At 41.0% G+C, this 141,856-nt stretch overlaps 1 protein-coding gene and 2 long non-coding RNA genes across 7 annotated transcripts; all 3 read left to right on the top strand.

The window, feature by feature from the left end:
• The first annotated feature begins 35,309 nt into the window (after positions 1–35,309).
• On the top strand, positions 35,310–47,690 carry LOC114085687 (uncharacterized). 4 transcript variants are annotated; one of them, XR_011707168.1, is made up of 3 exons: positions 35,310–35,536; positions 44,364–44,542; positions 44,666–47,690. It is a non-coding gene; the product is annotated as an uncharacterized lncRNA (long non-coding RNA). The 4 variants fall into 4 exon arrangements; XR_011707167.1 differs by lacking the exon at positions 35,310–35,536 and adding an exon at positions 39,881–39,951; XR_011707169.1 differs by lacking the exon at positions 44,364–44,542.
• A 15,013-nt stretch (positions 47,691–62,703) lies between these two features.
• Positions 62,704–78,473, top strand: LOC114085688 (uncharacterized). The gene is made up of 3 exons (XR_003581534.2): positions 62,704–63,025; positions 76,546–76,833; positions 77,939–78,473. It is a non-coding gene; the product is annotated as an uncharacterized lncRNA (long non-coding RNA).
• An 18,913-nt stretch (positions 78,474–97,386) lies between these two features.
• Cdkn2aip (CDKN2A interacting protein) lies at positions 97,387–102,206 on the top strand. 2 transcript variants are annotated; one of them, XM_027926883.2, is made up of 3 exons: positions 97,387–97,804; positions 98,297–98,427; positions 98,835–102,206. In XM_027926883.2, exons 1-3 carry the CDS (start codon positions 97,533–97,535, stop codon positions 100,178–100,180), a joined length of 1,749 nt encoding a protein of 582 aa, XP_027782684.1. In that variant the 5' UTR covers positions 97,387–97,532; the 3' UTR covers positions 100,181–102,206. The 2 variants fall into 2 exon arrangements, with proteins under 2 accessions (XP_027782684.1, XP_027782685.1); XM_027926884.2 differs by having other exon boundaries at positions 98,297–98,396; positions 98,835–98,928.
• Positions 102,207–141,856: the final 39,650 nt, after the last annotated feature.

Here is a 141,856-nt window from a genome sequence, read left to right as displayed (position 1 = left end):
GAATCATTCAGGTCACAATGAAACAGAAAAGAAAATAGAAAAAAATAATCTCAATAGAAAGTTAAAGAATTGTTTCTGTTGAAGTTCAAAAAATTCTCAGCTTCTCTTCTCAGAAGTGTTAGGGTGGGATAGGATGGTGTGTGATATCTGCTCTATCCTCGTGGTGGCTGCTAGAGTATGAGAGGAAATCCTGGAGGCAGGGTTTAGGCTTAGGTAGTCTCAAGGTTCTTTGCTAAATGGTAATTGGTCTGAAGATTTTAAATGAGCATACCTTCAGGGTCCAGCAGTTGCTGGTCTACACTGGCAGACTCCACCCTAGGGATCTCCCTTGAGCTCCACTCATGCAGTGGAGGAGCCAATCTTTAGTTCCCTCCATCACCCACAGACCTTGTGTTTCCTGGTCTCTCAGATTCAGTCTTCAAACTCAATCACTCCCACCTGAGCCTTTCAAATTCCTGGCTGGGTGCGTCTTTCCCAGCCGATCCTGCAGGCCATTGGACTCAAGGAGTGTGGGAGCTGGATGGGTTTCCATAACCTTTATTCCCTTTTGATTTCCTCCTGGTCATATGTCTTGTAGTGTAGGTTTCCCAGGCTTGTATTGCAGGCCCAGCTCAGATTTTCCGGGAATTGTGTCCCCCAGCTGCCGGCCTCCACACTGTGGCTGCAAAACGGTTCCTTCCTCTGTCTTCTTGGGCAGCTGGGAGAGATGCAGCATCTTCCCCACGAGAATACTGTGCAGTGTAGTCTAGCAGTTTTTCTATGTTCTCTGATCTCTCTGTACCCAGACATGTCATAGGCCTCCTAAAAATGTGGGTTCCTTTAATTCTCTTATCCCTCCACTGTGCCCTTGGGAGTGGGGGAGACACAGTGGCACTGGGGATTTCTTCCTTATTATATACAACCTCCTCAGCTGCCCAATCTGCTTTGAATGTCCAGTATTAATTCCCAGTAAAGGCCTTTTTGTCTTTTGGGGTTTTTCACCACTTTTCTGAGAAGCTTCCCATCTGCTTTCATGCCATAGAGCAGCCCAGAAAGTGACCCCTCTATTCTGCCATCATGAAAAACTTCATCTTATGTTTTAAAAAGCTTCCCAGGCTGGAAGTGCAACTCAGTTATAGTGTGTTTGTCTAGCATGCTCAAGGCCCAGGGTTCAATCTCTACCACCACAAAATAAGTTTGCCATAATTTTTACAATTTTCAGAATCCCTTAAGATATATTGATATCCTCGGTGTGCAGGAATAAGACCATCAGTGCACATAAAGATATACAAGTCCAGGGGCTGGGGTTGGGGCTCAGTGGTAAAGTGCTTGCCTAGCACGTGAGAGGCACTGGGTTCGATCCTCAGCACCACATAAAAATAAATAAAATAAAAGTATTGTGTCCTAGGAGAGAATGTAGTATGGCTCAGTGGAGGAACACTTGCCTAGTAGGCATGATGCCCCAGGTGTGATCCCTAGCATCACAAAAAATAAATATATTAAATCAACTTTTTAAAAAAAGATATATGGGTCCGAGAGTTCAGCATATTGATAGACTGAAGTTTACAAAATCAGAGAAAACAATCATTTCCATGTATTTTCACAAATATGCAGTTTGGGTAAGACTCAGTAGAGGCAATTTGTACTGCTCCAAGCAGTATCAGCTTAACTAATAGAGAACTAGAGGATCTACTCCCAAGAAGGTGGACTCACGGCTGGCTGTCGGTCAGGACTTGGCAGGGCAAGGATCGGTGGCCTGTTTCTTTCCAGGTGCTTCTTCACAACATGGTAAAGGACCAGCCTCCCAAGAAGGAAGCAATGGCTCTGTCCCCTTTCATGGCCTGCCCTCAAACACAACTCCTCTACCATACTCATCAAACAGGTGGTCACACAGGCTCTCTGGTCCGGGTGGAGGGAACATAAATGCCATCTTTTGATGGAGGAGCAGCAAGGTCCTGGAAGAGCTGGTGGGACTGGAAATATTTTGCACCATTACTGGAAAATAAATCTGTCATGAAAAGTAAATCAGACCAACCTGTTACTGAAGCCATTGACCAAATCTACATTCAAGAAGTTGCCTGGTAAGTCTCGCATGGAAAGGTGGCCTTATCGTCATAGTTTTAACTTTTTATGCTCAAGACTAAGTTTGTGGACACCACCAAACTGTTCAGCTGTGCAGACCTCAACAGGTTTGGCACAAATTCCTGCCACTACCCACCCTCAGCTTCCTATCCTGCCATTCCTGATAGTCCAGGGTTGATACAGAGAATGGAATCCCTGGCTGTTCCATTCCTCCAGCCTGACTTCTTCTGGTTTCTTTGCCACAAGTGACCATGCTAGAGCAAAGACTGCAAAGATGTATTCTCAAGTGAGACAGAACCAGATAAGAAGACTGTGTTCAATATTCCAATGAAGATGGTATTAAGGGAGGAGTGGCTATTTGGGGGGAGAGAGGCAGTGAAAGATATCTTGAAAGAAGAGTTTGCTCCAGAGAGATAGTAGGTGGGTGTGTTAGTTTTCTGTTATTGTAACAAAACACCTGAGATAATCAGCATAAGAAGAGGAAAGATTTGGGCTGGGACTATAACCCAGTGGTGGAGCGCTTGCTTGGCACATGTGAGACATTGGATTAGATAGATCCTCAGCACCACATAAAAATAAATAAATAAAATGAAGGTATCATGTCCATCTGCACTAAAAAATAAATAAAATTAAAGGTTTATTTTAGCTCACAGTTTTGTTCAGTTGGCCCATTACTTTTGTGCCAAAGCAGCACATCATGGTGGGAACACATGGCAAAGAAAGCCCCACCTCATGACTAGAAGAAAAAGTGACAGACTGGTCACCTGGCCAGTTGCTGGAGGAGACACCAGCAGTGCTCAGATCATGGAAAGAGATATGTATTGGTTTCTGATGCTTCATGGATTTTGAAAGGGTCATGTGGACAATAGAGAATATGTGTCTTTCCACTGACCTTAGAATCTAAAGCTCCCCAAAGACCTCTGCTGCTCCAGCCCCAGTGCCATTCAGTCTCTCTTCCTGTATACCTGTTCCTGCAGCAGGACCCAAGGCCAGGGTCCCACAGTGTCCTTCAAGGTCACACCCCGATGACCTGAGACCTCCCACTAGGCTCCAACTCTAAAGATCCCACCACTTCCCAATAGCTTTGAACCACAGGCCTTTGGGAACTTTCCAGATCCCAACTTTAGCAGTGGGAAACCGTTCCACTGCTGGAACATGGGGGGAGAGCAAGGGGACCCACAGAAAATGAGCCTGGAGGTGAGATATAATATTAATGCCCAAATGGTTTGGAATTAAAAATACAGATAAGAACCTTTGAAGGATTATAAGTAAGCGTGTGACATCATTTTTGCATTTTAGAAACCTGACTGGTGGGTCCAGTGATGACCTTCTTTTTGTCAACCAAGATCCAAACACCACACAGGCCACGTGCAGCCAAACCAGGGCTTGACTGCTGCTGAAAGTGGCAGGAGCCCTGCACAGACCCACACCTCCACAGCTGGCAAACGTGGCCCAGGGCCTTGGGTCATGCTGCAGGAGCAGGTGTACAGGAAGAGAGGGACTGAACAGCACTGGGGCTGGACCAGCAGATGTCTTCGGGAACTTTAGATTCTAAGGTCAGTGGAAAAGCACACATTCTCTATTGTCCACATGACCCTTTCAAAATCCCTGAAGCATCAGAAACCAATACACATGTCTTTCCATGAGCTGAGCACTGCCGGTGTCTCCTCCAGCAACGGGCCAGGTGGCCAGTCTGTGTTCTCAGCACAAAATGAAGTCTTTGGCTTGATTTGGGATCTTGCAGGATGGATAGCCACTGAATTATAAGGCAGTAGAATCAGCTGTGAGAGGACACTGGGAACAACTTCCCCAGGAAAGAGCCACCTCTCCCGCCAACCCCTTAGGAGCACTCTGGGCATGTGCCACCAGCAGGATCCACCCTTTCTCCCAACAGGGCCCAGGTGTCCCTGTCACTTTGGCATATCAGTAAAGGCAAAGGGATTCTGCTGCCAAACGCAATTTTATTTGATTAAAAGAAAACTTATAGTTGAAGAGGCCAAGGCAAGAGGATTGCTTGAACCCAGGTGTTCAAGGTCTGCCTGGGCAACACGGTGAGATACTTACTGTCAGAAAGAATGAAAGGAAGGAAGGAAGGAAGGAAGGAGGGAGGGAGGGAGGGAGGGAAGGAAGGAAGGAAAGAAAGAAAGAAAGAGACTTACCATTTATTTGGTTTTTAAAATATTTCTTATCCTGCTAAAAAGTAATTCTCACTACTAATAATACTAAGTTTATTAATAAGGGCACAATACCTCATTACCTTTATAACCCCCAGGGCACAATGCCTTGCACCTTACATATGTTCAACAGATATTTGTATAGTAATTGGATCAGATGGATCCTTCTAAGTGATAATGAAAGTGAACTTAGAATGTAGCACTATAGATGCCATGCCCCTGGCCAGTTGCCTTTCATAACGGTGATGACACTGACCATCCTTGTGTGTCTTCACACAGCTGGTGAACTCCTAGCAGAAGCCAAGTCAACCACTTACCTGTAGGTGGGTAGGAAATATCATGGAAGCTCTTGGGTCAGCAAACAAGAGCATTCTATTCCTCAAGGGGGTCAATGTCGACATCTTTGGGGTTTCAGGATAACACTGGAAATCAAGGAGCACAGCAAAGTGTTCACAGCGGGGTAGGGATGGGTGATGTTTCTTTTCTTCATTCTGATTGTAATTTCTAATTTTTTACTACAAAGAGTGTAGGATTCACTTAAGAAGCAAAAATAGAAAAGAGCAAATGTGCTGGACTAAATCTTCTTTTGTCAGATCACGGTAGGTAACAGTGACCCAGTGCCTCCTTCGGACCGGGCAGTTCTGAGGCCTTTCTCGTGGATCAGCCTTCTGGCGCTAGGCGCCGTGGCATCCCCATTTTATAGGTAGGACTGCAGCACAGAGGGCAAAGTACTTGCACCAGGTTGCAGAAGCATTTGCTGACCTTCAGAGTCTCAGCCTACCCTCCTGGAGCACAGAGCTACCTGCCCCAGCCCCTGACTCTGCTCTTAGCTGAATTGTCCTAAGAACAGCCTCTGGGTTGGGTCCACCAAAGGAGCTTATTCTAGCTTGTCTTTGGGGCTCTGCCTCCTGTGGTGAGCCAGCAAATGTTTAGCAGAAGTTCTGAGGTTGTGAGAGCCCTAAATCATTGTCACCCATCATTATGATCTGACAAAACGGCCTTTGCCAGTTTCCACGGTGTAGACGCCCCACCACAGCCAACTTCAGACCACCAGTGGGAAGCGCCTGAAGGTGGAGTTAGGATAAGGTGTGCAGTAGTCCACCATGACACAGTACTTTTGTCATATAGATATGATGTGAATAATTTCCCAAGCCTCAATCATGAAGTAAAATGAAGCAAAATAATTAGGAAGTGATAGGTTTTGAGTATTAATAAGTACATTGGTTCTTAATATTATTTAATGATAAGTTTATATAATTTAATATTTAATGATAGCTGTCTTAAGTAACTGACCCTCAAGATTTCCCAGGCCATCTGAGACAGCTCCAGCAGAGGACTGTGACAACCCCAGGCGCTCTGACTCATCATCTCTCCAGGGAGCTGGGGGCAGATTGATAAGCTTCTCCAGTAATTCTCAAACACACCAAAGTTGGACCTTGGCAAACCAGACCTTTGGCTTCCCTGCCTGCAGCCCAGATCTAAACCCGTCAGCTCCTTTAGCCAACCTAGCAGCCAGCACTGAAGCCCATACTGTGGAGGTGGAGGACTGCTGGTCTGGATTTTGCCAACTCCTGCCAACCTCTTGATGTTTGCTGTTTTGCTTTAAACTCTCCAAAGCACAGATGCAGATGTGGTCCCTTATGGGTTTCTGTTCCAGTCCTACTGATACTACCAGCTTGCCTTAAAAGCTTAGGACATTGATGGTAAAGGGGAAAACACACACACACACACACACACACACACGAGTTTTACAATTCATAGCATTTACCAATTACTTGAATTGATTAGTTTGATTTTTGTATTTGCCAGTCTATTAGTTAAGTATCCCTGGAGCTTTCATCAAAGTGTTTTGGAGAAAGAAAAATTAGAGAGAAAAGGAAAAGACCCAGTTTTTGCCTATTGAAGAAGAAAAAAATAAGCTGGGTCTGGTGGCACATGCCTGTAATCCCAGTGGCTTGGGAAGCTGAGGAAGGAGGATTACAAATTTGAGGCCAGCCTCAGCAACTGAAATAAGTTTCTGTCTCAAAATAAGAAAATAAAAAAAATAGGACTGGAGATGAAAGCATCTCTGAGTTCCATCTCCAGTACCAAAATAGTAGTAGTAATAATAATAAAATAAAATATAAAAATACAACATGCACGATCGAGAAACTGTAAGAAAAATATATGACCTAATATTGCTCTTCAGACTTTCACCCACAGGTCTGAGCCTTCAATTTTGCAGCCAGTGGCTTCCTACAGCAGAAGCTTCGGAGAGCCCCACCAGGGGGTTGCTCCAGCTAGTCTGACATGTTTTGCTCAGGACATCCCAGGGACAAACAGAGAGCAGGAATGACAGGAGGGGTGCAGCCCAGCAGAGCTTCTGGGAGGAGTGTGTGGGCCTTTCTGGAAGGCTTCACTGTTTCTGTCTTCCAGCTCCCTGCACAGAGGGTGGGTATCTGGGAACCCCAGGATGTGTTGCCCACACAGTTACTCCGCTATGAGTGACTCCAGGGGTGCCAGTCCAATTCAGGAGGAAGGTGAGCCCTAGTCAATGTGACTGTGTCCTCCTTGTGTGAGACCATGGATGTCCAGCAGCAGGTAGGAAAGCCCTTTCTCTTGGCTGGGTATGTGGGCGTGGGTGTTCCCAGCAATGGAGGTATCTGTCTCCTGAGGCCTCAGCTAAGATCTACTCCAAACTTTGAAAGGACAAATGCTTAAGGAATAATGTGAGACTGCAGCTTCAGATAGTGAAGGGAACATCGTGTTGCATCTACCTGTAGGATGGAGAGTCGGAACAAAGCAGAATAATTAAGAGCCAATATTAATTGAGCACTTAGTGCTGGCTGAGCCTTGGGTTAAGAGCTTTAGGTGTGTTATCTTATCTATCCTCACAAGATCCCTATCATGTAGGCACTATCATTACCTCCATTGAACAGATAAGGAATCTGAGGCTAAATAAGCCAATTAGCTTCCCAAAGGATAGAGCAGAGAATCAAGCCCAGGCCTATTACATACTAAAGCCTGGACCTTCATCTTTTATGTTCTAAAAAGCGATTGCCTCTCTTGTTTTTTCTTAAAGATTTACTTGCTGCCCCTCGGCATTCACTCATTGCAGTGACTCCCCTTTGGACAGAGTCAGAACCCTCAATGCGTCCTTCACTGGTGGCTAGAGGGAAGCCTGTGCTGGATCTGCGGTTAAGTTAGAAGCTGCAGCAGCTAAAGCGCTTTGTGGGGAGTGTTATGGGAACTGGCTAAGCTAGGGACACAGTCTCCACCCACTACATAAATAGAAATGCAAAGCCCTCTCTCTCAGGATTAGCTAGGTTCTTTTCTTTGTAAATCCTTTCTAAATATTAATCTAATCTCCCAACACTCTGGCTAAGTTAATTTACAGTTAGCAGATGGGAAAATCATCACAAACAAGGCTGTAGTGACAGCGTTTGGCACGCACTCTTGCAGAGGTGGGTGTCTAAAGACCGCTGGGATCCCAGGAGCAATGGACACTGCAGACATCCCAGTGGCTTCGTTCTCTAGGAGGCTGAGGCCTTGACCGGTGTTGAGGCTGAGCCCCAGCTGAAGGATTCAGAGTCCAGGGCTCTTTGCACTCTTTCACGATGCTGGGTTTTGGCAGGCATCCATAGCCCCAGCCACCAGCAGACTTGTCTTTTGCCCCAAGAGGGAGATTAAACCCTAAGCAAACGTTAGCCAAGCACCTGCCACATTCCAGAAACTATGCTGGCACCTGGGGAAAAGGGACAAGGTGAGGTAGGAGCACGTGACCACAGGTGGCAAGGATAGGAGCAAAGGCAGGGCCATCCAATCTAGGACCACTGCCGGAAAACCCTAGATTCCTTCCCAAGGAGAGGTCTGCTCTTACTTTCCAGAATGTATGAAAGAAAACATTGGCCTAAGGTCTTGGATCGTGCCAGTGTCTACCAGTTGAGAACTGAAGATTTTCTGGAAACTAAAAGTAAATTTGGAATTTGCACCATTGCCCATGTTAGGTTGGCACTAGGCTGTTGGATCCATCACTAGATTCTCTAGGGAGCACCACTTCCATAGATTGCAATGGAAATGCTACCACCTAGAACTGAGCAGCCCCAAGACCAATGCAGCCCCAAGTCAATGCTATTCTTCCTCTTTAAACAGAAAGACCAACTGCAGAAAATCTAACTGAAATCATTCACTCATTCAACAAGTGTTTCTTGAGCACCTACTGCCAGCCACAGGGTAAGGTGCTATGCATACAGCAGTGAACAAAGCAGTCATGGTCCCTGCCTTGGTGGAGCAAGGAGTCTGATAGATTTTGGATGGAAATACATCTTCAATGCCCAAAGGAAACCATCTATGGGAAAGAAAGAAAATGAGTATCCATAAGCATCCATGTCCATCCTGGGGTTCTGGGTGCCTGTACTCCCAGCCTGGGTGGTCACTACATTCAGACATTGTCGGGAGTCCCCTGGAGGCAGAGGAGGGAACTCCTGAGCCAGAGTAGTGGGAGCTCTGCTTCCTTCACACCTGACCCCACAAAGGGCATGGAACAATTCCTGAGACTTTCTGGGCACCCATATAAGCACACATTATGTCCCAGAGGTTTGAGAGCCAGCCCGGGGCTCAGGAGGATGTGGAGTTCCCCACAAGGCAGCGCCCAGCTGGAGGTCAGGTGGCTAAAGGGTCAGTTTGGGGAGGGAGCAGGGCCCTGGGTCTCCCCACTATAGAGCACCAGCTGCTGCCAGGTGCCCCTGTGTCTGTGAACACAAGGGCTCTTTGTTCTCTCAACAGGTTGTTCCATTCCTGAAAACTGTGTGCTAAGGAGGTCTGAGGGAGGCTTTCCTCCTACAGTCCCCTGCAAAGGAGATTGTGGGACCAGTGGTGCTTTTTGTCATGGCCTTCTCTTTCACAAACCTCTTGTCATCTGTAACACAGCTGCTTCCGGCTCAGAGGCTGTTACCCAGAGCCACAGACCTCCTGACTACAGGACAAAGTGGGAGCAGCAAGCCCACCCAGCCGAGTCCTGCCCACAGGACAAAGTTGTCCAAAGGGGACACTAATCCACCCACTTAATGTAGAACCTTTGAAAAACCCCATTAATATCATAAAATGGTCTTATTTCAGATGAATACATGGCTCTTCCACACCCAAGAGGATAAGACTTTTCCTGAATCAAAAATTGATTAAAGGGACAGGAATAAGATTGGGCTCTAGGATCAAAAAGACCTGGGTTCAAATCCTTGCTCTGCTACTTAACACCTATGTGACCTTCAGCAACTTAACTTCCTACCTTCTGGTCTATAAAAGAGAGGTGATAAAAATGCATCAGCATTCACAAGCTGACTGAGAAGACTGGGGATAATACACAGAAGTCTCACAGCACACAGCACACTCTCAATAAATAGGTGCCTATTTTTATTTTGCATTTTGTCATTGAAATCCAGCTTCAGAGGATGATGCAAAACTGCCTTGCTCCTAGATTTTTGTTCTTGTGCCTGGCTGAATTAGACATCCCTTTCCAAAGTCTTGTAACCCTGGATTCTTCTAAAATTAAAATTGGGGTTTGTGCCATTGGAAGGGATTGGCAGACAGGCTTGGCTCTGCTGTCTGCAGGTGAAACCCGTCCTCTCTCCTCAGACACGAGTGAATGACTCACCCCCACCCCAACCCCAGGCCACCCCTCCCTCGCTCTGTGCCATCCATGGCAGTTTTGTGTTGCCGTGTCACTGGCCTTCAGACGAAAAGGATCAGATACCCTGGTCATCCACCGTGGTTCCTGTGGCCACCAGCACACCTGTTCAACCTGGGATTGTGCTTAGAGGCTGGAACCAGAATCAGCGCTTCTTGCCAAGTTTCCTTCAGATCCTGCTGTGAGAGAAGGGCTGTCGATATTATCAGGACAGAGCTTCACGTCAGCCTTCACCAGAAGGAAAATTACATTTCTAAGAGGAGAAAAGTCCATTAAAGAGATTGCAAACGTGAAATGCTTTGCACCTGCTGCTGAATCTTCACCCATCCATGCTCCCCTCCACCCATCTGTCCATCCAGCCCTTTCTGCATTAAGGCGTCCCTGTGTGGAGCGCCTGTACAAGCATCCCTAATCCAAAAATCTGAAATGCGAAATGCTCCAAAACCTGACCTCGTATGACAAGTCACAGTCAAAATGAAGGTGCAATAAAAATGTTGTATACAATTACCTTCAAGCTGGGTATAAATAAAACATAAGAGAATTTCATGTTTAGACCTGGGTCCCATGCCCATGCTCTGCACAGCAAATATTCCAAAATCCAAAGAAATTCAAAATGCACAACACTTCTGGTCCCAAGCATTTGGATAAGGATACTCCTGTAATACGTATGTCAGACACACATGGCACAGTGATTAGAGAAAGAGAAGAGAGGTCCTCACTGTCAAGTAACTCACAGACCACTCAGGGAGCCGAGCACAGAGGCAATCACAATGCAGTGTGATGGTGCGTGTGTTGGTGGGGGAGACGCGACACCAGCCAAGAGCAGGTGTCCCAGGCAGCACAGCCAGTGAGGCTTCACGGGTGGTGGTGGTTCGTGTCTCTGTAAAGCACAGAGAGGAGGAGATAAGCAGGCCAGGCAAAAGGAACAGCACATGTGCCTCAACACCAGACGTCCCAGCAGATTCCCAGGCTGAGGCTGGCAGCAGCCACAAGGGGAGGTCTGGGCTTAGGGCCTCTTCACATTTTGTGATCCATTGACCTCTTGTGCAACTGTGTGAGGTTTATGGATCCTTTTTTCAGAATAATGTTTTTTAAATGCATAAGACAAAATACACAGGAGGAAAACGGTTATACTGAAATATTGTTATCAAAATATTTTTAAAACAGTAATGAATCCTTCCCCCGCCCTCCACCCCAGTACTGGGGATTGCACCCAGGGGCATGCTACTCCTGAGCTACATCCCTAACCCTTCTTATTTTTTATTTTGAGACAGGGTCTTGCTAAATTGCCCAGGCTGGCCTCAAACTTGAGATCCTCTTGCTTCAGCCTCCCAAGTAGCTGGTATTACAGGTGCGTGATACCGTACCAGGATAATGTCTTCTTCACTAACACTTAAATGACAAGATGGAGCTGAGTCTCCAAGACTGTAGTTTCTTAGTGGTAATAAGTGTAAATATTTTAAGATATATGCAACAACCCCCATTTAATATGAAAATATTTGTAGTGTCCATTGTTGCCAAAATACCCGTACTACTACACCACATGGCTCACTGCTCACATACGTAATTAAAGGAATTCTAAATTTCAATTCAAAATTAGTAGAAAGTGTAAGTGTTTCCCCATTTCCCATTTCCCAAACCCCTTTCTTGGAGTTCCTAAATAAATGTCTAGCCCTTGCCGGCTTGGGTCCCCCTGCCCTGCCTCCTCCAGTCTCTCTCTCCCTCTCCCCACAACCCAAAACCAGATCAGTGAGGGTCATTGACCTTCTCTAATAAAATGTGAGCTCCCTGTGGTTGGGATTGTGTCTCTCCTTTCACCTCATCTCCAGAGCCTCCAAAATAAATCTCAGCACCTTTGGTGCTCTTTAAATGTTTGTTGACTGAATGAGTCTTACTACACTAAGGATTTTAGGCTTTGGAAAGGGGTTTGGAGGTGGGAAGTTGGAGATATTTCAGAGTTTGTGTGATAACGTTATGGTTCCTTTTATCCGTTCATTCAGTCGATCATTACCAAGAACTTACTAGATGAAAGGCATTGCAGACCATCTCACAAAGATGGACAGATATGGGGCTGGGGTTGTGGCTCAGTGGTAGAGCACTTGCCTAGCACATTTGAGGCACTGGGTTCAATCCTTAGCACCACATATAAATAAATAAAGTTATTATGTCTATCTACTGCTAAAATCATATATACATAAAGATGGGCAGGTATGGACAGATATGATCTCCTTGAGTTTGGTGTACAGCCCACAAGTTACACTTCTAATTAATTTAATATATGTGTAATAAGAGCTGTGAATATTCTAGACAGTGGGATGTGACCTTCTTTTTAAAGACAGTAAAACAATCTTATATGGAAAGACAAGACATCCACTTAATACCTAATACACAAAATGGCATTATTACTGAAGATGGTGGATGGCTTAGGCCAGGGCAGATTAGAGGAGACGCATCAAAGGGAAGAGAGAGCCAGCTATGGAAAAGGAAGAAATAGATTGACTTGGAGAGAGAGAGAAGAAATCTCATAAAGCAAGTAGCATTTGGGTTCAGCCCAGGAAGTTGGCAGGATTTGAATAAAATTATTTTTGAATGGTTTATGCCTTGCCAATAGAGAATGATCCCAGTTGAGAATTCTTTGCCTTACCCTTTGATTTTTCCTTGTTAAAGGTCCAGCTCAAACTGTCCGGCACTGAGTGTAAGTCTTCCTTACCTGAATTTAATCTCACACGTCTTCAGTGTTTGATTAGACTGGGAAAGCAATTGTGGCCCATTGCATAATTCTAAATTTAGTTTTGCAAGGGTGGCAATGTGAACCTTTCAAACACTTCCATCATCCTTGTAATAAAGAAAAGGTAAATATATTTTATTTCATTTGTGGAACTCATGCAACAACTAATTGAATCCTTGATAACAATGGAGAAAACTAGAGTTTTCTATAGGAGGAGGAAGAAGAGGAGAAGAAAACTTTCTTGGCACATTTTAATGCTTGCTGTAGAAAAAATAAAAGTGCTTTCAAAGAAATAAGTAAAAGATATTTAGGAACCAGGAACTTAATTTAAGGTCAAGGTGATATTACCAAAATGAGATAAAGGGTTAATGTGTCAGTAATTTGAAGGTCAAAAGAACCAGAGAAGAATGGACTTTGAATTACAAGGGTATGTATTAGAGAAGTGTTTCTTAAACAGGAACTTACAGGGAAATAATTTTTTTAATCCTTTCAGAATATGCTGGGAATCCCAGTGTGAGAAAACACTGACTCAAGAAATTTAAAGTTTTGGGCCAGGGTTGTGGCGCAGTGGTAGAGCTACTTGCCTAGCATGCATGAGGCACTGGATTCAATCCCTTGCACCACATAAAAATAAAAACAAATAAAATAAAGGTATTATGTCCACCAACAACTAAAAAAATTTAAAAAAAAAGAAATTTAAAATTTTTAATGAAAATATCAAGTGTAAATTACCACTGTAACTTCTTTTTACAATTGCTACTTTAAAAAGTATTATTGCTAAGATAAAAATATAAAATTAAAACCTTGCAGATGTCTAGACATCTCTGATTCTCAGTATGAGGAGCTTCATGTTTTAGAAAAATGAAAATTAAAAAGGATTTCTAGTTGCCTGAGAAATAGTAGTTGCTGTCATCTGTAATTATGTGACATATTGAAAAAAATATTTTAATTATATGCGGCTAAACCTTATGGTAGAGAAAAATAATAAAGTATTCTATTTTTACTTTTAATTTATTGTTTATATCTCACTTAACCTACTCCTCGAAGGAATCTGAAGTTGGCCAAGACAATTATAAACTCTGCAAAACATTGTTGCAAGAATTTTTTGGTTTGATGGATTTATCTGTTCTCTCTGATTTAAATTTCCTTTCTTAGAACAAAGTTCTGACAGATCGTTTTTACTTCTAGGTTCAGTTGCATAAAGGGATCCTGAGGTCACTGGAACAAAAGACTATAAAGCCTGGAAAAATAGATTTGAAAGAAATGATTCTAGTTTTACTAAAGCTGAATGATAACTGTAGAGCTGGTTGCCTGCCAGATTCCAGAACAATTTTTTTTTCCTTTTCCCCCACTTGAGAAAGTCAGCCTCATGTATCTTTCTGGAATAAAAATAACCCGAGGGCTGGTCTGTCCTAGGTATCTCACAAACACCTGGTTCATCCCTGGATTCCTACAAACCACATGCCTTGGTGGCCACCGTAAGGACCAAGGTTAATTGATTCACCTTCTCTTCCTCAGGTATATCCATCTGTTCTTTAAGCAAATTGAGCTACGCACCATGCCCTGTACTGGGAGATACCAAGAAACCTGACCCAGAAAGAGAGGTTAGGAATGAGCTTCCTGGAAAAGATAAATATTGAAATCACAGATTTTAGCCAGAAGAATGAGATGGGGGAGACATTCCGGCAGAAGATGCAGCAGGCCTGGAGGCTGAGAGGCAAGAACGCCCCTGGGAATCTGCAACTCTGGTGAGGATCGCCTTAGGCTGATGCCTGGGAGTCTCCCACTGTCAAGACCACTCTAGAAACCTGAAGCGGTCTCCTGTCGGGGGCCACCCAACTGGGAATACTCAGGGTTAAATAAACCTCCATTTGCACAGAACTCCTGGACTCTGGCATCCCCAGGGTGTGTGCAGGTGAGGTGGGGGGTAATTGTTCGCGGTAGGGGAGCTACTGTTGGAGGCACTAGGGGCTTAGCCTCAGCACACATGGCAGGTGGACATGTCTCTTTGCAAGTGGAGAGAAGCCGGAGCAGAGCCACTTCCCAGCTCTTGTGTGGTTTCCCAGAGGATCCCCAACAATGACAGAAATGTCACTTAAAAAAATTTCCCACCTATTAAGCTAGCACACCTTTAAAAAATAAATAAAAAGTGTAATATTTGCAGGACTTTAAGGAAATAAGCATATTCATATGCTGCTGGTGACTCTTTAAAGTTTTTAAATTTGTTTTAATTAGTTATGCACGACAGTAGAATTCATTTATGCACTTTGATATATTATATATAGATGGGACATCATTTCTAATTTTTCTGATTGTACGTGTTCTGAATGTATGTGTTTGGTCATGCAGTCATATATATATATATATATATATATATATATATATATATATATATATATATATATATATATAATGTTTATATATATATAATGTTTATATATATATATATATATATATAATGTCTATTTCATTCTAATATCCTTCCTCTCCCCATATCCTCTCCTCTCCCCTCCCTTCACTCCCTTCTACCTAATCTATTTTTCCCTAGTTCCTACCCCCTTATTATTAGCATCCTTATATTAGAGAAAACATTTGGCCTTTGATTTTGGGGGATTGGCTTATTTTGCTTAGCATGATATTCTCCAACTCCATCCATTTACCATAAATACCATAAATCCATTCTTCTTTAAAGCTGAGTAATATTCCATTGATGCTGGTGGCTCTTTATTGTAGTTTTTCTTTCTTTCTTGAGAAAAATCAGATGATATTCTGAAGAATTCCAGAACCATTTGGATTAGTGGTTCTACTTTGGGGAATTCTATGAGAAAATAATTTTGAAGAAAAAAAAATCTAATAGGTACCAATATATACGCAGTGGCTGCAATTTAACACAGTATAAAACTGAAAAGAAACCAGACACACACAGAGGAAATGGCTGAGTAAATTATGGAGTGACGTGAAATACTTTATGGTAATTGCAAATGACTAGTACGTGGATGATCTCATTACAAGGAGCTCTGAATGTTTTAAGGAATAATCTAATGCTAAAGCAGCATGCACCTGCTGAGTGTAACTATTTTTTGAAAGTACGTAAGTGCTCCAAACATGGCAAGTTCACCTTCGTTAGATCCTCTCTTGGTGTATTCCAGGTTCGTCATTTGCACACACACTTTTTTTAAAAAATATACTTTTTAATTTGTTTAGTTTTAGGTGGACACATTATCTTTATAAAAGTAGACGTGTGTCTATTTCAGGACAGTGACCCAAAGCAGAGGAGCCCTGTGGACATGGCTAGGGATGGCTGCTGTCTTAAAATCTGCTTATGATGTCACCTGTCTGTCACGTCACGTGTGCACACCTCCTTCTGACAGAATGTGTGCTCTTTGCTTGAGCAGCCTAATGCAGAGCCAGAGGTTTGGCTGGATTCTGCTTCACATGTTACCCAGCAGAATTGACAAGAGGGAGGAAGAAGATATCTGTTTGATTTAGAATGCAAATATGTCCTCCTCTCCTCTGGCTGCCTGGCATTTGCTGTGTCAGAGTATAAAGGAGTTATACACAAGGAAGTGAATGAGCAGCAATCCATTTTTTTTTTTTGGGGGGGGGGTGGGAGTACTGGAGATTGAACCCAGGGGCACTTAACCACTGAGCCACATTTTTAATTTTTTTTATTTTGAGACAGGGTATCTCTGAGTTGCTTAGGGCCTCACTAAGTTGCTGAGGCTGGCTTTGAACTTGTGATCCTCCTGCCTCAGCCTCCCATGCCCCTGGGATTACAGGTGTTACCACCATTCTCGGTAGCAATCTAATCTTTAGAAGATTTAGAGTGTAACAAGCAAGAAGTTCATGAGCAACAATGCTGGAGCAAACTGGGGATTTCGGAAAACAGCAATACTACTTCTTCTTCCCCCATGACATTAGATTTAAATCCAAAGACGATTTTGTGTGTGTGTGTGACTGGGGATTGCTGCTGATGTTTGTGGTAAACGTACAAGTGGTGATTATTCTGAAGATCCTAAGAAACTGGAGAAAGCCATCCTTAGTGTTTTTGTTCATTCTTTTGATCCTTGTTTCTCCTCTAGGATGGATTCAGAGGTGGAGAGCCAGTGCCCTGTGGTGGTCCACCATCTTACCAGGAGCCTTCACCAGTTTTCTTTTTGCCCAAAACCTTGTTTGTACCAGAGACAACTTTTTGATGCTAATGTGATTAAGCTTTATAAGCCCAATTAAAAGCCCAGGAGGGACCCTGACAATTTGTTTACATGGCCATGCTATTTTATAAAATATGCACGAATAGGATACCTACACTACAATTGGCTCAGACAACTGCTGCTTTCCTCCCTGCCGGGGCCTTCATCACCTACCCTCTTAGGGTGGTGAGCATCAGAGTATCTCCTTTTGGGGGCTCTGATTGAAGAGAAATCAAGTTGGGCATCGTTTGCTTAAGATTAGTGGAAATGCATGTGCATATCTGTTGTTGTCACGTGCAGGGATGTCGGTAGTTACTACAGCATACAAGGTTCCTTGGGATCCTCCATAACCCAAAGAGCTGAGTCCCCCATGACTCCATATGACCTGAAGATGCAGGGCCAGAGGTCCAATGGCAAGATGAATGACTTATGGGGCTGGCACCAGGAATACGTAGACAGTGTGTGGATAAACAAGGTGGGAAATGTCTATGACCAGAAACTGCTCTGTGGAAAATCCTTCCAGTCTTCAGATACACAAAATCACAAGCAGAGGATTCCGTTCTCATTAACACCTTACCAAAGGGAAGGTCTCCCCTGTTTGAAATATGGTTCACAATCGTAGTCCACTGTTATAAATGCACCATATTTTTTTATGGAAATCAAGTGAAATAGAGTTTATCAAAATTCCTGTGTTTGAGGGCACAAATCTCTAGCAGCACTTCTAACAGAAAATACGTGTAAGTTGTGCAATCTATGCATCCGAAGTATCATATCAAGTCTTGGCGTATTTGACGCATCTTTTGTCCTGATGAAGTCTGGCAGTTCCAGATAAAACCAACTGCAAAATTGTTGTAACACAGTGAAATAACCTGAAGAAACAAATATTTCCAGTGACAAAACTGGACATATTCATCCAAACGTCAGTGGACTGTACTTCGCAGAAGAGTTATTTGATTTCACATCTGTGCGGTGCAAGACAACAAAGCTATTTCAAATTCACTCATTGTTCACGAGTGTAGCTTAATACTGCATTTCTTTGCTTAAAGTAGACTCCTAAAAGTGTGCTTGCTTCAGGCCCCCCAAAAGCCTGGATCTGACTCTGCTAGGTTCTCATGTCTTGAAAGAAAACATAAACCCCCCAAATAAATGGGAGGAGCACATTTTTTTATTAAAAAAAAAAAGCAAAACAGAAAAAAAGATATGCTTATTTGTAAGCGCTGGGAGTATTCCTACACAATTAAAGTGGAAGTCAGGTGTGTCTGAAGTGCATTTTCTTTCCCTAATTCATTCACTCATCCCTGTTACTTGCCTGGCCCTGTGATTATCTAAGTTTGTGATCTCAACATCAAAAATTGTATAGGTCTGACTCCAAGACACACAGCAGGCAAGGATAGTTAGATGGGACGTGTGTGAGCTTATGGCAACTGCTGATTTATGCAGAAGCAAGGGATGAATAACTTGCTGAGTGGAACAGAAGCCCTCTTATCAGACAAGATCAGCAGTGGTAGCTATTTATTTAATGGAAACAGTCTCTTACTTTGGGGGTCATGAAAAATGACCTTAACTCATACTATTTTACTTTCAAAGACATAAACATACATTTGCCCACTGATCTTGTGCTGCGAGGCCAGGCCTGTCCTTGGAGGATGGGTTCTCAGGCTGGAGCATTGCTCTTTCTTTCATGCAGCAACCACACCTGAATGCAGCACCTGCCGTTCCCATTCCAGGCTTCTCTAAAGTGGAGGGAAAACGGAGGGCCCTGGAGCAGAATTTGTCAACATTCTAATGATTTTTCCTTCTCCCTTTACCATGGTCTCACCAATGCCTAATGTGAGAGTGATTTTGAGATACTCACATTTATCTAGTTTTTCTAAAGCGTTTTCAGATGCATCTCCATGTAAACAACTCCCTATTTCCACTCATATTTAATTGGTTCATGTGATGTTTATCTAAATTACAAATCAATACCAAAGAACAGTATCATAAGCAGGTGTGGAAACAAACATCACTGACTCCAGACAAGTGCACAACTCCTCTGGGGGCAGCAAAGCGCCAGGGAGCAGCCCCCAGCTGTCCAGGACAGGTTTGGGGAAGGACTGGAGTGTGGGATAACAGGGCTGGTGGGCTGTGGCAGAGCAGGCCGATTAGCTTTTTCATTAGGGGCAAAGTGGGAATCAAAAAATCTAAACTCTAATTAAGCTCTTTCCTAATGATGAGACTTTAAGGAAGGCTTCTCACTTCTCTGGTCCTCTCACCTGCTGCACCCATCCTTAGTGCTGCAAAAAGACCCACAGGACTGTGCTTCCTACTTCAACTGAGTAATAGGAGCAATGAGAAGAGTATTGTACAAATGCCAGTACCACACCCACTCGCTTCTGTGCAGGCCTGCCTGGCTTCTGTGAATGCACAGTATGTGCTCTTCCCTTTTGTGGGCATGTTGGGACTGTCGCTGCCCCTTCTTAGCCAACCCCTGGCCCCAGCACTGGATCCCATCCCCTCTAGCAATTCTCTGTGTGCTTGCCTGTCTCTCTCTCTCTCTCTCTCTCTCTCTCTCTCTCTCTCTCTCTCTCTCTCTCCCTCCCTCCCTCCCTCTCTGGCATCAAGGTGCCAAGAGGAATGTGAAAGTGTGTCTAATTCTCAGGGGAATGCAAATTAAAATCACAGTGACATATCACCTTGTACCTGTTAGGATGGCTATTAACACAGGGAGGAGAGGCAAGTGTTAGGGAGGGTGTGGCCAACAGTGTGTACACTGTGGGAACGGAAATTGGTTCCGCCATTATGGAAAAACAGTATGGTGGTTTCTCAAAAAAACTTAAAAAGAGAACCTCCATATGATATTGAGTACCTTTTCATAGCCTGTGGGTCATTTGCATATTTTATCTGGAAAAATGTCTATTCAGGCACTTTGCCTATTTTAAAATCAGGTTGTTTTCTTGCTCTTGAGTTGTGAGTTCTTTAAATATTTTGGATATTGACTCATAAGCAGATATATGGTTTGCAAATATCTTTGCCTGTCCCATTCATAGGTTGCCTCTTCCTTTTGTCAATTGTTTGCTCTCTGTGCAGAAGCATTTAGTTTGATGTAGTCCCACTTATTTATTTTTGCTTTGTCACCCATGCTTTGGGAGTCACATCCAAAAAATCATTGCCAACACCAACTTCATTGAGGTTTTTTTTCCCCCCTGTTTCCTTCTAGGGATCCATTTCAGATTAATATGAAATCTTTCTTGAATCCATTTCATATTAATATACAATTTATATGAAATCACAAAAGACCCCAAATAGCCAAAGCAATCTTTTTAAATTTTATTTTTAGTTGTAGATGGACACAATACCTTTATTTTGTTTATTTATTTTTTTATGTGATGCTGAGGATCAAACCCAGTGCCTCACACATGCTAGGTAAGCGTTCTACCACTGAGCCACCACCCCAGCCCACAGCTAAAGCAATCTTGAGAAAGAAGAATAAAGCTGGAAGCCTGATTTCAAACTATATTACAAGGCTACAGCATTGTACTGCCACAAAATAGACACATAGACCTAGAACCTGTGAAACCTGAGTGTGAAATGAAACTCGATTCTCTGCTTCTGTTGGTGGATGGAGTCTGTGTAAGCTACAGGCTTCTGCAGCCAAGAAAACCCCTGTTAGTGTTAGCAGCTAATCACAGCAGGAGTCGCCTACTGGTATCAACTCCAAGGGTCATGGCCAGCAAAGGCATGATCTTCTCTATGAGTGGAGTGTTACAGCTCTAACTGGGGGCTATGCTCTCTAGTGTGCAACAGACCCCAGCAGCCCACCTCCAACTTCTTTTTGTGCTCTTGTCTCACAAATTCTGGTCTCACAAGTCTGAGCAGAAGGCAGGAGTGAAAGGAGTAGGATTTATTCAAGTGTGAAGAATACAAACAGAACCCACAGGGGTTGCTGCCTGAATGTGCTCACCTAGGGGTTTATATAGCACTTGGGTCAACTCTGTTGTTCCAAATTATGCAATCAGAGTTTGGAAAAGCACTAACACTATTGGTTAACCCTTGAGTCTGAACTTCCGTTCAGGTCTGCCCCACTTCTATTTTCTCTTGCTGTTGGTCAGGAAGCCAGAGGTTGATGTCTCTAGCATGTATGCTGGAGGTTTGGGCTGGGGCACTGTGTGGTGTGGGGTCTGCACAGGCCAAGCAGCCTCAATGGGGTGACAGGTCCGTAGGCCCTGGTTTGCCTTGGCCCTGGATCCCTGCCTCAGCCCACGCAGGCATAGCAGGCTCTGCTCAAGCCCTCCCGGGCTGCCACTCAGCTGCTCTGGGAGAAGGGCTTGGCTTCACCTGAATAGAAAGACTAAAAATAAACCCATTAAGATCACCTAATCTTTGGTCACCAAGAACACACAATGGGGAAATGGTGTTGCGAAAACTGGATATTGACTTACCAAAGAATGAAATTGAACCTTTGTTTTACACCATATGCAAAAATAACTCAAAATGGATTAAAGATTTAAATGTCTGGGTACTGAATTTTCTAGTTTGTAATTTACTGAGCTTTTCAATCACATCTCTTATATGACTTGCTTCTAGTATATAAGACGATCTGAAATATGCTGTATTCTTAGTGCCAATACCACGGGACCGGAAGTCCTAAGATTCAGGGGCTAGTCCTGTATTTATTGCTTTGTAATTAGGAGGAAGAGTTTAATTGGAAGAAATGTGAGCATCAGAACAGTCAGGAAAGTAGCACAGTACTCACTTGGATTCCAAGAGAAAGGGTCAAATATGGAAGAGGAGGCCATTCACGGGGTCGCAGGTGAAAGCAGAGCCTCTGGGTAGCTGGACAGATCAGAAGTTCAGTGCCTGGCCCCAGATCCTCTTTGCTGGTTGGGAAGTTCTCCAAAGGTCAAAAGTCAGGGGGCACCAGAACTTGGAAAGTGCTCAGAATGAGAATGAGGAAAAAACTGAGATTCTAAAACAGAAGGGAAAAAATATATATTAAAAAGGCAAAGTTGGGAACTAAATGTGTGTGAGAACATGCATTCCAAAATAGCCACAATATTTTAATGGGAAAGTGTTCTCCAGAATGACCGTCAAATATCAAATAACTGCTCCCAGGGTTACCAGGTGACCACAGTGATAACGAAGATGGATAATATGTAAATGTTACTGAAACTCAGGTGCTTGAATCCAGAGTTGTAGGAATGAAAACAGGATCCAGAAAGAATGTAAGCCCAGGCAAAGCATCATTAGGGACTTCTGCTTGAACCAGAAGGGAGATAGCACATGGGTGACAGCAGGCATCCCAGACCGAGTCCAGCAAACAGCAAAGGGGAATGGCTTTTATGGTATCTATAGGAGAGATGGGAACCCGATGTCTCTCTATTTTATTTAAAATTATACTGTTCTTTTTATATATACATGACAGTGGAGTGTATTTTGACATATTATACACACATGGAGTATAAGTTATTCTAATTAGGATCCCATTCTTGTGGTTGTACGTGATGTGGAGTTTGGAACCCACTCTCTTGATGTCATCACAGGTGGAGATGGGATCTTGGTTGTGCCTGGGCTCTTCTTCATCATGCTTCTTCATGTATCACAGGTCTCATGGTTACCTTGAATCTCCCCCCAGAGATGCGCATCTTCCTGTGCTAAAAAGGTAAATGTAACGAGGTATTACCCTGTGTTGGCCCCTCACCACTCAGCACTTGCCCTTATCATCTGGGAAAGTCTCCAATATCCTCATTTTCAGAATTAGGCAGACCCTGCTCTGGCTGGCTTTAGCTGGCAGTTCTACTGACCACATATTCTCAGAAGCTGAGCTGACATCAGCCTCCTGTCTGTTGGTGTGTTATCTAGCTCACTCCCACAGCCTCGAACACTGGTCCACTTTCCAAGTCCTAATTTTCGGACATGGCTCCTAACATCATAAGATTGAAACCTGGCTTGGCTGCTGTAATTCCTCTTAGAATTTGTATCCCTTAGTCCTATGGGGTCTCTGACTATTCCATAAAGACAGGGTGTATTCATTTCCTAAGGCTGCTGTAAAATTATCACAGTGGCTCAAAATAACAAGGAGTTAGTCTCTTACAATTCTTGGAGTCAGAATTCAAAAGCAAAGGGTCATGAGGGCTGGGCTCCCTCTGGAGGTTCTGGGAGGGTGGGGGTTCAGCCCTTATCTTTTCCAGCCTCCAGTGGATGGCCCTTGGGCTCTGTACTGCAAGGTCCCTGGGGCTGGCTTTTTCGTTTGGCAGTTGGCTATTTCTCCCCTTCAGCCTTTGCATAATTCTCTTTGGCTACATGTTCCAGTCATCTCCCAGACTCCACGTCTCTTTGGGCCAAGGGTTGTAACAGCTTGGCTGTTGCTTGCTCAAGTTCTTGTCTTGTCTCTTACGGTTCTGGCCTTAACTACGACTATGCCTTAAATAAATATCCTCCACCATCACGCTTAAGGCCACACTCTAGTTCACTGTGTGGTATGCCATCAAAAATTTATTTGTAATGCATCAGGTAATGTAACTGGACTGAACCCAGGACCTCGTACCTGCTTGGCAAAGAGGCAAAGGCTCTACCACTGAGCTCGACTCTCAATTAACCCATTTTTTTTAAAAAATATTTTTTAGTTGTCAATGGACCTTTATTTTTTTTATTTATAAGTGGTGCTGAGAATTGAGCCCAGTGCCTCACACATGTTAGGCAAGTGCTCTACCACTGAGCCACAACCCCAGCCCAATTAAACATTTTTTTATTTGGCATCCAGGTGGTTCCAGTTTTTACTTCTATAACAATGTCTCCATGAGCATACCTATCGTCAAGGGTGACAGAGCCATGATTATTTAAGATACATTTATTTCTACAAATAATTTAATTTTTGAATAAAGTGTTTAATATTAATGGTTAACATCAGTTGAAAATCATTCAACCATGATTAATAATCTATTAATGATTTAATTCTAGAGTTTTGATGCATAGTATAAAATTGCTACATTGTATCAACTTACAGTCAGGAGCAGAGAATACCCATTCCTAGCACCAGGTCTAAGCAATCTTGTCCAGTAAATAAGGAAACTCCAAAGATCCAGTGGTCCTAGGTTTTGTTACTGAATGCAAAGCTGTTCGTTATGAATGTGAGGAGAAAAGAAATCTCCTTTCTGAGCAATGATGAGAGATTTTTGGAGTGGAAAAGCATCTTAAACAAGAGAAAACAGGTGCCACCTCTACTCCAGGGTTATCGAGAACTTGTCTGAAATTCCCTGTAATGAATGGTGTAGGTCAATGGCATGGTGATTCCAATTAAGGAATTTTAGTAGCAAGAAGAAGGGGGCTGCTGGCTTGGGTAAGTGAATGGCCATTATTGTGTGAGATGAAAGCAGCTAACCCTTCAGATAGAGTATGCATTGTTTGGAAGAACTGATTAAGAACATGGCTGAAAACGGACATCAGGGTATACGGGAGGACTGTTCTAACTGTAGGGTTTGTGATTTACTCCATGACATTGACCTTATCTTGAGTGAGTTATGATATTTTCTGGGTCTCAGCCATGAGCTCTCTCAATGAGTTGACCTCATCATGATAAAATAAGCCGAGTTCAGGTTCATCATCACCATTTATCTGGACAGACAGGAAACATAATAAATGGGCAACTGTGTAATGCTTAGATTTAATCTCATTAGGAGGCCTCTGTGATAAAATTGTGGGAACTGAATTACAGTGAAACAATTCCACAACCTGTTCCGCAGTCTCAGAACATTCTCCACTATTTAAAGAGCAGTTATGCCTAAAATTAAAATGTGTGCATCATGAGCAGTTCTGAGCCACAACACTGGGTAGTAGAGAGAAAAGTTGGGGCTAAGGTAAAGAGGGTCCTCCTCTGCACCACCACAGGACCTGGGAAGACTCTTTAAAATCCCAGCGAGTTAATTTTTGGATTCACAAAATCGAAGTCTCACAGGAAAATTAGCATGCATCTAAGACCCCAAAGAATCAAGCTATGAGAAAGAGAAGATGTTGAAATAAAAAAATGGAGAGGAAAACCTACCACCATGAAGACTAGCTCCACCCTCAGATATGAGTCCACCCTGAGCTAACCACGAGCCATGGCTCCTTTTTTCTTGTGGCCAACCTTTGCCCCTTCAGTTCTCAAGTCTGTGCATTCTCTTAGTCTTGCCTTCCTCCCTCCCTCCCTCTCTTCCTCCCTTTTTTTCCTGTCTTCCTGCCTCACTTTCCTCTTACCTTCCACAGACAGATGTTCACCAAGAACCTACCAAGTCCCAACCACTGTTCTGAGGCACTAGTTGAGCTAAAGGCCTGCAGGCTGACCCTGCTGCCCTTTTGCAGAGATGATGTTCAACAGCTGTTATCTTTGGGGGAAAACCAAATGAAAGCCCTGGAATCTGGTTCCCTGCTAGAACTTGTTTGCCAGGTCAGTCGCCTCTTGGATTGGTTCCTCCATTCTGTCATTCATCTTTGTCACCTCTCACTTCATCCTCACTTGGATCTGAGTGATGGGTCCTCAGATCCTGGAAGTTGACAGTTCTAGAGCCACTGATTTGGATGATTTGTGGCTGAGAGACCAGTGCCTGTGGGAGACATCGGTGGCATGTTTCACTGTAGAATGTCTAGACTGGAGGAAGGGAATGTTTTTTCTAAGATGTTTGAGTAGCAGTTAGGAGGACAAGGGGGACTTATTATTTATAATTTAAGACAGTGAATAATCTAATATCTAGCCTTAACATCTACAACTGTTTATCCTCAAAGGGAAAATAATGGACAAGAACTCAATGTAACAAGAGATCAAAGGAGAGGAGCCGTCAATCTCTGCATCCCACCCACGCCTGAACCCAGCCTGCCCTACAGGTACCATGGACAAGCACTGGGCTCACTTGAGCAAGGAACCAGACTCTCTAATGTGTGTGAGAGACAACAGAACTCAAACTCCTCTCTACTCTCAAGAAATAACATCAGGAAACCAGGCACAGTGGTGCACACCTGTAATCCCAGTGGCTTGGGAGGCGGAGGCAAGAGGATCGTGAGTTCAAAGCCAGCCTCAGCAACTTAGCAAAACCCTAAGCAACTTAGCGAGACCCTGTCTCTAAATAAAATGTAAAAATGGCTGGGGATGTGGCTCGGGAGTTAAGCACTCTTGGATTCAATCCCCAGTGCCCCGCCCCCGCCAAAAAATAAAGAAAGAACATCAAGAAAGAAGTTTCCCCATGGTGTATCTATTCATCCATTTATTCACTCAGCCAAGCCTGCTGTTTACAAATACAGACTCAGGAGTCCAACTTCCCAGGTGAGACCAACCCCAATACTTACTAGTTGTATGCCTTACCTTGGAAATGTTGCTCAGAACTTTCATGCCTTCATTTTCTCATCTGTCAAATGAGGGTATTATTAATCCCCACCTCAAAAGGCTTTGGGGAATACCAAGGAAGTAAGATGTGTGAAGGGTTTAAGAATCGTGCTACATGGTAGAAACTAAATAAATGTTCTCTTATTGGTCAAAAAATGTTCATTAATTTCCTCGTATGATCCAGTACCAGAAATATGGTCCCTCTCTAAGCTGGAAGATTCACAAGAAAACCACACAAGATAACCATTGCAGACCTGGGAGTCCAGGGGAGCGAGGTGCCTGGACATCCAACTAGTCTTGGTGGTCAATTGGACTCTGAGTACAGAGAAGCTTTCATTAGGCAAAGAAAGGCAGGAATGGGAAAGGAAAGAAAAATCTGAAGAATTGGAGACATTTGCTGGTGGTTCTTTATGGTTAGAATAGATCACTGAAAAGTCACTGGGGCAGAGAAAGTACAGTCAAACCAGGATGAGCCTGCCATTCTAAGGAGTTTGAACTTCATTCTAAAAGCCAAGGGAAGACCCTAAAGGATTTTCAACAACCTGGGCCCTTGAAGGGTTGAAAAACAAGCATGCCACTGTCCACCCTCATCCTTACCACATATCTGAAATGTGGTTTGTTTTCTTTTGTCATTTCAAAAATAGCTGCAGGAACACTTGTCTGGGACTTAAATTGTGGCTGATTTTTCCTGAAGCAGTAGTTATGATTCCCTATGTGCAACTAAGCTAGATAGTAAACGCTTGCTCCTGTGAGACTTTTCTCCCTGTTTCTTTTCTCATTTTGTGCAATCATTTCAAGAAAGGGCTCACCAATTTTATGTCTTCATCCGAGGCCCCTGATGGGGATGGACATACGGCCAGGCCTTTTGCAACATTTAGGACAAACCACTTGGCTTGGACGTCAAGCCAGAGCCAGGGTAATCAGCAGATTTATTTGAGGAAACGTATTTATGGTACTAAATGGCTGTTCTAAATGAGGCCATTATCTGGCCTTTTCAATGTTGCTGTAAATGTCCCTCCAGAATGTGGATACCCACAGGAAGTCCATCTTGCTTCCTGGACATGACTTGGAGACAATTTTTATGCTGGTTCCCGTCAATGGACGTGCAATGTGCTTGGGTAGTTTCAGTAGTGATTCTTGAATGCTTAGGCACAGACTCATTGCCAGAAGATTTATTATATGTTTCCAGGGTCATCAAGGCCGAAGCTGTGGGGGAAGCAGAGATGTGTTGAATAGTCAGTGGTGGTTAGGGGTTGAAATGCAGCCCTAAATCACTCAAAGCTTGATACAAGCTGTGGAGAAATCATACCTGAACATCCTGGGGCTATGTCTCAGGTTATCAGCTTTCTTCTAAATGAGGTGGAGTAGGGGAATGGGGGTGCACCAGAATTCAGTGAGAAAAGCCCAGCTGAGTGGAGCACCTCCAAGGGACCATTTTCAAGGACTAGCAGGGGTGAAGCCTCTCGGACTGTGCTCCTCAGAAGACCCTGTGCAGCCACCCCTCCATCAACACAGGAACTCTTGATTTCCATGGTTCTAGACTATACTCCACAAACATTCTTTGAGACAGAGATGCTTTGAAATTTCTTGCAAAATGTCTGTGTCACACCCCAAAATATCTTCTCCATATGTTCATGTTTTGGTTTCCTTCCTCTAAAGCTTGTACAACAGAAACAGGAACAGATTCTTCAAGAACAAACCAGTTTTTATTTATTTAAAAAACTAATTGGGTATATATAGGCATAATCACCTGTGTACAGAAATACACAAGTATAGCCAATAACAACATATTCAGGTGCCTCCAAAATCTGGTATTTGTATACACTTAATGAGAACGGGAGGCTACTACTTTAAAAATAGGCACTACAGAATTTTTACATGCTAGGGGGAAAAAAATAAAACAGTCAGCACATAGGTTTGAAGAGACATTCATGGGCCATTTGGTCAAGAAGGTCCTGTCCAGTCTAGCAGGATAGAATTAGGAAAATGTGGGTGGAAAGGGAGAGAGAATTGAATTGCTTGGTTTAATAAAATAATGGGAATGTAGGTACTGTCCTCTACCAGTTCCAGAGGAAAAATTGTTTTGGGCCTGGGAAATGAAAAGAAGAGGAAACATGGAAAAGAAGAGTCTAGAAAATACGAGGAGGCACAGCCACAGGACAACCAGCGTAAGACCAGGGCAGGGTCCAGAGCCTGTGGAATCTGATATTGGATTGTTAAGTGGTTGTCTGCTCTGAGTGGCACCATAGCTCTCCCCTCCAGCCCCACACTTTCATGAAATCCCTGTGCTCTTTGGTGATTTGGGAAATGGCAAGAGAGGGTCAGGTTTGGGTAAAGAAAGCAGTGGGGGCCTGGGAGCAATTAAGATGGACTTTGAGCTTAGACTTCCAGCCATCACACCTGTGAGGAAATTGGTTTCTGTTGCTTACACCTGCCGTCTGTGGTAGTCTATTAAAGTAACCCGAACAGGCTTGTGATGAAGTTTTCAATCTCTATTTTCTTTCTTTTTTTTTTTGTTCTTTTTTCCTCCATATTTTTATCGGCACATTATAATTATACATAATAAAGAATAAAATGTCTTTGATGAACCTGTACACTTATTTTATTTTCTATTCTTTGCATTACTTATGTTTGATTCTTAGCAGAAAATAGAAACAGTCCTAGGAATGGCTAACAAATATAACAGAATTTGAAGGAAGAGGCAGGACAACCCTCCTTCTGTAACAAGGACATTGTTTTTCTTGCAGAGCCACACTGGTCACTTGTCACTCCTGCTTCCATTGAGCACTTGTGGGCTGGCCTCGGTGGACCTAGGGACAGAGTAGGAGGAGCTGGTGGGAGAACAGAAATGGAGAGAAGGGAGGGACCATGCCTTGCACTGTGGTTAGGCCAGGGCTCTCCTGAGGGCCTTGGAGCCCCTCGAAGCCACACACATTACTTCTGAGAGTTCAAAACAGGCTTGTGGTGCCCCCGGACTCCTTTCCCCTAATGTGTACCTGTTCTTGACTCTCTGCACAAAGTGTGTCCATGTGGAAAGCCTTGGGTGGATGGTAAGAGGAAATGAAAAGGGCAAAGCCTGAAGTCATGATCCAGTCTGGAAGAACCTGAAGAACTGAGTAAATCCCACAATGGTCCTATTTAACCATTGCCTGGGCACACGAATTATGCTGCTTATAAATTAATCTGAGAAAAAAAGTGCCATTCATTCATTTGGCTAATATTTATTGAACTCCTAATCTGTGAGACTTAGTATTTGATGACACAACGTATTTATAATTATATGATGATCGTAAACTATTATCTATTTCAGTTATTGTTGCGTTGGCAAAACTGCAAACTTGGAAAACCATATTCCCCAGTAGATGAGATTGGTAAGTTCCAACAAAAGATAAACCATTCATTATGTAAATAATCAGGATATGAGGTGAATCCCTCAGGTGGAGCTCCTCCTGGAAGAGATCTGGGGAAGTGGGGCTTTCCTCAGGTTCTAGGAGAAGACCATTGGATGACTGATCTGAACTAAGATGGAACCCATCCCATGTGGACAGCCACTATGCATTTGTGCTGTAGGGTGAGAATAACATCGGGGTAGTTCATTAGTCTTTCTTTGGGAAACTTACTTTTGTATACCACCTACATTTTTCTGAAACTGTTTCTCTTTTGCTTTTCTTGAAAATGCCAACTTGTCTCCTTTGTGCTGAGACACCAGGGGAATGGAACTTCTGTGCATGCTCTGCCTAGACAGGCTCTGGGGCTATATAATTAGCAGAGGAATCAAAGCCCTGGGAAGATGGTGAATTTCGTCTTGCTCACAGAATCAATCCTTCTTCCTTTTCTTTCTCTTCCTCTTCTTGCTCTCTCTTCTGCTCTTTTGATCTCTCCTCCCCCACCCCTTTCTAGCCCATAGCTCAGTGACAAACTGAGAAGTGGCCAGATCTCCAGAGGCTCCACCAGGAAACTATGCAGAACAGGAAGTTTGACCCTGACCCCAAGGCCTGCCACCAAAGGGAATCATCCTCTGATAGTGTGGAGGGGTTTTTACGATACCCCTTCTTGAATTTTTACACTTCAGTGGGAGAATAATATCGTACTTTGATTTAATTATAGTAGAGCTTTGTTCTTCCACTGAAAGAAATCCTTAGCGATAAGGCCCAGTGAGAAAATACAGAGACCGCGTCCTAAGCAGGCCCGATTACTGGAACCCTCAGTCATATTTGAAGGGCAGTGTCTCGTGTTTTTAATTAGTTTCAATGTAGTTCCTGTATTATTGTATTTTCCATGTGTTTTTGGAAACGAATGTTTCATGGATGATTGGGTCATTAGTGCTTCAACAGGAAATCTTTGGGTCTTTGTTTGCATAGGATCCACACAGCACGCCTGCCCAAGCTTGGAGGAAATCAATGCAAAGATAAAACCAAATCCTGGCAAGCCGTTAATAAGGGCTCTGCTGACTGACGGGCAATGTGCACACTGCCAGTCAGGCCAACTCTGAGGGTGAATGAAGAGAAGGGACAAATCAAACCACGGCTCCAAGATTTGTTGTCTGTGTTGGAAACAAATTGTTTGAATTCAGAAAAGATGCAGTCATGGACAAGGCACCCTATTATTTGTTTATTGACTTTTATTTTTAGACTTTAAAAATGTTAAACCCTCCAGGCACATTATAGTAGCAATAAAATCACACAATCAGCATAGCCAGCCAGCTCCTAAAATTGTTTAAACTAGTCCTGTCACTTTCCCTCAAATCCCACCCAAAGTCAATATCCATATTCTTTGCTCTCTGTCACAAGAGGTCAGAATACACATCAGATGTGGGAGGCCAATAGTACAAGTGCAGTTTGGAGCTGAAATTTGCCCTGTAGTATAGAAAAATGAGAGCAAAGTCCTCCTTAAAAGTTTGCTCATTGATTTTTGAGGGTGCATTTGGAACCCTCCTCTGAAGCACCCAACAGTAATGCAATGGCATAAAGCAGGAACTCCGAGGGTAGGCTAGTAAGCCTGGAGCTTACTAACTGTGCATCTTTGAATAAGCTGGCCTTACCAAGTCCCCATCTGGCAGGGGAAGGGGGATAGTTAATGCATATTTGCATGTTTACAGGATAGAGGGGTGATATTCTTTACCCAACAAATTTTGTGGGAGCCCAGATGTATGTTAGCAGTTGTTTGAAGCGCTGTGGAGAGCATCGTGAACAAAAGGGACATAAAGCTTGTCTTGATATTTAAGTTCATGTGGATGATGCGGAGAAATAAACAATAAGAACTGTAGCAGGAAGCAGGAAATCAAAATGCCACCACTCTCCACGCAGATTAGGGGTTGGGGACAGCCTTCCAGGAGCAAGGCTGAAGGCTAAGATCGCCCAGCGTGGCCAGGCATTGGCAGGGAAAGTGCTGAGCGACTGGCCAAGAGTGTGGCCAAGAGGGCTGTGTGGCCCAGGCCCCATCCCGCGGTCCCAGGAGGCCTGGGTGGCCCCCAGCCCCAAGATCGGTGCAGCGAAGCAGACAAGGGGAGCGGCCGCAGGGCTTCGCCCGGCCGACAGGTGGCGCTCACACTCCGGGAGGCTGGTCCGCGGGCGCCTTGTCAGGAAAGCGGGTTCCCAGGGCAGAAAGTGAGGGCGCCCAACAAAGGAGACCCTACGTGTTTGGTGACTCTGTTGGTTGGTTTGGGGGACCTGTTATTAAACATATTTGACTGTTAAGTGAATTGGTTTCTGTTAGGTCCCGAAGATAGTTTTGGACAATTTAGAGGGGCTTGTGTGATCTGGCAGACCCACTGTGCTCCCTGGGAAATCACGTTGATGGCCCCGACCTTGGCTCCCAGGATTCATGACCCCCACCCCACTGACTAGCTGAGACTCTGGCATGGCTCTCCTTGGATATTCCCAGCACCCTTGCTCTCCTCCTCCTTTCTTTGAACTTACCCGACCTTCGCCTACCCCGGGCTTTCCAAGGGTCCAGCATCCAAGCGGTGGAGTGGAGGAAAACAGCGCAGGGCTCCTGCAAATCCCAGACCGGGACCTCCTGGCCGCCTAGATGTTGTCCAGGGATCCTGCCTTCTGTCCCCTCGGTTCACTCCCATCTTATTTGCATGCTGTTTGGCGAATAGTCCTCCCCCTAGACCCCCCAGGACCTCTTCTGAGGTTCTTATGGGCACAATGAGAAGTTTTGTAAGTGCCCTTCACATCCACCCACCTTTTCATAAGTCTGCCCCTTCCTCCAGGGAGCTGGAGCACATCCTATCAAAGGCCAACCCTCATGTCTACCGCAAACCCACGCTTCTCACTGTACAAGGACATCAGGCCAAGAATTAGCCCTTTTCTCTCTTGCATTTCCAGCTTCTCTATTTTTATTGGATTTATCCCCACCAGCGTACATTCTTGCAGTTAAAAAAACAAATTAAAAAACCACATTTCTCTCCCAGCCTCTCTCTCAATTCTCCAGTTCCTCTCAAGACTTACCACAATATATCTCAAAAGAGTTTTCTCTCTCTAGAACCTGTCTCCAAACTCAATCTGTAATCAATTCCCATTGGCTTTTCCTGCAAAATATAACCTTTTATATGGCATATCACTACCCACTACTTCTGCTGACAGCACCCAGTTCTGAGCCACCTCCACCCCTTGCCTGGATCATGGCAATAGCTCTCTGACTTGGTTTCCCTGCTTGCACCCTTGCTCATTTTCAGCAGAAAGATTTACTCCTCTGCTCAAAGTCTTTCAACAGCTTTCCCTTTACATGCAAAGTAAAAGTCTCATGTAAGTAAAAGGCTCTACGTAGACTCACACCCCCCCAACCTCCCTCCAGCACTTCAACTCTATCTCTGCACCTGTCACAGCCCCTTGACTGAGTCCCAGCCACGTGGTCTCTTTACTATGATGCTCTTTCTTCAAAGACCACATCTCACACCTTCACTTCTTTCTGGTCTCTACTCACATGTTGCTAAGGCACATAAGTGTTACTGGCCTATTTAAAATTGCTTCCACACATGCTTTTCCTAATCCTCTTCCCTGCATAATTTTTCTTCATTACCACTTATCACCATACGGTATTCTGTGCAGTTTCTTTTTACTATATCACCCTCCTACCCCTCTGGAATACAAGTTCCATGAGACCAGGAATGTTTGTTTCTACACAACTCTGTTCCAGGAGGAGACTGTACGATTGTTCCACAAATGACAAATGCTCTTATTATTACTATTACATGTTCCCAGGAAGACAACTGGAAGAAGTAGCTTTAACTCTAATTAACCCACTTTACAATGTAAGTAAACACATGCTAATAGGCAGTAGCCAGGATATGGCAAGTAAGCTCCAGAGATGGAGCTCCAAAGAACTACAACTCCTGATATCCGTACCTTTGTATGCTTTCATCCTTTGAATCTGGTTTGGCTAGTGACTTGCTTAGAACCACCAACAGAATGGGACCCAGATGGCACTGGGGGGCTTCCAAAGCTAGGTCAGAAGAAACCTTGCAATGTCTGCTGTGCTGTGTTGGCTAGTTCTCTCCTGGGGAAGCCATTGTCAGAAAGAAGTTCTTCTACCCCAAGATCCCTTCACTGTGAGGAGACTCAAACTAGCCGAACAGAAGAGAGAGGTGCCCAGCCAGGCCCAGCTGGGCAAGTCATGCCAGCCTAGGTACAAGATATGATTCTGGGACACCCAGCTCAGTCACAGCTTGTGGTGACTCCGGCCCTAGGCAGCATCTAATGGCAACTGCATTAGAGATCCCAAAGGAGAATCAATCGCATAGCTGAACCCACCAGGCCACTGAACCTTGGAAAATAAAAATACAGATTGAGTGAAGCCACTGAATTTTGGACTAGTTGTTAAACAGCAAGTGATAACAGGAACAAGGACAAACTCAGGTGGCCGATTTACCAACGCTGTCCAGCATAGACATACTCTGCTTAAAGAAACCCCAACATAAGAAATATAATTTTAAAGAAATAAATCAAGGCCTGTAAAAGCTGCGCTTGGAGTGCAGCTTCCAAGGCTTTTGCAAGCATTCATTTAGAGCATACCTGTAATAACTACTTATCAGAAGACTACAAGCAGAAAAACAGAGAAGTGGTGGAAATAACTACTATTGAAAGATAATTAGGTGCCAAGATAAAGTATCCTGGACTTTATAGTGTAAGTAAATGAGAAAATTATCCAACGACCAAAATCCAGTTCACACACAACCTTTCGGGAACAAACACAGATGTTAGATGTTGTTAATTATACTGCTACTTCACAAGTTAAATCTCAAAATAAAGCCACTTCAGTTCCCGAAATGCCTTAGCTTCCATTAACTGGCCTAGAGTACAATTAAGGAGAAACAGAGTTGAGAACTGAATTTTTTCCGTGTTAGCAGTCTACACAGCCTACTTTACAGACAGCTGCTAAACTTCCACTGTATCTAACATCTCTGAAAAGGAGTTGCTACTATCAATGCAAGGTTTATTAAGTAGTTCAATAAGAGAATCCATTAACCCATAGAACCACCAAAACGTGTCAGGATAAGGTTTTATGCTTTTTAGATATTACGGGAGGTTGCTGAAGATTTAAGAACTATTTATCCTTATTTATAAACAAAAGCATTTACTTGATTTTGGATTCTCTTAGTGGAGCATTAAAATACTCTGAAAGAACTATAGAGAGTGAATTGTAGAAAAGCTAACAGCATCTGGTTCAGGGCTAGAAGAAGGACCCATTAGTCCCCAGGGAAGCCTTATTGGTGTGAGGGGCAGGACAAGGCTGAGAGAGTTTGATGAGCATGCTCGACGAAGAAACCAGGTGTTGTTAGTATTCTGCAGAGAGTGGGCTGCAAGGTTGGTCTGTCTTGTGGTTGAGGAAGAATAAGATAAAGGATTCTTTGATGTTTTTATTTAAAGCTTTTCCTCAATAATTCAATAAGAAGATTCATTAACCCATGAAACCATCAAAACTTGTCTGGAATAGAATAAAGTTCCATGCTTTTTAACTACCATTGAAGATTAAGGAATGATTTATACTTTTTGTTAATTGATATTTTCCCATAATCAAAGAGGGTTTGAACGCACCATCCTAACCCACAGGAAATGAATGAGAACTAAACAGCGATGGGTGAAACCCCAGATAGAAGTGGGGTTTTCTGTCTCAGTAGATAATTGTTTACATTTTTCTTTTAAAGAAACTGTTATCTCCCGGCAAATCTCTTTAGAAGGAAAAGAAAAAGCTATTTCTGAAGAGGAATTCTGCTTCAAAAGTGCTGGCCGTGCTTAGATTTTTGAGAACTGAAATATAAAATCATCCAGGTAAACGGATTGTCCTCGCATAAAGAAAACCAATCAGGCATCAGGAGCCATCAGTTCCACCTTGAACTCCAAGCAATGCCTGCAGGAAAGATATTCCAGGCTCCCAAAGAAGGTGAGAAAAGAAGGGGAGGGGATGGAAGGTCCATTGGTTATGAAGGCTTTGGGGGATTTGAAGAAGTGTGAACATTTCAGTGACCATTTCAGAAATAAGATAGATACAATAAAAGAACTGTAGGGGGACAAATGATAGAATTGAAGGCCCTCAAGAGATGGAGCAGAGGAGCCCATGGAGAAGAATTAGAAAGAATAATAGATCCAGAGAAAATGGGGGAGAGGGTGCAGTGGGAATATCTACGTTTTTAGCAGCTCTTCAGTTAGCAATGACTCCACTGTGATAAGAGAAAGGAAACAGAATCCACTGGAAATAAAAATCAACTGATAAAGTCCAAAAGCAAGATATTTCATAGCAGATTGCAATGTTTTTGTTCCAGTTTTCTTTCTTTCTGATGACTATTTTTAGCACACAGATCGGAAGACTAACTTTATTTTTTGTAATTTTTTTTTAGTTGTAATTGGACACAACACCTTTATTTTATTTATTTAATTTTATGTGGTGCTGAGGATCAAACCCAGCGCCTCACACATGCTAGGTGAGCGCTCTAACGCTGAGCCACCACCCAGCCCCAAGAATATCTTTATTAATAAAATATTTCTGTTGGTTTCTCTCCCACCACTAATAATGAAAGGGAAGCCACTTCCAATGTCAGAAATTTCTTTGGAGGAATCCTGAAAGTTACACACTGTGGGCAGCTCCTGGCTCTTCAACACTGCAGGGGCTGGTGGTGCCAGTGTGTGCGATGGTATGTGTATATCGGTTGGTATTGTCGCCATATGCTGGCAAGTGACTTCCTGGAAGGGTGAGTCCCTCCTGCCTAGCCACAGCATACCCTGGGCATGCTCAAGGGATTGATGGACGTTGCCCTAAGTCTACAGGTGCAGGGATCTGATGAGGGGGATCCAAAAAAGAGGATCCCAGAGGAAACTCTCTATAAGAAAAGCAAGCTCTTAGAGAACGGAAAGCAGAAATTAAATGAAAAGATTTAGAGGTTATGTGGCCCAAAGAGAAAACTTCAGAGAGCACGGATATTGGTAATTTACTTTAAATTGCAGAAAAGGGTGAATCGATAATAGGTGGATGCAGCTGTATATAGATGAATATTGGTAAAAACAAATACAGACAAATACTAGTGAGAGGACCCGAGTGGTGGGTATCTGTGTGCGTTAACTATGGATTTCTTTCACCTTTTCTGTATGTTTGAAAATGTTTATAATAAAATGTTGGGGAGAGGGAGGGACCAGATTCAGTGAATGTGATCTGAAATGGAATCTGTAAGTCAGAGTTAGCACTCGTCCCCTCCCATGGGGCTGTTTCATGATGGCTCTTTCTTTTCTTTCTTTATGTACCCCTTCCACATCAACTCTTTTCCTTGGGGCATATTCTTAAGATCCCTCCGAACACATTCAACCTGCCACTGAGAAGAAACCGTGGAATTAAGCAGCATGGCATTCCACAGGAGAGACTTTCCAAGGAAAGCATCTTCTTTTTCTAGTTCTGGCTGGCAAACTTCTCCCCAGCAATGCCTCTCCTTTCCCTTAATGTGGGTAATGTCATTTAGCTGGCTGCGTTGGGGTGCAGTGGGGGGCTTTTTCCTAGTACACAATTTCATACATGGTGGGTGTTGGGGATTTTTGCTGAAGCGTTTGGCTCTGCATTCCCTAAGAGAGTCAGTCTCTGTCTAGGATGGATACTGAACCATCTCTCAGAAGGGCTCATGCACTGAATCGCCAGTTTTTTCACTTTTGATATAAAAGTCCCCACGTGCAGAATGAGAAGATATTAGTTCCAAAAACTGACAATCAGGAAAGAAAGTTAGTATCAACTGAGATAAAACTCAGGATGTCACCCAGTGTGGTGGTGCATGCCTATGATCCCAGCTACTTGGGAGACTAAGGGAAGAAGATCACAAGTTCAAGGCAATTTAGTGAGACCCTGTCCCCAAATCAAAAATTTAAAAAGGCTGGGGATGTACTCTAGGCTGCATCCAATTTCCTCAGTACTTCAAGGGGTGGGGGGATAAAAGCTTCAGAGTGTCAAGAATTCACAAGTACCTGTGATTCTCTTGGATCATAGGAGTGGACCAAAGGAGAAATGCTAAATTAGACAGGATTCGTTTTATGTTTCCTCCATTTGCCAGTTTTGTGATCCTGGGTAATAACTTTTTGACTATTAACTTCCTTCTCTGTGCTATAAAGAGGATAATGCCTCCCTTGCAAAGTTGGGACAAGGGTCAGATGAGATCATGAATGGAACAGAGCCCAAGCATTGTGTGTTTCCTGATGTTGCTTCCTGATGTCAACTGGTGTCAGTCACTGATCTACACTGACTCTGCCTTGTGGGGTAGAGATTTCAGGAAGCATCTGGGAGAGGCACATTCATAAGTCAGGGAAATTGAAAGATGTCTCAGAAAAAAATGGGAAAGGAGTGCTTGTTTTAGCCCATTTTTCATTACTATAAGGAAATACAGGAGGCTTGATAATTTTATAAAGAAAAAGTGATTTCATTCACGGTACTAGCGATTCATGAGCAGAGCACCAACATAGGCTCCACTCTTATAAAGATTCCACAGTGGACATGGTCAAAAAGATAGGAGCACCTGTGGGAAGAAGAAACCAGCTAGAGAGAGGTGCAGAGATCAGGCTGGCTCTTATAACAACGTGTTCTCAGGAGAGCTCAGGGGTCTCACAAGAACTAACTATCGCTTCCAAGGTCAGTGCTTCCAATGACCTAAGGACTACCGACTTAAACATTCCATACCACCAAACTAAGGACCACACCTCAGATGCATGGGGGACAAGCCACATTGAAACTATAATAGCTCCCATAGAGAATGATGAGGAGAGCCTGGTAAGAGACTGAACAGGACATGGGAAAGGGTTTGTAGGACATTGGGTAAGAGTGACTGAAGGGAGATTTGTTTCTGAGGGTGACTGAGGAAACTTCTAGTGGACCAGCTCAGGAACAGACATCAGCTAAGAACTTTAGGGGCCAAAAAAAGTAAAGAACAAAACAAAGCAAACAAAAAGCTCAAAGACAGAGACCAAAAGAAGGCAGCTTCTGGAAGAAAAGAATGGAATTGGGTGAGTTTTGTTCTCATGCTTCTGTGAGGCAGCCTTCAGAGTGGCTAACACTCAAGTGTGAGCAACCAGCCCAGATTTCCAGGGATATATCCCAGTTTTAGCACTGAAAGTCTCATGTTCCAGGAAATCCCTCAATTCTAGGCAAACCAGAATATTTGTCAGTCTAATAAATTCTAACAGAAACCTGCAGTTTTCCTAGCCTAAGGAGACAAGAGATTTTGGGACAAATGCAGCCACTGGGAAATTGGAAGTGAAGGCTAGAAAAGGGGGCGCCCGTGAGAGGGAGCACTATTTTTTTTTTTTTTTTTTTTTTTGGTGTATGACTGCCTAAATCTCTTACTGACTTCTGAATCACACAGGCTAGGAGCAGACTTAAAGCAGCCCAGCTTAAGAGTAAAAAAACAGAACTGATAGTCTAGTTGCTCCTTCAGAGACAGTTATTTCCATCTGAATCCAAAAAAAGTTAATTACCACCTAATACAAGAGCAACAGCAAAATCCACGCTCTTCAGAGAGATGTTAACAGAACTCAGAATCTCTACAACACAATACAGTGTCCAAGAGACGATCTAATATCAACCTACCAAAATACCAAGCTCCACACACCAAAAATCATGAAAATTTGATTGATTTTCAAAAGAAAAGGCTCACCTTGAAATAACCAAGATACTGAAATTAGCGAGGATTTTATAATAACTATGCTCACAGAGAATGTTTACAAAAAGAAAAGATGGTAAATCTCAGATGAGAACTAGATACTGTAAAAAGAAGCCGTATTAGCCAGGATTCTCCAGAGAAAACAACTGAAAAAATATAAGTGTGTGTAGAGAGAGAGAGAGATGGTGGTGGGGGGGGATTCTTTTAGGAAATTGATTCATGTAGCAGTTGTCAAGTCCAAAATCTGCAGGGGGTGCTAGCTGATCTACCAGGATGGAGACCCAGGGATAGGCTGGCATTATAGAGAAGTCGAAAGGCAGTCTGCCAAAGAACCAGGAAGACCCAAGTTCACCAATGAGGTCTAAAGGCAGTCAGCTGGAGGATTTCCTCTTGCTGGGGGAGGCCTTCCAACACTACAGAGGGAAATCAGCTCAAAATTCACTGAAAACTCTCATCCACAAATACCCTTGCTAAGACATCTGAAATAATGTTTGACCAAATATTTGGGCACTGTAGCCCAATCAATTTGAAACATAAAAAAATTTTTTTTAAATGCAATTTTATTTTTTTTTTTTTAGAATTTTTTTAATATTTATTTTTTGGTTAACGGCGGACACAACATCTTTGTTTGTATGTGGTGCTGAGGATCGAACCCGGGCCGCACGCATGCCAGGTGAGCACGCTACCGCTTGAGCCACATCCCCAGCCCTTGAAACATAAAAATTAATCAGCATAAATATCGAGCTGAAATTCTTTTGGAAAAAAAAAAGTCTAAACCAAAGAAAGAGAAAAAAAGTAATACCCATATAAATGCAGCCACCCTATGATCACAGGGCCCCCATGCAAAAAATATTACTGAAGCCTTCAATGCTGCAGCACTAGCCTCTTGTCTAGAAGCTTCTGCAAAGGCTAACCTTCAGTCCCGTGGATTATTTTAAACTCTGCTACCATTTACATCTGCAAGGACAGCCAGGATAAGATTTCTCTTCCTGGTCTTTGTTTCTTTTCTTTTTCTTACCTTATTGCAAGTGCAAGACCTTGAATAGAAATGGAGGAACTGGATATCCTTACTTTGTTCCTGATATGTGGGGGAAACTGTTCAATATTTCACCATTAAGTATTACATTAGCTTCAGGGTTTTTGTAGACACCCTGGTCAGGTTGAGAGTTCTCTTCTTATTTGACTGATCATTTTGAGGCTTTGTTTTGCTTTTGCTTTTTGCCTTTGTTGTGTATTTTTAGATCACAAATGAGTTTTGACTTTTTTTTCCAAATGCTTTTGCTTACCTATTGAAATAAACATGTGATTTTATTTTGCAAGTGTGACAGATTGTTGAATGTTAAGTCAACTACTCCAGGGATAAAACTTACTTGGTCATGATGTTTATTCATTTAAAAAGTTTTATTTGTGATATTTATTCTTTTTCTATACTGCTGGATTTGATTAGCTAATGGTTTCTTGGAGTTTTGTGAATATAGATTCGTGAGGGATATTGCTGTATAATTTTGTAATGTTTTGTCAAACTTGGGTATTAGAGCTCTGCTGGCCTCATATAATGAGTTGGAACTATACTCTATTTTTTAGAAAGTTAACCTTTAAAAAAATATTTGATAGAAGCCAGCAGAGAAATAAAATGGGCTTGGATTTTTGTGAGTTTTTTGGTAAATTCAACTTTCTTTTTTACAACTTTTTTTGTTTATTTATTTACTTATTTTTATGTGTTGTTGAGGATTGAAACCAGTGCCTCACACATGCTAGGCAAGCAATCTACCTCTGAGCCACAACCCCAGCCCCTCAACTTTCTTAAAAAATAAAAAACGATTCAGGTTTCCTGTTTTACCTTGTACCAGTTTTTCTAAGTTATTCAAGGAGTTTTTCCAATTTCATCTAAATTGTTGGATTTGTTGGCACAAAGTTGTTCCTATTACTCCTCAACATGCTTTGATGTTTGTAGGATCTGTAGTACAACCCCTCTTTCATCCTGACATTTGTAATTTCTATTCATTCCTGCATTTTCAGTACTTTTTATCTTTTTATTGCTGAATACAGTTTCATTGTATGAATATACATTTTCTTTACCCATTTATGAATTGATGGGACGTTTGAGTTGCTAGCATTTTTTGGCATTTATTAATAATGATGGTATGAACATTCATGGACAGATTCTTAGGTTGACTCCTCCAGCATTTAGAATGACTTGCTGCTTTGATCCCAACAGCTCCCTCCCCATTAGCCACCCACTCTCAGGCCCTCAATGCTGTATACTAAAGTGAGTTTCTCTTGGTTCCTGTCCCTGAAAAGTAAGTGGATTGTGTAACCTGATCTGAACGTGGGGTGAAATCTTGAGTGGCTCCAGACACCTGGACACTCAGGAGGCCTAGAGGTACAGAAAAAGTCACAGTGGGTACAGAATTTCATTAGAACCATTGCTTAAGAATTCTTGTGCTATAGGTGATTTTCCAACTCATGCAAATGAACTCACATATTGTTAAACAGTATAATTTGCCTTGTAGATTAGCTTTGTTCATATGCACATTCTCTTATCCCTAAAAATCTTCCAGAATAACTTGTTACATTCTGGAAAAGATTTCACCCCCTTGGAATCCACAACCTCCTCTGTAATTTGCACATAACTTCAAAGGACAAAAAGCCAATCATTTATTTTTTCTTCACGTTTTTATCATTTACCCATTTTATCACCTTACCCCGAACTATTTCCTCTGAAGTCTGTGCAGGAGTCTCATGCTAAATAAGAATCTGGCAAGTCCTTTACTTTCTGCTTTCCTCCTAAAGGGATTGTGGGTGAAATTACTGAAAAATCTTTATATGGGATAATAGGCCAGGTCCCGAATTAACTTAATAAGTAAATAAGGAAGGAGCAGAAGGAGGTTAACTATGTGTGAATTTATAGATGTTTTGGTGTCTGGAGCTCATGTAAATAATATATTACCTCGCTGTAAATATTAACTCTGCTCGAGTTGAGGTCTTTAAACACAAATTAGCAGAGCTCCAGGGAGGGAAGAGATGCTCGGTGCTTAATGATCTTTTTAACACTAGCTCCAGGTACTCAGGACCCTACAGGGAATTCCTGGAATGGGTAGTCCTTACGACGCTGGTCTCCAGTGCTGAATAGTTTGTAAAGGGGGAAAAAAAAAGAATCTTCTCTCTATAAAATAAAAATGGAACCACTCAGGCAATTAATCCTTTCAGAACAATTAAGATAATTGGTATTGGCCTGGAGACTGGGGCTTTTAAACATTCAGTAGGTTCCTTTTTTTTTTAAATGGTAATAAAAGTAGAACCTTCCACCAAGCTCATTAGTAGAGGTAAGGGCTTGTATGCTGGTCGCAAGGCCCACCTGCCTTCCCTTTCTCTGCAAAATACCCGTGACGCCCACCCCGCCCTTGCCCTCACCCCCACCCTCACCCCCAACCCCACCCTCATCCCCACCATCACCCCCACCCTCACCCCCAACCTCACCCTCACCCCACCCTCCTTCACCCTCACCCCCACCCTCACCCTCATCCCCACCAAGTCTCTGCCTCCATCTTTTCTATTTGCTGCTCCCATTTCCACATCTGTGCAGTGAAGATGTTCTCCATGATTCCATTTTCTTCTCCCCCACCTTCTTTTCAGCCCCCAAACGTGTAGCTCTGTGAGAATTGTCCACCTGCCTCTCTCCTTCCTCCCACCCACTCCCACTTTGAAATCACTGCCTTTCCCCACCTCCTCTCTGCCACCTCTGGGACTTCTGCCAGCCGGGCCCACCCACCTCCACCCCATATGCCCCAGTGGCTTCCTTCCTTCGGTCTCCCCTCGACTGCACCTTGTCCTGTGGGCTGGGACCTTGGGACCTTTGTGCCCATTTTTTATGGACTGTGAAGCTGAATACCCTCAGCAATTTGTTTAACTTGTCTGAGTCTCATTTTCTTGTTTATCTTTTTTCATAGATGAGAATATTTGAAGAATCAAATATTATAAAATTATAAAGTATTATGAAGTGTCCATATGTAATAGGCTTATAATTTGCACTTGATAAGTGAGGTCTGCCTTTAAATGTGCCTGATGCATAAAAGATGATCAGTAGACCTTAGTTCTTCCCGGCCTCCTTCCCAACATGCCTCCCTTCATTTGGAGTTGAAATTCCTCATTCCCATCCCACCCACTCCCATCCCACTGACTCCCATCCAGGGATTCACAGGTTTATTTCAGGGACTGAGGAACAGTCAGCCCTGAGTAAGCTGAGTTCAGCCAGGTGGATTAGGGTGAGCAGCTTGGCTGACTGTGTGAAGGCGCCTAGGCCAGTTACCTGATTGAAAAGTACTTTGGTATTTTTAAGTGCATTTTATCAGTTAAAAAAAAATAGTTCTACTTTCTTTTTAAATAAGAAATGTATAGTGCTTAGCCAGTGTATAGTAGACTAGGGAAGAAATTGTCCAGGCATCTGGAGACTACCATGCTAAGTGAAATAAGCTAATCCCCCAAACCAAAGGCTGAACGTTCTCTTTGATGTGCAGATGCTGACACACAACAAGGGGAGGGGGAGGGAAGAATAGAAGCCCATTATATTAGAGGAAGGGGAATGAAGGGAAGGGAGAGAGGATGGGTTAGGAAAGCCAGTAGAATGAGTCAGACATAACTTTCCTATCTTCATACATGAATACACCACAGTGAAACTCCACATCATGAACAACCACAAGAATGGGATCCAAATTAGAATAAGTCATACTTATGTATAATGTGTCAAAATAAACTCTACTGTCATTATGTCTAAAAAGAACAAATTAAAAATTTTTAAATATATAGACTTGGGGAGAAAAATTAAAAAGAAGGAAGAAATTGTCCAGGCAGGTTGGCGACTGGCTAACCAACCTGCAGGCCTTTACACACACATCCTCCTCTCCCCTCAACAACCTCCACTTCCTTCCTTCCTTCCTTCTTTTCTTGCTTGGAGACCTAACCACTATTAATAATATTATTTCTAGGGCCTAAGATGATTGCCAAATATGTGATGGGACTCCAGTTTTCCTAGTCTCAGCAATGTTTCAGGGAAGGGGTATTAAGAGGAATTACTCAATTTTCCAGACTCTGCCTACCTGCTAACACAGGAACGCCACCCCTCTGAAATTTCACCCAAGAATGTCTGGACATGCTTAGGAACCGTCTGCAGTGTCTAGCCATCTGCAGCACTTCCTACTGGGGTGCCACAGTGCCACCGGGAACCGTGCCTCTTCTTGTTTGTCCCCTGGATACAGTTGTTCCTTGTAAGTGCCATCTCTGAGTTCTCATGGTCCCAGAGCACTGTTGCTTCAGGCCTGAGATTTTATCAAGAATTTTAAAACAGAGGTTTTCAGCTTTTGCTGATGGCCTTCTCTCTTTTTTCCTAGACAGGTGTGTCTGTGTGCCAGAGGACTGGGCCAGGCACAGACTGAACTGACTCCCCGCCTCCCCCTCATCGTAGTCAGAGACTCTTCATGCTCAGTGGCTTCTTCCCTATGGATGGGTCTAAGGAGCTGCCCAGTTCTGTCGATCAAACCATCTCCAATAGCTACTCAAGACAAGTTCCTCCTCGGGAAACTCCCCCCAACAAACACCTGAGAGGCCTGTCCTGCTTGTCCACTGTGGACAACAGAAGATGAGTTCAAGGGGAAACTCCAGCACATGCTCTCACAAATAAGCTATTTGTGAAGCTTATTGATAAGATTCTGTCTTTCAAAAACTGGCAAGTGCCTGACCAACATTTCCTTAAGGTATAAATGTGTGGTCATAAAGGATGATTTAAAGAAAGTTGGGTAATCTCTGAAAGATAACTGGTTGCAATCGCCCTGTATTCCACTGGAGTCTTTTGCAGATAATGCTCTGGTTCCATTCCATATTTTTGATGAGTCTAGGAAGGGGGGAAAAAAAAGAATCAAGACCCATTTTTAGTGAAGAGGGAGCAACTGGACCATGGTTTTGAAGACATGGTTCTCAATTACTCAGTACTGCCATCAACACGATAAGATAAAGGCTAAAGGGAAAACTTGTAAGAGGGAGGACACTTGCTAATAATGGGTGTTCCACTTACCAAGGACAGCAGAGGAGTTGGCTTTTTGTTGGTAGCTTTTGGGATCTGAGAATTCATTGGGCCCATTTCATCTTGTAGAGAAACCACTCTTGGCCTGTGTCATGAAAGACGAACAGGAAGCCATTTTGTTGCATTGAACTTCTTGGATCTTCCACTCTTTAATTCTGCTTGTACTTTCAGAGGAGCATCTATACCCTGAGTGAATTTAAAAAGGATTCCGAGCAGTACCAAAGGAAAATAGATCCTGAGCACCTGATGCCACTCTCTACTCAGAGGCTAGGAAAATGCAAATGTGGATCCTCAGGAGGCCAGGCATGTAATTCATTTGGTTCATCAGTCACCCAGTCACCAGCCATTATTAAACACCTCCATATACATGCTTGGCCCTTTGCCAAGCACTAAGAATTCAGCTATGAGTAAACTCAGTTCCTATATTTTACCCAGGGGTTAAGGAAAATTAGGACGGGGTAAACTATAAGTTGTGCTATTTTGGTATGCCACATCCCTGGGGTTATTGGTGGCCATTTTTCTCATACTTTCTTCATTTGCTCCTTGACACAGTTTCTGGTCAGGGTGCCATGCTTCATTCTGTTGGCATATGCAGACTCCAATAATTTGTGAAGCAATAGAAAACCTGTTCTCTCCCAGGGTGTCACCAACCATGTGGCTGCTTTTAAAATGCTCTAAACTTCTGAGAAGGACTGCCATGATCCACACAGGTTCTAAGGACTGCCATGATCCACACAAGTTCTGGCAGCCTCTCCTTTTTATGTCTCCTGGGCCATCTCAGTGAGAGCTGCACCACTTTTGTAAGAAGGCGTGGCTAGGGGAGAAAGAACAACCCTCATCATCAATCTCGAGCCCCTACTCTGTGCCAAGACCCTGTACCAGATGCTTTATGCACATTATCCTTTATTCTCCCCCAACTCTTATGAGGTAGGCATTAATTCCTGTGTTAGTTAATTTTTTATTGCTGAGACCAAAATATCTGACAAAAACAACTTAGAGGAGGAAGTGAATTTTGGCTCAAGGTTTTAGAGGTTCAGTCCATGGTCAGCCAACTCCACTCCTCTGGGCCTGAGGTGGAAGAGTGTGATGGAGAAAAGCCACCTCAGCTCATGACAGCTAGGAAGCAGAGGCACAGAGACAGGAAGGGACCAGAAACAGATAGCATCCAAGGCCACGCGTGGCCCCCACTGACCTACTTCCTCTAGCCATGCCCACTGCCTACACTTAGCAGCTAGTAGTCCATTCCGATTATTAATCCATCAAATGGATTAATCCACTAAGGAGGTTACAGCCCTCTACCCAATCTTTTCACCTCTAAACATTGCCTAACACATAGGCTCTTTGGGGCCAGTCTAGATTCAAACCATAACAGTACCCTCATTTTATAAATGGGAAAACAGAGAATTTCAGAGTTTATAAACCTTTGGATCTCATAACTAAAAGTTGCTGAGACAAGACTCAAAACCAAGTCTACTTAATTCAAAGGAAATAATTAGAAAAGCCCAAGTGAAGAGCAGCCAGGTAGGAACGCGAGCTGAATTAAACATGTTGCGCATTTGCCTCTTTCTGCAAATATGTGTGCAATCCTCTTGGTTATTTCACACACACCTGCATGACACTCCCAGGAGGAGACCTAGAGGAGCCACTGATTTAAGGGGTCAGAGAAGAGGGACAGTCCTCTGCAGTAGGCACCCTCATTCCACAGTGTCGTGACAAGCTCGCCTTGACATATCCTTCCCCAAGAACGAGCCTGTTATACACATTCGCATATTAATGGGCTTGGGGCATCACCCAGAAGATCAGTGTCGACTTTCACCGCTGTGTGGGCTGCCTTTGAAACTTCCCCCAAAGTGACCTCTAGCAAAGTCATTAAAATCAATGTGGAGATCCTGCCTTGGGTCCTTGTCACTCTGGTTCCAGGAAAAAGAGGAACAGCTGAAATTTACTGATCCAAATCCTGGTCACCTGGGAAGGAAGAAGAAAATACAGCTTGCTTTTGTTATTTAACACCCTTGGCTAATTAAAAAGGAATTGCCATTTGCACTTAAGGGGAAATACGTTGAAGGGGAGAAGATTATTTTTTAGGTAAACTTTACGCTTAAAATGCAATCCTCTGCTTCCTCGACATTTTCTTTGGAACAAATAAGATTTCACCTTGCCAGATTCTCTGAGAACAGTCAGTCACACCAGGTAAGTGGAAGCCATTGGCACATGTTATTGGTTCCTGTACAGAAGAGGAAACATGAACATGCTCTGCACGTCAGCAAATGAGTCAGGGGCACCCAGGTATTCAGCAGCAATGAAGCCTCGCCCAATAAACCTATGATTGCTCATGAGGATCAGAGTTTATTTTTTTGTTTTAAAACTGGCAGTGGGTTTAATTCTTTATAGCTTTAGTCCTGCCTTGGACATTTTTTTTTTTTTTTCTCGGCCTTTGGTCATGATTCTGGGAAATAAAACTATCATGACTTCTCCATGGGCAAGGAGTCAGACCCTGATTCTGATTTACTAAGGCTGATGGAAGTTTGGATCCAGGTTGTCTGTCCCAGATCTTATCGTGCCTGCACTCAGCAAGACATTGCTCACATTTTTTAGGTGGAGCTAGAGCTTCAAGGAGTGGGAGGCTGAGAAGCCTTACACCACACTGCCTCCAACCCTGCCCCAACCCCTCCGCCAGCTCAAAGTAACTCACAACCACCAGTGTCTACTACATGCACCTCGTGGCCTCCTAGTCTCTTTGGATGCTCCATTTTTTTGGCCTGGTCTGAGCTGGCCTGGTTTCTGTCTCCTACTTTGGCACATTTACCAAGTTTTCCATTCCCTAAAAGTACATCTGTGCTGCAAATAGCCCTGGCTGTCTAGCTAAACCCCAAGAAAGCCTCTCACCCACCCACACACTGCTTGGTGACCTGAATGCACCTGAGTTTCAGGTGCCAAAGATGAAAGAACACGCAATTAGCTGCAGTACTCTATTAATCAGTCTCTCCAAATGCAACAAACGGAGGCAAAAAGCCAAGCATATTTAGCCTTTTTTTTTTTAGCTGTTTACATCTAAATTTAAGTAGTCACCCCTTTCATCAATAGCAATTAATATTTCCTGAATGCTTATCAGGAGCATGGCATTGTACAAAGCCCACCTAGGGCTTTTCACAATGTAGTGGGTGTGAAATTTCCAGTCTCAACGAGCATATAATACTAAGCAAGACATGGCAATTAATTAGCGAATATTTATGGAGTGCCTTGTTTAGCCTCAGCATTTGGCTAGAAGTGTGTATATCACAATTCAACAATTGTAGGAGGGACTCTGGAAGCTGTCTTCAAAGCCCTGAGCCCTACTTCACAGAGGAACTTGGACAGTTCCTTCCCCACTTCAGCCCCTAGGCACTTCTTCTTCTTATTATTATTTTTTGGGGGGAGGGGTACTGGGGATTGAACCCAGGGGCATCCTAACCACTGAGCAACATCTCCAACCCTTTTTTATATTTTATCTAGAGACAGGGCCTCGCTAAGTCGCTGGCTTTGAACTCCTGATCCTCCTGCCTCAGCCTCCCAAGCTGCTGGGATTACAGGCTTAGCCAGGCACTCTTTTCTTATTCTCTCAGCTCTATCAGAGGTTTCCAACCAGGAGCAGCACCGTCCCTTCAGGGAGTATTTGGAAAGGTACGGGAGCAATTGGCACCTACATTGGGCTGTTGCAAACTTGCATTTACTGTGTAGAGTATGTGGATGCTGATGTCCCACAATGTGCCCGGCAGCCCTCCACAACCAAGAACCGTCCCACTCAATATGCCAGGAGAGCTCCTGTTGAAACCTGATAGAACAAAAACTCTGAAAACACCCAGTTGCTTGAGGAGCCCTCACTCCATCTTCTTCCCCATTCTTTGGGAAACCCTTTTTAGAAGGGAGTGACATGTGGAGGGGGCAAGGGTCAAGATAACCCAAATTCTCCAAATTCCCCAGGCATTTGAGATGAAGTCTCGTGATCTGTTCTGCTAACAAGTCAAAAATTAAAAATAAATAAATAAACTTTGTGATGTTAACTTTTTGGGGAAGAAGTTAAGCAAGATTCTAAGTTTAGAATATTATTTTCAACTCAACAATCACATCACAGTTGTCCTTCAGGGTAATTTTTCTTCATAAAGGTGACTAATTATGAAGGAAAGAGAGGCTCGAGCGTTTAAAAAGGACTCAAGGGGTCTGCAGTAGAATGTTCATCAGAGCCCCCTCTGGCTGCCCCAGCCCTGGGCATCCCAAGATGGCCTGCATGATAGCCCAGCTGCTCAGAACTGCGCCAGCCAGAAGCCAGGGAGGGGCAGTCAAAATGCAGAAAGAAGTGGAACCAACTGCAACCAACCCAGGGTCAGCAGTGGAAGGGGACAGTGGCATCCAGCAGATGACAGTGTAGACCAGGCAGCCTGAGTCTGCAAGACAGGGAAGAGTGCGTGGGGAGCCACAAGAAGGATCAAACTTATTTGGAGCCATGCTCTTCAGGACCTGAAGAGTGACCTTAGAGAGTGGCATCTGGCTGTGAGGTAGGTGAAGAAACCCTCAGGGCAGGGAAGCCAAATCTTCATTCACTCACCAAGAGGATTATGGCACCGATTCAAAAAGAGTGAAAGGCAGTGAAGAATGGATTGGGAACCTCTGTGTCGGCTTACAGGCAGAGTAAAGCTACCAGCATGGCCTAGACCATTGCTGGGGTCTTCCAGGAAAAGATGAGGAGACTTAGAAAAGGCTCATGTGATCTTGGAGTTGCCCAAGCCGACTGGTGATTTGGGCAGAAGGTGTTTAAGTCCAGGTTCTACTGTTTCCTACGGTGTGACCCTAGACAAGTTATGCAAACTTTCTGAGCCTCATTTCTCAACTTCAGATATAGATGATACCTGCTCTCTATAAAGAGTAGAAACAATGGACTGAGAGCTCAATACTCATACGTCTTAGGTGGTCAACAGACAATACATAGTCTTACTTGATCTTTCTCTAAGAGCACACCATAATAGCTTCTTACCACAGAAACTAGTACTTAATTCCACACTGTTCTTCTCAATATCTGTTTTTGACATAATTTTCCTAATTCTGTGATGATTAGAGAATTATGATCAGAGACATTACTGCAGGATGCTTTGTCATAATGAAGGTATCAGTTAAAGCTCACGGTTACAAGTGACAGAAAACCCCATTCAACAAAATTATGGCATTTGCTGGTAAATGGATGGAGCTGGAGAATATCATGGTAAGCAAAATAAGCCAATCCCCTCCCCACAAAAAAAAAAAAAAAACAAAAACAAAGCCTGAATGTTTTCTCTGATATGTGGATGATAATTACCATAAGGAGGATGGAGGCTAGGAAAGAATAGAGTTACTTTGCATTAGGTAGAGGGGAGTGAAGGGAGGGGAGGGGTATGGGGGTAGGAAGGATAGTAGAATGAATCTGACTTTATTACCCTACGTGCATATATGACTAGTGTGATTCTACATCATGTATAGCCAGAAGAATGAGAAGTTATACTCCATTTATGTATGATGTGTCAAAATGCATCTTACTATCATGTATAACTAATTAGAACAAAATTTAGAAAGTTAAAAAAAATTTATAAACCAAAGGAAGAATAACCAAGAGTAGATATTTAATTTACATTTAATATTAGACATTTTATGTGTTATGTTGTTACTGAATATCACAAAAATATATTCTCTAATAAATTGGACTAGATATTAAAGCATGTATCTAATATATCCCCCCACTAAAAAAAGGAAAGAAAGAAAAGACCCCATTCAAACTGGTTTGAGGCAAAAAGTGGAAATTATTTCTCAATTTAAACTGAAAAATGAAGGAGTGGATTTGGCGGGCTTTAGGTATAAAGCAGTCTGGCGTCCAAATAATATCACCAGGACCATGAGTTGCTTTTTCTCTTCCACCCTTTGGCTTAGTCTTAAATAGAAAGTTCACTCATGGTGGCAAATATGGCTCCACTGTCTCCAGACACTCAGATTCAAATCCCGTATAAAACTCGGGACATAATCTGCTCAGATTCAATCGGGTCACATGTTCATCCCAAACAATCACTGTGGCCAAGGGGATCTGGTGCTCTGACTGGCAGGGGTCACCTGCCCGCCCCAGGCCTGGATGATGAAAGCTACTTGAAGCATTTGTACTGAGCAGAGGAAGGGGCTGCTCCACACAGGAAATGCAAGATGAATGGGAACTGGGCAGAAAAACAATAAAAATCCACTCCAAGTTCTTTACACACTGCAGGACCACCACTAGGACCCCTCAGGTGATTAGAATACAGCACTAACCAGGCTGTGGCCAGCTGTTGACCAGCCAGGTGGGCCATGAAGTTTGGTTCAGAGTTTCTCAAATACAGTTATGACCATGACTGTCTGAATCTCCTGGGATGCTTGCTCAAAATTTAGGTTCTTGGGTCTTACTCCAGATCTACTTTATCAGAAACTCTGGAGCTGAGCCCCAAGAATCAGGAGGCTTTCAGAAATTTCTAATGGACAGAATCTTTGAGAATGACTAAAGCCTAAATCCTGGGCCCTGTCAGTCCATGTGACATTCAGGTACTATAAACCCATGAGATGAGTGCTGTCATGGTGGTTTTGTGTTTCATCATTTTGATGAGCCATCCTTTGATTGAGGGGCCACACACAGCTGCTTTATTTCCAGTAGGGAAATTGAGGCACAGGAAGCTGATAAATTAGTGGCAGAACTGGCTCCCTGTGTCTGAGTTAATGTTGTAACTGCTCCGACTCCCATAAGCTCACTATTTCAGCTTTGTTCTTCTTCATAAATAGTGTTGAAATAAACTGGCAGTCTAGTTAGGTGCAAGATAAACTAAACTTGAAAAGGGTCTCCTCCATATTTAAGATTGAGTTTGTTAAGTTTCTTTTCTTGCTAAAAGCCTCTCTTTTGTTAACTGAAACCACACATTTTCCTGTAGCATCCCACCTGGGACACAAATCCTCCTTTTGTACATTGTATCCACACTGTATACACTACCCACCCATTAGTCACTTTGTAATTGTCAGTTATCAGATTGACTATCATGGTATCTGTGTACTTGGGTCAAATAGGACCTTATATAATAGCATAACACTCCATCACAATGTCTAGTCATTCACCCCCCTCCGTCATGCAGGTAATGTATTATCTTGTCATCACAAGAAAGGTAGGTCTGGGGAGGTAGCTCAGTGGCAGAGCCCTAGCCTAGCATATGCAAGACCTAGGGTTCAATTCCTGTTATTGTAAAAAAAGCACAATAAGTTGCAATTGTTCCATTTTATTATTAGTTATTGTTGCCAATCTCATACTGCTTCTAGATATTGAAGCATATATCTAATGTCAAAATGCTCTAAAAGATGAAGAGATATCTTTTTTGTACATCTGCATTTGTGTATAATAATATATAAAATTTATATGTTAAATTTTATCATAAGTATGTATATATAGGAAACAGTATATACAGGAGGTGGTACCCTATGGTTTCAGTGTGCATTGGAGTTCTTGGAACATATCTCCCTTGGATAAGAGGGGACTACCGTAAATCAGAATAAACAACATGAAAACTAAGACCAGCTTTAGATCCATATCTAAAGAAATGTGAGCCCAGTTGGATTTGGCTTCTTTATATAAAAATGTGATCTTATCAAGCCATTGAAACTCCTACCTAGTGGTGCCCAGGCAGAATTCCAGCTATTCTATTTTCAACATTCAACACAGTTTTTACATCCTTTTTATAGCATTCCTTTTTGCAAGTCTGCAGTAGCATTCCATAGTGAGAATTACTGCCAGACAAAGGCCTTAAGAAACAATTTTACTGCTGGTGCTATTTTCTAAGGGATCCTTTTATATATACAGCCCAAGATGGCATCAGTCTTGTTTCTTGGGCAGCAATACTATGGGCTCGTATCTGCAGTCAGCAATCACTCACTATTATGCCCTGTTTTTTATTTTCCTGCAGGTCTGTTTCTAAATAGCCGTGTTCTCTCTTATATATTTGTGGGTTATGATTTCTTCCCAGGTGTATTACCTTATATTTAGCTACATTAAATATCATCTCATTTATTCCACTTCCTCACTGTTTGCCAGATCAAACTACAGTTGAATCCATCTTTCCCTCTCTCCCTTTCTTCCTTCTTTCCTTCCTTCCTTCCTCTCTCCTGTGGAGGTTAAAATAAGCTGCTCTGGCATTTTGACTTTTTAAGCTAAAGACACCTGAAAACCAGCAGGTGCAGAAAGATAACTTTGACCTTTGTGCTTTTTTCTTGAGATCAGAGTATGAAATTCCCATGCAAAAGTCATACTTTCTACACCAGAAAGATGCACCATCCTCACCTTCAAGGTCAAGAATTGAAGACAAAAGAATGGACTTTGTTTAAAAATTCTGATCTTTTAGGTCTCCCCACATCACTTAGTTACATCTTCATGACTAACTATTTTATATCCATCCCGGGTATAGGTCATGAGTTTGAGCCATAATCCCCCCAAACATTACCAGGCCCTATAATCTCAAAGTTGAAATCCCAAAAGATCAAAATCCCCAGAGTCTAAAATTCTGAAATGTCAAAATTCCAAAAATACATTCTGGGAAAAAAAAATGATGGAAAGATTCTTTAAAAGATGTTCCTTCTATTTTTATTTTTTTTCATGGTGTTTGGGATTGAACTCAGGGCCTCATGCAGGTTAGGCAAGTGTTCTTCCAATGAGCTACATCTTTCCTACAATTTTAAAAGGAAATTTGAGAAGCATAAAAACAGGATAGAACACTTCATAGGCCACATTACATAATAAAATAGGCAATAGTCTTAACATACAGATTTTTGCAAGCTTAAACACTCAGGCATGTTAATGACAATCACAACAGTATAATAGTTATGAGCAGGTAAACTGTACTGATAAATAAATAGGTCAAAAAGTAAAGTATAAACATACATCACTATGGTTGGTAATTGTGTACATCCAGCTTTATAAATGTGATTATCTGTAATACTAATATGGACAACCTAAGTTCTGATGAGATTGATGAAAAATTATCATGAAGTCAGGCACACTGGCACATGCCTGTAATTTCAGTGGCTCTGAAACCTGAAGCAGGAGAATCCCAAGTTCAAAGCGAACCTCAGCAACTTAGTGAAGCCCTAAACAACTTAGTAAGACCCTGTCTCAAAATTTAAAAAAATTAAAATTAAAAAGGGCTTGGGATGTGGCTCAGTGGTTAATCGCCCTTGGGTTCAATACCTGGTATAAAACAAGAAAAACAAAAAACCACCATGACTAACTACCATGTATGAGTCATCCAAAGAGTTGAGATCTTGGGAAATTTTCACAAATGCAGATGTACAAAAAGGACTTCTCTTCACTTTTTCGAGCATTTTGACATTTTTATGCACATGTATAATCCTATACACAAAATCAATGTTGTAATAATGCACTTTCTTGAAGTAAAACTTGCAAAAAAATGCATGCATTGAATTAGAAGGCCTAAAATGAATTAGAATTCTCTAAAAGTCTTTCCACCTCCTGTGTAGTTTAAATTTAACAATTTATAACTCTGGTTCTTAAAATGATACAAAGATGGAAAATATAGGGTATCAAATTGCAAAAACTAAGGCTGACAGCTTAAAATAGTAGGGAAGAAACTAAAATAAGAAAAAAAATCTCCGCTTAAAAAGGAAAATTCAAAATATGGAAAATTGTATTACTTTTCTTATGCTACAGAAAATTATACTCTCAAATGTTGAATCCCCCAAAATCAAAATCCCTAAAACTTAAGATTCCAAAAGGTCAAAATTTGGAAAACATAATAAAAAAGACATTTGTTTACAATCTGTTTTCTTTTTCTTTTTGTTGCCGGGGTTTAACCCAGGGCCTCCCACATGCTAGTCAAGCACTCTACCAATGAGCTACATTTCCACCCTTTTTATTTTTTATTTTGAGGCAGGGTCTTGCTAAGTTGCAAAAGGCTTCTCTAAGTTGTAGAGGCTGCCCTCAAACTTACAGTCCTCCTGCCTCAGCCTCCTGAGTTTCTGGGATCACAGGCTTGCACCAACACTCCTGGCTGATGTTGGTTTGAGTACAAATAGAGAAATCTATTCAGCTTACGTTCATACATAGGCCACAGATTTGGTAGAAATAATACTGGTGATGGAATACCAACACTGTTTGGTCTTTGTATCCTACAGGGCATATAATTATTTTCAAGTCAGTAACTTTTCTTGCTTTTAAAGGAAAATACAGTTTTAACTCATTAAAAACTCCTGGAGTTTTGTTAACTGGAGAGAATACCAATGCGGACAAATGATACATTTTTAAATTAAGTTTTCATCATTGCTGAATTGTGTAACCAATCCTGCCCCACAATTCAGCTCTCTGTCACTCTTATATATTATTCAGTAGAATTGTGGTGTTTGGAATTTCAGCTTTCAGGATTTTGATCTTTCAGGATTGTGATGTGAGGGATTTTAGATTTCAGAGGTTTTTGATTGTTTAGGATTTCAACAGGTGAAATTATGGTGCTCTAGACTGAGTCTTTTGAGATTAGGATTAGCACCAATAAGTATCTGACTCTAATCATTTCTTTGAGTTGTCGTTTCTTTATGAGGGTTCCCAACCCACATAAACCTTGCATTGTGCTTTTCTCCTATTAATCCACATTATGTGAATTTAATCCTCAGAGGCAGCTGGGATCCTAAGACAATGGAGGTGGATCCCTTTCCCTTTTTTTCCTCCCTTCCTTCTCTCTCCTTCCTTCCTATTTTTTCTGTTGTTGTTATTGTTTAATTTTAGTAGCAAAAAGTTTCTTCTTCTCTTTAATCGATAAATTGCAGAGCAAAGGTCTTGACCAAAATAGATCCCCACAGTGTTAAGCTTTATGTCTCCCTCATCTGAGAGAGAACCAAAAATAAGGACCTGATTGTCAGTAAACCATTTGCATTTGTCGTGAGGGATAGCAGTGATGCCTGTGGATTTGGCTTTATTAGACTGGGATTAGTTTCCTATCTGGGACCTTTTCCCTTTCATATTGATTTGGGTTTTCCTTCTCATAATCATATATTAAACTGTCAGCAACTTTGTGTTTCTTTTCTCTTTAACACAGGCATTGATTTGAAAGTGCTCACTGTCACAGGCACATTAGCATGTGGGGCTTTGTCACATCAGTACTTCTCCAGGCTCCAAGATGGCAGCTATGAAGTGCAGCCACCAGTGGTTGGCAATTCCATTCTCAGTCAAGAATCTCCAGCATTCTAGTCCCACTTAGCCACAAAGGTGGCTGACCCAGGACACCCAGTCTCTCTGTATCCTGGTGTTGCCTGTCTGTAAAATGCAAAAAAAAAAAAACAACCTGACAAGGTGTGGGTCATGTGAGAATAAGCCGGTATCTGGGGATACATTTAGGAGACTGGGATCTAAAATAGATAAAAAAGAAAAAGAAAAGAAAAGAAGGTAGGCGAGCAGGCTTTAAAAGTCAAATTCCTAAAAACAAGTCACATCAACAAGAGATCATACATAATTGGGACTGTAAAGCCTGAAGCAGAGAACACAGGAGTCAGCTACGTTAGCTTTCACTTTTAGTTGTCTTCGAGGTGAGGCCGAGTTCTCATGTGAAGTTCATGGCCTGGGTGTGCGTATGTGGGTGGTTGCAGGGAACTCTGCTGTCAACACCATTTAGATGTGCCTCTTCCTGGATCGCACAGGTGCATTCTGCTTTTGGAGACATGCTGAGTTCTGGGGCTAATCCCAGAGTCAAGTAGGTTTGGGACACAATGAGCATTCATGTCAACTTTTGCTCATCCATTTCTGAGAAACTACTGAAATTGTCATTTTCTTCTCCAGAATCACACAGGCATATCACTTCTAGGCCCAGACCATAATCCATGGTGCAATTTTGTGGGGTGGCTAAAAGCAGAAAAGTGAGGTCTGTCAGACATGGGTTCTAGAACTACTGGAAAGAGAGCAACCTGTTTGTCCTTATTTTCAGTCTATTGGGGAACCCCCCACCCCCCAAAAAGTAGTCATATACATATAGGCATATGGAGTTTGATCACATCAATACTTCAAAAAGAGCTAGTTCTTACTAGTCATATTTCCAGGGGGGTATAATAAAATATCACTTCCTCCTAAATCAACATTTAGGTTGAATTCTACAGTTAGCAAACATAATAAAAACCAATCAAATTTTGAAAATGAGGGAAGATATGTGCTAGAAGTATCGAAATATATATTATGTATGAAACACATACACCTGCCCACACACAGTAACTTGAGGATGTGATATTTGCCCAGGAGTAGACAGACAACCAGCGGAAGGAAGGGTAGTTCTTGGTCCGTTTGTGCTGCTCTCACAGAATACTGTGTCCTGGGTAATTTAGAAACACTAGGAGCTTATCTGGAGGCAGGGAGTCTAAGACTGAGGGGCCACTTCTGGCTAGGGTTGTAACATAGCTAACTGCACCACAGGGTGAGGGCACAAGAGGGACAAATTCCATTTCTTAATGAAGCCACTCTTGCGACAAGGACCTATTCCTGTGAGAATGACAGTATTCCATTCATAAAGGCAAAGAGCCTTTATGGCCCGATCACCTCTCAACACTTGTCCTAGGGACCCAGTTTGCAACACACAATCTTAAGGGGACATTCATATGATAGCAGGTGAATTAATCATCAAATAGTGCTGAAAAATATTGAAGATCCACTTGGAAAGGAATTAATTTTAGTTGTCACTTCCACCATAGAAGAAAACAAACTCCAGGTGAATTGAAGCAGTCTGTGTAAAAAAAAAAAAGTCATATCCCAGAGGGTTGGGAAGGCTGAGACAGGAGGATCAAGAGTTCAAAGCCAGCCTCAGCAAAAAGCAAGGCACTAAATAACTCAGTGAGATGCTGTCTCTAAATAAAATACAAAATAGGGCTGGGGATGTGGCTCAGTGGCCAAGTGTCCCTGAGTTCAATACCCAGTACTGACCCCGCCACAAAAAGTCAAGGGGTGGGGAAAGCTAAATATTTTTATGATCTGTGGCTGGAAAGGATTTTTAAAAAATTAATGGAAAAAAACTATGAAGAAAAGGGAACTTGGCCACATAAAAATGTAACATGTAGGCACATAAAAGTTAACTTAAGTTACCATAACTAAGAAATGATGGGCAAGATGTTAATGTTCCTTCCATTCTTCATTCCATGAGTATTGAGCACCTACAGTGTGCTAGGTACTTTGTGCTAGGTGTGCAGCAAGTAGGCCATACACACAAAAATACTTGCCCTTGTTTTAGGGAATAGGCAATGAACAAATTTTTAAGACAGACAGTAGACCCCCAATAAAAAAATGGACAAAGTCACCTAGAGAAAAACTGAGCCCCTAATCAACTTAGGTTGGTGTTGTTCCTCCTCAAGTGTGGTTTAAATTTTGCAAGCAGGATCGGAACCCACCATCCTGCTCATCCACCCAGCCTCATTCCTATGAGTGGCATCCAATAGCTAGCTCCTCTGCCCACAGCCCTTCCACCAAGCCTTCCTGCCACCTGTTTGGGGTTCCAGGCCCTGCAGTCAGTGCCTGTTCTGGGATCCGGGCTCCTCCACTTCGGATCCATCAGCTTGGGCAGGGCTATTCTCTTCTTTGGGCCTGTTCCCCTCATCTATAGATTGCAGATTAAAGCAGGCTGTATCTCATAGAGTTGGAATGAGGATCAAACGAGCTAACACAGGTGAAGCACTCAGAACAGTACCCGAGGCAGAGTGAGCACTCGATTAATAATGATGATTATTGAGCTCTTTGTACTCACCCATTGTGCTGGGCAGGAGGAAAACCCACTCCCTTTAAGCAGGTGGGAGCAGTGTTCCTATGGAGGACTGGTCCAGTCTACATTTTACAGCAACTGCCCTCACCCCAACAGCATTGAATTTCTCCTTTAAGACAACTCTACATATATAACATTACCCTGGGCTGTAATCCAGGACCAAGAGACTATTGTTTTTTTATCATTTCCACCGACACACTGAGTGTGCGCTTTTTTTTTTTTTTGTAGAACTGGGATTGATAGTGAGACTCTGTCTCAAAATAAAAAATAAAAATAATAAAAAACAGCCTGGGGATGTGGCTCAGTAGTTAAGTGCACCTGGGTTCAATCCCTGGTACAAAAAAAAAAAAAAAAAACAGAACTGGAGATTAAACTACATCTCCAGCCCTGTTTTTTTATTTATTTTATGTTGTGACTGGGTCTTACCAAGTGGCCTCAAACTTGCAATCCTCTTGTCTCAGCCTCCTAAATTGCTGGGATGACAGGCGTGCACTCCACACTCAGCCAACACTTTGGGTCTTCATTTTTTAATGTCGATATGCATTGCTCTGCAGACCTTTTACTGACTTCATGAATTAATTCTTGATCATTTACTAAGCTATGATAAACTCTGATCTTGCCTGTCTCTCCAGCCTATGAAAAGCAATGGGAAAAAATATTTGACAAAAGACCTTTTGGAACTTCCATAGAATGAATGAAAAAAAAAAAAAAGGAAGAAATTTTGTTAGCATTCCTCCCAGGATTTGCTGAAAACTACCCCTACCACATACACGTTTATTCTTCTGCCTTGGCCTCCTCAGGCACCCATCTTCCCCATCCCCCAGTAAATTCTACAACCCCGGGTAGTATTTCCACATTGCTCAGTCCTGTCTTGGAAGTGGCTCAAGATAGCAAAATGACTGTTCTCCAAGGTAAGAGGGAGATTTAGGGTTCATATTCCAAATGGCTGATGTGAAATTTCAGGGTCTCTTGGATCCTTGGCTCAGGAGCAAGGCATGAATAACAAAGATTTGAACCTTCTTTATTACACTGCTCCTTCACAAAGCACCTCAGGAAGGAGAAAGCATTACATGGAGAATTTTGACTCTAGTATAACTCTATTGCTATCCTGGTTCACAAAACCAAAATACATTTCAATATGACAGTAAAATCATAGCTCTTGGAGAATTTCTAATAGATACAGAATTTCTAAAAGCATTAGCTATGTCCAAATTCTTGTCTTCAAATATGGAAATTCCTCCTCCTAACTCCAACTGTCCAGATTTGCAAGCAGGAATGTTATCATTCAACAAAAGTCCTTTTTCAAGAACATTAATACAGTTGTGAAACACAAAAAAGATAATATGGATAGAGAACGAGTATTTAAATTCATAGACATACAGATTTAAAAATGACTTTCTGCTCTAGATTTAATTTTAATTGTAGCAGAGCCGGGTTTCACCTTTCATTTTCGCTAACCTATGTTCTCTTTTATGATCCATAATTGAAGGAGCATTTACAGAAGGACATTTTTGCCTAACAAAAAAAACCAGCAAGAATTATGGCTTGAATAAAATCTCCCAGTGACAAATTACAGGCTAGTTGTGTAAATGAATTAACAGGCTGTCATAGACAATAGGACCAGGGAAGACTGTAAAGTGGAGATAAGCTGCCCTATCTTAAAGGGTCAGCATGTCCTTAGCCAGTGCCCGCCAACTGTTGCTTTTCAGGCTGAGGAGTGCAGGGATGCAAGATTTTCCAGTTTTTTAAGACAAGGCAGAAATTCTGATTTTTTTCCAAGAAGTCTCTAAATTTTTAAATTTTGAAAACTGCAAAAATCAAAACACTGTATAGGCAAACAAGCAAAACACATTTTCTATCTGGAAACATTTTGTGGGTTACCAGGTAGCAAGCCTTGCAGTTGTGTGATTTTCTGGTTTTGTTTTTTTAAAAATGCTATTTAAGTTTCATAGCAAACAGAGAATTCCTACAAAGCATTGAATTTGAAGATAAAATGCATTCAGGGCAATAACATTGATAGCTAAAACTAGGGACTTTATCCAAATGAGAGTTATCATGAAGAACAATAATAACATACAGAGGGAGTATGGAACATTCTGGCATTTTGTGAATCAGGTCAGCTGTGTGGGCAGGCTCTTGAATGAGGATTTTCCATAATGACATGTCACAAACCTGTGATAGGATGGGGTTTCAAAGGACAAGTCATAGGCAGCATGCAGACAAGTATTTAAGTCCATTTGATCATCAAGAGTAACTTGAAGCATGGGGTAAATTTGTCCTGTACATTACTTCAGACTGAAGAGCTAGCCCTTCCTGTTTCTACGTCTACTTCCTATGTCCTGACTCTCTTCTTCCAGATCAGATAGTTCTTTCCTCCTCACCAATCAGTTTTTTCATATCTATGATCAGGAAATCCTTCTAGAGTAACAGTTTAGATTTGATTCCTACATTAGCTCATTTTCCATTACTATAATGAAATAACTGAAGCAGACCAGCTTGCTAAAAAGAAGGTCCATCTAGTTCATGGTTATAGAGGCTGAAAGTCCGCACAGGCGGCACCAGCTCTCTAGAGGTTTCCTCCTTGGCTGGGTCGCCTCAGTGTGGACTGCAACACGAAAGTGTGTGTATGAGGAAGCAGGAAGCCAGGGAGAGAGTAGGTCCCACAACCTCTTCTAAGGGCAGGTCCCCATCTACCTAAGAACCCCCCACCAGGCTCCACCTCATAATGGTCCCATCAGCCCTCACATTGCCATGCTGGAGACCAGGTGCCCCCCAAAACATGCAAGCCATAGAAGTTCCGAATGCATTATGCCATTTTCTTATTTCATTTATTTATAATATTATTCTTAAGCTAATACTAAAACCAGTCTAAGAAAACTGTGCCAACCCATTCTCCCATCCAGCCAGGCCTTCCTTCAGTTACAGAAACTCCCCTAGTCCTGGTTTGACTGCACAGAGACAATGACAGCCATTGCCTGGAAGTGCCAGGAGCCACTTTGGGATCCACCACAGCAAAACCTGTTCTGGGGCTGACTGTGGAATGGGCTTCTGACCTTCTTCCCCTTCTATTCTTCCTTGATTCGTTCTTTTAGTCATGTTCAAGAGCTGGAAAAGATCCTTATTATCCCTATTATGAGGAGCTGTGTCCTTGAATTGACAAACAAAACTAGCTAGAGAATCCCTGTGGATTGTGGGAGAACTTAAGAAGTCTTGTTTCCCCGTGAACAGTCATCCAGAGTGAGACAAGTGACATAGGGGCAGCATTAGGCATCAGCAGTGATAAGAAGATTTTGGAGGTAAAGATAAAAGGGATCCCAAGGTCTGTTAATTGGTCCTGGAGATTCAAAGATCAATAAGATAATCTTATTAAGATAATAAATAAGATGTGGAATCTTGGGGTCTAGAAACTGGAATAGACAAGTAACTCAGTAACTACCAACTTAATGTAATAGGAAGTAACTTAATGTAATAGTAACAGGAAGTATAGCCTTCAAAGGAAATGCAGAGAAACAGTATAGACAAACCATGTCTGAGGGCAGGAGGGCCAGGTTTTAAAGAAAGTTCGGCTACTGAAACAGCATGGTCTTGTTTTGTTTGTGGTACTGGCAACAGAACCGCTGCACTCAGTCGTGAATATACTCTTGGAAGACAATATTTATGGATGATTCACCTTTGAAAGAGCACACTGCTTGCAACAGGATTTTGAAAGAAGAGTTGACCTAAAAAAAAAAAAAATGGAGAAAAAAATAGAAGAGTGGGCCAAAACTCCTCTAAGATTAGGGAGAAAGACATATACAACTTTATAAAGGTAACGCAAAGACCTACCCACTCACATCAGTGAAGACATGTAGATTATTTCCAGCCCTAACATACAGGTATGTCTGCTGGGGGGACATGGAAATGATGAGGCCGCTCAGAGGTGAGCATGTTAGATCTGGGTGTTTAGTGGTGGATGCTTGCAAATGGGGGAAGCTTGAAAGCAGGTTGGTAAAAAAGGAGAAAAGGGACCAGGTGGGCAGATGTGGAGGCTCTGGAGGAGGCAGAACCCTGGGTTCTTCCAGGAGTCTTGGTAGAAGGACACAGGGGTCAGAGAGAGATGAGAAATGAGGGTAATTAGGGAAGAACCCCCTGAGGTAGAGCCTTCAAGCTCATTCTGCCTCTGGAGTGGTGCACTGTACCATCCAACCCAGGCAGGGAAGAGGGAAAGAGGCAGCCAGGCAAGGCTGACCAAGACTGGCTGTGCAAAAGATGAGGTGCTGGTGTGCCTGGACCAGGCAGATGCACAGCCGGAATCCCATGGCCACCCTGCTGGGGCTCCATCCAGACCCTCTCCCTCCTCCACCCTCTGGGAGGAGGACCTCTGGGGACACCAATGCATGCCTACTATCTTGAAGGTCCTGATGAGCTAGGCACATGGTGGGGAAGATAATATTTAATATTTATTAGGTACCTACTCTGGGCCAGGCATGTTCTAGCCGCTGGCCTGGATTATCTCCATGACTTCTTATCTCACACTATTGAGGTGGGCTCTACTGTCATCCCCACTTACAGGTGAAGAAATAAGCTGCAGAGAATGGCAGGGCAACTAGGTCTGACTGCAGAACTGCCTCCTAATGGGCCGGTACTGACACGGGAACACTGGCCCCAGCTGTGCCTAAGAAAACCAGGCATGCCTCCCACAGGAGCCCTGGAGGTGACCCACACTGCAAGCACATAGAGAATCAGAAACACGCAAGATATAAACATGGGTGCATTTTTAAATAGTAATTGAGAAAACTGTTTCTGAGCATGACCTAAAACCCCGAAAACATCAAAGAAAAACTTGACAGACTTGAACAAATAAAACATTTTAAAAATATGGCTGTAAGATAACATAGAACTGAAGAATGAGGCAAAGTCATGAACCTCACTAGGAATGAACAGCTAAGTTTACTCAAATTCCAGAAACTCTTGAAGTCAAAAGATATAAACAGGCATTTCTGAGAAGGGACTAGACATGAAGATAAGCAAATGACAGAATGGTCAGCCTCACTGATCTGATAAAAATGTAAATTAACAAAGGAAGGGCATTTTTAGCCTGCAGAGTTTGCAACCATGAATTCACCTCAATTCCAAGTTCAGGCTTTAATCCAATGTTCTCCATTTCTATAGTTAAAACTGCTCTCTCCAACCTGGCTCCTATAATCCCTTATATGGTTACTTATTTACCAATACCTCTCTGTGTACCCAATCTCCCATTGCCCCTGCCCCCACCCCCTACAGCTTGGCCTCCACCACCCCCTGCACAGATGCCTGGTCCCCCCATGCAGGTTCTAATACCCTACTCTATCCTCTGCTCCACCACCCCGGCTGGCCTGTACTTCACATTCCCCTGTGGCTCATCCCTGCCTTACAGAGCCTTCCTGTTGGCCCCAACTTCAATCCAAACAATGTTTAAAGATAAACTGACTCCTGCAAAATACCTGGCTCAGGCCACAGATCTTTTTTTTTATTTCTTACATACATGACAATAGTGGAGTGCATAACATTCATAATTATCCATTCACAGCACAATTTTTTGTAACTCTGTATATAAAGTGTGTTCACACCAAATTATGCCATTATACATGAGCTCTCTTATTTTTTTTGCATACAATTCTTAATACACCTTTATACCACCATTTATCATATCTCTGATTGTATATAAAGTATGTTGACACCAAATCCACATCTTCATACATGTATTTTGTATAATGATGACCATCTCCTTCCACCATCCATGCTATTCTCCTTCCCCCTCCCTTTCTCTCCCACCCCTATTCCCTATCTAGAGGTAATTTTTCTTCCCATGCTCTCCCTCCCTACCCCACTTTGAGTCACCCCCTTATATCAGAGAAAACATTTGGCATTTGTTTTTTTGGGATTGGCTTAATCACTTAGCATAATCTGCTAGGCCACAGATCTTTGAATACAACTTACCAAGTTGCTTTCCTAAAGGATATTTTTTCTGGTTTACATGAGCATAAGAAGCACATTCAAGTACCTTTAACCACCACCATTGCTGATGTAGGTATTATCCATCTTTTCCTTTTATTTTCTTTCTTTTGGTTCCTCCCATCAAGGGTGTGCTAAAGACAAAGAGACAGACTCTTCTAGAGCTCTATTTGGTAGTTCTTCCTATCTTCTCTAGCTGCCTAACCCCTCACCTCACACTCCTGCACCCCAGCCACCCCACCAAGGGGTCTCCATCTGGTGAACTCGCACCCTGTGCCATTCTGGTATGACATGAGACTTCAAAGGGGGTCTTGCTAAAGATCTTTAAAATGGGGGCAGAAAGCTGAACCTGGCAGGGTCAGATCCCAGAGTTCTGCCCCTCCCGTGCATTCTTGCTCATCCATCTCCCTCCTTCTTCGAGAACTCCCCTTGCCTTCCTCTTTGCTTATCTAAATCTGATCCATCCATCAAGTTCTGGTTGGAAATCCCACAAAATTTCCCAAATCCTCCCAGCTGAGATCTTTCTGAGGCAGCTGAATCACAGCCTTGACAGACTTTTCACAAGGTCAAGTGGAGAGTTTTTAAAGGAGACAGAACCCCCTAAGGAATCATTTCGGAAACCCGAGCTGACATCTAGTGACATCTTAGACTCTCTTGTCCCTCGCGGTAGAAAGTCTTTTAAAATAAATGTTCGCCTTACTTGCTGTACTTTATAAATTCTCCCTGGGTGAAGGCCATGCTGAGCTCCTGTTCTGATGGGGGCAGAAGTGTGCGTGCGTGCGTGCGTGCGAATAGAGGAAATTAATTGAACGTTTGCAGAAGATTATATCAGGAAAATGTACCTAATTGGTGTAAAAAGGCCACTGTGTGGTTGTTGGCACTGAGCCACTCTCCTCCTGCAGGTCTTGGTCCTTGGTATATTTATGTCCTTTGTCACCTTCATAATTGGAAAGAGTCACTCCACTGACTCGCTATCATTCTCCCCTTTATAGAATAGCTGTGGGAGGTACAGTGTCACTCAAGGTCATGGGCTCAAAATTGGTCTGAGTCTGGAAAGAGACAGAGTCATTACCCCCGATAGTTGCTTGGCAGTGTTTGGAAGGTAAATTAGTGGCTTCGACTGAAGACCTGCTGCACAGATGTCCACCTTAGTTGGCACGACATCTCACTTCCTCGTCACCAACCTCAGAGGAAAATGCCTGGGCTGGCTGAGCCTCATGACCGTGATTTTCTATTACTTTCTAGCTGAGAGAACCAGAAAAAAAAAGGAACTTAAAATCTTGCAGTAATAATGATCCACCTTTAAGAATAACAGAGGAGGGCAGGGGCTGTAGCCCAGTGGTAGAGCACTTGCCTGGCATGTGTGAGGCACTGGGTTAGATTCTCAGCACCACATATAAATAAATAAATAAAATAAAAGGTCTATCAACAACTAAAAAATATTAAAAAAAAAAAAAAAGGAGGCAGGAATCCTGTACAGGCTTGGGGCTCTTAGAAGCACTGATTCAGAGCTCCGGCATTCTGGGTGTCACCCCGCTACACTCAGATCATTGTCTTGCCCCCAAATAGAAGTGTCAGACTGCCTGAACCTCCTTAAAACTTAGACATTTTGTCTTTCCATCCCTGTGGAAGGATCAATAAATCAAGTTACTGACTGCCTTTTTTCTCTCTGCAAGCCTGACTGTGTCTAAATGGAAGGAGTCCTAAGGGTTGGGGTGGAGAAAGAAAGAGAGTATAAGGCCACAGTCATAAACCTTCTGAACTCCACTCTTGGAATGTCCCCACCCAGTCCCAATCTGTAGAGGATGAAGACAAAGCATAACCAGGAGGATGAGGAAGAGGAGGAAAGAATAAGAAGGTGTGGTGTTTTGAAATGTGGCCCCTAGCAAGAGGTGGTATCTCTTCCTCTTGAACTTGAACTCTAACTGTTTAGCCAATAGAATATAGTGGATGCAACCCAGGCATGGAAAAACTGACAATTTCCACTGGGCACAGTGTTGCATACCCATAATCCCAGCAGCTCAGGATGCTGAAGCAGGAGGATTGTGAGTTCAAAGCCAGCCTCAGCAACTTAGTGAGGTACTAAGCAACTCAGTGAGACCCTGTCTCTAAAGATAATGCAAAAAGGTGCTGGGGATGTGGTTCAGTGGTTGAATGTCCCTGAGTTCAATCCCCAGTACCCCTCCCCCTAAGAAAACAAACTGGCAATTTCTACTTCCTGTCTCTTAAGATTCAGCCTCTTAGCAACTCACCTACTAGACTATGAGAAAGCCCAAGCAGGTCACAGAGAAGCCCATGGGAACAGGAACCAAGGCTTCTGGCCTTGGCCCTAGCATAAACTCCCAGCCAAAAGCCAACTCCAATTTTGCAGTTATGTAAGTGATGCATCTTGGAAGTGGATTTTCTAAATCCCCAGTGGAGCTACCCCAGTTGGTGCCAAGTGGAGCAGAGATGAGCCTTCTCCCACCCCCTCATCCCCATTCAAATAGCAGATTTCATGACCTGCTACTTCAGTTAAGCTTCAAAATAGTTTGTTATGCAGCAATAGATAACTGGGCACAGAGTGCCGACATGTCCTGCAGGAGCCCAGGGAGAGATGCTGACCACTCTCAACCCTCCTTGAGAAGTGGCCACTGGTCAGCCTGTCCCATTCATGTAGTGAGGTTTTGTGAGATTGGGGCTAAACTAGCCCAGCACTGAGAACCTTTCACATACTTTTCCCAACCTTGTCTCCTACTATCCCCCACCTGTATCCGTTGCCAAGGTTGCTCTAACTTAGTAAAAATAAAGGGATGAAGATCTCCAGTCACTTTGTCTCTCAGGCCCGGGTACTGCTGTGGAGGGACCTGCTGGGGCTCCTTTCCACACCCAGCACAGTGCTCTGTGGGAAATGGTTCCTGTGATGGGACTAAGGAGAAGATAGTGGCTGGGAGGGACAATCAAGGGATGTGAGTGTCACAGAAGCCAAGAATGGAAGGTGTACAGGGAGATCCAGGATCCTTAGTACCAGATATAAGAGAAATGCCACACAAGAAGAGAAACAAAAGTATTTTCTGGATTTGGATAATAGGCAGTGAGTTTCAGGAGAGTGGGACAGAAAATAAATTGGGGCCAATTAGAGTAAACTGGAGGAAGGGAGGAAGGAGTAGGCCATGCTCACAGACAGGCCTATTCCCAAAGTTTGTTGAGAAGGGAAAGGGAAGGAAAATGACAGGTAATAAAGTAGCTGATGGTGGGTAGCCAGGTGAGGATTTCTTGTTTCTAGATTCATTAGGTTTTTACGATGGAGGTTGCTAAGTAAGTTTATTCAAGAGAGCAGCAGATGGGAGAGGATGACCACTAAGGCCTGGTCTCTGGAGGGATACAGGGTGGAACTGGGCCTCAGAATCCAGAGGATGCCTGCCAGCAACTGTGGAGACACTGGGGGCGAAGGAAGGAAGGAAGTGCAAAATTACCCCATCAGTACTTTCTATACAGGAGTCTGATGTGCAACCAGGTAACCTGCATGAAGCTGCACTGACCCACTCTTAACTTAGATGGTCTTTAACACCCTAATAAAAATAGCATTTTCCAAATAGAAACTTGTTTTTCTAAATATGCTTTTTATTTCTTCTTTATATAAGAGAGAGAAACCATGGGATATCCACCCGGCCCTACCCTCCTTCCCTTCAGTCACCTCTTCACTTTACCTCTGCGAATGACTGACGTGCCTAAGTCTCTCTCGCCGGTGTTGGAAGCGGCGGTCTGACCGCGATCTCGGCTCCTTGGGCGCCACCCAGTGGCACCGTCGCGGAACAACACGCGAGCGCAGCCGGCTCAGGAGAGCGAGCCCAGGGGGCTGTGAAACAAGCCTTTGTCTTCAGAAGGCTCTTTCCGGCCAGCGCAAACCACCGTGTGTTACAATTACTGGAAGAGCAATCCCGAGAAACAAAGCCTTGATTTTTTTTTAAAGCAATCGTGGAAACTAGACCCCACTTCCTTCCTCCAGGATTAGGGCTTAGCGAGCTGGTGGAGTGGGTCATCTTGTTTCAGTGCTGACCCTTTGCCATCCCTACTTGGAGGCTGCGAGAGAAATATTTAAGCTCTCCCAGGGAGATTATCAAAGGTTTTTCTGTTCAGGTTACCAGACTGTTACAAAGAACTCGGTTATGGCTGTTTCTCTTTTTCCTGTCCTTTCTCTCTACCCCTCACCCCAAGTCTTGAAGGTTTTTTTTGTTTTTTGTTTTTAATTACACTGAACTAGAATTTCCCTTCCCCACATGGCTAAGAGCAAAGAGGACTTGGGGGCCTGTGTCAAGAATGACACCTTAAATGTCCTTTGAGCATTCCTGTAGGGGAAACAGCTTCTCTGTGCTCTCTGAAGGGAGGTGCCAGGACCAAAGGGGACCCAGGCCAGGAGGGTGTGTCAGGCAGGGAGCTGGGGGCTACCATTTCTGTGGTCTCCTCAAGACCCCTGCACCCAACTAGGGAACCATGCTGTCTCCCGCCCTGAGCAAATGCAGCTGTACAGTGGGTATTATATGATGAATTCAATTTCTCATAAAGGAATTCAGGAGAAACTACTTCAAAATAAAGATTTAGCCAAATTCAAGAATGAAAACTCCACAGTCAGTTAAGATGCAAACAAAGAATGTTGGGGGAAGGTGTCCCTTTGAGACACAGTGAGTCCAAGGGGTAGCTGGTGGGGGCCTGAGCTTAACATTCTGCTTTGCTACTTAATAGCTCAGGATAATCAAGTTTCCTAACCAATAGGCTCAACATGCTCTGCAAAATGGAGTGGCCGTGATACCTGCTTTGTAGGATCATTGTAGGTTTTTAACAAGTAATATGTATTTGGTAGCAATGAATTTTACTCTTGAGACATGGTATATATTTTTTAAAAGCCATATTCTGAACTTCTCTAAATCATATTAAATCAGCTTGCCTATGTGTTGAGAAATTCAACCTCAATGGTTTTGGGGGTCTCCTCCCCATATGCCTCTATTCTGTTGCCAGCCTTGGGGGACCTTTCCAAGATTCTTGTCATTGACATCCACCTATCCCCTGCTCCAAAGACTCTGTCCTGCACCCCTATAGAAAGCTCACCCACAATCTCCAACGTGAGTTACGAGAGCCCAAAACACAGAGTGGCAAAGATAGAAAACAACGGGAAGAATAACGATGGGAAAAAACACCAAATACTATTCTCAATAAATCCCAGCATAACTAGCACAGGTGCAAGGGAAACACTCAAATGGTAAACATTGCTGACCATGCCAGAGCGTGGATTGGAGGCACAGAAACTATGGTCAATAGTACCTACTGTATTGTTGCTTGGGACCTGGCCCATTTGGGCATTTCTTTTGTTGTATGCATCTACCAGCCCTGTTGGTAGATGCAATTTTCTGCCTTGAACTTGTATCCTTCTATGATGCATGATCAGTTTATCGTTTCTGTCATCTAATCCTAACCTCCAGCCACTTTACTGGAACAGAGGCTATGGAATCATTCCTTTGTGCCTCTCAGCCTGTCTATGTATTTCCTCCCCCCTCCCCATCCCTCCTCTCCTCCCTCTCTTTCTCCTCCTTCTCTTCAGCCCCAACCCCTTCTGCCTCTATCCCCACCCCTTCACCTCTCCTCCCCTCCTCTCAGTGTCCCTGCTCCTTCTCCCTCTACCATCCTCTCTCAGCTTCCGGTCCTACAGGGCAGCTGGGTCCCTCCTCATCATGGATCACCACCAGCAGGGGGCGTGGCGGGGAAATGCAGCAAAGCAAAGAGGAATGATAAGACGCCGTGTGCATCTTATTTTATTAGTCCTTGCACAAGGCAGGCGTTTCCATTTTTACCATGAGAAAACAGGCTCAACGTGTCCAGCTTTGTGTTCAGTTCACACAGCCAAGAAGGCACAGAACCAGACCCTGCTTCTGGGTCACAGGAGCCTCGTGCCTGAGATGCCAGAGTGACTTGGAAGCCCAGGCCGTTTCTACCCCCTCAGTTCCCTGCCTGCCCTGAAGGGACTGGGCCCCTCCTTAGCAGCAGAGGGTATGCGACATGGAACTGGCCCCTAGATTGCCTTTGAAGAGCTTTCCCAGTCCAAGGAAGATGCCTGGCTGAGGAAACCAGCTGTCTGCAAAGGCCTGGAACCCAGGCCCCAGGGATGTGCTAAGTCGGTAAGGGTGGGTCTGCAGACAGGCAGAACCCTCAAGACCAGGGGCTGCCCTGGAGCCAAAGTCAATGAGCTTCCCCTGGTGGAAGCCCAGGACCACACTGAGGGGCTTTCCTCAGCATTGCCAATTTTGTCTTTACAGTAAAAAAAAAATGTAAACAATGCTAAGTTTCTTCCCAGTTCTTTTTAAGGATTTTCCTGATTTCCATTTTTCAAGGGGAAATCCTTAGCGAGAATCATCATTTCCCTCGATTCCAGTTAAAATAAATAAATAAGAGAAACTAAGTCTTTTTGATTACCCCTGAGAGATCAGTCAAGGACTGATGAGATGATGAGGGGAAAAATTCAGCATTGACAAGGCACATCTAGAAATTTCATCATGCTCCTCAGCCTCCATGACTCTTATAAATATTAATTTAACTTGCTGGGTAAATTGGTAATAAAATTCTCTTGTATTAAGGAAGTGGTAAAAGTTAATAGGCTGTAAGCCAGAATAATTGCTGGGTGGTTTTACTGCAGAGCAGGCCAGCTCCTCTAATTGTCCTGTGAGTGCTGAGTTACTACACCATACTTCCTGACTGGATTAGCATTATTATTGATTAATGTGGCATTCCCAGTATTAATATGTACTCTGGCACAAAGTAGGAGTTCAATAAATATCATCATAAGAGGATTACGATTCAGTTTACATAGCACAAAATAAAAATCCAGAGGGTACAATCAATCTGGTAGAAATTAGCTAGACCTTAATATTAAAAGAAAAATCTTAAAATAGGTCATCAATGTTAACAGTTCAGGGATAGGTCTAGAAATTTCTTCCGTGGTGCCCTAAAGCACAGATATCTTAGAAAGCCTTTCCAAGATGGTTGAGTTTGGGAAATTTCCTGACCCCTTGGGTGCTCCTACTGATAGTTGACCCCAGAGCTCAGAATCAGAACAAATTCTGAATTTTGGACATTCAGTATGAACTAACCAAATTTTATCTATGACCTTAACAAAGAACAACAATGTCAGACAAAGATCTGGTGATGTCAGGTTATCCTCATCCAAAGCACACTACCTGGCCACCAAATCTCAGGCATCCAAGGGACCAGTTCACTCAGTGCTTACAATTTGAGGATGACAGCTACTTCAGACTGTCTACACCAGCCAACATTGCTCAGTACGGCCACTATGAAAAGCCAGCCTTCCTCCTGGTCACTTCTTGGCATGATCAGCCAAGGCAAGAAAGGAAGGAGTCAATGAGAAACTGACCCATTTCCTATTAGACAACAGGAAAAACCTATGTTTTGTTATCTCCTTATGAATAAATCCTTTCATCTTCTCTACCACCCCAACTTTTCCTGTAACTTTGGCATTGACTATTGTGTTTATGTTCTTTGCTTTAATTCAAGACCCTCTGATGGCATCGTGTCCACATCTTGCTCTGCATTAGCAAAACTGTGGCCTCTGTGGCTTGGGGCTTTTCTCATTGAACTCAAGTCTTCACTGCATCCAAGTTAGCTCAGGCAGTGGGGCCACCAAGAATCTTGAGGGTGGGGTCATTGGGAGGGCCTGGTTTCTGGAAATAGGGCAGTACTTGGTGGCTCTTGACTAGTGCCCGCCCCCCCCCCCCCCCCCGGCCATCTGTGTGATGCCGCCACTCTCTTGGCTTCTTCTTGTGGGGCTTCCTTACTGCTAGCAGGCAGCCACCATGCTCTATGGTCTGCATGTCATTTTTCTATGCCATAAATTCTGCTCAGACTCATGATTTCTGCCCACTTGAGACTGCAGCCCATTTATGCTTCATGGTGGCCTTCCTTGTGACATCTGCTCACGTAGTCCCTCAGCTTTGGAGGCTACTGATGTCAGCCTATCTCCGCACATCTCAGAGAGGTTACCTTATAGGGCTGGCAGATCTTTCTGTATCAGACCCTCTCCTGGGCCAAGGGCTCCCCATCACGTGACACTGAGTAAGACGACCATGTGCAAGGAATAGCCTGGGTCTGCCAGGGAAAGCTGTGTTTCAGAAGAGGATAGTGGGTAGGAGAAATGCTGTGATGGACACATCCAGGGCGACAGCCTAGCATGTGGCCTGTGCCCTTCCTCTACATCTATGTATTTGGTTTTATTCATATGCTCATCTGGTCTGCTCAGGACCACAAATAACCTCCATGATGTTATATCTAATGGTCCATTCTCAGCATTAGACTTTACCATCAGCACTAGACCTTGAAAGACGTGCTTCTCTTCGCCTCCAGGATTCCACACTTGCCTGTTTTGATTCTAACCCTTCTGGCAGCTCTTTTTTTTTTTTTTACCCCCCAGTCTCCTTTGCTATTCTGCTTTGGCCTTTATACATTCTCTAATAAAGGTATTTAAATATAGTTATTCCTCAGTGATATCCCATCTAGTTGATTTAAATGTCATCTATATGCTGATGACTCCAAAATTTAGACCTCTAAATGAGAGGTCTCCCCAACTGGAGAACTAAATGGAGTCTCCCCAAACTCCAGAAGTAGATGCCCAGCAGCAACTCTACTTGGTTGTCTAGTATTTAGTTGAAATTTAGAATACCCTGCTTTGGTTTGAGGGTAGCGTGTCCACAAAGGGTTCATGGGTTGGAAGGTTGGTCCCTGGTGTGGCAATGTTAAGAGGTGGTGGGATTTTAAAAGGAGGGACCTAATGGGAATTCGTTAGACCACTGGGGGAATGCTCTTGTAAAAGGTTACGTAGTCCCCTGGGTCCCTAGTTAATTCCTGTAAGGGTGAGTTGTGCTGGGCATGGTGGCACACACTTGTAATCCCAGTGACTCAGGAGGCTCAGGCAGGAGGATGGCAAGTTCAAAGCCAGCCTCAGCAACTTGGTGAGGTCCTAAGAAACTCAGTGAGACCCTGTCTCTAAACAAAATATATAAAAGGATTGGGGATGTGGCTCAGTGGTTAAGCACCCCTGGGTTCAATCCCCTATAACCCCCCAAAATGTGAGTTGTTATAAAAGAGCACAACTGGTCCCTCCTCATTCTCTCTTGCCACGTGATCTCTTCCCCTCTCATGTGCTCCTGCCATCTGATATGAAGTCCTCACCAGAGACAAGCAGATGTCAGCACATGCTCTTTAACCTCCAGGACTGTGGGCTAAATAAACCTCTTTTCTATCTAAGGTACTCGGCTTTAGGTATTTTGTTAGAATAATGGAAAATAGACTCTTACATGTCCTAAATTCCTGATATTCATTTCTATCAACTTCCCCCACTCTCCCCAACCCAAAACAAAAAACAAAACAAACAGAAAAATAACAAAAACCCTACCTCCTGTTCTTCTGGCAGTCACCCCATCTCAGCAGATGATAACTTTATTTTTCAAGTAGCTGTGGCAAAAAATATACTTCGTGTGTATATACATATATTATGTATTGCATATACATATATAAAATACATCGAGATATATTTTATATAGTTATCTTCAACTTCTCTTCTTCTCTCACTCCCACATCAAGTGGTCAGCAAATGCTATCAGTTTAACCTTAAAAATATGTTCCAAATTCAAGGTGGTGCATGCCTGCAATCCCAGAAGCTCAGAAGGCTGAGGCAGGAGGATGATGAGTTCAAAGCCAGCCTAGGACTGGGGATGTGGCTTAGTGGTTGAGTGCCCCTGAGTTCAATCCCTGGTACCAAAATGTGTGTGTGTGTGTGTGTATTCCAAATCCAGCCACCACGCCCTCCTCTGATCTTTCTGCTCCAGGCACCTTCATCTTTGCTCCCTAGATTTTTGCATCAGTCTTCTAACTGGTTTTCCACTTTTGTTGGCTTCAGTGTATTCTCTACCCCACAGTTACATCTCTGCCCCCCTTTCCTCCTCCTCCTCCTCCTCCTCCTCCTGGTTCCCTTGCTGTGCATCTTTTAACGTACCAGACAAACTCTGACCTTGGTGGTCTTCATCCCTGAGAGATAGCCACCTGGCTTCCTTCAGGTCTTTATTTAATTTTCACTGTGTCTTGAGGCCTTTCCTGAGCATCCTATCTAAAATGATCACACTCTCCCAGAGTCCCCTCTCCCTTCCTTCTCCTACTTCCTTCTTTAGCCCAAACCACTATCTACACTCTAGATGTTAGTTGTCTTAGCATCTGTGTCTTTTTTTTTTTTGTCTCTTTTGTCCTCTGCTGTAGCCATAGTAGCACTCAGAGCAGGACTTGCAACACAGGAGTTTTCAATTAATATTTCTTGAATCAACCAATCTATGAAAATCTTCATTGCCTCCAAATATAGTGTATTCGTATGATATTCATATGAACCAGTCTTTGTGGGCCAGTTGCTGTCTGTGTGTACATGGTATTTCATAGATGTTTGTGAGAGATCCTTTAAGCAGAATACAACCCTGTTCGCCTAGGGTTGTATGTTGCAGATCTACTGGGAGAGGGCTTTTTCTTTATAATTTCTAAGATGTTGTTGCCTTGTTTCTTTGTTCAATATGAAATAATTAAGCACATTCGCTTCACTCTGTGGTCCCACGTACGTGCAAAGTGGATGTTATAGCATTGGAAAGACAGTGGAAGGAACTTCCAGAAACCCTGTTATATAGACTCTGAGCTTTGAGAAGGTAGAATCTCCGAGAAGCAGTTCATTCCTCACTGAGATCCAGGGAGGGCTCTATGGACAGCTTGCTGACATTGAATTTGTAGGTCTAATCACAAAACTATAGGACCACCTGTCGAAAAGCAATTATTTCTATGTCAGTATTATTCCAGCTACATTACATTCTGATTATAAATCTTTATCTGGTCATTTAAAACTATGCCAGAATGGCATTTCCTTCAAAAACCCCAAGGTGAAATTAGAAGGAAAAAAAACTTTATATAATTTAGTGAAAATGTCCATATATTGAAATGAACTGTTTATTAAATGAAATGACACTTCCTTTCTTTCTCTTATAGACATTTTTCATATTAGATATTATCCTATGAATATATATAATTGTCAGGCTGTAGCTGAAAAGAGTGGCTAAAACGAGTCATTTGGGGTTCTTATTCTTTTCTCCATTTACTCTCATCACCCCCACAGCTCAGGACATCTAGCTGATCCAGTGGGCACAGGTGGAACTATAAAATAAGAAGAGATTTTTATTACTTTCCAGTCCCCTTCTAAATGAAGCTAGTGACTGCAGTAGCCTGTCAACCGGCTGGTGATAAAACCTTTCAAATGAAACCTCCTCTTCCACAAAGATAAAGAAAACTAGACTCAGAGCCTAATCTCCTTGCCTCTTATAACCGTGTTTTTTGTTTTTTGTTTTTTGTTTTTGAGGACCAGCTGTGAACATTATTTTTAAAGACAACAATGAAACTCTGCATTTCCATGGTGCAGCCTGGCGCCCTTTGTACACACACGTGCTGCCACCTGTGAATCAAAGTCTCACCTGCACCCCTCGGTCTTGGCTAATGAAGCAACTCAGAGGCATATGAGACCTGGTTCCCAATTGCTCCTGCCCCATCCTCTACTTTCCCTGGTGTATGGCTAAAACCAACAGCTCAGGGGCGATGGCCTGGATGTATTTTGGAAGATTCTGCAAAAATCTGACAAGCAAGCTCTGAGGTCAGTGGATTTTACCCTGTAAGCCAGACAGGAAGGTAGAGACACAATCTGTTTCACACAGCAAACATCTGGAGACAGAATAGTCCGTGCCAATCCCCAACACCTCCCCAACCAGAATCTCTCGCTCCTGCTCATATGGGCTGCTTTTTGCACATTCTCACCGAGGCCAGCTCAAGTGGGTGTCACTAATGGTCCCTGCTTTATGATTGCTCCAGAGCACAGAAAAAGGAGGGCTTTCCAGTTCATTTCTCCAAGTCAACACAACCCCGGCCCCAACGTTTGACAGATGTCTTGCTGCATGCACACCCACACAAAACCAACATCATTTACAATAGTGGAACAAATTTTAAATAAAATACTAGCAAAAGTCTATTACACAACGGTGAAAAATGGTGCAAATGGGTTCTGTCTTCGTCCATTCCTGCTGGCATAACAAAATACCTTATGCTGGGCAATTTATAAACAGGAGAAATGCATTTCTCACAGTTCTGGCAGCTGGCAAGGCCAAGCTGCTGGCAGATTCAGTGTCTGAAAAGGTGCCATTTCTCATAGCACCTTTGCATGGCATCCTTACATGGAGGAAGGGATAAAAGAGACAGGAGGGACAAACTCACCCCCTCCAGCCCTCTTGTTAGGTCTTAATGCAATCCACGAGGGCGGGACACAGGCGGCTCTCTGCATTTCTTTCACCCATAGCCTAACACCTCACCTCGTCATATAGTTGTACTGGGGACACCTCTTAGAAGTCGTTGCATTGATGGCTGGGCACAGTGGCACACGCCTGTAATCTCAGCGGCTCAGGAGGCTGAGGCAGGAGGATTGTGAGTTCAAAACCAGCCTTGGCAACTTAGCAAGGCCCTAAGCAAGTCAATGAGACCCTGTCTCTAAATAAAATACAAAATTGGAGCTGGGGCTGGGGCTCAGGGGTAGAGCACTCACCGGGCATGGATGAGGCTCTGGGTTCAATCCTCAGCATCACATTAAAAAAATAAATAAATAAAGGTATTGTGTCCACCTACAACTAAAAAAAAAAAATACATATAAAAAAATACAAAATAGAGCTGGAGATGTGGCCGAGTACCCCTGAGTTCATTCCCCTTTGCAGTGCACTCCTCGTGGCGCCTTTGACTCAAGTCCTTGGATGGGAAGGAGTGAGAAAATCTTTCCATCATCCACTTCACAAGGGAACAGGCCTGGAGTGCTTTAGGGAGAAGAATGGAGCTTAGAGAGATTCCTGAGCATCAGGGAAGGCTCCCAGAGAAGCACCGCCGGCCTTATCCACAATGAAAGGAGGGGCAGCCCACTCAGGGCAAGCCTGTGCCTACAGGCTTCTCGGTGGCCTCCCTACACTCATCCAAGAATGACACAGGGCAGAGAAGGATGAACTGGAAATGAAGATCTCACCTAAATCAAACACGCACCATTTTCTGAATGAGAAGATAAGACTCAATCTTGTGACATGGCACTCCTTCCCAAACTCATCCCTAGGTAGAGGGAACTTTGCTCAACATTTCCAAAGAGAAGGGGCAGGGGGAGATGTTTGGGGTCTTTACAGACATTGACAACAATGAGGCTCAAGTGCAATGTTCTGCAATTGACCTGAAAGGTGTTTTTGAAAAATAAAGAGTGCTGAAGAGAGACTTATGCTATCACAATACTATGCTGGTCAGCTTTGCGCCACTATATGAAGATCAATGAAAAAAAAAACTTATTCACTCATTAAACAAAAATTGAGTATCTAGTGTGTTCCAGGCACTGAACATTACAGAAACTGTATCCAAGTTCCCTTCCTTTACATCTTACTGTTGTGGAGTAAACTGACCTTAACTCATGCCACAAACAGCTAATGATCATAGTGACAGGTGATAGGAAGATGTAATGGCTTGAATAGTGACCTCCTGCCCAAAGAGATATGTCTACCTGAAGCCTAGGAAGGTGGACTTATTTGAAAACAGGCTCTTTGCTGATGTAATTAAGGATCTGGAGATAAGATCTTCCTGAGTTATTGTGGAGGGCCCTAAATCCAATGACAAATGTTCTTAGAAAGTCAGAGAGAGATTCGAGATACAGAGAGGAGAAGCCACACAAAGATGGAGGCAGAGATTGGAAGGATTTAGCCACAGGCCAAGAAACCCCTGGAACCGCTAGAAGTTGGAAGTACAGCCTCTGTGCCTGTCAACATGATCTGGGTTCAGGGATGCCTGGAAAGAGGGGCTGCAGGTGGTTTCTTGTATACCTGCAGAACCAATCTCACCCTGAGGAGTCAAATTTGCCTTATTGGTAAAAAGAGTTTGCTAAAAACTTTGAGTTTGCATTCTGCCATGCCTTTCTCCCTAGAAGATAAAATTTTGAGTTGTGAATTTTATAGATTTTTGTCCTTGGTTTAAACCCCTAGAAGTGGTCCTCTTGGCCACTCAGGGGCCGCACCCCAAATAGAAGGCACATCTTTTGACTCCACTAGACCAGTAGTTGTCAAAGTGTGATAAACATACCACCTGAGAGCCAAGGTTAAAACTTGGAATTCAGGGCCCACACCCAGATTTCTGAATCAGATTCTCTTGTGGTGAGACCCAGGAATTTGGAATTTGAGAGGCTTTCTCATGTGAATTTTGAGCACTCACATTTGAAAACCACTGCGTAGGCGCATCTGCGACATCCCTTCTTGTCTCTAAGGCACTTGACCTAGATTGTGTTCTTGGATCTGTTACAGCCTGTCGACTGAGCCTCTGACTATCCATCCAGGAAATAGAGAAAAATTTTATCTGCTGCTAGGTGTTTGCCTAACATACTTCAAAATCCTGAGATCCGAGGATCCAGATAAACCCAACAATATTGTTTATCAACTCTTCAGTTGCAAAAACTGCCCTTTCCTTCAGCACCAGCTAGAATGTGCCAAAATAGGAAGGGCCTGGGAGACAGAGGAATTAGTTTCCCTCTTGCTCCACATATATGGGCAGGTTCAATTGCTAAGTTTCAATGGCTTCAGATGCTCCCCCGTCACACACACGCTTTGCAATATTCTAAATCAAATCTGCAGTCTGCCTTCAGGCACAATTGAGCCCAGCACAGTCTGAGCTGTTCAAATGTCCAAAGGTCTCATAGCCAATCTCTGAAGCCAGTTACACACTCAACAGGAAAGACAATCCACTCCTCTAGAAAGTCAGGGGCCTGCAGCGTAAGCAGTGAGCTCTCTGGGACATGATTGAGTGCTTACTCAGTATACAGGGTTATATTTCATCTAAGACGGCAACCACCCTGGGAGCTAGGCTCTAATATTTTATTAAAATTTTTTTTCCCCATTTTTGTTGGTGCATTATAATTGTACATAATGGTGGGCTTCATTGTTACATATTTGCACGTGCACCCAATGTTAACAATATAATTTAGTCAATATCATTCCCTTGTATTTCCCCTTTCTCTCCTCTCCTCCCTTCCCCTGGCCCTTTCCTATACTCTGTTGATATCCCTTTGATTTTCATGAGATTCCCTTCTAACTTTTTCTTTTTCCTCTCTAGCTTCCACACATGAGAGAAAACGTACAGCCCTTGACTTTCTTGAGGTTGGCTTATTTTGCTGAACATAACATTCTCGAATTCCATCCACTTTCCTACAAATGACATGATGTCATTCTTCTTTATGACTAAATAAAATTCCATTGTGTATATGTGCCTCATTTCCATCTGTTGATGGACATCTAGGCTGGTTCCATAGTTTGGCCATTGTGAATTGTGCTGCTACTCACATGGGTATGCATGCATGTATTGCTATAGTATGCCAAAATATTTTATTTTTAAAACAAGAATGATGAGACTCAGAAGTTAAGCAACCAGCCAAAGATCACATGACTGGCGAGTGATATCTCTCGGGCAGCTGGATGACAGACTCCTGTCTGTGCTCCCTGAGCACTTTGCATTGAGTAGCTGTGGATTCTCATCTTCATCCAGACCATCACTTGCCTGCTAGGCCTAGAGAAGGAGGTCCACAAACATTGGGTAAATAAATGGCGCACCTCGCATTGGTTGCCTACCCCAGAACTTGGGCAGACAGACCTCTCATACAGGCGGCCTGAACCCAGACGATACTTCCGGAAACCATCTTCCCTACAGGACTGCTGTTCTGCACATGACAGGATGAGACACTGTTGTAGGGACAAACCGAAGATAGCAGGAAACAGTTTTATTTGGCTGCAGCCAGGTTCAGAGGGTACAGTCTTTGCTACAATCAATCAATCCCCTGAACCCCAAGTTCAGGGAGTTTCAGAACTTTATACCCAGCATGTAAGGGGAGGGGCTCAGAAGTTCACATAAAAGCAGCTTTTTATTTCACTGTGTTGAGCAAGTTAACCCTTCAAGGACAACCCCTGAGAAGGGGAGAGCTTCTTCTCCCCTTTCTTTCCTCCCCCTGCCAGCTGTTACCTTGGGCTCATTTGTAACTTATCTTAAAAATGTAGACATCTCTGTGAAGCCCAGCTCAAGGCCAGAGGACTTGTTTGCACATTTCTACAAACTAATATACTGGATACATGTTTGTGAAAAACTAGTAAGGGGGTGTCCAGCACCTGGAGTGATGATATCTTCCTGGCCAGTGACCAAGTAAAACAGGGTGATATGAAAATAGGAAGTTTACCTACATTGAACTCTTTTGCAGAGACTCTTTTGCTGACAGTCCTAAAATCAGCCTGGTGAAGATTTCTGGAGAAGCCCAGTTAAGACTTTTCTGTGGAGAAAGGGATGCCACTTCAACATTGTTTGTGCTAGAAACCCCCTCCCTTTCCCCACCAACTCCCTGCCTACTATGCCAGCAGTTTTTCCAGGCAGGTTTGTTCCAAGTAGTCAGTTTTTGAATTGAATTTCTAGTGGCCCCTATAAATGAAGATTCATTGTTTTTCAAGGCCAGGCCCATCTCGGTGTGAGGGTCTTTGTCAAAGGCTGGACCTGCTTGTGGCTAATTATTATAGTTTGGATCTGAAATATTTCTCAAGGGCACATGTATTCAAGGGTTTGGTCCTCAGCCTGTGACACTATGAGAAGTGGTGGAACCTTTCTCCAACTTGGAGGTGGGGCCTAGTTGGAGAAAGTTAGGTCATTGCTCTTGAAGGGGATATTGAGACCCAGCCCCTTCCTATCTCTCTTTTTCTTCTCAGCTGCCCCGAAGCAAGTAGGATTTCTCTATGTGTGCTACCCACCATGAGATACTGTGCTGCCTCAGGTAACAGGCAACAGAGTCAAATCACCATGAACTGAAACCTCTGAAACTGTGAATCAAAATAGGCCTTTTTTTTTTTTTTTTTACTAAATTGATTATGTCGGGTATTTTGTCATAGTGACAAAAGGTAATGATTAACACACCACACTTCTATACCCAGTCACATTCACTGATGTGTCAAGATACTGGATTCTCACACTTATTCAGCAACTTCCTGTCTGAAGAGATCTCCAAGCTTCCATGATTCTCTATTTCTTGACTCCTGGTGATCCCATTAAAATTGTTGTAAGTAATAAAAAGGTGCAAATCCCACCATGTCAGTGACAGAGGCAGAAGCACCCAGCAGACTAAAAATTTCAACAAATTGAAGAAGGTGCAATATGAAGCAAGGTGGAGAAGCTGCCGTCCAGAGGAGGCAGGGCCTGTCTACAAGCAGACAGCTGAGCAGCCTGGCAGAGCTCCAAGAAGCTTCAGGTGCATGCAGCTCAGGTGTGACAGGGAAGGAGGTGCGCAGAGAGCGGAAGAGTGAAATGAAATGCAAAACACATATGTTTGTCTGTCTTATTTTCTTACAAAAGTAAGGCATGCTCCTTATAGGGATCCAATTAACAATGCTCAAAGTACAGTGAATATAGTCTTTGCCTCTCTTCCTCCAAGCGATGGAATACACTCCTCAATATAATTACTGTTAAATTTTTTGGTCTCTCTTTCCATGAATTTTCATTTATTTTTTGAAACTTGTACAACAATCACACATGCACTTCAATTTTTTTTTTTTCAAAAAATAAAATGGGATCAGATTCTACATGTTTTAAAATTAGGTCTTATTATTATTCCGGTGTGGTACCGCCACAGACTAGGAGATAACTGCCACTGAAGCTATAGTTTGTCACTGACAGTTCCCAAAAAGAGGGGGTAGTATGTGTGGTTCCAGGGTTTGTCAGGAGACAGAAGAAGCTACAGGAAAGCTTGGGCTTTTGTTGTAGGTATCCAGGGAAGGAATGGTGAAGGCAGGAGAAGCAGGCTCATCAGGCTCAGGATTGGCTAGTTTGAATAAAGAGACTGCCCCTGATTGGCTGGTACTGGACCTGGGGTGATTGGGGTCAAGGGAGAAAGTGGCTTCTCCAGTGAAAGTAGGCGGTGGGTCTGAGCTTGGATTAGTTCGTTTGCATACGAAAGGGAAACTCCCAGGAAACTAATTTGCTAATCTAGGGATTAAGTAACCCTGGGAAAGGCAGTGTCTCCAAATCCAGCAAGGCCCCAGATTCAGAGCATCAACAATACTAATGATACACAATAGCTTTTACTTTTTCATATCTTCATAGTTATCCCATCATTTGGGTGTTCTGGGCTCAAACATTAATTCCAGTTTTGTCTCTTTGGATCTAGAAGAGTACCAGACAGGAAATAGATGCTCAAAAATATTTGTTGACTGATTTAAACAAATGGGCCCTGATGTATTCAACCATTGCTTTACCAACAAATATGCAGATTGACATTTATTGATATTTCAAACAATGCTTCCACAAACATCCTTGTACATAAATCTTTAGGCATCCGAATTGGTTCAAGATTGAGTTTGGCAGGTTGGGGATATAGCTCAGTTGGTAGAGTGCTTGCCTCACATGCACAATACTCAGTACCACAAACAAAACAAAACAAAACAAAAAGATTGAGTTTGGTGAGTAAAAGAAAGACTCAGATAATTATGGTTTAACCAAGACAGATTTACCTATCCTAAATTCAGCAAGCCTGAAGCTGTTCAGGTCAAGGCTGGTCTCCCTTGTCTGGAGGTGGGGGACTCAGCTTCTTTTGCTTTACTGGCTCTGACATTCAAGGCTGCCATTCCAAGGACACCTTCTAGCCCAGGGTTTTTGCCAGCATATCAGCCAATGATCTGCATTCCAGAGGAAAGAAAGGAGCTGGGCTGGAGTCTGACGCCTTCCCTTGAGGACGCTTCCTAGAAGCTGCTACTTCTGCCCACAGTGTTTATTATTGCCTGGGACTAAAGTGCACGGTCACACAACCACACAAGGCCACACACTGCATCCATGATTCTTCCCTTGCAAATGTTCTGTGTGTTTATTTTCATTTTCACTGTTAACTCCTAATTCAAGCTTTCATCAACGTATTATTTAATCTAATAAACAGCTTATAATTAATAGTAGTACTCTCTATTGAACCTTCACAAATGGCTAGACACTATGCTAAGAAATTTGTGTGATATTTTCATTGTATCTTCACAATGACCCCCATCAGGCAGTCACAACTGTGATAAATGATGGAAGGCTCAGAGAGTGTAAGTTGTTGAGAGCCACAGCGGAGTCAGGATGGCACCTAGCATTTTGCCAGAAGGAGTGGTTGAGAGGTGGCCAGCGAGCCATTAAGATGATGATAATTAAGTTAAGCTGTGTATAATTGCTGTGACTGGATGATGCTGGATTGAAACAGGCTGTGTATTCAATTGTATATAGACCCCTGCAGGCTCTGGCAATAGGGGCGGCTCCTGCTGCCTAGGGGGCCCACTACTTTGTAGTTCTCGGGGAGTTCCCGTTGAGCTCTCTCGGAGCCCCGTGGAGGGTGAGAGAGTTCCCGGGGAGTGCGTGTGGAGGGCTGGTGGAGTTCAGGCAATAAAGGAGTTCCTGTTTGAACCTACAAGTGCCTCGTTATTTGTGCCCAGCTAGACTGTGGCAGTAAGTCACTAGCTTGTGAAAAACCAGCCTCTACCTCAGAGCAAAGCCTGTCCAAGGAAGGGACATCACCTTTGTCCTTGGAAAAACCCACAGAGCACTCCTAGGCACATTCTCACCCTGCTAAGTTGTTTATCTACAAATAACAGGAGAGATCTGCTGCCCCAGGTGTCCCTGACTCAGTTAGGCTAGGTGGGGATCCATAGCAACCCTCTAGCAGCCACCAATCAGCATGAGACAGGGAAATACCTGGGATGTCAAATAACCCTCCCAGTAGTTTATGGTGGTTGATAACATGTTGGGAAACCATGTAGTTCAACACGTACACCCCTCATGGCTTAAACCAATCAGTTCAAATGAATACCCCTTTTGTACTGACCAACCCCTACCCAACTTGTTCCCGCCAGTGAATGTGCTAATCATGTTTTCGAGTTGTTATTTGATTTTCCCGCGGTGTGTGATGATTTGCTAAGAGATGCTATGATGTATGTGAAGTCCCTGCCTTCTCCAAAGACTGTATAAAACTGCTGCAAACCCTGGGCTCGGGGCCTCTCAGCGTCACCAGTTGCTGTGTGCGTGCGGAGGACCAAGCTAGCTCGCAATAAACATCTCTTTGCTGCTTACATCGATCTTGGGTCTCTGGTGGTCTTTTGGGGGTCCCGAATTCAAGCATAACACTTGAGGTCAAACAGCTCCAGTCTGCAGCAGATCATCTCATTGAGCCCCTCCTGTCTCCAATGCCTGCCTGCCTCAGAGCCTCTGCTCTCTGTATATCCCTTGCTGTGATCCAACACTAAGCTTTCCTTCAAAATCCAGACCACAACCCATTCTCCAAGATAGCCCAGTAGTCTCCCTCATCTCTAAACACTTAAAACCAGAGTAACCATTTGATATTTATGAGTATTTTGTATCTATTTCAAAAACCCATGTCCTTGTTCCTAAGCTGTGCAGTAAGGCGGGGCAGCAGCAGTGTCTCATCCATCCTGGTGGCTCCACACTAAGCATAAGGTCTTGCCCATCTCAGACAGTGGGTGGCGCCCACCCCAGGGGAGCTCACCAGCATGGTCCCCTCCCATACCAGTGAGCAATGATTAATAGTATTCATGATGGTGACTGAGAGTCTTCAGGAAAGTGGTGAACTGTGTTAGAGACTTCTGGGGGAGGTTTTTAATTGACATTACTGAAATAAGATTGAGGAGGCTTGAAGGAATTCATTTCAGGATTTTTATATATTTTTACCACTTTATATATTTTTACTCACTTCCGTCACATACACAAGCCCAGTTGCTCTCTGATATTTATCTAAGTTCTTTCAGACTAAGAGGATGGATGAACTAAATGACCACTAAAATCCAATCCCTTTAATTCCTTCCCACCCCAAACAGACCCTACCCTCCATCTAGCCAGACCTAGAATCCAAAAATAGCAGAAGGAGGGACCTCAGGGATTGTCTAGCCCAATGTCTCCAAATTACAGATGTAGAAAGAGAGTTTGGGGCTTTAAAAATTATTATTACCCCTTGTCATTAGACACAACAAATTAGTCCCTCTCCATCAAGGTCCTTGGTAGTGTTCCCTGTCATGGCAGTCCCAAGATACTGGCTTCCAGGACATCTAAAAGATATCAGTGGTCTATTTCCTATAGAATACTCCTAGGAGTTGATTTTGCCTGACTTTCCCAGCTGCCAGGAGCAGGCAGGAACTGGAACCATTACTGACCCCTCAGAGTGGCTAGAACCCTGGCCCAGAGACTTGAGTTCAATCCCCTGGGAATGCACAGCTCTCCCCTAGTGTGTCTCTCTTCCATCCAAATCCATAATTGTGAGAGACCAGGAGAGATGGGTTAAGTCTCAAACCTGGGCTTGGGAAGAGCCTTCAAGGACGTCCATCTCCTTCCCCCTGCTGCCAAGCAGAATATACGGTTGGGGCCCTGGCAGGGTTTCTTGACTTCAAAGAAGTGTTAAGCAGATTGACTTGGAGCTAATAAAGAACTGAAGCCTACAGCAATCAGAAACTTCCCTCTGATTCCCTAGAGCTGGGAAACCACAAAGAAGGAATGAAAGTCTCTCACTTCCCCTGAGGAAAACTAAAGCATCCAAGAGCAGATTCTGTAGACAGTAATGTGACAGAGTTCATAGAAAAATTATATTAACATTTGAAGTTATTGAAGCTCATCCTTAGCTGTTTGGGGAGAGATAGTGCTATACCCAGAGAAAAAATGGCCTAATATTGTAAAAGCTAATGTAATATCTATACTATTCTGGAACAAAATAAAATAATATACTTTATATTTCTAGAGAGCTGTTATTTTTTAAGGATTTCACTATCAGAGCACTTGGCCAGCATCATCTTATTGCTTTATCATGTTTCCTTTATAAAAAATTTCCCTTAATATATTCAAAACCCACTTTTCACTTATAGAAAGTCTTAAGACTACTTGGGTAAGAATGAAGTTGAATCTCTGAATGTAAAAACCTCAAAGAAAAAAGACTACAATACAGTTCCCAGGCTACCCTCAGCTCTCCCCAGGGCTCATGTGGCTGACTCTTCTGGAATCTCAGGACTGAGCTGTTCTTTGTGGCAGACTGCTCAGGGGAGGGAGTTACACATCGGGTGACCACTGTCACTCCTAAGGGATGTGCTGCTGAGGAGTTGTCAAGTCCCTTTGCATGGTGGTATATACAGGTGTGTATTCTCTTACCTCCTTGCCTTCTTAGGAATTGTAAATTTCCAAAATGAGTTTAACTATAAATCAGTTTGTACTGTGGACACTATAGTTTGGATCTCAAATGTTCCCCCAAGGACCCATAAATTGAAAGCTGGGTCCCCAAGGAGGTATTGCCAGGAAATGGTGAAAACTTCTTCATTAGTCATTTGGAGGGTAGGCCCCTGAGGTGGATTATGGGACCCTGTTTCTTCCTCTCTTTCTCTTTTGTTTCCTGACCATGAGGTGAGTGTGTTTGCTCCTACTACATACTCCTACCATGCTGTGCTATCTCATCATGGGCCCAAAGCAATGAGACCAACCAATTTTGGACCTAAACCTCCAAAACGGTGAATCAAAACAATTCTTTTCTTTGAATAAGTGGATTATCTCAAGTATTTTTTTATAGCAAAGGGAAACCAAGTCATTTGCTTCAAGTGACAGTTTTTTTAATAGTTTCTTATGAATATACTAGATACTTTCTCTCTGAACCAATAATGCATTTATGATCTCTTTCAAGACAACCGAAAATAATACTAGGTCCAGAATCCTGTGATCCAGAGCCCCTGAGGCAAGGGTGGTGCCCACCTGTAGCAGCGGGACCATCCAAACACAGCAAGCTTCACTCTTGATTCCAAGCTGAAGTCTTCAAATAAACATCTGATTCCTCTTGCTTGCTGAAAAGTGCCATCAGATTGCCCCTGCCCCATAATGGACAAATTCATGACCACGGAGAAAATATAACTATTCTTTCCTTATTTACTAATTCTTGTTTTAGATTGCAGCAATAAACAGGACATTCTCATCCTGTAATGCTCTAGCTTGCAAAAAATAAATACATGTGAATAGAAACACAACCCCCCACCCCCGCATTCTGTCAAAGCCCTGCGGAATCAATTTCACCACTGAAATCAATGGAGTAAGCTCCTGCATTCATTTCCATGGGACTTGGCATTGTAAAAATAATTGGATTGCACTGCACTCTAACACTCCATCCAGGAAACAGAGAAAATGTGCCCTTGCTAGTAGGTGGGGGTGACAACGCGTCCAAGTGCTGGTGGGTTTCACCCTGTGTTTTCAGTATTGTCTTGTCAAGAGGAGGTATTATCAAGTCCCAGATGAGGCGCAGTACTACCCTCAATGAGGTGTTTAAAACTGCCTTCCCTGGTGAGAATGAAAACACTTCTTTTGTCCCATCTTTAAAATTAACTGCATAGTATTACCACTATCAATGAGGTGTTTAACATCAAAATTGCCTTCCCTGGTGAGAAGAAAAACACTCACTTTGTTTCCTTCTTTAAAATTAATTGAGGTTTTAAAAAACTCATCCCTATTCAACCACAGATGCATAGAAGGCGAAGAGATGAGATTTTTTAAAAATGCTTTCTTTGGTAGCCCATCCATGGTTTTCAGTGCAGTTCTTCCTGTTTAGACTACTTCTGAACACTTTTCTCCCCCACCCTCATTACACTTCTTAACATTGGCCTCATCCACATGGCCCTTGGCGGGGAGTTCACAGATACTTGCCAGAATGAAGGAATGACTCCTCTGACCCAGATATGCTTTAATAACTTGCACATTTTCTACAAGCCTACTCTACTTATTTTATGAAGTTAAAGAAATTGCTTATTAAAAATTAAAATTAGTCTCCAGTATTAACATCTGAGGGGGCTTTGATAGACATAGCTGGAGATGATCCTTTCCTCCATTTACTTCAAGCAATTCCGGAAGCAGCTCTATTCTTTATAACTTCTGACTAGTGTTTAAGATGTGAGATGTTCTGTGGACACTGCTTCTTGCAAGATTCGGCAGATTGCAAAAGACCAAAGAGACACAGATTTGACTTCTACAGGTCAAGGTCCAGACAGGGCAAATTAACAATAGATTTGGAAGAATAAAGAAGCAGGTGAGCCAGGGGTGGTGGTTCATGCCTGAAATCCCAGCAACTCAGAAACCTGAGGCAGGAAGATGGCAAGTTCAAGGCCAGCTCAGCAACTTACCAAAGCCCTGAGCAACTTAAGGAGGCCCTGTCTCAAAAACAAAACAAACAAAAAACATAAAAAGGGCTGGGTATGGAGTTCAGTGGTTAAGCAGCCCTGGGTTCAATCCCTGGTACCTCCAAAAAAAAAAAAAAAAAAAAAGAATCCAAAGGGGTTGCAACCACATTCAGAGCATCTCTCTCCCCTAGCATGGCGCAATACTAGAAACAACTGCATGGCCTGTCTAAGCTATTGGACTGAGATAGTCCCACAGAGCACCTGACATCCCAGCATGATGCAGGGTGCAATGGGATGCTTACCTGGGCCTGGGAGAGGCATGAGATCAGCCAGGAGAGGCCCTTGACCTGCTGAGGCTCCTCTATAGAGATGAGGAGGATGCAGCACAAGCTAAAACAGTATGGGAAAGATGGATATCTCAGGGGATGCCTCATCTTGACCCTCGCCCCTGGCCCTATGCCTCAACACTATGTAAGCTCCCTGCAGTGGACACTCAAGTTCATAGAGAAGAGAGCAAAACCCTGAGCTGAGTGAAATTGTTGCCATCATTTGGTAGGATGGGAACTTAAAGTAAAATAGAAATTCAATTATAGAAAAACAGTAACATTATTACAACTGCACCAATGTTGCCAATTAAAACCTAAAACAGGATTCTAAAGTTCTTTATTGAATATAAGATCTGTACTTTTGTAGACATGATGTTTACTTTTTACAATTCATAGGTACCCATATCACCATTTTACTCCCAAGAAAATGAAGACTTCGGAGATGGTAGATAATTTGCCTCATGCCACAGTGGGGGCAAATAGTAGAGCTAGAATTCAAACCTAGGAATGTCTGACTGCTAAAATGATGTTCATAACCACTAGGTTAATTGACACACGGTCCTTTCATTTGGCTCCCTAGAAGTCTCCAGAACATTCCTGTCTAACATGCCGCTCACATTTTCAAGGCAATCACAGGTATTGGAGCCCTAGGTACAAAGCAGCACACCTTTCTTATTCTTCCTGCTCCAAATCTCTAAGTGTCCCAATAGTGGATTACTGCTGTTGTAATATTTTGTGTGTGTGTGCTGCTGGGGATACAACTGAGGACCTTGAGCATGCTAGGCAAGCACTCTACACTGAGCTGCACCCAACCCTGTTATTATAACCCAAAGTGCCTGGACTTCAGTATTACATCAGTTCTTATTTCTTTTTCTTTTTTTCGTACTAGGGATTGAACCCAGGGGTGCTAAACCACTGAGCCACATCCACAGCCATTTTTATGTTTTATTTTGAGACAGAGCCTTGCTAAATTGCTTAGAGCCTTGTTAAATTGCTAAAGCTGATTTTGAACTTGCAAGCCTCCTGCCTCAGACTTCTGAGCAGAGCCACTGGGATTACAGGTGTGTGCTCCCTCACCCAGTTCAGTTCCTATTTATTTTGCTGTCACCAAGCCTTATGAGTTCATCAAAACTAACCACTAACTAAATTTCACCAAAGAGCAATATGTGAAAGGAGACAAAGTCCTAGATCAGAAGTCAGTAAATCTATGTTCTTTGGTTTCTCATTCTTGCTCTGGTCATTAGCCAATTATTTGATCTTAGGAATCACTTAACCACATTAAGGCTTGGTCTCCTCATCTAAAAAATAAATGCAGTATCTAAGGTCCTCTTCTAGGGTTGACTTTCACGATTCTGAAGAGTCAGGGTTAAGTTCATTATTTTATGAAAATTTGAACTGCATTTCTTCGAACATTATCTCTTCTCTGATCTCAATATATATCTCCCTCCTAGATTTAAATTATCTATATTCTGGAATAAGACAGTGGTATAGAGTTTCACAGAGGAATGGAAAATAAAATATAATAATACCTCATCTTGGAGGCATTAGGAGGAACATGAAGACTAAAAAAAATGATTTTATTTTCAGTAAGGCTCAGTGTAGGACTATAAAAAGTAATATAAGAATTGCTATAAAAATCTATCACTTTGACTAAAATGTGGAGGCAAGAAAGTCACCTGGCAACAGTGCCTCCGCCCAGAGAATTGTCTTACATCATTTGACACTGTTTACTACCATCCTTTCTTTTTTTTTTAATATTTATTTTTTAGTTGTAGTTGGACACAATACCTTTATTTTATTTATTTATTTTTTTTATGTGGTGCTGAGGATCAAACCCAGGCTCTTGCACATGCTAGGCAAGTGCTGTCCTGCTAAGCCACAAGCCCAGTCCCTACTACCATCCTTTCTTTAGAATTTTTTTCTGGTATTTGTTGATTCTTTTTTTCATATTGCTTTTGTTTTTATGTCCATTTCCTCAATTATAAATTCCTCAAAAACTCAGTTTGTTACTTTTCTTGCCTGATAATGATCTTACCCAGATCATAACTTTGGGTAAGATCTTACCCAAAGTTGTGATCCTCCTGCCTCAGCCTCCTGGGCCACTGGGATTACAGGTGCACACCACTGTGCCTGATGAAAAGCTCTTTATATTGAGATTGCTGAGCTATAGCAGATGCACACTCTAAAATTTTGCCATGATGTAGGAAGAGCTTGCCAAGAGCTAACCCAGAGAAAGCAAGGTCTGCAGATGAAAAGAGAAATAGACTTCCTCGTATATCCATTACCTGGATCCTACAGTCTACTCTCTCAATTATTAATAACACAGCCAACGAATTCCCTTTTTGTGAAAGCAGAAGCCATTTAAACCATAATTTTTTTTTTGTTACTTGTAATTTAAGGTAACCAAATTACAATGTGTGGACCTGTGGAGAAAGTACATAGTGCTTTGAGATGCCCAAAGGGCCTTTCTAAACTTGAGGTCAGCCTCATAAGTATGTATAATTTTTATGTGTTGATTCAAAAATAAAAATAAATACATCAATGAATTGAGTTTGATTCCTATGCCACAGGAAAAGAAGGCAGATTTGAAACACATCATATCTGACTCATATACATGCTGATTTTAAAAACTAACCCCCATTAAAAAAAAAAGAAAAAAAGGAAAAAACTGATCTCCACAGGAAAAATAAAGAAAATAACATCCATGAAGAGTGTAACTACAGGGCTGGGGATATGGCTCAAGCGGTAGCACGCTCGCCTGGCATGCATGCGGCCCGGGTTCGATCCTCAGCACCACATACAAACAAGGATGTTGTGTCAGCCAAAAAATAAAAAAATTCTCTCTCTTAAAAAAAAAAAAAGTGTAACTACAGTCTCACTTCATCCCCAAAGCAGTAAACATTTATTAATATGTGTTAGTGTTAAGGCGGAAAGTAAAACCAGAATGGCATAAACCCTACAAGTGAGTAGGGTTCCTTTAGAATTCTCTATCTGCTGCCAATTTACCACTTGGGATTCAATTTTATGTTAAAGGCATAATTATTTTTTAAAAATTTCTTTTGTAGCTGTAGATGGACAGAATGCCTTTATTTTATTTGTTAATTTTTATGTGGTGCTGAGGATCAAACTTAGTGCCTCACATATGCTAGGCAAGTGCTTTGCCACTGAACTGAACTACAGCCCCAGCCCTTAAAGGCATTTTTTTTTAAATCTAAACACCTAAAACATGGTCTTTCCTCTAGAATTTTCTTATATGATGTGGGAATCAGAGTTGATTGTCAAAAATTGATAGATGAAGAAAGTAAAGAAGAAGTATAATATTTGAATTTATGAAAGGTGGCCAACAGGAGAGTCACAAAAATACAGCTAATGAAAACTGGGAGAAAGAAGGGGTGGGACAAAAGATATGAATTTGTCATGCTTCCATTCCGGAATAAAATTACTGCTTTTAAACATGAAAAACCAAGAAATGCAAATATAAGCATATAATTTTAATTTATGAAAATAACCATCCAAATACAGAAATTGGCATTAATGTTCATCTCTGCAGAGTGGGACCAGAGGTAAAAGAGGGAAGATTTCTACTTTAATTTTATCTTTTATTCTTTTTAAACTTTAATTTTTGCATACATATGCACTTCATAATTTTTTTTTAAAAGTCAGCGGTTATTGAGCTGTGTTTTTCTAGGAAGCTTGTCCTCTGCTCTCTGAAATGTCCATTGCAAGCACTCTTTACTTCATCAGATGGACTTCATCTCAACTTCCCACCTGTAAACTTAGAAACACCTTCTTTTTCTTTCAAAATGAAGGAGTGTCTGTTTACCTACCATCTGTGAATTGGATCCAAGCCCCTCTTACTTCTTCAGAAATTGTTACTGTCTTTTACTCTAAGATATTCAAACTCTTCCTCTCTGTTAGGTCTACCAACCAGCATTTGCACATATTCAAGCTACTCACACCTTAAATTCAAAGCAGCCTTGATTGACCCCATGAACTTCTCCAGTTTTCCTCTCTCCTCTACTCTTCATAGTGAAAAGACTCCACTTCCTTCTCTTGAGCTCCAATATAGAATTTGCCTCCAGCACTCTAGCAAAAATGCTGGAGTTGGAGTTGTGGCTCAGTGGGTAGAGCACTTCCCTAGCATGTGTGAGGTGCTGGGTTTGATTCTCAGCACCACATATAAATAAAATTAAAGGTCCATTGACAACTAAAAAAAAATATTTTTAAAAAATGCTTTTGCTCATCTCACCAATGGCTTCAATCTCTAAACCCAACTATTAATACCAACCTTCCTCTTACTTGATTTCTGCACAGTTTCTAACTCAGGGCATACTTTCTTCTTAAAACATTCCCTTGCTTTGTGTTTCAGGACAACACACCTTATCACTGTGATTCAGCTTCCTTGTGACTTCACACATCATTGCACATCATTTGTGTATAAGTTTTCCCTTCATTTTGAAGTGTTCTTAAACCAAGCCAGAACCTCAGCCATGACACTGATGGGAGTGTTCGCTCCGCACTCCATATGCAGACCTTCATACCAAGTGCTTCCATGCTTCAAACCTCTAGGTTTTTTCTTTCTGAAGAAAGGCCAGCTTCCCACTGGAATTTATAATGGATTTCTTCAGAGATATGATATAGCAGCTGCCTATGAATGTGCTTCCAATTATAGTAGAAAACTTAATCTTGTGAAATGAAGAGAATTCAGCCACTTGTTTGAAACTTAGTTGGGACAGTGGAAGCAGATGTTTCTCAGTTGGCTGGGATTCTCTCTCTTCCTTTTCTCTTCTGATAGGTGCCTAATGGGGCAACAGTGGAATAGAGGCATAGGTATTATCCTAGCATTTTCTGTGCTTTCTTCTGCTGATAGTGGAATTGTTTGATCTCCCAACACAAGCAAGGCACTTTTACTGATCACTTCTAGAACATTTGTCAGAGGTTTCCTCTATTGATTTGGCCCATCTGAACCTCAATGATCTGATTTTTTTTTGGTACTGGGGTGCTTAATTACTGAGCAATCCTCAGCCCTTTTTATTTTTTATTTTATTTTGAGACAGGGTCTTTCTACATTATTGCTTAGGGCCTAAGTTGCTGAGGCTGGCTTTGAACTTGCGTGCCTCCTGCCTCAGCCTCCTCAGCCTCTTGAGCAGAGTCACTGGATTACAGGTGTGCATCATCCATCACCCTGGCTTGACTGGATGTCTTATTGAGAACTAACTGCTGGCTGGTTGCAATGGTTCTCACCTGCAATCCCAGCAGCTAGAGAGGCTGAGTCAGGAGGATTGCAAATTCAAAGCCAGTCTCAGCAATTTAGCGAGGCCCTAAAGCATCTTAGTGAGACCCAAACTCAAAATAAAAAGGGCTGGAAATGTGGCTCAGTGGTTAAGTGCCTCTGGGTTCAATCCCTGGTACCAAAAGAGGCACGCCCCCCCCCCCCCCCAGTTGGCTGGGCGGGTCGGTGACAACTGACAGCTTCATCCTTTGTCCACTCACAGCCTAACATCACCTTGGACCTTGGTGCCTGGCAGGCACTTCACCATTCAACACTTTTCGGGAAAGTTTTGGATTTCCTCCAGGTGTGTGCACCAAGGTGCATGTGCCTGTGTTAAGGCAGAGGAGGGAGTAGTGTGGTCAGTTATCAAAGCTGTAAAAGGCCCTCTGTGTTCATTTCTCCTCTTCTTAAGGCTAATCCCTGCTGATTTAAGAGTGCCAAGGGAGTTTTCTTCTTCCAGAGGTTAAGGCAGAGTCAAGACCTGCTGTTAGACCTCAAAATCAATCTAGCAATTTATATCATCCAAAACTCCCCCCCATTTTATCCTACATTCTCCTTAATTTTCCGAGTTATTACCTACGTTCTCCTCTCACCTTCTCTCTGAAACTCTTCCCCAGTCCAAACTTTTTTTTGTTATGTATATATTCTTCTCAATCTTTATGTCAACTTTTTAAGAATCAAAGGAAAAATACACCTATGTTTTGTCAAATACTCAGGTTTGCAAGTAAGAAGTATAGCTTTCAGACTATATTGCTTTTATTACAACTTTAAAAATTATCTTGAAATTTAGATTCTAATTTGCTCTCCCTTCAAGGCAGTAAGAAAAAAAAATTATTGGTTTAAAATTCACCAGTATCATCTAGGTATGTAATCACAGATTATTTTAATTGTCGGTGAGTTCCTTACTAAAGAATTCATGAAAGAATATGAAATTCTACATCTTTTAAATAGCCAGATTTCTGCACATCTTTTCCCTCTGAATTTTCAGCAACCGTAACAAAGACCAAATAGCAAAACTAGAAGCAAAATCCCAAGCTTCAAAATTTCTTTGTGCCCGAATCCCAAGCTTCAAAATTTCTTTGTGCCAGTTGTTATATTTTCTTTCCAACCCACGGAATGGCAGGAAAGTAGACAATATTATTTTCATACACTATCTGGGTTTTGATTGGCTCAACATGTATATAAATTATGTAACTTTTTTGTTGATCTTATCGGATTTTAGCTAACATGACCTTTTCTATTTGATTATTCTTATTGTCCACAAAGTTCACATTAAAGGAAAATTTAAATTTCACAATTTATCACTATGTATGATTTTAAAGATTATTAATTTTAATCTTAGAGTACACATATACCTGGATAAACGTTAAAAATAAGCAAGCCTACAGTAAAGTGTATGTTTTAACTGCAAATACTGTAGACAGGAAAAGGGGGGGGGGGGCGGGAGAGATACCTCAAGGAGGGGAAGAGGTTTGGAGCGGTACCGGCCATTGGCTATTTGTGTAGTTGGGAGTTAAAATTGTTAAATTTAAGGAAGTGCTACAGTACAAAACGTTGTTGGTGCGTTCTGTTACGTTACTGACCAAAAACGAAAGGGAGAGGAAGGAGGTATTGTCTACGCTGAACCACTGAACTAAAAGAAACTGCGGAAACCAACCCCGGTGCCTGCCAGCAAGGACTAGCTTCCAAGACTGCACCCCCTCAGCTCTACCCAACTGGATAAATCGTTTAACTTCGTTACGTTTAGTATTACAATCTAAAAGGCACTCCCCCATTCCTAAACGCCATCAGAGACTCGGCCTCAGAATGCCTCGCCTATCTACATTCAAAACAGTGCCAGCAGCTGTTTTCCCGCAGCAAAACAAACCCGGAGCAAGCTTTTGTTTATTTTGGTTGCGCTCGGTAGTCAGCGTCCTGGGGGCGGAGACCCAGGTCTCCTGGGCTCGGCCCGCCTGCCAGTCAGCCCCGCCGACCAGGCGGCTCGACGCACACACTCGCCTCCACTATAGGCGCCGCACCGGACTGGGAGGGGGCTGACGGAGCGTGCGGCGTCATAAAGCGAAGCCAGAACGCACGGGTTTCCGCCGAGGTTCGGGACGCCCCGGGCGAACCCCACTAGCGGCCCTCCCTCGCAGGGCGGGAGGCGCCAAGCGCCCTCCTCCTGTCTCCCTCCCTTCCCCCGCGGACTGCCCCAGAGCGGCTTGGCGCGGCCGCTGCGTCGCCGCGGCCCAGACGCCGCAAAGCGTCCTGGGAGAGCCGGCGCGCACCGGAAGGACGCGCGAGCGCGCGGCGGCGGCGAGGTTATAAAAGGGAAGGAGCCGGCGGCAGGCGGAAGTGGGCGGTTCAGCTGCTCTGGACGCTGTTGTTTGGTGTGTGGGCCTCCTGAGGGGCGTTCTCTGGAGGGCAGCCGGTGCAGGCCGCAGTGACAGGGCCGTTCGCCCCTGCGCACCCTGTCTCTTACCCGGTGCAGCGTCTGCTGGTGCCCTCCGCGTCCTGCAGGCCCAACATGGCGCAGGAGGTGTCGGAGTACCTGAGCCAGAACCCGCGGGTGGCCGCCTGGGTGGAGGCGCTGCGCTGCGAGGGCGAGACTGACAAACACTGGCGCCACCGCCGGGAGTTTTTGCTCCGCAATGCCGGGGACCTGGCCCCCGCGGGTGGCGCTGCTTCCGCTAACCCGGACGAAGCTGCCGAAGCCGAGAGCGGGACCCGCAGTCGGCAGCTGCAGCAGCTCATCTCCTTTTCCATGGCCTGGGCAAACCACGTCTTCCTTGGGTGCCGGTGAGTAAGGAAGCGTCCCTGACCGGCTTTCGGTTTTCTCTCCCGCCTCCGAACTGGGACCTGGGACCCGGGATCTTGAGCCCTTCGTAGTACGACCTCGGTGGGGAGGGGAAGTTGTGAAGCGCGGGAATTCACGGGACCGCTGCCCTCTAAGGGTGAGAAGGGCGTCTCCGCGAACCGCGGACACAATTAACAGTCTGTGGGTGTCCCCGTTGTATGGGGGACTGTCGGTGGGGTTGTTAGTGTAAAGCTGACAGCGCTCTTGTAGTTGAAAGCTAGGTTTAAAGGTTAGTGAGGAGAGATCCGCCTACCAGATCCTAAGGCATTTGTTTATGGGCTTCCAGGAAACTAAAAGTTCTTGTCGGTTGGTACACTTTCTTGATTGCAACCAGGAAATGCAGTTCCTGTGGCTTTTTTTTTTTCCTTCTGCACACCACAAGTAGTAGTTTAAAGAAAAACACTTTTTAAAAGTGACTTTTCTTTCTTTTTCAGGTACCCTCAAAAAGTTATGGATAAAATTCTTAGTATGGCTGAAGGCATCAAAGTGACAGATGCTCCAATCCATACAACAAGAGACGAACTGGTTGCCAAGGTGAAGAAAAGAGGGATATCGAGTAGCAATGGTTAGCAGATCATAGATGTGAACATACATAGGAGTTTAGAAAATAAGTTTGATATAATTAGGAATTGTCATTACTAATTTTTTTAACAAGTTAGAATTTATATAATGTTATTAAATTGGAATGTTAACCTAAATTATATGTCTGTGTGTTTTAGGCTCTGAATTTGATAGTTTATTTTGCTGTAGAGTTTGAAGTGTCCCATGTTGTCTGATGCTGTTAATATTTTTAATATTAGAAATTAATGGTTATTCAACACTGTTTTAAGAAGTTAATTTCACACTTTTTAAAGGAACTACTAGTTCTGAAATATTTTTACGTTGTGCCTTTATATAATTGAATATTTGTCTTGTCAGCTGATATATATGATGTATTTTCTAGTTAAATATCTGTGTTTTCCTTCTTTTTAGAAGGGGTAGAAGAGCTATCCAAAAAACGAATCATAGAAGGAAAAAACAACTCTGCAGTTGAGCGAGATCTTGCAAAAATTTCTGCCAAAACAGAACGTACATCTGCTCAGCCAGAAAACAGTTCTACATGTTCGGGGTCATCCACCAAATCAGAGAGTAGTGGAAACTCCACTCGGAGCTCTGGCATCTCTGGTCAGAATAGCTCTATGAGTGAGGGAGATCGATCTGTTTCCAGCCAAAGCAGCAGCAGCATTTCCTCTCAGGTAACAACGGCAGGATCTGGAAAAGCTTCTGAATCAGAAGCTCCAGATAAGCATGGTTCAGCATCATTTGTTTCTTCGTTGTTGAAATCCAGTGTGAATAGTCACGTGACCCAGTCCACTGATTCCAGACAACAAAGTGGCTCACCTAAAAAGAGTGCTTTGGAAGGTTCTTCAGTCTCTGCTTCTCAGAGCAGCTCAGAGATTGAGGTGCCCTTGTTGGGTACTTCTGGAAGCTCAGAAGTAGAGTTGCCATTATTGTCTTCTAAACCTAGTTCAGAGACAGCTTCAAGTGGGTTAACTTCCAAAACTAGTTCAGAGGCAAGTGTTTCATCATCAGTTTCTAAAAACAGTTCCTCATCAGGCACATCATTACTAACTCCCAAGAGCAGCTCAACAAATACATCACTGCTCACTTCCAAAAGCACTTCCCAGGTAGCTGCATCACTGTTAGCTTCCAAGAGCAGCTCCCAGACCAGTGGATCTATGGTTTCCAAAAGTACTTCCTTAGCAAGTGTGTCCCAGCTAGCTTCTAAGAGTAGTTCTCAGAGTAGCACCTCACAGTTGCCTTCTAAAAGTACTTCACAGTCAAGTGAGAGTTCTATCAAGTTCTCTTGTTGCAAATTAACCAATGAAGATGTGAAACAGAAGCAACCTTTCTTCAATAGACTGTATAAAACAGTGGCATGGAAATTAGTAGCTGTTGGTGGCTTTAGTCCCAATGTGAATCATGGAGAGCTCCTAAATGCAGCTATTGAGGCTCTGAAAGCAACACTGGATGTGTTTTTTGTCCCACTAAAAGAACTGGCAGATCTGCCTCAAAATAAGAGCTCTCAAGAAAGTATTGTTTGTGAATTGAGGTGCAAGTCGGTGTACTTGGGCACTGGCTGTGGAAAAAGCAAAGAAAATGCAAAAGCAGTTGCATCAAGAGAAGCATTGAAGTTATTTCTTAAGAAAAAGGTGGTGGTAAAAATATGTAAAAGGAAATACAGAGGCAGTGAGATAGAAGATCTAGTACTCCTTGATGAAGAATCAAGACCTGTAAACTTACCTCCAGCTTTAAAACATCCTCAAGAATTACTATAATCTATAATATGTCCAAAATATCACTGCATACAGTATCTGGTATTTGAAGAGAAAACTGGCTTACTTTTGTACAATATAAAACAGGCTTTCACAAATTTTGTATTGCTTTTTTCCAGTTTTGCAGAAAAATTTACATTCTAATTCTCTTCACATAAGTAGAAGTTGTAAATAATTTATGAATGACAGTACATATTAAAAAGGTATGCATTAACAGCATACCAGTATGCTGTTTTATTTGCTGAAGAAAATACTGTCTTCTATTTTTAATGATGTATTAGGTACGATGTGTAGTTCTGTAGAGTCTTAAAATTTTTGTACTACTTTAAATTTGGTGAAAATGTATTAAGTTGTCTACCATGCTTTTTTTTTTAGCTGAATAAGCCACATCAAAGAAAAGGGGACCACAGTATTTGAATGTCTGAAAGTCTGTGAAACTTAAGGTTTTAAGAATGTTGCCCATAGTGTTGAACATGTGTGTAAGAGAATAAAAGAAAAAATAGTTGCCTCAGACTATTTTTATGAGAAGTTGTAAGCATTTTTTAGATATAAAGCAGTATAATGTACTTATTGTTATTTTATTCTGAAGTTGTTTAAAATTCACCATGATTTTGACCGCTGCTGATTCTTTAAGCGGGTTAATTTATGTTTTGAGGTAAAATACAATTTACACTTTTTCTTAAAGACATAAATGTGGGTTTCTATATTAAGCATATTTTGTGACTACTATTAACAGATTGATTTGTTTAGATATTAAATGCTTTAAGCTATTTTACCTTTTCAAGAAGTTGTGTTTTTTTTTTCTCCTTTAGGTCAGAACCAAGTCTTACAATAGGCTTCCCACTGTTAGTCATAGTAAATTACAACCCAGTGATTTTTAAAGTGATATACAACTTTTTATGAACAGGGAAGCTACAATTTTCAAATCTTAGAAAAATACTGAAAATTGATACCATGTTCAGTTTAATGATCATGTTTAACTGAATTACATCTCTTAGTAATGAAGTGGAATTTTACCTGTCTTGGGTGATTCTGATGATATTAATCTATTATGGCATATTCTGTTTTCTTCAAACTGTGGCCTAAGATATTTGACTATCTTTGTGGCCTTCTGGCTTCCTAGATGCTGTTATTAGGTGCTGCATATTGAGCAGTCACTGTGAAAATGTACAGAGACAAGAAATGACTGTTTATGGGTCAGCTGTATTGAATTAGGAAAATAATCAGGGACATTTTAATTTTATCAGATAACATTTTAAAAATGATTCATTTTTGAGGATGTTTCATTGGATAACAGAGCAAAAATCTGTGTTATATAAATGAGTTACCATTCATACATTGTGGGGAGCAATAACATGAATGTATTTTTAAAGCACTTTTAATTGCTCACTTTCCTTAGTCTTGGAATGTACATTTTGTGAGACAGTGCTTACCAAAAAAGTGAGCCAGAAACTAGAAAGAATAAATACATTTCTGAAATACATCTGATTAGGTTATTTTGTTAATTTCCTGAAATGGCTTTTTTTAAAGTTAATATAAAGGTTATATATTTTAAATTACAAGTTTTTGATGTTGAAGCTGCCTAGTAGAACAAATGTTTCACATACAAACATTTGTTATAATCTTATTTCAAAACAAAAATACTCTTATTATAAAAGTTAATCAAAATTTAAAGAACCTGACTTAAGAGGAACATTTTTTCACAGTTCCTCAAAATAGTAGATGCAGAGGAAAATAAAAGCTTTGGGATCTGTTACTATTGATGTAAATTCTTGGTTCTATCTCTTACTAGATGTGAAACTTCTGGTAAACTTTAAGCTTACTTCAGCTATAAAATAGGACTAGTAGCCACCTCATAGAGCTATGAAGAGTAATTGAAATGATAGTTTAAAGTGTGCAGCATAGTGAAGGCATACCATAGTTTACTTGTGTACACATGTTCTGATTTCCTCATGACTTTACAAGTAGCTATTCTCATTTGACCTATGTTTTCTAATGAAGAAATAAACACGCTTTGGTTAAAAAATTCTATCAAGCTCATGTCTGGTTTCAGAACCCAAGCCCATAAGTATGTTCATCCTCACCTCTTTGCAATTTTTTTTTTTTTTTTTAAAAAAACATCTCAGAGGGCTGGGACTGTAGCTCAGTGGTAGAGCACCTACCTCGCACGTGTGACAGGCACTGGGTTCGATTCTCAGAACCACATAAAAATAAAATAAAGGCATTCTGTCCATCTACAAAATAAATAAAATAAAAGTTGACTTTGAAATATAGAACTGTATTTGACCCGAATTCTTGGGATTTGCCACTGCTGCCATTAGCCAGGATAATTGTCTAGGGTATGTGTATTATACGGTCTTGGTAATATATTATCAAAAGCCAATGCCAATTTAAGTTGCCTATGAAAGAGACAAAAGTTTACCCTGTCAAGGTCAGCTTTTTTTTTTTTTTTTTATTGGTTGTTCAAAACATTACAAAGCTCTTAAGGTCAGCTTTTCTTGGTACAGATTTCTCCTTGCTGTTTGGATTCCTGAGTTAAATAGCAGAAGGTAAACAAAGCAAACAGCAACTGGGTACCAAGTCAGTCCTACAGGTCTTATGCTATTATAATTTAAGGGGGATTTGCAGGCTTTGTCCTCAAAAATAGTGTTGAAGTTCTAAATTGACCCATTTTCTAGATGTGACAAATCTTTGGATATCAATTTTCACATGATTTTCAAAACTTGTTTTCTGTGGTTTGAAATAAATTCACTTTATACCTTAAACAAAAATAAATTAATATAGGGCTTATCAAATCTTTACCTTTGCAGCTGCCCTCCAAGAAAAGTAATACTATAGACTGTTCATATTTCTTTGACATCTCTAACACAACTTTTTGCTATCCAGCTAGAGCAACTTCTTTCCCTTTACTTTTCAGTTTTCCACTGGGGATGTGATTTGCAGGTGGTAAGGTACCTAGCATGGGTGAGGCCCTGGGTTTCAGTACCCATACTCAAAAACAAACCCTTTCCAGTTTTCTTTCCTTCCTTAAGAAAACTGAAGATTATTTGAAAATTTTTAAATTTCTCATTTTCTGTTCCTTTGCAATTTATCAAGCAAGAAAAATAGTGTAGTGAAAAAGGAACCAAACTAAATTGACTTTAACCTGGAAGGAAATAAAGAAAAGTAACAGTAAACAAAGGATAGATATAAGACTTTATTTTTTATAAAAATTAGAGATTTCATGTGCTAGTACTTAAGAAATAATTATAAAAACTCTGATTTTGAAACTGGATAAAGTAAAATCAATCCTTGGAGGACACTGGGTAACAACCAAAAATAATATAATTCAAGCAGTAAGTACATTGAACTCCTTTTTTTTTTTTAAGAGAGAGAATTTTTTTTTTAATATTTATTTTTTTTTTAGTTTTTGGCATGCCAGGTGAGCGTGTTACCGCTTGAGCCATATCCCCAGCCCCTACACTGAACTCTTATTATATTGAAGTGGGACTAATATATAGCTTGAAAAGTATAGAGACATGCACAAAAAGATGGAATGGAATGGTAAGAATAACTTAAAGTGTTTTTTTGGGAGGCTAAGGCAGGTGGATGTTATGTTCAAGGTCAGCCTGGGCAACTTAGTGAGACCCTGTCTCAAAAAATTAAAAGGGCTAGGCATGTAGCTCAGTGGTTGGAACACCCTGTGTTCAATTCCCCATACCATTAAAAAAATAAAAAACCCTGAAGGCATCAGGACCTTAAATCCTGAATCACTCAGTTGAACAACACCAGGGGGAGCCATTTGCATGGATGTCATTTAATTCAGTAGATTGTGGTGCTCTTTGAGTTGCGGAACAGGCAGCCTTTTTGGAAACCCTGATATTGAATAAATAAAATTTACCAGAAAAAAATTTTTTAAAAAAATGAGGGCTAGGGAAGTAGCTCAGTGGTAGAGTGCTAGCCTCACATGTGTAAGGCCCTGGGTTTGATCCCCAGCACCACAATAAATAACAATTTTAGTTGTTCTATGAAAAAGAGATGGCAAATACGTTTTAACATACTTCTTGGAGGTAGCATATGCTAAAGTTATTTGCTGAAGCTGGGGCACTTTTCATACTTGGTCACAAATCACTTGCCCAACACATTGTTTTACAGGAGGAATTATTTCAAGACAATAGCCTAAAAATCAAATCATATGAGGTAGAATAATACTGTTTGGGAAGTTATGATTTTTTTTTCTATTCATGCACCTTGGGAAAATTCACACACCTTAGGCAGATGATTTATGTCAGCTCAGGTATGTATGAAAACCAAGTGTCTGCTTTGTGATTTTGCATACTGATAGAAAAATGTGCCTTAGTTTATTACTGACCATTCGGTGTAAACTCATGTTTTCTCAGTTTCCCTTTCATCTCTTTCTTTGCCCTGTTGTTTTTCTTCATTGTTAACTTTTGCTGGTATTAACTAACATAAATGAATGAAGATTTTAAGATTTACAGTTTAAAAAACCATGGAAGAAAACATTTCTGAATTTATATCCTATCAATTTCTGTGTGTTGCTGGTTCTGGAAAAATAAATCACTGACATTTTTGACCTGTATGTCAGCATAAGGCAAAAGGGAAAAGAGTTGAGACACAGGAAATTATATCAGGTCAGCTCAACTCTGTTTTCAATGAAATAAGAATTTTTGAAGATCTTGATGGTTTTTAAAATTTAAAATGAAATCCATTCTTATTGTAAGAAAATCTATGCCACCAGCTACTGTTTCCTAGTAGAGTTCTGCCCTGCAGCAAACTAAAATGTCATTGACGGTATATTAGTTTTATACCACTGCCGTGATAAATTACCACCATTCAGTGGCACACACAATGCAGATCTGTGGATCAGAAGTCCAGTGTGGGTCTCAGTGGGCAAAGGTTTTGGCCTTTCTGGAGGCTCTAAAGGGGAATTTGCTTCCTTGCCTTTTCTAGCTTCTAGAGGCCACTCAAATTCCTTGGCACATGTCCTCTTGGTCCATCTTTCAGGCCAGCAGCAATGGGTTAAGTTCTCACATCGTGTCATACCTTGATTCTGCTGTCACACGTATTTTTCTGACTCCAACCTGTCTGCCGCCCTCTTCCATTTTTTTCTGTCTCGCTTATTAGAACCTTTGCAATTATATTGGTTTTACACTTATAGTTTCCCCATTTCAAGAACAACTGCTTAGCAACTTTAATTCAATCATCTTTAAGCTTAATTCTCTTGCTGCTTAATGTAACACATTGACAGGTTCTGAATATTAGGATGTATATATCTTTGGGGGTCCTTTCTGCCTACCACATACAGATTTGAACTCCCCACCATCACCACCACCTTTATCTTAGGAGTACTGGCTTTGTAACATCACAAATGACAAGTGTTGACTGCCTTTCTGCTGACCAACACACACACACACACACACACACACACACAAATATAAATCCCATGTAAAGTGGTACAGCTTAAAAATGAATTCTACAATTCTGCTTGATAAATTGCTGTAAGATGCATATTTTTAAAAAATGTTTCATCACTAGTAGTTTCTTTGTCACTTAGTCCTCAAAATCTAACAAGGGAGTCTCTGTCAACTGAAGGTATCCTTAGATAAAAAAAGACTTGCTACCAAAGACCAGGCAATAGAAGTAGAATCCCAGGTACAATGGCAAGTAAGTTATTTGAGAGCTTTTTAAGATTTCTATTAGGTACAGAGTAGAATCACAGACTTGGCCATTATAAAGTTAGAAGCTATGGTATAGCTAGAAAGTGCTCTGCAGCTATTCTCATTTACTTATTGTCAGACTCTGACTTTATAAATATTAAATATCAACATTTTGTTTTGTTGCTGAGCAAAGTACATCTTAAATTTATCTGGACAAGTAGCCAAGGGTACATATAATTATTATAACACTGAATTGTACAGCCTGTAGCCATAACAGTTAAATATGTCCTGGGCAACTTTTAAAAATCACATTGATTGCCTTTACCTAGAATTTCATTGCAGGGATTCCAAAGAGGTAACATGGAAGTATTCACAAGTAATAGTACAGTGTATGCTTCACTCCAGAAATATGTATTAATTCTAAAATCAGAATTTATTTTTTTTCCACTGGGTACTATGGCATACACCTATAATCCTAGCAGCTAGGGAGGCTGAGGCAGGAGGATCACAAGTTCAAAGCCAGCCTCAGCAACTTAGACCCTAAGCAACTCAGCAAGATCCTGCCTCTAAGTAAAAATATGAAAAGCAGCTGGGGATGTGGCTCAGTGGAAAAGCATCCCTGGGTTCAATATCTGGTACCAAACACACACACACACACACACACACACACTTTGCAAAAGAAGTAGCTGGGCACAGTGGCAAACACCTCTAATCCCAGCTTCTTCGGAGGCTGAGGCAGGAGGATGGTAAGTTTAAGGCCATCCAGGGCAAATTAGTGAGACCTTGTCCCAAATTTTCAAAAAGGCTGGGGTTGTTGCTTGGTTGTAGACCAACTTGCCTAGTATGTACAAAGTCCTGGTTTTGTGGGCTGGGGTTGTAGCTCAGCAGTAGAGTGCTCACTTAGCAGGTGTGAAGCCCTGGGTTCAATCCTCAGCACCACATATAAATAAAATAAACGTATTGTGTCCAGTTAAACTAAAAAAAAAAAAATTAAAAACAGTCCTGGTTTCAATCTCCAGCACACACACACAAAGTATACAAATCTCAATTTGAGTTCTTGGGATCGGGGGTGTTGCTCAGCGGCAGAATGCAAAAGGCCAAGGGGTTCAATCCCCAGCAAATAAGAAGGAAAATAAGGGGAAGGGGTTACTCTTGGGAAGGATAGTTTTATTTTATCATTCTACCACTTAAAACATTTTTAGAGCATGTTTTGGATTTGTCGTTTTTTTTCCAGAAGCATATTCATGGGAATTGCTTTAGTGATTTATATAAGATATTAGTATTTCATTAATTAATTTGATATTTACATTTACTTGGGGTTAGGGTGCAAAGTACATTATTAATCAGATGGATCCTCAAACTTCCTCACCAGTGTTGATGATTCCTAAGTCCCACTCCAGATCTCACTGGTTTTTGCAAGTTGGTTTAAATATACAATTTATCCTTGTCCAATCTTACCATTTCTTGAATGCTTGTATATGTTCTTTTGTTGCAAGTTACATATATTACTTTAAGATACCAAACAAAAGAGAAAAACAAAACTTATTAAAAGGATACTGGATGGTACATTGAGTCAAAAGACTAAACAACCAGATCTCAAAACCCTGGTACAGATAAATTCATTAAAGCACCGTCACCAGAACAATTTAACTTCAACCATTTTATGTTCTTAAGTTTCACATTCTCTGAGAGTCTGGAAAAGAAAAAAAAAAAAAAAAAACTTTTCATTTATTGCTCTTGGCTTTTCCAACATGGCTTGAGCCAAGAACATTCAAAGCTGTGGGACCAGAACAAAGGTCAGTTACTAATCTGAAGTTGTGTAATAATAGGTCCTTGAACCAGCTAAAAACCTGTCCTGAGTTGGCACCTTGACTGACATTCCCATTTGAGACCACATGGCTGGGCATGGGTTGGGCAGCGGTTGTGGTAAGGACAGTTCTCTTATGTTCTTATTGCCTCAGGAATAATTCTCCAGAGGAATGCTTTAGCCACAAAAAGGAAAAATATGCCAGGAAAAGTAGATGACTTGTAGAATGCCTCTGTGTTAGTCCGTGGCTGTTGAGACTTCCAACCAATCCATGCTGTAAGACATAGCCATTAAAGCCTTCCAGCCTCCCCAGGTTCTGGAGCACACTCTCCTCAAATTCTTTTCCCCACAAGTCCCCCAAACAGTTATGCCCTAAGAAAGAAAAATGGTCAAGGGATTGCCTCAGAAACTCCCCAAACAATTGATCAAAACAGGGTTGTGCTGGTGCTGTTCCCACAATGGAGTTTTCTCCTCTTCTTTCCTGCATTTCCTTTCTCCTGGATTTCAAGCTACTATCACATCCAACTGAAGCAGCTCTTTGTTGCCAATGCTGCCCATATGGGCACCTTTCACGCCAGCTGTCCACTAATTAAGACAATTGGTAAGTTGGTTCTGAAAGATGTCAACAATCTTCACTTACAGTCTACCTGGTCTCCCTTAGTTCCCTACCCTAACTTTTTGGTCATCACTGCCTCCCTGGTGAAGCCAGTCCCACTATCATAATCTGTTTTGTTCCATCCCACTGATTAGAGATTGCAATCACACACAGAATACATGCTCTTAAATCTGCTATAATTTGCAAAATCATTAATTTTCCCTATCTTATCATTAGCACAAAATTAGTGTGTCAGTTAATAGATGACACATAATGAAAACTGTTCCCTTTAGAGATGAGAGAGTATCAGAGGATCGTACTCTTTTAAGCAAAGTTCATTTTAGGAAAGTCTGGTAGCAGTGTAGCTCTTTCGTTTTCTTCTATCTTTCATGAGAAAATCTTAGTGTTCTAGGAAATATACTGTTTTCAGGAGCTGGTTGGAATACTTAATAATCAGAAAACTGACAACTATTGGATATTAATAAGACATGTAAATGCTACCATATCAAAAGCACAGAGTGACTTATTTCTTAAGCATTCATCCTACCCATGCCTTCCAAAGGACTTAATCTGCTCAAAGAGGATTCTTGACCCTGAAACCAAGCAATCGGAGGAGTTCTGAGGTTTATAGTAGGTATACTCACACATTCTTAGATCCTATGGGTCACATTATGAATCAGTAAAGGTCAATCTGGAAATTGGGACCAAACATTACTTCATGAGTTATAACCAACTTTAAAAAACAATCAGTTCCGGGAATCAAGAACTCAAAGTAGAGATTGCAGCGGCTCAGGGAAGAAAGAATGAGCAATAGCTATACATAACATAAGCTGAAGGAAGTCTGAAAGCAAAAAAGTCAGAAATGAAAACAAAATTGGAAGATGCACAGGGAGAATAGCTACTGCTAATGATCCAGAATGTAGAGAATAGAGAGCAGCAAAATAGGTAAAAGGATTATAAAAGAGAGAAAATAGACAAAGGATATTAACCCTAAGTATAATTGAACTAGTTGAAAATTGTAGTTTTTTTAATTTAAAGTTGAAATAGTTAAATATTTAATATTCTAAGAAAAATTTTATAAAGTAAAAGAAGGCCAGAATCAATGTACTGAAAGAGCACACCACATATCAAGAAAAATTGACCTATAGTACTAAGTATGTTGTTGAAACTAAGATCATCTGCTCACTGTTCAAAAGCCAGAGCTTGGGGAAATGGAAGTTGGTGGGAAGAAAACAGTTTTATTCAAGAGCCAGCACCCTGGAAGACTGGGGGAACTATTGTCTCAGAGCCCCATCTTTGGGAACTCAGGAACAGGAAAGGACTTTTACAGGGAAGGAGAGGAGATGCAGGAGGTAATGCAGGGAGACTACATACTGAGTGTGGTCTTCATCATCCATTGTATGTATCTCTCCTCTCTCTAAAATCACAATTGACCTCAACTTCCTGGGGCCAATCCCTATAATTCTTTTTTTTAAATTTACTTTCCTTTTTAATATATTTTTTGTTTTAGTTTTATTTATATGTGGTGCAAACCAAGTGCCTCACACATGCTAGGCAAGCGCTCCACCACTGAGCCACAATCCCAGCTCTAATTCCTATAATTCTTTAGACAAAGAAATAACTTTTCTGAAAGTTAAACATCACAGCAAGTTTTATGCTCTGTGTTAGCTGACGCACAAGACTAAAGAGCAAGTGGGGCATTACATATTCTGATGTTATCTGAGGGGGATGATATGTTCTGGGTTTAAAATATTTATTTTAGCAATTAACATATTAATCAATTAGGGGTAGCTTTTCTTTAAAATATAGAATGCCAGACAAAGGGAGAGAAAGTAACTCTACAAAGGACAATTTGCAAAGGAGCAGACACTGTTTCAAATACTAACACAAAATTCTGTAAAGTCCCTGGACTTCAAAAAATTTTTAAAAAGGGGGGGGGGGTCCTTTGAGTATTTAGCCAAAAAAGATCAAGTCATTTATAAGCAAAAATCTCAGAGTGACCTTGACTTCTTCACAGTAACATTCAACACCAAAAGACACCAAGGGAAAAAATGTGAAGAATTTTATATCAGAGCAAACAGTGATTTCAATATAAAGGAAATAATAAAAGTTGTAACATCCAGGAGCTCAAGGAGTATTGTACCCATGAACCTGACATGAGCAATTATACTACAGAAATTTTAACAAGAGGCAACAGAGAGTTATAGCAAAGGGGCTGGAAACAATCATTGACTACTTAATATTACAGAGATTAAAGCAAACTCATAGGTTAAAATGACAGAAAAGAAAGTTGTATATCGTCTGGCAATGTAAAAAAGAGATAATAAAAAATTGGGACAGAAAGGACAAAGAAGGTGGATGAAAATAAATGTATAAATTTACTCATCATTAATAAATAAGGTCAAAGATTGCTATTTGATGCTGCCAAATCAAATAACAAAGGGTTTTTGTTTTTATTGTTTTTTAAGCATCCAAAGGTAAATATTAAGAAAGACAGTCAACTAAATTTGGGAATAGTATATAGTATACATCAATAACAATCAACTAAATTTGGAACTATATATATATATGTGTGTGTGCATATACAATCATAGAATATTAGTAGGTATTGTCTAAAGAAGTGAAAGATTATAAAATTATGTTTACACAAGTAACCTCTGGGGGAAAACTCCTCAAACCTTACTATATTTATCAAAAACAAAACAATATCAACAACAACAACAAAACAGAAAATAAATATACAGTGACATCTTTAAAAAGATAAAAAGAGAAAGCACAAAATAAATAGGACAGAACCAATACTAAACATATCTGTTTCAGCAAAAAATTTACACAAAAAAGGTTACCTATTTAAAGTAAACAATCTTCATATGAATTTCAAAGCAATATACAGCTCTATGGAAACAACTAGAACAAAAGTATGCATGAAGCTTGAAAATAAAAGCACAGGAACAGTAGAAAGATTAAAAAATACATATATCGGGTAATGTGCATAGAATGCTTATAACATTGTCTTGTATATAGCAAGTGCTATTAAAATGTTGACCCAAACCAAACTATCCACAAAAGAAGTAGGAGTTGAGCTCTTACTATCAGACAAGTTTGAATTAATGTCAAAAAGTAATATACAAGACAAAGACATTCTTCATGATGGTAAGAGACATAACTCACAATATAAATAGGCTAATAGTTCATAGTTATGAATAGTTATGCACAAAAATAGAGCATTGACATTCAACTTTTTTAAGGAAGAATTATAGGAGATACCAGAAAAACAGACTCAAGTGTATTCATTACTTTCAATCACCTCTCATATTGACAGGTCAATTGACTGCAGAGAATCTAGATAATATAATTTTAAAAATAGATGTAACATATCCAAATATATATCAAATATTGGTTACTGAAAAAAAGTCAGTGAGATTGATTTTTACAAGTGCTTATGGGACATTTATTAAGGTACAATATGATTGTATAGACAATTGTGTCACTGCAATGCAAAAAAAATTAAGGAGACTGAGGCAGAAGGATCACAAGTTCAAGGCCAGCCTCAGCAACTTAGCAAGCCCCTAAGCAACTTACCGAAACCCTGTCTAAAAAAAAAGGGGGGGTGGGCTGGAGATATGCCTCTGTGAGTAAGCACTCCTGGTTTCAATCCCTGGTACAAAAAAAAGAAATTATGATGACACTACAAAAAAAAAAAAAGAAAGAAAAAAATGGCATCTAAAAATTTCAAAACAGTTTCTTAAACAATTCTGGAATGAAAGAAATACAATATAGCAAATAAAAGTAGAAAACATTATATATTTCAATATATGGGATGTAGCTCAAGTGATGTCTAGATATTAATATCTAATTAAGAAGGAAATGTAAATTAAAGAAGAAAAATAAATGTAGAGAAAGCAGAAGAAATAAATTAATGAAGAACAGGTAATTTCAGGCTGCCATTCGCCTGCGTCTCACAGACAAATTACTCAGGCTCAGTACTAAAGAACCTGCGGAAACTGCTTCTTGGAGCCTGCTCCTATCAGAACATACACCGAGCCCAGAGCCGCCAAATTCCGGCTCCCGGAACTGCTCTGGCCCAGGGCTAAAGAACCCGCGGAAACTGCTTCTCGGTCCGGGTCCTGCTGAATACTGTGGAGGGAACGAAATGCTGCCATTTGCATGGGATACCAACATGGCAGAGATCTGATGTCATCAGAAAGCGGCGGAGGAGAGAACTTCATCGATACCAGCGGCGACAGAAACAGTTGGTCTCCTGGTAAAGAAAGTGAGTCACAAACACCCGAGTCTCTCTCACTTTGTCATCAAGCCAGAGGGGCAGAGCAGAGCCGCTGCCTGCGCCCGAAACAGGCCCAGCGGCCCGCCGGCGCAGTTTTCACATCACCCCAATTGGAGTAGAGGCAGAGCAGAGCCGCCACCCGCGCCCGCAAGGTAGGCAAACCTGCGACCGACCGGCAGAACAGGCCCAGAGGTCCGCGGGCGTGGTAGGAGGGGCAGAGCAGAGCCGCTGCCCACGCCCACAAGGTAGGCAGACCTGCGATCGACCGGCGGATCAGGCCCAGTGGCCTGCCGGCGTGGTACACACGACACCCCAATTGGAGTAGGGGCAGAGCAGAGCCACCGCCCGTGCCCGCAAGGTAGGCAGACCTGCGACCGACTGGCGGAACAGGCCCAGCGGCCTGCCGGCGCGGCAGACACGTCACCCCATTTGGAGTAGGGGCAGAGCAGAGCCACCGCCCGTGCCCGTAAGGTAGGCAGACCTGCGACCGACTGGCGGAATAGGCCCAGCGGCCTGCCGGCATGGTACACACGTCACCCCAGTTGGAGTAGGGGCAGAGCAGAGCCTTCGCCTGCGCCCGGAACAGGCCCAGCTGCCCACCGGCACGGTAGTCACGTTACCCCAATTGGAGTAGGGGCAGAGCAGAACCACCACCCGCGCCCGGAACAGGCCCAGCGACCTGCCGGCGTGGTAGTCACGACACCCCAATTGGAGTAGGGGCAGAGCAGAGCCGCCACCCACGCCCGCAAGGTAGGCAGACCTGCGACCGACCGGCAGAACAGGCCCAGCGGCCCGTCAGCGTGGTAGACAGATCACCCCAATTGGAGGAGGAGCACAGCCGCCGCCCGCCCCTGCAAGGGAGACTTTTCAACAATACAAGAGCAATATAAATATATAGGGGGAAAATTTCAAAAACACAACAGTTTCACCAAGCAGAAAGAAACGCGAGCAGTATGAAAAGACAAGGAAAGAAAGGACCACAAGCAATGCAGGTCAACTCAACTTTAGAAGAGGTAATAGCTGCAGCAGATGGAATGTCAGATAAAGAATTCAGGATATACATGCTTCAGATGATCTGGAGTCTCAAGGAAGACATTAGACAGCAAAATCAGACAATGAAAGATCACTTCGACAATGAATTACATAAACAAATCCAGGAAGCAAAAGATCAACTATACAGGGAGATAGAGGTTATAAAAAACAAACAAACAGAAATCCTAGAAATGCAGGAAGCAATAAACCAACTTAAAAACTCAATTGAGAATACTACCAGCAGAGTAGAACACTTAGAAGATAGAACATCAGACAATGAAGACAAAGTATTTCAACTTGAAAAGAACATAGACAGCTCAGCAAGACTGTTAAGAAACCATGAGCAGAACATCCAAGAAATATGGGATAACGTAAAGAGACTAAACTTAAGAGTCATTGGGATACAGGAAGGTATAGAGGTCCAAACCAAAGGAATGAGCAATCTATTCAATGAAATAATATGAGAAAACTTCCCAGACTTGAAGAATGAGACAGAATCCCAAATCCTAGAAGCCTATAGGACGCCGAATGTGCAAAATCATAAAAGATCCACACCTAGACACATCATAATGAAGATGCCCAACATACAGAATAAGGAGAGAATTTTAAAAGCTACAAGAGAAAGGAAGCAGATTACATTTAGGGGTAAACCAATCAGGATAACAGCTGATCTTTCAACACAGACTCTGAAAGCTAGAAGATCCTGGAATAACATATTTCAAACACTGAAAGAAAATGGGTTCCAACCAAGAATTGTGTATCCAGCGAAATTAAGCTTCAGGATGGAAGATGAAATTAAAACCTTCCACGATAAACAAAAGTTAAAAGAATTTGCAGCTAGAAAACCATCTCTTCAAAACATCCTCGGCAAAACATTACAGGAAGAGGAAATGGAAAATAACAATGAAAACCAACAGTGGGAGGTAGGACAGTAAAGGGGGGAAAAATAATCAAAGAGGAAAACAAACCATGTTTAGTAACATAAATAAACAAATATGGCTGGAAGAACAACCCATATCTCAATAGTAACCCTAAATGTTAATGGCCTAAACTCACCAATTAAGAGACACAGGCTAGTAGAATGGAGCACAAAACAAGACCCAACAATATGCTGCCTACAGGAGATGCATTTGTTAGGAAAAGACATACATAGACTGAAGGTGAAAGGTTGGGAAAAATCATATCACTCATATAGGCTTCAGAAACAAGCAGGAGTGTCCATACTCATATCAAATAAAATAGATTTCAAGCCAAAGTTAATCAAAAGGGATAAAGAGGGACACTACATACTGCTCAAGGGAACCATACACCAACAAGACATAACAATCATAAATATATATGCCCCAAACAATGGTGCAGCTATGTTCATCAAACAAACTCTTCTCAAGTTCAAGAGTCTAATAGACCACCATACAATAATCATGGGAGACTTCAACACACCTCTCTCGCCACTGGACAGATCTTCCAAACAAAAGTTGAATAAGGAAACTATAGAACTCAATAACACAATTAATAACCTAGACTTAATTGACATATATAGAATATACCACCCAACATCAAGCAGTTACACTTTTTTTCTCAGCAGCACATGGATCCTTCTCAAAAATAGATCATATATTATGTCACAGGGCAACTCTTAGACAATATAAAGGAGTAGAGATAATACCATGCATCTTATCTGATCATAATGGAATGAAACTGAAAATCAATGATAAAAGAAGGAAGGAAAAATCATGCATCACTTGGAGAATGAACAATAGGTTACTGAATGATCAATGGGTTATAGAAGACATCAAGGAGGAAATTAAAAAATTCTTAGAGATAAATGAAAACACAGACACAACATATCGGAATCTATGGGACACATTGAAAGCAGTTCTAAGAGGAAAATTCATTGCTTGGAGTTCATTCCTTAAAAAAAGAAAAAACCAACAAATAAATGATCTCATACTTCATCTCAAAATCCTAGAAAAAGAAGAGCAAAACAACAGCAAAAGAAGTAGAAGGCAAGAAATAATTAAAATCAGAGCTGAAATTAATGAAATAGAAACAAAAGAAACAATTGAAAAAATTGACAAAACTAAAAGTTGGTTCTTTGAAAAAATAAATAAAATTGACAGACCCTTAGCCATGCTAACGAAGAGAAGAGAGAGAACTCAAATTACTAGCATACGGGATGAAAAAGGCAACATCACAACAGACACTTCAGAAATACAGAAGATAATCAGAAATTATTTTGAATCCTTATACTCCAATAAAATAGAAGATAGTGAAGGCATCCATAAATTTCTTAAGTCATATGATCTGCCCAGATTGAGTCAGGAGGATATAGACAACCTAAACAGACCAATATCAATTGAGGAAATAGAAGAAACCATCAAAAGACTACCAACTAAGAAAAGCCCAGGACCGGATGGGTATACAGCAGAGTTTACAAAACCTTTAAAAAGGAACTAATACCAATACTTTTCAAGCTATTTCAGGAAATAGAAAAAGAGGGAGAACTTCCAAATTCATTCTAAAGGCCAACATCACCCTGATTCCTAAACCAGACAAAGACACTTCAAAGAAAGAAAACTACAGACCAATATCTATAATGAACCTAGATGCAAAAATCCTCAATAAAATTCTGGCGAATCAGATACAAAAACATATCAAAAGAATTGTGCACCATGATCAAGTAGGATTCATCCCTGGGATGCAAGGCTGGTTCAATATACGGAAATCAATAAATGTTATTCACCACATCAATAGACTTAAAAATAAGAACCATATGATCATCTCGATAGATGGGGAAAAAGCATTCGACAAAGTACAGCATCCCTTTATGTTCAAAACTCTAGAAAAACTAGGGATAACAGGAACATACCTCAATATTGTAAAAGCAATCTATGCTAAGCCTCAGGCTAGCATCATTTTGAATGGAGAAAAATTGAAGGCATTCCTTCCAAAATCTGGAACAAGACAGGGATGCCCTCTCTCACCACTTCTGTTCAACATAGTTCTCGAAACACTGGCCAGAGCAATTAGACAGATGAAAGAAATTAAAGGCATAAAAACAGGAAAAGAAGAACTTAAATTATCACTATTTGCAGGTGACATGATTCTATACCTAACAGACCCAAAAGGGTCTACAAAGAAACTATTAGAGCTAATAAATGAATTCAGCAAAGTGGCAGGATATAAAATCAACACACATAAATCAAAGGCATTCCTGTATATCAGCGACAAATCCTCTGAAATGGAAATGAGGACAACCACTCCATTCACAATATCCTCAAAAAAAATAAAATACTTGGGAATCAACCTAACAAAAGAGGTGAAAGACTTATACAATGAAAACTACAGAACCCTAAAGAGAGACATAGCAGAAGATCTTAGAAGATGGAAAAATATACCCTGTTCATGGATAGGCAGAACTAACATCATCAAAATGGCGATATTACCAAAAGTTCTCTATAGGTTTAATGCAATGCCAATCAAAATCCCAATGGCATTTCTTGTAGAAATAGAGTAAGCAATCATGAAATTCATATGGAAAAATAAAAGACCCAGAATAGCAAAAACAATGCTTAGCAGGAAATGTGAATCAGGCGGTATAGCGATACCAGACTTCAAACTATACTACAGAGCAATAGTAACAAAAACAGCATGGTACTGGTACCAAAACAGGCGGGTGGACCAATGGTGCAGAATAGAGGACACAGAAACCAATCCACAAAACTACAACTATCTTATATTTGATAAAGGGGCTAAAAGCATGCAATGGAGGAAGGATAGCATCTTCAACAAATGGTGCTGGGAAAACTGGAAATCCATATGCAACAAAATGAAACTGAATCCCTTTCTCTCGCCATGCACAAAAGTTAACTCAAAATGGATCAAGGAGCTTGATATCAAATCAGAGATACGCCGTCTGATAGAAGAAAAAGTTGGCTACGATCTACATACTGTGGGATCGGGCTCCAAATTCCTCAATAGGACACCCATAGCACAAGAGTTAATAACTAGAATCAACAAATGGGACTTACTCAAACTAAAAAGTTTTTTCTCAGCAAAAGAAACAATAAGAGAGGTAAATAGGGAGCCTATACCCTGGGAACAAATCTTTACTCCTCACACTTCAGATAGAGCCCTAATATCCAGAGTATACAAAGAACTCAAAAAATTAGACAATAAGATAACAAATAACCCAATCAGCAAATGGGCCAAGGATCTGAACAGACACTTCTCAGCGGAGGACATACAATCAATCAACAAGTACATGAAAAAATGCTCACCATCTCTAGCAGTCAGAGAAATGCAAATCAAAACCACCCTAAGATACCATCTCACTCCAGTAAGATTGGCAGCCATTATGAAGTCAAACAAGAACAAGTGCTGGCGAGGATGTGGGGAAAAGGGTACACTTGTACATTGCTGGTGGGACTGCAAATTGGTGCAGCCAATTTGGAAAGCAGTATAGAGATTTCTTGGAAAGCTGGGAATGGAACCACCATTTGACCCAGCTATTCCCCTTCTCGATCTATTCCCTAAAGACCTAAAAAGAGCATGCTACAGGGACACTGCTACATCGATGTTCATAGAAGCACAATTCACAATAGCAAGACTGTGGAACCAACCTAGATGCCCTTCAATAGATGAATGGATAAAAAAAATGTGGCATTTATACACAATGGAGTATTACTCTGCATTAAAAAATGACAAAATCATAGAATTTGCAGGGAAATGGATGGCATTAGAGCAGATTATGCTAAGTGAAGCTAGCCAATCCCTAAAAACAAATGCCAAATGTCTTCTTTGATATAAGGAGAGTAACTAAGAACAGAGTAGGGACGAAGAGCATGAGAAGAAGATTAACATTAAACAGGGATGAGAGGTGAGAGGGAAAGGGAGAGAGAAGGGAAATTGCATGGAAATGGAAGGAGACCCTCAGGGTTATACAAAATTACATACAAGAGGAAGTGAGGGGAAAGGGAAAAATAATACAAGGGGGAGAAATGAATGACAGTAGAGGGGGTAGAGAGAGAAGAGGGGAGGGGAGGGGAGGGGAGGGGAGGGGAGGGGAGGGGAGGGGGGATAGTAGAGGATAGGGAAGGCAGCAGAATACAACAGACACTAGTATGGCAATATGTAAATCAATGGATGTGTAACTGATGTGATTCTGCAATCTGTATATGGGGTAAAAATGGGAGTTCATAACCCACTTGAATCAAAGTGTGAAATATGATATATCAAGAACTATGTAATGTTTTGAACAACCAACAATAAAAATTTTAAAAAAAATAAAGACTGAAAAAAAAGAAATAAATTAATGATAAAATCAGAAGTTAATGAAATAGAAAATTAGTTTTCTAGCAAAAGTATAATTTACCATAAGCACTCCAGAGGATGAAAAAAAATTGAAACAGATAAATTACTATAGAAGAAAAAAGGAAACTTTTACAAAGTTACCCTTAAAATGCAGCATTCCCAGGTAGCTTCACAGAGAAAAACTAAAAAATCTTTAAAGCAAAGATAATTTCAAAATTTCAACTGTTCCAGTGCACAGGAAAGAGGCAATTTCACCAGGGTTTTGTTAATGAGCCAAGGACACCATTAAGATGATCTCAACAAAGATTGCACACAAAATGAAAACTTAAGCCTAATCTCAGTTATGAATGCAATGTAAAGATTTGAAGTGAAGTATGAATAAACAAAGTCCTGCAACACATTAAAAGAATAAATGCGTCATGATAAAGTTTATCCTTGGGTTGTAAGTATGGTGTGTCATCCTTGGATAAAAGGAGGATGGTAAAAACAAAACAAAAATATAACATATGCTTGAGGTGGCCCTCTCTGTAACCAAGAACCAAACCAAGTTAAAGGAACGGTGTGAGAGCAAGTCTGGGCTGGAATGCTCAGGTAAATATCATCTTGAGAAACACTGGATTTCTCTCCTGTATGCTGTGAATTAAGGAAAATTAGTGTTACCTGAAGAAAGCTGATTTCTTGCATGCATGCCAAGTTCTGGGATGTTGGTTATAAATGGAACAAAGCAAGCTAAGTTAGTGATGTCACTGCTTCTGTACCCTAACTTATAAAACCTCTCTCCCTGCTGTAACTGGTACAAAATTCAAGGTGCCGTGGAGGGGACAAATGCCATTCATCCAGCTGGCTGCCCACCACCAAACAAGTTGTCATGAAAGATGGGGACAGGATTTTCTGGACTAACATTGTGAGGAATGGAGGCATTACTTGGAGAAACACTTTGAGAGACACAGGTGCAAACTGTCGAGACTGTCACCACTGGATCTTCCCCATTAGAATTTTTCAATTAACCTTATGTCTTACAGGCTCTGAGTGCTTTCTTTGGTCTCTCAGCAACCTATCCCACTGCCCTAGCACAACTGGGCTCTGGATAGTATGTCTGGTCAAATATTAGAAAATCTATTTCTATGGAAATCTATTACCTTTATATATCATAAATAGAAAAATTATATATTAAAAAGGGCTCTTATATATTAAAAATATATTAAATATATTAAAAAATATATTATATATTTTAAAAAGGCTCTTAAGGCATGTGAAAAATTTCATATCCATTCTTGTCAAACTCTTAACAGGAATATATTGATACATCCTTAACCTGATGAAATATACTTATCTCAAGCATGAAGACATAATCTGTTTAATATGAAACACTTGGAACACTCCTATTAAATTCAGAACAAATCAGGCACCATGTTGCATGTCTATAATCCCAGTGACTCAGGAGGATGAGACAGGGGAACTGCAAAGTCAAGACCAGCCTTGGCAGCTTAGCACGACCCTGCCTGAAAATAAAAACTCAGTAGGTTGGAGATGTATCTTACTGATAGAGTGCCACTGAGTTTAATCCCCCAACACTGCAAAAGAAAAAGAAAAAAACAATAATAATTCAGGACAAGTTAAGTGTTGTCTTAAGCAAAGGAAAATGGAATCCAATGAGGAAAAGATAATGTATGTTTAAACACTGGAAAGAAGGAGATAAAACTATATTATTAACTGAGATAAAAATGTCTAATAGACCTCAAGTCAACTTAAAAAGCTAAAGAAAGAAATAAATTTAATAAACCTTGTTTGCTTAATTAATATCAAGCCTGGAACAAATGGAGGTAAAACCATTGTTTGTTTAACCAGAGAGACAAGTTTTCTTATTTGTTAAGTGGCCTATGATGGTAACTCACATGCTTATGATAATTGACCGAACAGAGGGCTCCAAGGTCTTTCTACCCAGACCATTGTTGGAAGAGGACCTGTGCTAGCAGCTGGTTCTTCTGAGGAAGAAGTCCTTTTGGACACTCTCTGCTTCCACATCACAGGACCCACAGATAGGAAGGGGTCTGTGGGTTAATCCTTGTGATGCTGATGCTGTTCCTGACACTGGAGATTGGCTGAACCACAAGGAAGTGATCCTATCTTCTCTTTCTCTTTCTTTCATATCTCTCCCCCCTTCCCTTCCTCCCTCCCTCCCCTTCCTTCCTTCCTTCCTTTTTTTCTTTCATGCTGGGAATTGAACCCAATGGTGCTTTACTACTGAGCTAAGTCCCCAGTCCTTTTTATTTTTTGTTTTGAGGCAAGGTCTTGCTAATGCTTAAGGTCTCCCTAAATTGCAAGGCTGGACTTGAACTTGCAATCCTCCTGCCTCAGCTTCCCAAATTGCTAAGATTACAGGCATGCACCACCATGTCCAGCAAGACCATGATTCTTAATTATTTGAAATGAAAGATAAAAACTATCTGATATGAATTTAGTTTTCTGCCATTGTTTTTCATCAGAGAACCAGATGGAAATTTAACGTATTTCATTGTGTATAATTTGTTCATCTTTGATTTTTTAGAACAAGGATTTTTAGTTTTAGTTTTGTTTGGCAAAGTAGTCTTTTTTTTTTTTCTTTTGGAAGGGGGGTAAGTAAAACTTATTTGATTTTTATTGTTCTGTCATAGTTATTGCTTGTCAGATATTCCCAAACCCCCACCCCTGCCCAAAGAAACTAAGGTCTTTAAAAATATTTTTCAGCCTTTTTTTTCCCTTTTGGATCCACATCCATGTATCCTAGATGCAATAAGGTCCTAGAATGTTTTAGATTGTTTTCTTATATTCTGGTAGGAATTGATCTCATTTTCATCTAGCTTATTGCATTCTTATCATCCACACTATATGCATTTTGAAATTAAATTAATTTTCTATGAGTGAAAAGAAGTCATTAAGGTCATTCCCTTATGTAAGCCAAATGCCTGTCTGAGCATAGGTTAAAAACCACTTAAGTGACTTCTGGTCATTCTTCTGGTGTCCAATTTCCTTCAAAGAGATTTAGTAAGTGACAGCTGTTTCCAGGGAAAACCCTCCTGCTTGTTTTCTAGTGATAGCTCCATTTACAGTTTTGAGGGGTTTTCCTACCTAAAAAGGACTCAAATATATTATTTGCATGTACGAATAAGCTACAATAAACTCATTATTCTGGATAAGTAAAATGTATTTATATAAAAAAAGAACACTTTTGCCAATAATTCCGATGGTTCTTAACAGGGACAACAAAATACAAACCCTCCCCTCATTTTTTCCCCTTATACTACAGAGAGGAAGAGTTGTTGGTCTAGCAGCAATTCTGGAGTGGACCCACATCCACACCCAAGATGGTCAAAGCCTTGAATATCACCATCAGAACAGTTATGATGCACTAACCCCACACACAAAAGAACAGCCAAACAAAGCAAGCACAGTGATTCTTTGGGTCCTTCCTCAAATACTGAAGACTTCTTCCTATGCTTTTCAATAGAAAGCCAATAATATTCAGAGTAACGTAGACTTGTAGTATCCAAAACAGTTTTAAATTCATTTTAGCTCTATACTTATATATTTTCTATTACCACAAAACAATGGAGGGAATGAGTGAGAACAGACTTCAAAAGAAACTGGAGCATCTAAGATTGATATTGGATATCCTGATTGATCAAACACTTAATGGTTCAGATCTTTCAGGTCTCAATTCAAATGGTACCTCTCGGAGAGGGCTTCCTTGACCACCTCAATAACATAATTCCCTCTCCACCACACTATCTTTAATAAATGGTTTCTCAAGTGGGGTTTCCAGGAACCCTGGAGTTCTGCAGGATGTCACTAAGGGTTCCTAGTGATCACGAGCACCTTGTGATTTAAAACAGCACATTTGAACTTAGTATGCCAAGCAATGCTAGCAGTCACAATGATCAAATAGGCCTATTAACAATTTCATTAGAGGTCTTTTGGCCCTGTAAAAAGACCTGGCAGGGTTCAATAAGATGTGTTAATTTACTTAAGTCCTTTATTTATTTATTTATTTGCCAGGGATTGAACCTAAGGGTGCTTAATGACCAAGTCACATCCCCAACCCTTTCAAAAAATATTTAGACACAGGGTCTTGCTGAGTTGCTTAGGGCCTTGCTAAATTGCTGAGGCTGGCTTTGAACTCACAATCGTCCTGACTCAGCCTCTTGAGCCACTGGGATTATAAGTGTGTGCCACCACAGCTGGCTCTACTTGAGTCCATTCTTAGTTTGTGACACTATATAAGGAAATCTGATACTAATTTAATAATTGGTACATGCTATTGCAGAAGTGGTGGTGAAGAGAGGAGACCCTCTCCATTCCAAATTACTTCAACTCCCCCTATTTCCTCTTATATGCGGCTGACTGATACCAACAAATAAGCTCTACCAGTAAGAAAACTGGAGTGAAATGTTCAATCTAAAAAAGGAATTTCAATGCACTGTGACTCAGCTGCCCATCCCTGCTGTGTTGCTGTTGCAAACATTGCAAAACATGCATAGTTCAAGACAGAAGTGAATTGTATTGTTCCTTTTTCATTTTTAACTTGAGAACTTAAGATTCTTTCCCTAATATATGTCATGCCTTCTGTTTTGCATTTGCTAATATTTAGTTGTTCCAAAATATTTGATTGTCAAATACAGCTTTTCTTTTTTTTTAAGAAGATATGAGATAAAAGAGTAACACTTTGGATCTCTACCTATAAATAATTCTGATTGAGGCTAATTATAACCTTCTGAGTCATTTTAGTGCATGAATATAGAAGAAGTATGCATTAAAAAATTACAAATAAAGTTACCTGTCAATGGGCTTTAGGTGGGTTGGTAACCTAAGCTATGCGTTGTGTATATTCTGCTACGTGTATGTGTCAAACAACTTAAAAACACAACAATGGCTCCAAAAGTTTGAAAAGAACTTAACTACAAATTAAAGTTATTTGATAGCAGAGGTACTGATTCTTTTTTTAAAATATGTTTTTAATTTACACAGGGTAATTGTACATACCCATGGAATACAGTGGGACATTTCAAAACATATACAATGTATAATGATCAGATCAGGGTATTTGGCATTTCCATCACTTCTGAATGTTCCATGTGCTGATTCTTTTAAATGGCTACTGAAAACTCAAAACAGAGGGAAGAAAGCTCTTATGTAAAGAAAAAAAAATCACATAAAAAAATAAAACCCTCATTAGGTGCAGTAGTACATGCCTATAATCCCAGTGATTTGGAAGGCTGAGACAGGAGGATTGCAAGTACAAGGCCACCCTCAGCTTTGCAAGGCCCTCAGCAACTCAGAAAGACCCTGTGTCAAAATTTAAAAAATATTTCAAAAGAAATTGGTGGTAAGGTGTCCCTGGGTTCAACCCTCAGTACCCAAAAAGAAAAGAAATCACATTGTAAGGAATATAGCAATTTATCTATTTATTTATTAGCTGAACTAATTGTTCAGAAAATGAAAATTCTGACAGTGAAAATCTCATGAGGCCAGCATGTAAATTTATAGTGAATGAATGCCAATGTAAGATGAAGTATGAGAAATTGAAAAGATTCTATTCTCAACAGAATATGTCAACACAGTAATAACATGTCACAAAGGGGATCAGAATTTACTAATCCAGAATACACCACTTTTCATAATAACTTATTCTGAGCTGAAGGTATTTGAGATTCAGCAGATGCAGGAGGAAAAAAAAAAAAAAAAAAAAAGCCTTCCCAGAGTTTTCCTCACCTGACTAAACATAGAAACTTCTGAGATAGGAGGACTGCCATATGTCCCCCTTCCCTGTCCTGGGAAAGTTTTTTTTTTTTTTTTTATTGTTTTGTTTTGTACTGAGGAGTAAACCCAGGGATGTTAACCACCGAGCTACATCCCCAGCCCTTTATTTTTTTTATTTTGAGACTAAGTTGCTTAGGGCCTCACTAAGTTGCTGAGGCTGAATTTGAACTTGCAATCCTCTAGCCTCAGCCTCCTGAACCACTGGAATTTCAGGCTTGTGCCAACACCCCTGGTTCCTGAGGAAGTTTTATGGCTATCAAGATGAATCTTTACAAACCAATCTTGCTAAATTAATACTTACTTTCCATTAGTTCCCCCCATATAATTTGCCTTCCTATAGGCCGCAGCTCCTAGAAGCTTAAAGTTCTTTCCTTTGTCTTGTTATACTCCATAATTTATTGCTTTTTGTTAAAGATGGTATATAAGTTTTTACATCTATGTGCTCTTTGAGTCTTTACTCTTTTTTCTTCAACAGCCCTCCCATTATATAAAAATTTAGATCAAATATAATTTGTATGTTTATTCTCCTACTAATCTGTATTCTTTTTTTTTGTCAGTAACTTGCAAGCCCCAGTCATTGAACCTAAGTGAGTAGAGGAAAAGGTTTTCATTCCTTTCCTACATGCTGAAAAGTTTTGTGTAATAAACTGAAAAATAACAGATTTTCTATTCAGATTGATGTCAACAGATTTTACTAATAAATATCAATGGGTAGCATGGGTAAGATTTGTAAATATGATAAATCTCAAGAAAAATTTTTGTGCTGTTAAGATCTACCTAAACAAGTAAAGGTCAAGATACAGTTAATATTCTGTCTTACAGGAATTATATCCACAATCTGTGATGATGGTGTCCCAAGAATAAATGGCTCCACAAGAATTTTCACCTCTTGTTAAAAGAAAGAAAGAAAGAAAGGAAGGAAGGAAGGAAGGAAGGAAGGAAGAAAGGAAGGAAGGAAGGAAATAAATGACAATGTCCCAACACACTGCTTTCTTCACAGAGAGGTGTTCAAGTAAGACAAACAACAACAATGAAAAATTACCAAGTTCTGAATGATTTTATAAAACTGCATTTAAAAAAGACCAGTTCACTTCAGAATGTTTTAAAACCTGAAAACCTGGGTAAAGGCTGATTTATGAATATTTATGATATTTGTGATACAAATACATAAATCCCCTGGTGTGTAAAGAAATCAGGTAGTTTAGCAAAGAAAGAGTTCTCCATCACAGTGTTGAGCTGAAACATGACTTACAGGAGTACTTTTCAAAAAATAATAAGCCACATTTTTTTTATTGCGCTGAAGATTAAGAATGTCAGCAGAAACCAGCCTATATAGCAAAGACTTCATCACATAAACTAGTTGACAAGTGTCTATGAGGCTCTGGAGAAAATATTTTGACTCCAAGTAACAAGATTTTTGGTTTTAAAAGGAATCTGAATGTTTGGGAAAATCATGTTGAAAAAGAAAATCCTGACATACTTCCAATGCTGCATGGCCCTAAGAGTAAGGAAAGATATTAGGAAATCTCAAGTGTTATTGAAAACCACCTGAAAGAACTTTAGAATAAAAAGGAATGTGTTTACCTCTCCCTTTCAGCACCACTGCATGACTGGGTGAGGAACCCTTCTGCTCAGCCTGAGAACTTGACTTTGAGAGAAGAGATCTGGGAACTGCAGTCAGATGGTACAGACAAATAAGATTCACCCATCCTTCCTTAGACCAGTTCTGAATTTCTGTGAAAGAATATCCTGCTATTCGTGTTCAAGGAAGGAAATTATTTGCCAAAAGTTCATCTTCTTATATGAGCAACCATGTTTTAACAAGTATCAAGAGCAATGAGATTCTCATATAGTTGAAAATGAAACCTGTGGGTGCTTTTTTCATGACCTGAGAAACAGAATTTATACAACCAAAAATAAATACAAATATTCTTTTAAAGAGACAAATTTAATTCTTTTTATTTTTAATTTCAAAAATAATACTTTAGGGCTAGGGTTGTGGCTCAGTGGTAGAGCACTTGCCTGGCACACATGAGGTGCTGGGTTTGATCCTTAGTACCACATAAAAATAAAATAAAGGTATTGTGTCCACCTACAACTAAAAAATATATTTTAAAAGAATATTTTATGCATAAATAGGCCTATAAAAAGATCAAATAACAGTAACTTTGTAACTGTTGTGCTGATATATGAATCTGACCATGTTGTTCAATAAGAATGTTTTTCAAACACATATAATTGCATTTTAGAATCGATTTTTAGTAATATTGCTTTGACTTATGGTTTTAATAAACTTTATTATTTAACATTGTCAGTAACAGTAATAAAAATCAATTTATGATTTTAATTTAAATTAAATCTACTGAGACGACCTTTTAAAAACTTAAATCTAATTTTGTCTTAAGCTATTTACTTATTTTATTATGTTTTTCTGAGTTTTATAAATTTACAAAAAGGGAAGAAAGATTAACTTCCAGAAAAGGCAGCTAAATTTAACTATTTTTAAAAAAGAAAGATTGGCTAAAAGTAATTTTTAGCTTTAAATGGGGGGGGGGGGTACCATTCTTGCATATATGCCTATTATATACCACATAACATACCTCATTATCCTTTCACATTATAGAAATGTGAAATAACATTTTTAGCGCAACTTGGATAAGGTAAAAAAAATCAAATATAAAACTTAAAAGAAAACAGAACTTATCTGTATATCCACACTACTGATATCCTTTACCACCTTTAATGTTCTTTGTAGGGTAGGGGATTGTGTAAACAGAACATCGGTTCCCTAGCAACACAGTACAGCCTAGGAAAGTTTAGGCTTAGGAGTATACAATGTAGGGATTCTTTGACCACCAGGGGGCAGCATAAGGGCATTGCTTTCTTAGACAATAAAGTTCAAAAAGGAAAAAGAAGATAACATCCGACAAAGATGTATTGGACATCTTATGTGCCAAACACAGTTTAGGGGGGGTGAATGGTGATAACCTGTATCAAAGGCAAAGTTGCCTGCTTCTACTTTTATCAATATTTTAGCTTTTCAATCTTTCCACAAGCATTGCATCTTTCTTTTCTTTCTCACTATTCCTGTTTTTATTGTCATTTTTGGAAGATGATAGTTCAGATAAGGCTGTGATTAGTTTCTAAGTGGAAAAAATTTTCACAATTGGCCACTTTTTCATTACAGATGATATATCAGATTTTTCTCAATGTCATTGGAGAAACTGCTTTCCCTCTTGGCCTCCAAAACCAAATTTTTTGTTTGTTTGTTTGTTTACCATCTGGTCTTTTACAGAAAAAGTATGCATACCTTTAATCTACCTCCTCATCATTTTTTCCTTGCACAACCCAAAAGATTCCAGACCATGAATAACCCTGTCTTCTGTCTATTTCTTCAGCTACCTTGGCCTCTTTATTTTCCTCACACACACAAAATACTTTCCTTCTGGGTCTGGGTTTTGGCTTAGCAGTAGAGTGCTCACTTAGTACTCTGGGTTCAATCCTCAGTACCACATAAAAATAAAAAAAATACTTTCCTTCTTCCTGGCTTCTGTACTTACTGTATCCTTTATCTGGAATGCCTTTCAAGATTCATTCTCTCCTTTAGATCTTATCTTAAATACCTCTGTTTAGAATGAATATCCCAAATAGCTATTGAACATTTTACCTTTTAGTGAAATTCTGAATTCTTCAGTGAAATTTTTTTCATGGAATGATCCAAATAAATATACCATAATCCATGAATGGCCTCCTTCTAACCTTCTACTTTGAACGAGATATACTTTTCCCACAAGTTTATATCATATATATTATTCTATTGCCTTACTTATGCATATGATCAGCTTTCATGGTCTTTGTAAATATTGATTACATTACTGGTTTCCAAGAGTTACAATCTCAGTAAATCAGGATGAAATTAGCATGCATGATTTATGATACAGCGTGCATTCAATACTACTGAGGATAAGAAAAAGGGTAAGAAAACTACCTATTTTGATAAAATTCATAAGTTCTTTTGCATCAGATTATGTTTACTGTTACAGCAGAACACAAATACAATTTGCTGGAATCTTTGTAAATTAAAAACAGCACCAAAATCAGTGATACTTTTTAATAATTAACAACAATCTTCTTAGAAAATTATTTTATGTCCCCTAATTAAAATTTCAATGGGTGTGGTGGCACACCTATGATCCCAGCTACTGGGGAGGTTGAAGCAGGAGGATTACAAATTTATAGCCAGTCAGGGCAATTTAGTGAGACCTGTCTCAAAATAAAAAATTATAGGGGCTAAGGGTGTAGTTCAGATGTAAAGCACCCCTGGGTTCAATCTAGTACCAAGAAAAAAAAATGATGGAGTCAAAACTAAAGAGAAAACTCTGAGTAAATGTCCTGAACATGAAGAAATTGCAATAGAGGAAAGCAAAAACAAACAAACAAACAAAACCAGGCAAAGCTGGATTATAGTCATTTATAGTGACATGAAATAAGAGGCATGTTATAGGGGATGAGAATATGGTGCTCTAAAGTAGGTCATTTTATCATAAGTATTGTTTTGAGCTGAAGATAACTGAGAAAGAACAGATGCAGGAAAAGCTCAGTTCTCTCCTTTTCTACCTGAAAGCAACCCACAGGTTTCCCTTGGTGAAAGTATCCTCTCCTTTCATGCTAGAAAGGGAAAAAAAATCACCCTTCACACAAAAGATGGGGATGATGCCAAGATAAGTCTGCATAAGTAAACCTTACCAAATATACCTTCTCTTGCATTAGTTTCCCCTATTTATCATCCCTTTTAAGACAGCATGGAAACCCCTCAGTTTAACTGCTTCTTTGGTTTTTTACTTTCTATGAAGGCCTTTGTGCACATTAAAAACAATTAAGGTACTAACATCAAATGAAATTTATATGCCTTTATTTTGGTTAATTTATCTTTTATCAGTCTGATTTGTAGGCTCCAGTAATTGAACCTAAGAAAGTAGAGGAAAGTTTTTTCCACCTACAAAATTATTTAAGAACTTAATCCACCACTGTTATGGTTTACATGTGAGGTATCCCCCCAAAGCTCATGTGTGGGACAATGCAAGACAGTTTAGAGGGGAAATGATTGGATTATGACAATCTTAACCTATCAGTGAATTAATCTCCTAGTGAGATTAACTAAGTGGTAACTGAAGGCCAGTAGGGTACAGCTGGAGGAGTTGGTCATGGGGGCATGCCTTTGGGGTGTATATTTTGATTCTGGTGAGTAGAGTCTCTCTCTTTGCTCCTGATCATCATATGAGCTGCTTCCCTCTGCCACACTCTTCCACCATGATGTTCTGCCTCACTTCAAGCCCAGGGGAATGGAACTGGCTGTCTATGGAATGAGATCTCTGCAACCAGGAGCCCCCAAATAAACTTTTCCTCCTCAGCAATTGTTCTGGTCAAGTCTTTCAATCACAGCAGCAGAAAAGCTGACTGAAACAACTAGGCATTTGCTCATAGTTTTATTTTAACCAGGAAGTGATAGTGGCTTAGTGGAAAGAACTTATAAGTTAAAAAACCTTGGATAGAATTCTTGGCCCTATCATTTAATACAGAATCTTGGACAAATTACTTCAATTTTGTGCCTCAGTTTCTATATCTATAAAACAAAGACCTACTTAACATAACAATTTTGAAGGTTATGTGGGATAAATTATATAAAATAGTACAAAGTAGAGACTGGGTAATATTTAATTCCATTTAATTCTTCAATTTTGATGTCTAACTGTAGCTAAGATTGCTGAGATGAGCAGGATGGATAAAATGTAAATCTTGAGATTTTCTTTTTTTAATCCCAGTGGCTCAGGGTACTGAGGCAGGAGAATTGTAAATTCAAAGATGGCCTCAGCCACTTAGTGAGGTTCTAAGTAATTTAGTGAGACTCTGCTTTAAATAAAATATTTAAAAGGGCTGGGATGTGGCTCAGTGGTTAAATGCCCCTGGGTTCAATCCCTAGTACCAAAGGGGAAAAAAAATCCTAAATACATAAAAATAAATGAGCATATAGATGGTCATCTCAACCTTATATGGAAAAATTAAAATCAACCTGAATGGCCCAAAATTGGAAAGTAATTGATTTGTAGTATTTTTCAAATGATGAAATTTTATTAAGCCATGTAAACAATACAAATTAGTATATATATTACCAATTCAATTATGTAAAGTGAAAGGACATAGATGAAAAAAGATTAGAAGGAAATACAAAACAATACTAAAAATACTTCAGGTTTTGAATTGTGAATTATGAGTGTGTAATTTTGATATTCTTTGTAGTGTTGCCTATTTTGAATTTTTTTTCCATAACCAATTGTTTTTGATTTGGATATGAGGTGTCACCCAAAAGCTCCGGTGTTAAATGTTCAGAAATGAAGTGACCAAATAGGAGAGCTATAACCCAATCAGTCCATTCTAGTTTAAAAGGACAGACAGTAGTAACTGTAGACAGATGGCTTGTGGATAGAGGAGGAAGGTCACTGGGGGTATGCCCTGGAAGGGTGTATCTTCTCTGAAGACCCTTACCCTTCCCTCTCTTCCTGGTTGCCATGAATGCATTAGTGCTCCTTCACCATGCCCTTCCACCATGATGTTTTACTTTACTTTGGGCCCAGAACAATGGACTTGGACAATTGTGGACTAAACCTCTAAATAAATAAAATAAACTTTTCCTCCTCTATTTTGTTCTTGTTCAAAGCAACAAAAAGCTGAGTAATACACCAGTGTTAAATTATTATTAAAATTATTATTATTTCTTTTTAAGGTGGGGATAGTGGGACAAACCTGTAATCACAGTAACTTGGGAGGCTGAGGAAGAACAATCCCAAGTTCAAGGCCAGACTGGGCAACTTAGCAAGAGCTTGTCAAAAATTAAATTTAAAACAAAAAGGGCTGAGTATGTAGCTTAGTGGTAGAGTGCTTGTCTAGCAAGTGCAAGGCCTAGATTAAATTCCCTATACCCACACATACAATTTATATCAGAATAAAAAGGAAGACTTTCATTAGAAACCAAAAGACCTGGCTCCACTACTCAGTAATTATTTGACCAAGCTAAAATCTAGCCTAGATACTTAAAACTATTCCTTTATTTGTGAAATGCTGTGTACCTCAGTGTGAAGAACAGATGTGAAAATGTTTTGTACATAAATAGTGTTGTAGACAAAAATCTAAGAATTAAAACAATTCTATTGATGTGAAATAGTAGTTCCTCCTGTGATTTTTTTTAAATGGAAAACTGAATTCACACATAAAAGTAGAATATGCTATAGAAGAAAAACAAATCTATTTCTAAGCAATTATTTTCAGAAAAGGTAAAAGGTAGAGTGTGTGTGTGTGTGTGTGTGTGTGTGTGTGTGTATATATATATATATATATATATATATATATATATATATATCAATGAAGAGCCTGGAGAACTTAAAGATAGAAAGGATAGTTGGCTATGAACATCCCTTATTGATTTTTAGTATAAACTCATTATTTCCTTCAGAAGAGAAATACTTTTAGTATAAACTCATTATTTCTCTTCTGAAGGAAATAATACTAAAAGAATAAATATTAAGTATTACTTATCACATTACAAAGTAGTTCAAATGTAGAAATTTTAAAAAGGTACTTTATTTTAATCAGACAAAGGGAGGAATGGAAATCTGATGTTGTAAATAAAAAATGTCTTTCAACTATCAAATTACATTTTTGTATTTTTTTTACAGTTGTTGGATGCAGATTGGTCACTTAAGTCAGGGTGGTTGATCTTCTTTGTCTACTGATTTTATTTTTACATGGTCTGTAATTTCCTGAAAGAGGTGTTTAATTCAATTTTTACTTTATGTATTCTGAAACTGTTATTCGTTGAATATACACATAATTTTCTTTCTGATGTACTGGCAATTTTATTATTTTGAAATGCCCCTCTTTATAATTAATAATTCTTTTTAGAAATCTGCTTATGACATATACCCATTTCGGTCATCTTATGCTTACACTTTTTTTTATATATAATTTTGAAAATCCATTTGCTTTCAATCTATCTATGCTTTGAACTGTATCATTGATAGATAGTATTTGAGTCTTACTTTTTAATGTTTTCTGACAATTCATGCCTTTTAATTATAGAATTTAGTCCATTTACATTTAATGTGATTATTGACATGGGTGGATTTAGGTCAAATTTTATCATTTATTTTCCTTGTACCATCCTTTTCCCCCTCATTTTTGTTACTCCTCTCTTGGCTTCTTTGAAATTAATTGAATGATTTTTAGAATTCTATTTTAATTTATTGATTTTAGTATTATCTCTTTGAGGTGTTTTTCATGGTTGCTTAGAGATTATAGTAAACATCCTTAAATTTTCAGTGTTTTTAAAGTTAATATTATGCAAGAATTCTATATCCCACTTAAGCTATAGATGTCATGTAAATTACATTTATGTTAAAAAATCCCATTATAGATCATTAGAATTTTTTGCTTTAAACAGATTTATATTTTTAAAAAATCATGAGAAATAGGGGTCTTCTGTATTTACTGACATATTTACCTTCATCATGCTCTTCATTCCTTCCTGAATATCCATGTTCATTTGGCATTATTTCCCTCTGCCTAAAGAACTTTATTTGGCATTTTTGTAGTGCAGTTCTGTTGGTGACAAATTCTCTTGGTGTTCTTTTAGGAGGGTGGTGTGGAGGAGAGAAAGTCTTTAATTTGTTCTTATTCTTGCAAGGTATTTTCATTTTCTTTCATCTCAAAGGTTATTTCCAGATAGGGAATTCTTGGTTCACTTCTTATTTCTTCCCCCTACCTCCACCCCAGAACTCCACAGTTATTATTTCATTTTATTCTGATGAGAAATCAGTGGTATTTCAAATATTTGTTTCCATTGTATCGTTATTGTCATTTATTTCTCACTTAATGTCATTTTTCCCCCTGCCTATCCTCAAAACTTTATCTTTGCTTTTGCTTTTCATCAGTTTGACTCTGCTGTTCCTGGAGGTGTTTTTCATTATATCTGGCCTCGGCTTTACTGCATGAGCTTATTGAAACTGGTAATTCATGTATTTCCCCAAATTGGGAGAAATTTCAGCCATTTTTTTCAGTTGGAATCATTTAATATTTAAATACAAAAAGTAACACTGATTTTTAAAAAATGATATCACAAATCATGTAAAAAAAAAAAAAGTAACACAAGAAAACACAAACACAGGTCTAACAGACAAAAATGCAGAACTCCTGTTTTTTTCTTCAGTTTTCATCTTGTGATGGAAGCTGCTTCAGGCCTTTCTCCTTTCCAACAGGTAGGAATTTACATGGCTGCTTTACAAGATTGCTCTAGTACATTTTGTCTGTTTCATATTGTATGTACATCCTTCCTCAACATTTCCATCCTTTAAAAAATCATCAGTGGTCAAGGGTACATCATCTCCACCAGTTTCTACCCCCTAATGGAATAGTGAGATCTACTGCTTAGGAGCAATTTAATGAAAGGGAGAGAGTCGTCTCTGCATTACTTCACCATGGCGTCTGGCTGATGACTGACAACAGAAGAAATAAGTCAGGAAAGGCTTAGGAGAGCACATTTATAATTTGGGAGTAGTTTCATAAGACAATGTGGGAAGAATTCTCCCCACAAGGTTTAGGTTGCTCAATGTTTCAAAGCTTTTAAAAGTTCCAAATAAATAGCAGTTTAAACACTATTGAATTTCAAATGTCTACCACCAAGGTGGCTCAAATATAGTGGTTAACAATCTTTCCAGAAGGTGAAGGTAGAACTGGAATTCCTCCTGACAGCCATGTGTTGAACTCTCAAAGTATCAACAGTTTTTTTTTTTTTTTTTTTTTTGTGTGTGTGTGTGTTCTTATTGCTCTATTTGTAGCTTTTTTTTTTTTTAAAGAGAGAGAGAAAAAAAATTTAATATTTATTTATTTATTTTTCAGCAGACACAACATCTTTGTTTGTATGTGGTGCTGAGGATCGAACCCGGGCTGCACGCATGCCAGGTGAGCACGCTGTCACTTGAGCCATATCCCCAGCCCAGCCACATCTCCAGCCCTCTATTTGTAGCTTTTCAGTCTCAAAAACAGCAGGAAGAACAGGTTCTAAATGAATTAGTCCAAATCCACAAGGCTGCTCTGGAAATCCAGCATATCTTCTTAGTGACAGAGGGTGAGATAAAAATTGCTTCCAGGCCTATGGACCAGGCCCTCTCTGGGTGCATTTCTGTTAGATCCCATAGTCTCTCTGACAGGGTCTCATCTAACTCTTCCTATCTTCTCTGTCACTTTTGGGGAGCAATTAGTCTGAGACAGGGGGACACCAGTGCTGGTGGTAGCTGGGACAGCAGCCATACCTGTAGGCCCATTATTATTTTTTTGGTACTAGAGATTGAACCCATGGCACTTTACCACTGAGCTACATCCCCAGTCTTTAATTTTTTAGACAGGGCCTTGCTATCTGCTGAGTTTGGTTTTAAACTTTCAATCCTTCTGCCTTAGCCTCTGGAGTTGTAAGGATTACAGTATAAGCCACATTGCCCAGCATGAAGGCCCATTCTTTCTTTTTTATTCTTTTTTTTTTTTTTAAAGTATTGCCATATTTTATTCACCACCTTTTTTTTTTAAACTGGTGCATTATAGTTGTACATAATGGTGGGATTTGTTGTTACAGATTAGTATGTGCACAAAATTTAATAGGACCATTATTTCTAAAAAATATTTTCTGCCCCATTCACTCTTTCTTCTTCATTTATTTCATTTTATTATAGGGATTATAGGCATGTGGTATTGTTCTACAGATTACTGGGGCATTGCTCATTTTATTTTTCTCTGATTTTCAAATTGAATGATTTCTATTGCTCTATCTTCAAATTCACTATTTTCAAATCCACACTTTCCTCTCATTTCCACTCTGATGATAAGTATATCTAGTGAAAATTTTGTATTGTACTTTTCAATTCAAAAATTATCTTTTGGTTCTATTATATTTTTTTCTGAGATTTCCTATCTTTCTATTCATTATAGTCTCCTTTAAGTCCTGGAGCATGGTTTTGACCATTGTTTTTTGTTTGTTCATTTTTAATTTGGTGATGGAGATTGAATCCAGAGCCTAATGCATGCTCATCACAAGCTCTACCACTGAGCTACACCCTCATCCCTGACAAGTGCTTTAAAATCTTTTGTCTCTTATTCTAACATCTGGTTCATTTGCAGTATTCTTTCCGGTCACATTTTCCTATTTCTCCATCTATCCAGTTATTTTCAATTCTATCCTGAACACTTGGATGAATTCAAACTCTGAAATGCAGTTCAGTTCTTTTAGCTTATCTGGGCTAGAGCATATGTCATTTTAGGGGCTAAAGATTTGAGAACTTTCAATGTAGATTCTAAGACACCTCCTCTGTGGATCACTTCTCTTTGGATCTCTCTCTACCATTTCCATTGCTGCATTTTCAACATGTCATTTCTTTGGTGAGAGATGCCCAAGGTAGGGCTATAGAAATAGCCTAACTCATGATGCCCAACACTGGACAGCAAACATTGGCAGCAGGTCACTAGTCACATCATCTCACTATCTGGGGTGGAGGACACCACACCTCACATGGTCACTTGAGGCTGTATTTGGAAATAGTAGATAATCAGGGGCCATGGGAAGCCAGCTTTACAGTACCAAGATGAGGTAGCTCTTGGTTCCCAAGAGAGGCTGTGATTAGTTTGGTTAAATTCCATAAGTAGGCAAGGAACTGAAACTTTTTACTCAGGGATAAGAAATGTGCCTGGTCCCTGAGATAAGAAACACAGTGGTGACAGAAACTTGTAGTGAGACCATTCAAGACCCTTTTGATTTTACCTTTATACCACCCCGTGATTGCCAAGGATTTCAATCTCTGGCACTTCAAGTCAGCATGTTTGTAGGTTTCTATTTGTTAGTCATATGATACTCCTTGAGGCCCACCCTTAGGCTAAATGACATTTTTATAGGAAGTTCATGAACTGCCATTTCCTTCTTCCAGAATTTCCCTTCTTTTTTTGATCTTCAGAGCCTTTTGGTAGTTTTTAATATTTGTCCAGAATTTATAGTTGCTCTGTAGAGGAACACCATTTGACAAGAACTATTTGACTATTACCAGAAGCAGAATTTCTAAAATTCATTCTTAATCTGGGCTGCTTGGAGTCTACCCCACACATGTCAAAACTACATGTCATTTAGGTAAACTGCTTTGGATGCAAGCAATTTACTTAAATTACTGAAGAAATTACTAAGTATGATTGATATAATGGAAATTGCTGTGGTCTCTCTGGAATGATTATATGTGATATTAACTCATAGCTGAAATTCATAGATTGAGGACTTATAAAAAATCATATAAAATATGCATATTTTTATATAGTACACCTTCAAAAAATTTTTTTTTTGTACTGGGGATTAAACCCAGAGGCATAGTACCAATGATCTAAATTCCCACCTTTTATTTTTTGAGACAGGGTCTCACTAAGTTGCATAGGGCCTTGCTAAATTGCTGAGGCTGGCCTTGAGCTTGTGATTCTCCTGCTTCAGCCTTGGAATTGCTGGGATTATAGGCATGCACCACCACACCCAGTGATAAAGTACAACTTTTTTTTTAAAAGAGAGAGACAGAGAGAGAGAATCTTAATGTTTATTTTTTAGTTTTCGGCGGACACAACATCTTTGTATGTGGTGCTGAGGATCGAACCCGGGCTGCACGCATGCCAGGCGAGCGCGCTACCTCTTGAGCCACATCCCCAGCCCAAAGTACAACTTTTGATGGCATACAAAAATATATTGGTAAAATTGAACTGCAATCAGAATACATTAGACAAAGTCCAGAAAAAAAAACTTTACATTTTTTACACACTGATAAAATACACATGGGGAAAAACAAAAGCTATTATTTGATAATGTAGTCATATATCTCTTTTAAATAACCACTATCTTTCATTTACCTTGGTTGACTCCTACCCATTTTAATCTCTTTAATTCTGGCTTTCTTCTATGTGTATTTATTTTCTTTTATTTATATTTGTGCCAATAAGCATTTTCCTAATGTGTTTTATATTGCTATAAACTTTAAATGTCTCCTGGACACAAACCAAAGCTCTAAGTTTAAATCTACATGCAGCAGGTATTTAAATACATTGATTACTTGTTTTCAGTGAATCCTATAAAGATTCTGATGGACAAAGTGAGATTGAAATATCTTCAGTATTATGTATATGGTTGTTTCCTTTGGTGATCCTAGAAGGATTCAAAAGACAACCAGCAGGCTATGTACATGGCTAAGATTTATTATACTAAAGGATACAAAGTAAAAGCAACAGGACAAAGATGCCCTAGTTGGGTCCAAAGGACCAACATAAGCTTCCAATGTCTTTTATCCAAAACCATAAGGGAATAATCCCTCTTTTCTTCCTTTCTCCCCCATCCTCCAAACCTCAACATACTATAGAAATGTGTGGAACATCTCTGCACATGGAAACCCATTTGAATGTTAAGAGTCCAATGGTTCTGTAGGGGCTACTTAGGTATGCACATCCCACTATGCAATCAGCCATGGGCAAAGCAACCTGCTAAGCCAGTATGGAATGGTTCACTGCTCCAGGTGTGTATAATAAAACCATCATATTAACATGAAGACCTGGAACTCTGAGGGCCATATTCCAGGGTTGGACAATGGGTCAAAGATGGTTCTTTTGAAGACATGTAAGGAGTAAACAGCCAGACCTGCTGCATTAACTTTTTTCTCATGAGGGTCTATATATCCTTGCTTATCACCTATTATTAATTCTTGGCTTACTGACAGGGATAATACAGAGCTATTTAAGGTCTTGCCTTGTGAGGAGTTAGTTGTTGTTGGTTTTGGTATCAGGGATTGAACCCAGGGGCTCTTAACCACCCAGCCACATCCCCAGTCCTTTTTTATTTTTATTTTAAATTTTGAGTCAGGTTTTTTGCTAAGTTGCTGAGGCTGCCTCTGAACTTGCAATCTTCCTGCCTCAACCTCCCAAGCTACTGGGATTATAGGTGTGCACCACCAGGAGTTAGTTTTAAGACCACTTTTTTTCTAAATCATTTCCTCTAATCTCTATGTTCCCCAACATTTTGCTGCCTCCAATTTCTATACCAGGTTATTCTTCAAAAACAGGATACATATAGGAAGCAGTAGTTTTATGCTGTAAGGAACAGGAGACTTAACCTGGGTAGTACTCAAAGCTGTAAAAACTACAAGACTTGTGTAATTTGTATATTTTACCTACAAACCTGCTTTGCCTCTTAGATTTTTTGTTCCACATCTTTTGTCCCCCACCCTCTAAATAGTCACTAAAATCCAATTTTTTATCTCCTAAAAAATTTTCTGAATCTATCCCCTTTTCATGTCCTCATGTAGTGGCACCCCCTTCTCCACAGAAAATCTTAATTAAGTATCTCCAGAAATCTTCACCATAATTGATTTTAGGACTATCAGCAAAAGGATCTCTGCAAAATAGTTCAATGTAGTTAAGCTTCCTATTTTCTGTTGCTCTATCTTACAATAATTAAATTTAGCCATGGGCCCAAAAGAGATTACATTCCAGGTGCTGAACACCCTTTAATAGTTTTTCACAAACATTTATGAACTATCTAGTATAGTAACAATATATATAATAGTTTGCAAAAGTTTTCAAGCAGGAAATGTGTTTGCAAATGCAAAGTGTGATAAGGAAAACAGATTCTTTAACATTTAACAGAGATGTTTACATTTCAAAGAGAAGAGAAGATGTTACAAATTGGGCTCCAAGGTAACAGTTGGTAGTGGGAGAGAAGAAAGGGAAGAAGAAGCTTTCCCCTTCTCAGGCACTGTTCTTGAAGGGTTAATTTCCCCAGAACAGTCGAAGAGCTGCTTTTGTGTGAACTTCTGAGCCCCTCCCCCTATACACTGGGTATAAAGTTCTGAAACTGCCTGAACTCAGGGATCAGGGGGATTATTGATTACAGCGAAAGCATTGTCCTCAGTACCTGGCTGCAACCAAAGAAATCTGCTTCCTGTTTTCCTATCGGTGTCCTGCCTTGTCTGTCCCTACAACACTTATATCCCTGTTAATTGCTCCTTTCTTGCTTCTCCTTCCCCCACTCCACAAGCCATTATTCATTACAATAGAGTTGTCATTTTCATAATTTCCTAGAGAGCAACACACCAAGTACTGAATAATTTTCTGAAAAAGACCTCTTACATAATGAGGTAGTATAACAACTTAAACCATTTTTTAACTGTTTTATTGTGTTATGTATCTATTGATATTTTATTGGAAAATTAATTAATTTATATTCCAAATTGAAAAAGATGTACTGTGAGACTAATTTCTTGGAGTTCTTTGAGCCATGAAACTGAAATAATAATAGCTGCTTTCTGTGCCTCAACTTCTCTTTGGGTTATGATATCTGGGTCCTCTCCCAGTCTTTTTTCTTTCTTAACTGCTATGTTCAGATTATTCTTCATTAGATATTCCTGCTGAATTTTCATTCCTATATAGAAGACCGTAACTCAAAAAAAAAAAAAAAAAAAAAGACTTTAGGAAAAGAACTCTTTCTTGGGTAATTATATCCTACGTCCCTTCTGTAGGCAGAAGTTAGAGATGGGGTTAACATATAACAATCTAAATATAAATTTTAAAACATCTGATTCAGAGAATTGATAAAAATTTCCACCTTAACCTGATATATTCAAATGAGATCCTGCACATGTTCAAAAAAACCTCTTAATAGCAAATTGAGAACTACACTGAATGAGAAAAAGATTAAAGAGAACCCCCCTTTTGTCTTTTTAAATATTTTTAGCTGTAGATGGACACAATATCTTTATTTATTTTTTATGTGGTGCTGAGAATAGAACACACATGCTAGGCAAGCACTCAGTGAACCCCTTTTAAACTGTTAAAAAATGTGGAATCAATTGTGTAATTTATGTAAGGATTGAACTGAAGAATCTGTCTCTGGATATTTATACTAAAATACACTGAAAACAAAAGTCAAAATATCATATTAGTATGCAGGAAATTGTTCTGATATATGCAGTAAAAGAGAATTGAAAGCATTATTTCCAAATTGATCACACCATTCACAAATTTGACCAGCAATGCAAAACAGGCAGCAAATAGTTTGTGCAGAACAAATGCCAACAATGATGGTAGTATCTACAATACCAATAACCCATACTTCCCTCTCTGAAACATAGCTGCATTGATACTTGATTCCATAGCTAAAATAGGACTTGTCATTTTGCAAGAAATGACCTGGACCGCCAAGCTGCACTGGATGGAAGCCAAAGTAATGTTTTCATACTTTGTGACAGAAATTGTAGATGTCAACTATTGAACAGATAGAAATTCCAGTAATAGTAGTAGCTACTGTCCTTGTGACTTCTATAAACCATACAACAGAAGATGAAGCCACATTTTCAGGGAAATACTGGAATTTTTGTGGGGAAAAAAATCCCTTCAAAGATGCATTTCCAGGAATAGTCAGCCATCTTTGCATTGGTTCCTACCTCCACCATAAGGGTTGGTAGCCTGAGGAACCTTCAGGAACCACTTGTAACATTCAATTACAAATTCTTCAATTGAAGAATCAATGAGGAAATTTCCAGAATTTGACCTGCAGGTACAAATTATTTAATAACTCCAAAATGTTTCCCAGGCCCAAAATGCCTAGATTAATTCCTAAAGTGGAAAGTCCTCAAAAGTTTCTAATTCACCAATTGTGATATTTCTTGGTTTTAATCTTGTATACTACGTGTGTAATTAGAATGCTGGCATGAAAAGTACAACCTTATTAACAATAGAACAGAAAAATTGAATGTAAATATTGAGTTACCTGCTTTTATACTCCTTTCCTAGTAGGTAGTTAATGCATGCATTTTGTAACTCCAGAATGTGCAGAAAGTTCTTTGCTTCTTTTATATTTAAAACAAAGTTTAAATTTTGTTAAAAAAAATACGTATCAAAAAAATCAAATGTGCAAAAAAAAGGATAAAACAAGTATCTAGCTATCACTGGACTACTCTTCCACAGATATTTTACCTGAATACAAAATTAACATTATTTAAGAACTAATAACATCCTGTAAAGAAGTTAAGATCAACTGAATAACCAGGCAAGGTGACACAGGTCTGTAATCCCTGCCAATTTGGGA

The sequence above is a fragment of the Marmota flaviventris genome, chromosome 3, assembly GCF_047511675.1.
Source record: "Marmota flaviventris isolate mMarFla1 chromosome 3, mMarFla1.hap1, whole genome shotgun sequence".
NCBI classification, from domain to species: Eukaryota; Metazoa; Chordata; class Mammalia; order Rodentia; family Sciuridae; genus Marmota; species Marmota flaviventris.
This window is presented reverse-complemented; position numbering and strand designations above follow the sequence as displayed.

Excerpts from the sequence above, each read along its gene's own strand:
- Cdkn2aip (XM_027926883.2), top strand. The coding sequence starts at position 97,533 with ATGGCGCAGGAGGTGTCGGAGTACCTGAGCCAGAACCCGCGGGTGGCC. Across the intron at positions 97,805-98,296 it reads CACGTCTTCCTTGGGTGCCG|GTACCCTCAAAAAGTTATGG; the intron begins GTGAGTAAGGAA and ends TTTCTTTTTCAG. Across the intron at positions 98,428-98,834 it reads AGGGATATCGAGTAGCAATG|AAGGGGTAGAAGAGCTATCC; the intron begins GTTAGCAGATCA and ends CCTTCTTTTTAG.